The sequence below is a fragment of the Rhinatrema bivittatum genome, chromosome 3 (genome assembly GCF_901001135.1).
Source record: "Rhinatrema bivittatum chromosome 3, aRhiBiv1.1, whole genome shotgun sequence".
NCBI classification, from domain to species: Eukaryota; Metazoa; Chordata; class Amphibia; order Gymnophiona; family Rhinatrematidae; genus Rhinatrema; species Rhinatrema bivittatum.
In genome coordinates this window covers 37,862,150-38,006,328 of record NC_042617.1, presented here as the reverse complement: position 1 = coordinate 38,006,328, position 144,179 = coordinate 37,862,150, and the positions used below count along the sequence as shown (strand labels likewise).

The following is a 144,179-nucleotide window of genomic DNA, read 5'->3' as shown; positions in this document are numbered from 1 at the left end:
CTGGTGTGTGCTGGCACTGCGATCAAAATGATGGCATGTTACAGCGTCTGCTATTTAGTGGCATTAAAATCCAACCATTCTGGCACAAGCTTGGGCATACATTACTAAAACGCTATCTCTTCAACAACCCATAACCTACACAATAGTCGTTTTGCGGTCTTGTGCCATCGCAAATATATTAACAGTCCATCAAAGTAAATTGTTGGATATCCTATCAGCTCATGCTTTACCAATGGTTCTCGGAAACTGGAAGGATAGTAGATTGCTCAATTGTACATTTTGGTGGAGTACAATCTGTATGGTTTATAAATATGAACTTGCTGCAGCAATTAAGTTACATCAGAAAAAATGAGTACATGTAATTTGGCAATACATAGCTGACTATTTGGATTCCTAATGGGAAAAGATACAATAGAATAATATGTTCACTCCTGTACATAAACTGATTTTGTTATTTTTATTGTTTTCTTATTGTAATGATTTCATATTGTAAGGCTGGTTCATCTTCTGGGCTCTTCCATGAATAGGGCTTCAAATTAAGATAATTCATTAGTCGAAGAGTTTTACAGCAGAAGGAAAATTGTGCTGCACCACCACTAAAACAACGCCACATCAGGCCTGCAAAGTAATTCTCACCTTTATTAATATGCATGGCATAGACCCTTAATTTCCATTTTAGTATCCATGCAATCTCTGGCATATACTGAAGATTTCAAAGCATCATGTTCCTGTCTCTCCTTTTCCTGGAGGGCGTTTCACTGCGCTTCTCTTTCCTACCCCTGTGGTGCTAGATACTGCTTGTTCTACATCACTGCTTATCTCGCCAGGGGAGTATAATGAAGCATCAGGAATTTATATTAAGTCATTTTTCTTCAATGAAATCTATTTTAAAATGAAAAGGATTTTTTTTTTAATATCTAGCAGAAACCTGCTGCGCACGTTTCATCTCTTTGTGCTTCCACGAACTTCCTGGAAGCTCAGGAGCTTTTCAATGTAATGATTATTTGAAGAGCTTTCTCTCTCTTTCTCGCTGATTTACCTTAGATTAAAGCAATAATTTCTGCAATCTGAAAAATAAAGATACTTCTAGAGAAAGAGAGGTTATTTACAAAAAGTAGGGTTTGGTAAATGGGTTCATATTTTAATTCAAATAACAGTCAGGCCAGGGATTCAAAGCCTGCTCCCAAACTGTCTCAAATCAGTCTCCAATTTAGACCTGACTCACAAGTTTAGACAACACAAATATACTTGGCTATCGACTTTGGGCTGCAATCATCCAACTTCAGAACTTGAAAAAATGTCCAGCAGGGGAATCCAAAATGGCCGCTGCTGAGCCACACTGAACCTGGCAAGAATTGTTATTTTCTTCAGTCTTTTTTCTTTCTTTTTGATTACTATGGTCATGAAACATAAAGGGACTGTACAGGGCAGTTTGTTAAGTCCTTGAACTTACCTCAATTTACTGCAGCTGACGATTACTAAGTTTTTTCAATTTGCAACACTTGCAGGATCCGATAGACCATGTGGACCAGAGAGTTTGGTCCTGGCTTGGTGTCGGACATCTTACTAAGCCTGGATCCATGTGAGTATCCCTGGCAACTTATTCCTGGCAGTGCTGCCTTCGTTTTGGAGTTGGGGAGCACAGCAGGCTCAGTTGAAAGTAGCATGATGTAGCCACAGTTGGAAACCACAGGGCTCGCAGGATTAGAGTAGCAAGAAGATACAAGCCCTGAGACACCAGGGGAACGAACACTTTCTCAGGCTGGGTGTCACTGTGGGAAATGGTGATTTGAGGGGACATGATGGCAATGAGAGGACAGGAGTGAGTGATGTGGTCAGCTCCTCTTCTCCCAGAGCATCTGATGCCCTTTTGATGCTCCCTCCCCTGGTTAAGCCAAACATAGTGACTCATTGCCATCTTGTCTGCTTTCAGTTCCCTCCACCAAGTTGTTTCCCTTAATGTTTCTACTTCTTTATGAGTTCAGAAACAGATACAAGAACAGGAACTTAAATTGTCTCATCAAGAGCAGGAAATCACTCAGGTTTCTGAATGAACCGATCAGCTTATGGCAGTGCAATTTTCATTGGTCCAGAATAACATTTTTACAGCTAGAAAATTTGAAAATGATATAAGACACTTGAATATGAGATTTATACATTTTCCTAAGGTGGTCAAAGTTGCTCCTAAGGACATGTTTAAGAAATACTTAGCAGCACTCTCTCAAATGCCTGCTTTCAGTAAAATATATTACCTCCCTCTGGGGAAAAGGGCTTTGGAAGTGAACTTGGACCAGTCTGCTGGAGATTTGTCCATGGACAGCCTTGATTTGATGGCTAAATTAGAAAAATCTGACGAAGAGGTTACAATAAAGGCATCCTCTGTAGCCAATTCTCAGCAATTCCAACTCCAGGAGACCTGCACGTGAAGATCTGTGTGATTCTCCCTGGTGTGAATGCGTCTTCATTTCAAAAAAAGAAATTGCTCAGCTTATCAAGAATATGAGCTGTTCTAACTGACCTTTGAACTCCTGCTGAACTGCAGTGCTTAAAGTACTTATAAACAAAATAAATTAACCTCGCTTAAAGAAGGATGTTTGCCAACTGTCCTGAAGAAAGCCTCAGTTAGACTCTCCTCAAAAAACCTTCGGCTGACTCTTCTCAATTTGCTAATTATCGGCCCGTGTTTTCCATTCCATTTCTTTCCAAAGTTATCGAAGCAGTAGCACTGGATCAGCTCCAAACATTTCTAGGTGATAATCACATTCTTGACTCGTATCAGTTTGGTTTCAGACCTCATCACAGTACTGAATTACTTCTTAGATCAAGTGTCAATACAATTCAAAGAGGATTCGACAGTGGTATTGATTACATTCTTGTTCTGTTAGACACGCTTGATCATACTATGCTTCTGCCTTGGCTCACTCAAATTGGAATTAACTGTTCGGTTCTTAAATGGTTTTCTTTTTTTCTTTCTGATCGTTCACAAGAAGTTAGAATAGGTTCATCAGTCTCTTCCTGATTTCTTCTCACAACAGGTGAATCTCTGTCTGCAGTTCTATTCAATATATACATCAGTCCACTGTGTAAACGCCTCAGCGGCCTTGATTCACAGTATCGTCCATACGCAAACAACATACAGTTCTTTTTCTAGGTTGCAGCTGATCACAGTACGAATTCCCAGTCTATCAATTTATCTATCTACAATAAAGAGCTGGCTATCTTACAACAGACTATCTCTGAATCTTTCGAAAACTGAGATCATTTACCTTAGTAAAAAAAACAAAAAACAAAAAAAAAACCAGCTAAAAGCTCTTCCTGCTTCTATTTCCTTTCAAGGATGTACAATCCCTTTCTCACATGAAGTGCGTAATCTTGGGATTAATTTTGATTCACAGCTCTCATAAATCTCAGAGAAAACAAGTTGTAAAGAGCTCTTATTGGAAGCTGAGAATCAATCACAAGTTAAACCCCTATTTAGAACCAAATGACATCAGAACCGTTTTAAAATCCTTTGTAATCACAAAATTAGATTATTGTAAACCTATGTATCTAGGTTTCCCCAAATATCCATGTGGCAGACCCTCCCGGTCTGGCCACTAGAAGCCACTATCCCCATCCTTAGAACACACTTATACAGGAGCCATCCATCCCTTCAGGCCCTCCCTCCAGGAGGCTTTGGGTTGGGTGACTCAGTGTGATTTAGCCCGGCCATTTTCACACTCCGGGGCTCAGTTGCAGAGTAAATGTGTATTTGTTCCACACTCTGGTAGGGCCCCCCAGCCTTGCCCAAAGGAGTTTCTTTTAGTAGAGATACCTCACCGTGCACTCCCTGACAGAGGATCCTTCTTATAATTTACAGTGAGACAGATGTTTAAGCCTGATACCTCTTTGGGGCAAAGGGGCTCATTTCAGGGAACCAAAGACCTGTGAGCCTACCAGGGATGGATCCTGCTGCGAGAGACAGTGAGGACAGAGAAGCTATCCAGATTAAGATTTAAAGCATTTGTGTTATGAATTAGAACGTGGACCCTTGTTCCGAAGTAGAGTCAGCGCTATCAAAAAGGAGGTCAACCCTCTTCGGTCTCTACCATCGGATGGCAAGGCCTGCTGATGAAGATGTTTGGATGAAGGCTTCACCCTGGAAGCTCGTGATCCCCCTAGGAGGGGCCCGTAGGGACTTAGGAGACTCCCTGAAGATTGAAGATAGTCTGGATGCAGGCGCCTCCTGCAGGTCGTGAGTTCCAGACGGCTGGCGCCTCCAGCTGGTCGTGAGTAGTCTGGGAGTATACATCGAAGAATAGTCCCAAGCCGGTCCAAGGGTCGAAGTCCAGGGAGAGGTCGAGAGCCGGTCCAGGAGCAGACGGGAGAATTGTCCGAAGCCAATCCAGGATTAACAACAGAGAAGGGTCCAAAGCCAGTCCAGGTCAATACCAGAGAATCACCAATACCGGTCCGAGGATCAGGGGCCAAAGAGTCAATCCAACGGGGAGAAGAGGCAGATCAGGACGGAGAGCGGATCCAGGAGCACAGAACACAGGAACAGAGCACAGAGCCTCGATACCAAGGCAAGGTCTGAATGTAAGACCTTGCTTTAAATACAGGAACCAGGGGGCGGAGTCCCAGGAGGAGCCATGACAATTTCCTGTCATGGCTCCTTTAAATATTTTCTTCAGCCGCGCGCGTGGCTCTTAGCAGAGACAGAGTGGGAGAAGCCAGCCCGGCCGGGAGGAACCATGCGGCCGGGCTTGGCAGCGGCAGCAGCTCTGAGGAAGGCAGAAGAAGGCTGCCTGCCACAGCAGGAGCCTCCGCCGAGCCCGACGCTCCGGGTGAGCAATTATTGCCGCGGCCATCGGCCCGACCCCGGTCGCGACCCGCCGCAGCCGGCGGCCATGACACCTTGCCCTGGTCGCTAGCCACCGCGGCCGGCGGTCCTAACAATTTGTTTGGAACTAAAGAGTAGTGGGGAGGCTTTTAGACCCCCCTTCCCCACTGGGATCGCAGTGCGGTGAATAGCCGGGTCCCCAGATTTTTCCACAAATCACCTGAAGTAACCGCCAAGAAATAAAGAAAAGCATAACCAAAGGAAGAAAGGACGAGAGAAGGAGATCCCACCCGGATTTCCACCCAAGGAATCAGGACAGGCTGGGTGTCCATGGGAAGGAAGATGTCTAAAGGTAGGATTTTTGCAAAGCAAAGGGCACCCTCCCTCCAATAGGATTCCCTCACGGCCGCTGGGGGAGTGATGCACATTTAAAATCCCCATGGGCTCTGCCCAGAGGTCTGTAATAAGGACATCTACCTACCCTGTAACTACAGTCAGATGTACACTCGTCATTTTGGACAAATGGACTTTATTTAACTTTAATAACCAGTAAACTTTATTTTTAACACCCAGACCTGGCCCTGTCTGAGTTATTAAAGCTTCTTACCTTGTAGGAAGCACTTAAAAGTACAGCATGCACACTGGCGACCTTCTTTCATCGTCTGGGCCATAAGCGAGAACTTCCCTCCAGAAAAAAGATTTCCCCCAGGGATTAAGAGTCAGTATGGGAGCGAATAGTTAGCCAGAGCAGCTCTAGAAGACATAAATTAGATTTTGTGCCCTTGGGACTTAACACACCCCGACTAAGTGTGAGTCAAGTCCCAAGGGCAAGTCCGATAATCTTTCGGCAATGTCGCTCACAAAACGTTTGAAAAGAACCAGCTCAAGGACCGAACCCTGAGGCACACCAGTAGTAATGCTCCCTCAGCACAATGAAATCCATTTATCACTACTCTTCGTCGCCTCCCACTCAACCACTCAACCAATTTTTAACTCAGTCAATTGCTCTAGGGCCCATACTATGGGGCCGATGCTATAAATATGTGCCCGCTTTCTTAAAGAGCCCCAGGCACCCCCAAAGGGCGCCATGCAATATTTAAATTAGGGGATTGCGTTAGCAAGGAGGCGCTAGGGTCGCTTGCGCATCCCTAGCACCTGCTTGCTAACGAGAACCCGATCGGCTTCCGCAGTCCATCGGTTTTCCTAAACGCCGCACAGCCGCACAGCCAGGGGGTCCAGGAAAGAGACACTTGTCATTCGAGCGTCTGTTTCCTGCACCCGTCTGCCAGTGTTTTTTTTTGGGGGGGGGGTTATTTTTTAACTTTATTTAATTTTGGTTTTCCTCCTACTTAATATCGCAACGATATTAAGTAGGAGGCAGTACAGAAAAGCAGAAAAAACTTTCTTTCTGCTTTTCTGTACTGGTTTAAAATCCCCATGGCTCTAGACGCACATTTTTTTTTTTTTTGCATCTGGAGTGAATGCTAATAACTTCGATCACATGCATTTGCACGTGATTAGCGCTATTAGTCTCGCTCTGCATTGGACGCACGTTGAATAGGCGCTGATCCCCTAATTGCATCAGGGGATTCATTAGCACCTATTCAACCCTCGTCCAACTGCGGGTTATACAGTGCACTCGGCTGAGCGCACTGTATTGCATCGACCCCTATTGGTGCTCAATTTATTTATATTTTGCCTTTGCGAAACCATGTCAAAGGCCTTAGTGAAATCCAAATACATTACATCTAACTCTCTACCTTGATCCAACTCGCTAGTCGCCCAAAGAAATTGATCAGATTTGTCTGATAAGATCTATTTCTGGTAAAACCATGCTGCCTTGGATTTGCAATCCAGTGTAACCTTTCCTTAGTGTACGAGAAGGTATGGAGGGGGACATAAAGTTATTTATAAGTTCTTTGGGGGCAGGGCCCTGGCTAGTTTTTTCTTCTCTTCCCAACCTAAGGAGTAACATAGAAACATAGAAACATAGAAGTGACGGCAGAAGAAGACCAACGGCCCATCCAGTCTGCCCAGCAAGCTATGCACTTTATCCATTTTTTTCCCCCCCTTTTTTCTCCCTCCCACCCGTCTCTATTGGCTTCCAGCACCCTCCGGCCCCAATTCCCTTCCACCCCTCCACCAATGCAGAGAGCAGCGCCAACCTAGTGAACATCCAGCTCAATCAGGGGTAGCAACCGCCGCAACCAGCAGGTCACACCCCTGCTCCTTACCCACCCCTGTTTTGTTTGCTTGTTTGTTTTTTTTTAATTTTTTTGAGATGGCAGCCCTCCATCCTTCCGCTCCGTGAAGGTGGAACACCAACCACTGGCCACTGGCATCCCGCTCCATGAATGCCACCCCTAGTCCTTCAGACTAGGGGTGGAAAGGCGGCCTCTCCAGTCCCAGTACTGGAGTGTTTAGCTGATTTTTCCCTCATTGTACTGTGAGCCGTGCGCTGTGTGACAAACAAACCACACTCTGACCACGTAGGCCGTGTTCAAAATAAATCTTTACTGATACAGTTTCATTGAATGGCACTGTTAAATTTGGCAAAATCACACACCACAGCCTCTGCTGTACGTTTTCCAATTACAGCTCCTTTCTCCTCTATCTGGGCATTAGTCTTTATTAAGCCAAGGATCCAGCCACACTTCTGGATTAGATTGTGCAGTGGTCCCTCTGGACGGACAGGAAACCCCTCCCGATGGCACAAAAATCTCCCTTGGCACAGAACTGAATGTCTCTATCCCTCAGGGCTTTGGTAGATGCTGGATGGGGGTCCTCCCCTGAATGGGGATCTGTTACTCACAGTTAGTAGATGAATCTTCTGGTGGGACCTCTGGTGGTGGGAATCCTCGCAGACTGCAGGATTTACCAGTCCCCTTGATGGGCAGGAAGAGGGGCAGAAAAACCCTTCCTCCCAGATGTTGGAAAACAAATCTTCTTCCCCAGCTTAAATAACTGCAGGAATCTGTTCCAACGGGTCACCACCTTTGTTAGGCAGATCTTCCCTGAATGCTGGGCGTCTTCAGCCCAGGGATCCCCCATTCCCAGGGCTTCGGAAAGGCCCAGGCCCTCCAGCAGGGCCTCCTCTAAATAAAGGTTCAAAATCCCAAAACCATTCCCAATGCCACCACTCTGCACCTCGTGGGGAGAGTACAGCAGCGGAGCCCCTTTGACCTATCCTGGAGGGGTCTCAGAGGGTTTCTGAGGCTCCAGGTAGGCCTAAAATCCAACTTAGGAAAATACAACCTCTCTCTTTCTGACTTCCAAATAATACTGCCCCCTGAGCCTAATGAAGAGCTCTGCCTTAAAACCTCAGGACCCAGGGTATCCATTACAGCTCCATCTGTGAGAGGGCTCTCCATGAATGGATAATCCCCTAATTATCTCTCTAACTGCATCAGGCTGTTACAGGGCCTATTAGTAATCCAAAAAGTGGTCTGGGTTACACCAGCAACTGCACTATTCTCTGTTTTAGCAGAGATTTCATAACTTTGTTCACCACAGATATCTGACTAACCGGTCTGCAGTTCTCAGCCTCCTCCTTTCTTCCTCTTTTATGAATAGGAACCACATCTGCCCATTTCCAGGGCGTCGAGAACTACTCCCAGCTGTAAAGAAGCATTGAAAATGTCAGCCAGTAGAGTTGCCAAAACTTCTCCAAGTTCTTTTAGTATCCTCAGATGTATCCCATATTCAAACGCTACTTAGCCAGTTAAATCAGATTTATCTGGTTAAGTGGCTACCACTGAATATCTGAATATCTATTCCACTTAGCTGGATAAGTCACTCATCCAGCTAAATAGTCATATAGTGAAAGGGCGGGCAATGGGCATAACTTCCCCAGTCATTCATCAAACCGCGATGTGCAGGTACAATGCAAATTAGGGGAAGGGGAGGAGTGTGGGCGGCGTTGTGTCCCGGCAGCGCTGTGGGCAAAAATGTTTTCTACATTATCGCCAGCAGCACTGCGGGAAATAACTCAACCTTTTCCCGTGGTGCTATGGGTGCAAAACTGTGCACCGATGCAATGTAGCCGGCTGCACAATTTCACCCCGCCTGTTTTTTTTCACATGGCTCATCATTCTGCTATAAATACTTATCTGGATATATGCCATTTTAATTTTAATACTTATCTGGGTATATGCCACTGAACATCCCATATAAGTTAGCCAGATAAGTCTTATCTGGCTAACTTACAAAGCTAGATAGCTTTAAACATTGGCCTCTTTATATTTAATTAGCTCCTCATGAACACATTTTTCTGAAAATTGATTGAGGCTTACCTCACTTCAATCTTATTTGTTTTTATTTTATGTGGTCCTGCTTCAGGCCCTTCCATGGTGAACACCAAACAGAAATATTTGTTCAGTAGTTTCACTTTTTTCTAATCAGCATTTACATATTCCTCCCCTTCACCCCTGAGTCTCACAATGCCATTACTGCCCTTCCTTTTATCACTAACATATCTAAAAAGAATATTGTCCCCAATTTACGGTAAATGCTATTTTTTCTTCCATTTGAATGATTGCATTCCTGACTTCTTTCCCTGCTTCTCTTAGCTTTTCCAGATATTGTTGCCTGTCTTCCTCTTTCTGTGATCTCTTGCAGTTTATCAACGCTAATCTTTTCTCCCATACCTTTTCAGCTATTTCTTTAGAAAACCATAGCGGCCTCTTTTCTCTGTTGCTTTTATTTACTTTCCTAGCAAAATGTTAGTTGCCATTATATCTTTTAATTTTGTCCACTGCTCTTCTACTTCCCATAGATTTTCCATCCAGCTAACAACTCCTTGAGGTACTCCCCATTTTAACAAAATTTTCCTGAATTCTAAGACCCTTGCCTTGGAATGAATCTTTATTTCCTGCACTCTAACAATGAACCACGTCACCAGTGATCACTGGATCCCAGATGATTATCCATTACAACTTCAGAGACACTGTCCCTGTTGGTAAGCACGAGGTCTAGTATCACCCCCTCTTGTTTATGCTCTGTTACTAGTTGACAGAGCAGTTTCCCCTGCAGAAAATCCAGGATCTCCCTGCTTCTTGAAGACACTGCAGCCAGGATGTCCCAATCAATATCCAGCAGATTGAAATTCCCTAGCAAAAGCACCTTCTCTTTCACAGCAATTTTGTGAGTGTCCTCCATTAAATCTCTATCCATTTATTCTGTCTGTGAAAGCGGTCTGTATATTACACCAGTATACACAGATGTTCCATTCCCTCTTTCCAGATTAACCCGCAGTGCCTCCTGTTGCATTGGAGGTGGATCCTTGGCTTGGTGCAGGATTGGTACGGCTCTCTGGTCGGACCCAGAGAGCGCCTGCTACCAGGAGGTGGAGTACACTAGGAGACAGAGGCTAGCTGGAGCTTCGCCAATAACAGTCCGGGGTTTCCGCAGGTTGAGCCGTTAGGTACCCAGACCGCTTGGACTTAGGTGGGCCTCAGAGGGTCTCCCAGAGAGGTAGCGGAGAGGTGTGCCCACCACAAGTAAGGGTGCGCGGCTGATGCAGAGAGGATGGACCAGACCTGAACTGGAGATTCCGGAGACCTCAGGGAGGTAGCAGTTCAGGAAGGCTCTCCGGGCAGAACAGGCAGTGCCTGTGGGTCTGGTCAGATGAAGGCAGCAGTTAGAGTCCAAGCAGGTCGGTCTGGTGGTCATAAAAGGCAAGAAGAGGGTGTCTGAGTGAAGCGCAAGGGTCAAAGCCAGGGTATCCATCCAGAAGTGGTCAGTCAAAGCGGAGGTCAAATCCAAGGTCATTCCGAGCGTAGGGATGGCAAGCGAGGGTCAGTTCCAGGAATCAGTCCAAAGGGTACTACCAGGGAACATGGAGCAGGAACAGGATAGATGCTGGAAGACATGGAGGACCACGGGAACACTGGGCCACGGAGACTCTGGAACAAGGGGATGCTGGAACAAGGAGATACTGAAACACAGGATCAGGCACAGAAGCAAGGAACAGGCAAACTAGAAACACCGAGGTGTCGACCCATTGCCAAGGCGAGGTTCTGGGAACAGAGCCTCGCCTTATATACTGGGGCTGTGTGATATCATCGGAATAAGTCCGAGCCGGGTTTCCCGCGCTTGGCCCTTTAAAGACAGTGATGTTGGCCTCACGCGCGCCTAGGGACGGGGCCAAGGAGATGGAAGATGCGGAGCCACCCACTGGAGCTCTGCTGAGAGGTCTGTGGCGTGGAATAGGCCGAGGACGCCTGGGGAGAGGGTCGGGGACATTGGGAACTGGTGGCTGCAGCAAGGCCGGAACTGGTGGAGGGGACAGCGCGAGGTGAGCAGGCCCAACCGTGGCAGCAATGCGGCCGGGACGCACAGCACCTCCTCCTTACCTCTTAAGCCCTGCAATTCTGTTGCTTTAATATTATCTTTTTATACATAGTACCATGCCTCCTCCCTTTCTTATTTATATATTTTTAATTTATATAGCGGTATTCTGGTACAATCATACCGGTTTACAATATTAGTAAAACAAGGTACATAAGGAAAATGATTAAAATACTAAAAACATCTTCCTATCTGGTCCTTCCCGAATAAATTGTAGCCTGGTATAACTGTATCCCAGTCATGGTTTTCCATGTACCAAATCTCCATGTCAGCCACTACATCCAAGTCAACTTCTTTCATGATTGCCACTAGATCTGGGATTATGCTATGAGCATTAGTGTACATAGCTTTCCAGATGTGGCTCTTTTTTCCCATTCTTATTCAAGTATTTACTATTTTACTTACCTTAGGGTTTTGTTCACCGTCCCTGGCAATCCTAGTTTAAAGTCTTCCTCTGTAGGTTTGTGGGTGTGTTAGAAGATGCTGCACCCCTTCTTCAATAGTTGGACCCCGTCTCTGCTCAGCAGTTCTTAAAACATCATCCCATGATTCAGGAAGCCAAAACGCTTGCGTTGACATCATCTATGCAGCCATTCATTCATTTCCAGAATGCAAGCTTCCCTGCCTGGGCTTTTATTCTTGACAAGGAGGATGGAGGAGAATACCACCAGTGTACCTATCTTCTTTAACCTCTCTTCCAGAGTCATGAAGTTACTTTTGATATGACATATGTTATAACTAACTGTATCATGTATGCCAACATGGATGAGCAGCATCAGATAGTAGCCAGCAGACTTGAGGATTTTTGGCACTCTCTCCATACTGTCTTGGATTTTGGCACCCTGCAGACTGCACACCTTCCAGGACAACATGTCTGGTTGGCAGATGGATGCCTCCATGCCTCTCAGAAGTGAGTCACCAACACCACTACCCTCTGTCTCCTAGATGCAGTGGTTGTTGGGCCTACAGCTTTGGGATTTGCATGTTTCAATTCCTCTGCGTCCTTGGATGGTTTCTCCTCCTCCACTTCCAGGGCTGCATATTGGTTCTTCAGATTGAGGGAAATCGAAATCATGGTATAGGGTCCTGTAGCTGTAGTAACTGGGTCCAGAATTATCTCATGGGCCAGTTTCACCTTCCCCTCTGCTTGGAGTTCTCTATCTTTGAAAACTCCCTTAGTATCAAAAACTTAACTAGGAATTCAATAAAACTAAGATGAAGGCAGCAATCCAGCAGCAAGAGAGGGGCTTTCCAGTCTTTTGCATTGAGTGTCACATGTATGATTTTTTACCCGCCGGTGAGAGACTGTATATATGCACTCGGTGCAAAGAGCTCCTGGCTCTCAGGGAACGAGTCCAATCTCTGGAGGCTAGAGTAACAGACTTGGAGGAGCTGAGGCAGACAGAGAGGTACATTGATGAGACCTTCAAGGACATAGTAGCCAAGTCCCAAATCCAGTCTGGCAGCCCCAGTGCTGCCTTGGATCAGAAAGGTCTGCCTGTAGGAGAACATCAACCTGGTGTAGCAGGAAGTGATCCTGTAGCAAGGACTTGCTCTCCAGGTGATGTATTGTCCTCTCGCACTGAGGACAAGTCTCCCAGGGCTACTGCCCAGGAGGGAAAGGTTAGGCCGGCCATCATAGTTGGTGATTCGATTATTAGAAATGTAGATAGCAGGGTGGCTGGTGGACGTGAAGACCGCCTGGTAACTTGCCTGCCTGGTGCGAAGGCGGCAGACCTCATGCGTCATCTAGATAGGTTATAGACAATGCTGAGGAGGAGCCGGCTGTCATGGTACATGTGGGCACCAACGATATAGGAAAATGTGGGAGAGAGGTTCTGGAAGCTAAATTTAGGATTTTAGGTAGAAAACTGAAATCCAGAACCTCCAGGGTTGCATTCTCTGAAATGCTTCCTGTTCCACGTGCCGGTTCCCAGAGGCAGGCAGAGCTCCAGAGTTTCAATGCGTGGATGAGACGATGTGCAGGGAAGAGGGAATCAGTTTTGTAAGGAACTGGAGGAACCTTTTGGGGAAGGGAGAGGCTTTTCCGAAAGGATGGGCTCCACCTAACCAGAGTGGAACCAAGCTGCTGGCATTAACTTTCAAAAAGGAGATAGAGCAGCTTTTAAACTAGAACAAGGGGGAAAGCCAACAGTCACTCAGCAGTGCATGGTTCGGAGAAATGTATCCTTGAAGGATACTAATGAAACAGGAGAATTAGGGCATCCTAATAGAGAGATTCCAATAAAAGCAAACGTAGTTCATGTGCCTATATGTAAAAAATCCCCGAAGCTAATGATTTCCAAATTATCCCTAACAACTGAAAAGCAGGATGTTAATACAAACAAAAAACACTCTTTGAAATGTCTGTATGCCAATTCCAGAAGTCTAAGAAATAAGATGGGAGAGTTAGAGTGTATAGCAGTAAATGATTAGATTGACATAATTGGCATCACAGAGACATGGTGGAAGGAGGATAACCAATGGGACAGTGCTATATCAGGGTACAAATTATATCACAATGACAGAGAGGATCAACTTGGTGGTGGTGTGGCACTTTATGTCCGGGACGGTATAGAGTCCAACAGGATAAAGATCATACAAGAGACTAAATGCTCAGTAGAATCTATATAGGTAGAAATCCCATGTGTGTTGAGTAAGAGTATAGTGATAGGAGTATACTACCGTCCACCTGGACAAAATGGTCAGACAGATGATGAAATGCTAAGAGAAACAGGGAAGCTAACCAATTTGGCAGTGCAATAATAATGGGAGATTTCAATTATCCCACTATTGACTGGGTAAATGTAACATCAGGACTTGCTAGAGACATAAAGTTCCTGGATGTAATAAATGACTGCTTCATGGAGCAATTGGTTCAGGAACCAACAAGAGAGGGAGCTATTTTAGATTTAATTCTTAGTGGAATACAGGATTTGGTGAGAGAGGTAATGGTGGTAGGGCCACTTGGCAATAGTGATCATAACTGGAAGGGGGTCAATAAGTAAATCTACAGCTCCAACACTAAACTTTCAAAAGGGAAACTTTGATAAAATGAGGAAAACAGGAAAAAACTGAAAGGTGCAGCTGCAAAGGTTAAAAGTGTTCCTCAGGCATGGACATTGTTTAAAAATACAATCCTAGAGGTGCAGTCCAGATTATTCCACACATTAAAAAAGGTGGAAGGAAGGCAAAATGATTACCATCATGGTTAAAAGGTGAGGTGAAAGAGGCTATTTTAGCCAAAAAAAAATCCTTCAAAAATTGAAAGAAGGATCCATCTGAAGAAAATAGGATAAAACATAAGCATTGTCAAGTTAAGTGTAAAACATTGATAAGACAGGCGAAGAGAGAATTTGAAATGAAGTTGGCCATAGAGGCAAAAACTCATAATAAAAACTTTTTAAAATATATCCAAAGCAAGAAACCTGTGAGGGAGTCGGTTGGACCATTAGATGACCAAGGGGTTAAAGGGGCTCTTAGGGAAGATAAGGCCATTGCAGAAAGACTAAATGAATTCTTTGCTTCTGTGTTTACTAATGAGGATGTTGGGGAGATACCAGTTCCGGAGATGGTTTTCAGGGGTGATGAGTCAGATGAACTGAACCAAATCACTGTGAACCTGGAAGATGTAGTAGGCCAGATTGACAAACTAAGGAGTAGCAAATCACCTGGACCGGATAGTATGCATCCTAGTGTACTGAAGGAACTAAAAAATGAAATTTCTGATCTATTAGTTAAAATTTGTAACCTATCATTAAAATCACCCATTGTACCTGAAGACTGGAGTGTGGCCAATGTAACCCCAATATTTAAAAAGAGCTCCAGGGGCGATCCAGGAAACTATAGACCAGTAAGCCTGACTTCAGTGCCGGAAAAAATAGTGGAAACTATTCTAAAGATCAAAATCATAGAGCATATAGAAAGACTTGGTTTAATAGAACAAAGTCAACATGGATTTACCCATGGATTTGCCTAACAAATTTGCTTCATTTTTTTGAAGGGGTTAATAAACATGTGGATAAAAGTGAACCGGTAGATGTAGTGTATTTGGATTTTCAGAAGGCATTTGACAAAGTTCCTCATGAGAGGCTTCTAAGAAAACTAAAAAGTCATGGGATAGGAGGCGATGTCCTTTCGTGGATTACAAACTGGTTAAAAGACAGGAAACAGAGAGTAGGATTCAATGGTCAATTTTCTCAGTGGAAAAGGGTAAACAGTGGAGTGCCTAATGGATCTGTACTTGGACCGGTGCTTTTCAATATATATATATAAATGATCTGGAAAGGAATATGACGACTGAGGTTATCAAATTTGTGGATGATACAAAATTATTCAGAGTAGTTAAATCACAAGCGGATTGTGATACATTACAGGAGGACCTTGCAAGATTGGAAGATTGGGCATTCAAATGGCAGATGAAATTTAATGTGGACAAGTGCAAGGTGTTGCATATAGGGAAAAATAACCATTGCTGTAGTTACACAATGTTAGGTTCCATATTAGGAGCTACCACCCAGGAAAAAGATCTAGGCATCATAGTGGATAATACTTTAAAATTGTCAGCTCAGTGTGCTGCAGCAGTCAAAAAAGCAAACAGAATGTTAGGAATTATTAGGAAGGGAATGGTTAAGAAAACAGAAAATGTCATAATGCCTCTGTATCGCACCTTGAATAAGATCTTCCTGTAATGGGGTCAACCATGCTTGGACCTCTTCGTCACTGAGGGAAAACCAGGAAGTGACAGGATTCTGTTCAATCCGCCACAGCTGAATGGTGGCGGCCCCGAGTCCTCCAGATGACCGGTGGCCATCTGGAGGACTCGGGGAGCTGGAACATTGCCTCGGACATTTCTGTTGCCCTGAGACTCCACCTACTCTAGTCTCAGATGCCTTCTATGACCGGAGCGTCCATCTGCTCGCCTTTCTGGATGTCGGTGCCTGGTGTTCTTCTCCTGAGTCCTGAAGCCTTCATCTCAGCCTTCAAGCTTCAGCTCTTGTCCGGCCTGCCGCCTGTGCTGCTCCCTGCAGCAGGTCCGAAAGGGCTGGGAGTAGTCAGAGGACCACTCAGAGACCAACCTTGCGTGGTTGGCCTCATTCAGGCATGCAGGTTGGCAGGGGCCTGTTCACCTCCAACCCTAGACGAGGTCCGTCTTACCACAAGGGGCACACATCTCACCCCTAGCACTCCCAGCCAGCGGAGCGCAACAGATTGCGAAGGCCTCTGAGCTTTCCCACACTCAAGGCCGCCCTTTCTGTAACAATGACATCACCTAAACAGCATGGCTAGTTCATCCTGCTATCTACGGAAAACGCCATTTACTGTAAACAAACTTGCTTATTTCTTCTTTTGTTTTCAGGCTGAAGTTGCAGAGTTGCAAGTCTTCAAAGTTCATAAGTACTTAATTAAAATCTTAATACAAGTACTGTACATTTTACAAATGTTAATAAAAGACAGAGGGTAGGAGACAATGGCCTATTGAAGATTGCAAACTGGTTAAAAGGTAAGAAATAGAGAATAGGACTAAATGGTCCGTTTTCTCAGTGGATCTGTACTGGGACTGATGCTTTTTAATTTATTTACTAGTCTTGGGGGAATTCTGTGCTACTGCGGAGCGCAGAATAATTCTGCACAGAAAATAGAAGAGGAGACCCCGGCATGCTGCGAACGGAGTGCGACCCGCATGTGCCGCTGGATGCGCTCCAATCACGGCGAAGATGAAGGCCCGGGCATGCTGTTCACGGCGAAAATGGAAGGCCCCCATGTGCCGCGAACGGAGTATGATCAGCTCGCGGCGAAGATAAAGGCCCCGGTGAGAGAAAATGTGTGTGTAAGAGACGGGAGGGTGAGAGAGAGCAGGAGGGTGTGAGAGATAGCATGGGGGAGGTAAGAAAGGGGTCGGGGGGATGCTTGAGTGTGGGTTTCAAAGGGGCGTGGGATAAACACTGTGGATCCATAAAGTCTAGAGGATGTGAATGAAGAGAGGGTGGCTTGCGGGAAAGACAGCTAATACCTGGAGATAATACCCTTATTCAATAGACATACACATGGTTAATGTGACTACAACAGTGCTCTATGCTTCAACGGCAAGAGGAAACGTGGATAAAAGGATTTGCATTCACAAAAAAGCGGGAAGTAGCTTGCTTGTTACAGTGGTTACTACCCTAAACCAAACAAGCCTGATACTTCACTTTCAATGCATATCCAGTGTAGTTTTCTGCTTCAACAGCAGGGGTGAATGAAGAAAAGATGATTTTATATTCAGACAACAACCAACAAGGACTGAATTACACGGTCTGGGTAAACAAATAAGCATGGATGTAGCTTGCTTGTTACGGCGGTTACTACCCCAAATCAATTAAGCCTGGTACTTCACTTTCAATACATATCCAGAGTAGCTCTCTGCTTCAACGGCAGGGGGGAATGAAGAAAGGTGGATTTATATTCAGATAACAACCAACAAGGACTAAATTGTACAGGCTGGGTAAACAAATAAGCATGGGAGTAGCTTGCTTATTGCGGCGGTTACTACCTCTAACCAATTAAGCTAGATACTTCACTTAAAAGCAGTTCCTGCACTGCTCTCTACATCAATGGAGGGGGTGGAAATGAAATAGAACCAAAAGGTTACATTAATGGTGGAGGTGGATGGGAAATAGAACCAAAAGGTTACTAAATGCCAAGAGTAACAGATAAGTATGAGAGAGGAGGAGAAAAAAAAAGTGTGAAAGCTTGCTGGGCAGACTGGGCCATTTGGTCTTCTTCTGCCGTCATTTCTATAAATACTGTGTACAATTCTGGTCGCTGCATCTCAAAAAAGATAAAGTTGCGATGGAGAAGGTACAGAGAAGGGCAACCAAAATGATAACAGGGATGTAACAGATCCTCTATGAGGAAAGGCTGAAGAGGTTAGGGCTGTTCAGCTTGGAGAAGAGACGGCTGAGGGGGGATATGATAGAGGTGTTTAAAATCATGAGAGGTCTTGAATGAGTAGATGTGAATCGGTTATTTACAATTTCGAATAATAGAAGGACTAGGGGGCACTCCATGAAGTTAGCAAGTAGCACATTTATGACTAATCGGAGAAAATTGTTTTTCACTCAATGCACAATTAAGCTCTGGAATTTGTTGCCAGAGGATGTGGTTAGTGCAGTTAGTGTAGCTGGGTTCAAAAAAGGTTTGGAGAAGATCTTGGAGGAGAAGTCCATTAACTGCTATTAATCAAGTTTACTTAGGGAATAGCCACTGCTATTAATTGCATCAGTAGCATGGGATCTTCTTGGTGTTTGGGTAATTGCCAGGTTCTTGTGGCCTGGTTTGGCCTCGTTTGGAAAGAGGATGCTGGGCTTGTTGGACCCTTGGTCTGACCCAGCATGGCAATTTCTTCTGTTCTAATATGCATTTCATTGATGTAGTCCTCATTCTCCCAGATGCTTCTCAGTCTCAAGTTCCGCCACCTGATGTTTGAGGGAATTGATCTACAGATATCTTTCACACTGAACTGGTTCCTCCCTGTGTAGCAGGACATCTGTCTGGACAGCAGTAGAAGTGGTAATAGCGGTGACAGCTTTCGCAATATGATGTTTCCCAGTCATCATTCAGTTTTTAGGAGCTTCTGGTATCTGTTGAAAGAAATACCAGATTCTCTGCCTTTTCCTCAACTGTCCTGCAAATAAAATTAGCTAGCTTGTGGAATCTGATTTCCACCTTCACACTTAGAATCCCTGCTTGTAGTCCTATTTACTTGCTGATTTGATGTTTGTGTAACCCCCACCTCCGGGTGCAGGCTACACACCAATGGGGGGGGGGGGCCCATAAATATAATTTGTACTTCTGGGGCTGGTTCACACAGGCTAGCTTTTACACAGTCTCTTTCCTCAGTGCCTTTGTTGGTAAGGAAAGGGGATCTTTCTTCAAGGCCTGGAGTGGCAGGGGTGCCTTGATATCTTTTAATCTGGGAGAGATAACACTTTCCTTCCCACTGTGAATACTGCAAGTGCCAATAAAACACCAGAGACCCGGATGTGAGGTGTCCAAACATAAACTTTACTGAGTGTACAGCACAATTAACCCAGTTCTCAGCACCACAGATGATCTTTAATGTGCACAGAACTTGCCTCTGTCTGTGCATGGGTCTCTTATCACCAGGGCAGGGGAAACTCTCACCCTCCAGCAGGCCGGACACGACCGGGTGTGCGTACCGTGCATTTGCACAGGGCGGCACACCCGGGATGGGCGGTGGGCCGGCAGCAGCAGGACAGGCCACGGGGCTGCTGAGAGAGCCTAACCCGCCAGCGGCCAAAGAAGGAGAAAGGCTGCAGGTGCTTAACCTGTCAGCAGTTGAAACAAGGAGAGGCCTATCTTCCGTTTATGTGTGTGCATGCGTGCAAACAAGCGCACAGCTTCCGCTCCCACCCCCAAACAGGAAGCTGGATGGGCCATGGTGGAGCTCATTCCATCATGGCCCAATGACAACAGGAGCCGTGTGGGTGTGTGAGCTTGTATGTGTGTGTTTGTGTTTGTGTGAGGGAGAGGGAGCCTGTGTATGTTAGAGAGAAGGAGTGTGTGAGAGAATGAATGTGTTATTCTGCATGTGTGTGTGTGTATGTGAGCTTGTATGTGTGTGTTTGTGTTTGTGTGAGGGAGAGGGAGCCTGTGTATGTTAGAGAGAAGGAGTGTGTGAGAGAATGAATGTGTTATTGGGCATGTGTGTGTGAGAGAAGATAAAATATGTGCTGCCCTACCTCCCCCAATCCATGACCATCTCAGAGTGACTGGAAAACAAACGATCCCAGGTTTGGAGAGCAGGAGATTTTTTTATCCTTATTTGTTTTAATTATTGGGTGTAATTTGATGATTCTGTTCTTTTGAAATATTTCATTTTTGAGGGGGGAATAGTTCATTTTTTAATTATTGGATTTTCTATTCACCGGGTGTTTTGATGGCTAAAATAATCCCATCTTTAGACCAAACCTGTAGATATTAACATGTAAAAACTCTCATATTTACTTGTGCTTTATTTTTAGCCCTGGGTATTTTGAAAATTTTCTGCCCTGGCCTGGAATGTTTTATAACGAAGATTAATTAGCATAAGGATAATCTAGCCCAAGGCTTTATCTTGAAGAGCGTCTAAAATCAAAACTCTTCAAATTAAAAATACTTCCACTCTAATGACAAGTTTTTACCCTTGCCAAAGGGCTTGTGAGCCTGCGTTAAAACTGTTAAGATAAACTATAGTGCACAGTCCACTCTTCACAAATGCTTTATTATGTTCACGCCTATTAACTTACTCCTCAGGGTAGTTCTGATGTCTGCAAAACATATTTCGGCCATTTCCTTCTGAAATGGTTTTGCAGTGCTGTCACAAAGCAGAATTCAAGGACTGACTAAAACCGTGAGCGAGGATTCGTTATTTAAACAAGGGATTGATAAATAATAAGCAGATAAATATTAGGGGTGTGCAATGAACATTTTTTTTTGTTTCATTCTGTTTATTTTCATTTGATTTGTCATTTTTTGTTTATCTGAAATGAAAAAAAACAAACAAACAGCAAAAGAAATTTTTAAAAAAGAAAGAAAAGAAAAAAGAGAAAATATCGGTGCGTGGCCCCGCCCCCTTCACCTCTGTCACCGCTGCCAAAAAGAAAACCTTCCCGGCATGCCCATTGTTCTGGGCCCCCCTGCTTCAGATCCCAGACCACCTCCCTTCCCTCCTCCTGGGGTCCAAGGGGCAGCAGCGAGACCCAGTTCACATTTTGTTCCTCGATTCATTGGCGCAGAACTGCTTCTACCTCTTGGACCCGCAGTTGGGGGATTTCAGAGATCGGGGGGGGGGGACGGGACGGGACGGACTGAAATAGGCAAACCCAGAGGCGGGATTTTTGGCACTGAATTTCGAGAAAGAAATGAAAACGAACCTAGTTGTGCTTGCTTTTCTTTCATTTTGTTTTCAAAATGACGTGAAACAGAAGCACATCCCTAGTAAATGTAAATGCCTAGATAGTTCCTTCAACGCATGGACTACATGCTCAGGCCCTGAGCGAGAGAGCCGTGGTACTCAGCTTTGATCCATGTGTCCCCTAAACTCAGCCTGGATTGGGTGGGACTAGCTAAAATATTCAAATTAGACTGAGTCTAAAATGAAAGAGGTACAAATATAACCCAGGCATATGTAGTAGAGATGTGCAATCGTTTTTCACGATTTAGTCAATGCCAACGACATTGTCTAAATCGTCATTGTTGGGGAAGTTGGGAAAAAGAATCAAAATTCCACGAATTTTCGGGTTAAAGTCGGTTTTTTATTACTGCGCACTAACGGATGTTAGTGCGCATGGACTATCCGTTAGCGCGCAGTCGCTGGACGTAGTGCGCAGTACATGGCGCCTCACCATACTGCGCACTAACGGATTATTAGTGCGCACTCGGTACATGGCAGTGCGCGGTGATATATGTTAGTGCGCACTAACGTAAATTGATACTAAATTGACACTTTTTTTTAAATTGAAGGTTGAATATGTATTCCTATTGGGTGTCTTCTTGTTTTTTATTCATTACCAAGGTTACCAACAGCCAAGGTGCTGTTTTTTACAGATTGTTTTATATGGGGGATGGGGAATGGGAATGGGGGATAGAGCTATTAGCTTGAAGTTCTAATCCTACTGTAGTAGTGTGTCTGTGGATATTGTGATTAGGTCATCAATCATGTGACTAGAATTTGTTTGATATATTATGCATAATATTCATTTGCATCATTTTTGAATTGGCCACTTAAATTAATAGGTTTATTTTCCCTCCTACTTTTAGTCAATAGGTAGCTATAATAGCTATATAATAAGGGGTGCTCTGCTTATGTGTTGCTTTTGTTTTGTGGGTTTGAGGAGAAAACATCAGTCAATCAGTCATTATAGCTAGCTGCAGCTGTTGATTGATAGCTAATATTATACAGCCTTTATTGTTATTAATAAGGGGTAGCTGCTAGCTGGCTTAGCTGCTAGCTGATACTAGTATCAGCCTATGATACTAGCCAGCCAGCCAGCCAGCCAGTAGCCATTGCCACTAGCCACAGTAGCATATAGCTACTGCTAGCAGCCAAGTACCACTAGCCAAAATAGCCAATAGCCACAACCAGTGAGCTGAGCTGAGCTCTACTCTTTTTTTCTGTTTCTTGAGTGAGCTCTTCGTTCGCAGCATTCCTAGCCTAGGCATAGGCAGGCACCAGCACTCCAGTCCAGCAGCAGTGCTTGCTTATAAAGGACAAGGTAGGTGCTTTGACTGCTTTCTGAACATTGTAGCAGTAGAGTTTTAATAGATTTATAAATATATAAAATTATATAATATTATATTTATCAATATTATATAGATGTATGTGTAATCTACTAGATTTATCACTAATAGTGTTTATAGCTAGCTAGCCATAGCCAGTGACACTAGGCTAATAGCTAGCTTGGCTATTAGCCTAGTGTCACTGGCTATGGCTAGCTATTAAAGCCAGTGAGTCACTACTATCAAATCAATTCTACTACTAAACCTATAATTGGCCAATAGTCTGTCCAATATCCTATATTATGTTTCTTGTGCTTGGCTTAAGGCTTCTGCTCCTGTGTGTGAGATTTGTGGGTAAGACTTGAAGTGGGAGGGAGAAGTTATTTTAGTCCAAAGAACAGAATAGGCCTGAAAAGGATATGAAAAAATAAGAATAGGACTTCTCTAACCTCAATGCTTGGCTTGCATGTAGTATTAACAGAAAAGCCTAGCCAGTCCTGCCAGGAGGCTAATGTAATGAGTGAACTGAAGTATTGCAGCCTAGTTTCAGTCTCAGTCTGCTGCAGTTTGATGCTCTGGCCAATGCATGGTATAAATTGCAATATAATATATTAGTAAGTATACTATATCAAATTATCAATTGTCAGTGTCACTCACTGACTAATAAAAAATAATCACTATATCCTTCTTTGTCCTGTGGTCTGGGGGTAGCCTTAGCAAGCAATAGCTAGCTAGCTAGCTAATGCTATTAGCTCAATAAAGTTTTAAATATGAATACCAAACTAATTTATTAACTTGTTTAATGTACTATATTTATTATATATTTCTTTGACCACAGGATCATAATGCCCCTACCAGTACCCTCTGGAAAAAAACGTGTTGCTAGTGATAGTGCTACTGGAAAGAGCTGTCTGCCAGTCCCTAGGAAAAAACTGCGATTTTTTGAGAAGAAAGAGGATGTAGAAGTGCAAGGAAACTTGTTGCAAGGGAAGGAACGAGCAAAATTTGAGGGAAAGGTGAAAAGATTAGATGAAAGAATGGTGATACAGAAAATATTTGATGATGATGAAGAATCAGATATTGAGGAGGAGGAGGAGGAGGAGGAGGAGGAGGAGGAGGATGATGATCAGGAGTTTTTGGCTAGTAAACATTCAGAGGAGAAGGAGGAGGAGGAGGAGAACAGAAGCAATGACAATGTTAGTCAGATTGCAAAACAAACAACTACTGCCAGTGCCAGCAGTATTGCTGGTACCCTGTCCCCTACACCATTTGAACATCCACGTGTGACTACTACTACTACTACTACTATTTCTACTACTAGTATGAAAATGACAAGTATCCAGCCTAGAGTAAGGAACAGTACAAGGACATCAAAGATTTGGAATCATTATCATGTTGTGGCTGACCAGAGATTTGGACAATGTATCCATTGTAAAAAGATGGTGAGCCGTGGAAGAATTATTGGACATCTTACTAACAGCAACATGAAATATCACCTTGAAAGAGAACATAGAGCACTGTTGCTTGCAGAAGAAGCTGGTCCCACCGTGCTTGCCCAGGCTTCAAGTAAAGCAACAGGGAAGCAGCCACAGAAGGAAAGTAGTAGTACTAAAGAAGATACAGATTGTGTGCATCTGCAGAAGCAGCAGTCTCCTCTTCCTCATCCCCAGCAGCAGCGGCAAGCTACCATGGAGCAGATGGGGTGGTGTTCTTCTGCAATGTCACAGAGCAGGAAGCAGGCAATGTCTAAAGTGGGTACACGACATATTGCTCTAATGATTGCTTTGGATGATCAGCCGCTGCAGATTGTAGAAAATGAGGGATTTAAGCGGATGCTCCATTATTTCGCCCCTTACTACAAACTTCCTTCAAGAAGTACATTTAGCCGTCAGGTGCTTCCTTCCCTATACAGAAAATGTCGTGCTGAAATGCAGATTATGATGGCAAGGGCAAAGGGGAGGAGCATCCATCTCACCACTGATGTTTGGACTAGTATGAATGCAATGCATGCATATTTGTCTCTAACAGCACATTGGTGGCAGCTGGATGAGGCATTAATACCTGTAAGCACTAGCAGCATTGGCAGTGGCAGTGGCAGCAGCTCCAAAAAGGTTTCGCCAGGATACCATTGGGCTTTACTGCATGCTCAAGTGCTAGACAAGAGACATACTTCAGAAAATATCTTACACGCAATTCAGGGGATGATGGAAAAATGGAATGGGCTCCTTAGAAGCAGTGATATGGAATGCTTAAATGGATTTTTCATTACTGACAATGGTTCCAATATTATTAAGGCTCTGGCTGATGGCAGATTCAGCGGCATCCGATGCTTTGCACATACCCTGCATCTGATAGTGAGGGATGCTTTGGGGCTTAGTGGCAAGGAAGGTGGTACTACTACTAGTTGTAGTAGTCAACTCCTGAAGCGGTTGATTGAAAAGTGTCGCAAAATAGCTGGGCATTTCAATCGTAGTGTAAAAAGTGGGAAGCAACTCAGAAAGAGGCAAATAGCAGTTGGCGCACCTTTGCACAACCTTCTTCAGGATGTGCCTACCAGATGGAATTCCACCTATTTTATGTTGGAGAGGTTGTCTGAACAGCAGACACCTCTTCATGATTTGGCAATGGCAACTGAAATTGGATTGGAAAATCCTCTTGGATGTCAGGACTGGACAAACATTGCACACATGGTGCATGTCCTCAAGCCTTTCAAAGTATATACTGATGCATTGAGTTCAGCTAATGCCACTTTGGGTGGTGTCATCCCTGTAATAAACTATCTGGAGGAGGTATTACAGGAATTTCTGCATCATCCAGATTTCTCTAAGGAAGTGTTAATGCTTGTTAAATGCTTAAAAGAGCAAGTTGAAAAAAGATTGAAACCTCTCATGCAAAGGGATTGCTATATGTTAGCCACGATGTGTGACCCACGTGTGAAAGGCAGTATTGCTCTCAAGAACAATGCTCTTACACATTGGAAAAAAAAGTTGATTAAAATGGTTGAAAACATAATGTCTAACAGGGTCTGTTCCACTGGTAACGATGAAAAAGAATTAGTATTATCCTCTCAGTCTCCAACTCCATCCTGCTCAAGTACTAGTATGATCAGCTGCTCCCCTACCCCTTCCATAACACATCAAAATATGAGTCATTCCACATTTAATGAACTGCCTGCCATGTCACAAGCAATCGCATCAGCTGTTGGCAGAAGAGTTACTACTACTGAGTCCTACCTGCAGGAGAATGTTTCAGAACTGCATGTTAAGAGTTTTCTGTCTGAGCCAATTCAGAGCATGGACTCAGATCCCTTGAGATATTGGGCACAGAAAGCTTCAATGTGGCCTGATCTTGCAATACTAGCACAGCACTTTCTTTCCTGCCCGCCAACAAGTGTGCAAAGTGAAAGAGTATTTTCAATGACAGGGAACATAGTGAGTCCACACCGTGCACGTTTGTCTCCAGACTTAGTCGAGCAATTGGTTTTTATCAAAACGAACTTTCCACAGCTTGGGTATCCGAACTTTCCCTGTGACTGGGAGGAGTGAGCCTCTTGTCGAGGGCCGAGATCCAAGGTCAAGGGGTGGAAGAGAGGCTTGGCTCTATGCAGCTGTGCTCCCCGCATCGCTTGCTGGGGTGCCCGGCCACAAGAGGCAGCAGCGGCCACAACACTGCCGCTGCTGCCTCTTGTGGCCCACAGGAGAAGCCAGTCTGGGAGTCACAAGACATGAACACTCTGTCCTGCTGCGTCTCCAACACAGGCTTCTCACTCCCAGGCTCCTTTCCCCCAGTGTCCACCTCTGAGGCAGGCAAGTCCTCGCTGGGTTCTTCTGCCTCAGCGTCCATCTCCGACAGCATGATTGTGTGAATGAAGTATGAAAGAATTTCAGGCCAATACAATATAAAATTGCACTTACAGTGCACAGAGAGGTTGATACTCTAACTAAGTAGCTAGTGGTTGTACTAGTAGTAGCTAGCTACTAGCTAGCTACTACTACTAGCTACTACTTGGATATCCAGTTTATATCCAACTAGTAGCTACTACTACTAGCTACTAGTTGGATATAAACTGTTACTGTTATATCCACTACTGTAACAATATATTGATTAACCAAATATATACAAACACCCTTGAGTGTAATAAAAAGAGAAAACTGAGCACCCAGAAGTTGTACATTTCTGAAGGATTTTTTGTTCATGAGTCTGCTTTCTCCTAGTCCTTACTCCTACTTTAGTATCACAAGCATTAAAGTTTTTGCTTCAAATGGCTGTCTTGGTCATGGAGCAATTTTTGGCATTGACGTGTGAGTCATTGCAGTAGCTTGAGTGCTGCACACACTGCACACAGTGCACAATATTGTATTGGCCAGGTTGAAAGATGTGTGAATGGTCAGTAGCCACGGTTGAAGCCTTGACGTTGGCGCTACTGCTCACAAGTATACAACTTGTGCTAATTCAGCCAGACTGAATGTTGTATGGAAGTGTATGACTAACTTAGTTACTACTAAAACAATGAAATATGTTGGATTATAATAGACATACATCCGTACATGTCTGCTCTTTGTAATTTAGTAGTACCATACTATATTATTTTTGAATAATTATTATTAGTTAAATGACTAATAAAATAATATATAAAAAAGAACAAACAAACATTTTGCACAATGTTAAAACATTTATTTTTTTTAACATATTTAACTATTAGCATTAACATTCAATAGACAAACATTTTTGTCAAAAATAAAAAATTAAAATAAAAAAAAACCAGCCCAGCAGCCCAGGTCAAGGCGAAATATGATGCCTTGACTTCATGATGTTGCAGCAGGGTCAGGCTCATGTGGAGAGGAGGGTGCCGCCACTGGAGAAACCTGCTCTGAAGCAGAGGGAACTGGCACCTCCTCCTCATGAGGCATCTCATGAGGAGGAGAAGCCATTTCCCTCTGCTCCTGAGGGGCCTCCTCCAGGGCTAACAACCTCCTCTCCACATTACAGACACTGGCCTGTACCTCTCCGACCCTCTGCTGCAACATCATGAAGTCGGCATCATATTTCGCCTTGAACTGCCGTACTTCCTCCAGGATCTCCTCCAACTTTGAATATTGTGCACAACAGCACTTACAGGTTGGAGGAGATCCTGGAGGAAGTACGGCAGTGCTGGTGCTGGTGCTGGCACTGGCGCTGGCGCTGGTGGTGGTGCTGGTGGAAGTGGTGGGCCGCTGGCTGGTGGCAGCTTTATCTTGGCCTGTAAAGAAATTAAAAAAAAATAATAATTCAACATGAGACACAGAACTATACATTATACATACATTACACATAGTCAGATATGACAAATAAAAAAGCAAATACTGGATGCGTGCGAGCAAGTTTATAAAATAATCTACCCCTTATTTAGTTTATTGACCTTGAGGATTATAGAAAAATGAGGAGTCCATTGCAGGGGAGAAGGAGTGAGGGGGAGAGTGGAGGGATATCAAATCTATCAACATAGATTAGAGAGAATACATAATTTGAAGGATTGGAAGGAGAAATAATAGTCAATCTCAGGTTACACAGAATATGATGGTAGGAGATACACTACAAACCTCTTCTTTTTTTTCACCTTCAATTCTTTAGTTTACTATCATAGCCACTCAGTGTCATTTAATATATACAAATAAATAAATACACACTTCCCCCCATTCCCAATCCCCAGCCACTAAAACTGATTGATATAAAAAAAAAAAGATTTTGTTTTTCAGCCTCAGATAATACTACTTTACTGGCCGTGCCAAGAGATATATTATTTCCTACCTAGACCACTACTTGTTGCTGCCTCCGTCCTCCTCTGGTGACAGCTCTGCCTCCCACTAGGCCCAGGAAGCCCCGCCTCGTCCCTGCCTGGGTGTGGTTCTGTACAAGACAAATCAAAATTCAGAGAACAGTTAGAATTTTAAAAACAAGAATGAGATCAGACACAATGATTCATTCACTGTTATAGTAAAGAAACATTTTTAAACACAAATTCCATTACAATTAATTGAATACTTGTGTAATGTGTGTTGTTCTTGTGTAGTATTCTGAAAACAACTTACCAGGCACGGAACGGGCCACGGTTTGGCGGATCTCCTCGAGCCACCTACCCTCGTGCAATCGCAGATGGCGACCTGAAAATTAGAGGGATATACAGGAAAAAGAATAACATTGATTAATTTTTACAACATGCCCATGTTTTGCCTTGACCTACTAGATTATTTTTTATGCAACATACAAAAGTTAGTTATACATAAATACTATTTTATTTATATTTCAATGTGGCTTTCAAAAAAATCCCAAATACCACCATTTCAAAACGATAAATATAAATATCAATAATATACCACAGATAATTTTATTTCCTTTGTAGTCTAGTTATTAAGTATTAATACTAGTATAGTATAGGGTAAGGGTGGTACACTAGTAGCTAGCTAGCTAGTAGCTAGCTACTAGTATTTCTGTTTTTTTAAAATATATTTACTTAACATTATAACTTTTATTACTTATAGTAGTTAATTATTACATTATAATTATATAACTCAATGTATGCTACTAGTAGCTACTGTAGCTAGTATTACTATCATACTCTATTTAATTTTCAATGACAAAATAATATACATAATTTATAATTGAATATTATGATCAACATTATTATTTCTCACCTTTCTTTTTCAGGTCTTCCACCTCACGAGGGTAGGAGGCCTGCCGGCAAAACTCCTCCTGGAGAGAGGCCCAGGCAGCAGTCTCCCTTTGCAGGTTAGGCCTGCTGCCTGGGGGGGTGTAAAGGTTCCCCTCATCCAGGAGCATGAGCCGGGCTAGGAGGTCCACGTCGGCCTGGGTAAAGCGGGGCTTCCTGGACCTTGCTGCCACCTTGGAGGAGGACGGTGGGGAGGAGTCAGACTCCCTCCCCCTGTCACCACCACCAGACTCCCTTTCACGTTCCATCCTACCATGAGAAAATAAAAAAGGAGATGAAAAAAAGTATGTGCTATAGGACAGTTGTTTGTTCAGAAGCTCACACACTAATGCAGGGAGGGGCTAGGCAGCTCCCCCCTGTCTGTGAAGCCAGCCCTCAGCCCTCACCCTCACAGTGACAGTACACTATTCAGTTCAGTGGCAGGGACATGGGGGGAGGGGAGGAGTGAGGGTCAGGCAGCTGGGCCCCCCCCCCCCCCCCTACGTAATGCAGGCAGGGAGGGAGCTGTCTCAGCCCTCACCCTCACAGTGAGGGCTGAGACAGCTCCCTCCCTGTGAGGGTGAGGGCTGAGACAGCTCCCTCCCTGCCTGCATTACGTAGTGAGAGGCTTGCTGGCCTATACACTATTCAGTTCAGTGAGGGTCAGGCAGCTGAGCTCCCCCCCCCCCCCTACGTAATGCAGGCAGGGAGGGAGCTGTCTCAGCCCTCACCCTCACAGTGAGGGCTGAGACAGCTCCCTCCCTGCCTGCATTACGTAGTGAGAGGCTTGCTGGCTTCACAGACAGGGGGGGGGGGAGCTCAGCTGCCTGACCCTCACTCCTCCCCTCCCCCCATGTCCCTGCCACTGAACTGAATAGTGTACTGTCACTGTGAAGGTGAGGGCTGAGACAGCTCCCTCCCTGCCTGCATTACGTAGGGGGGGGGGGGGAGCTCAGCTGCCTGACCCTCACTCCTCCCCTCCCCCCATGTCCCTGCCACTGAACTGCATAGTGTAGTCACTGTGAGGGTGAGGGCTGAGACAGCTCCCTCCCTGCCTGCATTACGTGAGAGGCTTGCTGGCCTATACACTATTCAGTTCAGTGAGGGTCAGGCAGCTGAGCTCCCCCCCCCCCCTGTCTGTGAAGCCAGCCAGCCTCTCATGCAGGGAGGGAGCTGTCTGACACTGACAATCTCTGTTAAACTTTTTTTTCACTAAATTAGCATAAAATTTAATGAAGTACTTTTGTGTGTTAAACTTTTAATTTCCCCTAATGTAAGTAACTTCATTTAATATTATTTTAATATTATTTTATGCTACTTCACCGAAAAAAAAGTGCATTAACTATTTAACTTAACCAACTAAGTAGCTAACTAAAGTAATACTGTATAAAAACTAAAACAAAATCTTATATGTTTTTATTATATTATACACTTACAGTGGTAGAGTTGATGATAATAATCAACGATAATGTTGTGTTCTTCTTGTTCTGTTGAACTGTACTGTGTGTGCAGCACTGCTCAGCTCACTGCTCTGTCTCAGAGAGACAGCACGTAGTAAGAATATAATTATTAGTGCGTGTATTTTAAGCAAAATGGCCTCCGGGGACCTCACAGAGCATGCTCAAGGTAGTGCGCACTAACCCTAGGTAGTGCGCACTCGCCAGCGATAGTGCGCACTAACTACGGATGATTTAAAATACTGATTCTACATTCCCATTGCCTGTTTTCCAGGTGGTGCGAACCAGTGGGAGCAGGGAACCGTACATTTAGCTAACGAACTCCTTAAAAATTGATACGTTTTACTTAAAAGTTGCAATTTTTGGCAGTGCGCACTAACATTAGTTAATGCGCACTAACGGTAACAGTGAGCGCACTAACCCCGTTAGTGCGCACTAACTACGGATGATTTAAAATACTGATTCTACATTCCCATTGCCTGTTTTCCAGGTGGTGCGAACCAGTGGGAGCAGGGAACCGTACATTTAGCTAACGAACTCCTTAAAAATTGATACGTTTTACTTAAAAGTTGCAATTTTTGGCAGTGCGCACTAACATTAGTTAATGCGCACTAACGGTAACAGTGAGCGCACTAACCCCGTTAGTGCGCACTAACTACGGATGATTTAAAATACTGATTCTACATTCCCATTGCCTGTTTTCCAGGTGGTGCGAACCAGTGGGAGCAGGGAACCGTACATTTAGCTAACGAACTCCTTAAAAATTGATACGTTTTACTTAAAAGTTGCAATTTTTGGCAGTGCGCACTAACATTAGTTAATGCGCACTAACGGTAACATTAAGCGCACTAACCCCGTTAGTGCGCACTAACTCCGTTCGTAAAAAAAAACAAAACACACGTGAAAAACTAAACTTTTAAACGAATCGGTCGACCGAAGCAAGACCCGATTCCTAAAAACGAAGCACATCTCTAATATGTAGTGGGCCTAAAGATTTATAGAGGACTGGTACCATTCATAGGTAATGTGTGCAACATAAGCCTTTCCTTGGCAGTGTTGTCCTTACCCGTGGTAACTTATGAAGTGTCACACACAGCTTCTATGGACCTGATTTTCAAAGCATTTTAGGCACATAAAATCCCGTTTTAGGTCAACGGAGATTCTGCATGTAAAAGTACAAGCTGTGATGGGGAGGTAACCCCATCTCCCCATCACAGGCAGAAAGAGAGTATAGTATCGCCAACGACTAAGGCAAGAACATAATGCAGGTTTTTAAAAAATGCAGTTAAAAAAAAAGACCACATCTCCCAGAAGAACCTGGGAGGATCTGACCTCTGAGATTGGAGGCTCTGTGGGGAGAGTTCTTGAGAGAAGGGAGGGTGGAAAATCAGACGTCACCCAGAGTGCAGATGAAGTAGAGGTCAAAGAGAGTAAGGGGGAGCAGGAGTCCTAGCTCCAGCCAACATAGGAGGAAACAGAGTCAAAAGAGGTTAGAGGTCATAGAGGAGCCGGGAGCCAGGTAAAGTTATCCATGTATATTCAGTGGCAATTCCCAATGAATACACCACATAAAGTTACCCGAATAACTTTATCCAGCTATGTTATCGCTCACCAAATTACTGAATATTGACCTCAGTGAATATGGATGAGATATAATTGCATGTGTTGCCTCTGTAGTCTGCTTGAAATTTCTTTGTGTACAATAAAGGGATTGCATGCAAATATATCTCATCCATATTCATTGTGGATGTCCTGCAAAGTAGATCGGTTGGGGGATCCCTAAGGCCCGGATTGAGGACCACTACCCTAATAATTGTAATAAAAAGTTCCATGTAAAAAAAAAAATGTCCTGAGGGGATTAATTTGAAACCACAAAATCTAGCAGCTGGGGATGTCATTGAAGCAAAAGGAAGCAGTCTTTCTTCTTTCTCATTGCCCTCCCATGAATTAATTTTCATTTCACCCCGTAATTAGGATTTCAATGATTAGCAGATAAACAATTTTTGCCACCAATTATAAGTCTGCAGCCATGGACCTCGCTGCTGATAGCTGAATCAGTATTTTTCTGCCAAGGTCCTCTCCCTCTCCCTTCTCTCAGTGGAGCTGGTTTATTATTCTGGGGAAGGGTTTCCATTTGACCTTGAGAAACGTCCCCCCAAAAGCAGTCACATTCTACAGCCAGTCACTGTCAACCCGCACCGGGCTGCAATATTCCCCTTCTCTGCCCAGTAGATTTTAGAAAGAAGAAACATTAGGGTGTCATGAAATAAAGTTTACTACATTAACGGGCGAATTTTCAAAGGGTTGCAAGCGTAAAACTCGGGGACTTGTGTGGCGGGCAACGCGCATTTTCAAAAGGGCCTGGCCAGGCGCGTAATGTCCCCATACGCGCACAAGTGCAGGGCCCTGAAAAAAGGGCGGGGCAGGGTGGGACGTCATTAACCACTGTTCCAGGGATGTGCGCGCCGGCAGCCAGCTGGCACGTGTAACTTACTTCTACTCCAGAGGAGCAGTGAGTATTAAAATACAAAATTTAGGGAAAGGTAGGTTAGGATTAAGAGGTGGGGAGAAGGGAAGAGGGAGGAAATGTAGGTAGGGGGTTAGGGAAGTTCCCTCTCAGTCCGCACCTGAATTGGAGCGGACTGGGAGGGAACTGGGAAAGGCTCGATTGCGTCGCCGCATGTAAGTTGGGAAAATTTGCCGCCACCCCCGCGCGCACCGCCTGCGCATGCATGCACGGATTTAAAAATCCGGCCTGCGCATGTTATAAAATCGGTGCGTCCGTGTGCGCGCGCCGGGAACCGCGTGCACACGGACGGCCGCGCGCTGCTGTGAAAATCCCCAAAAATCTCCAGGGCTAAAAAATTTCTCAAAAGGCTTTTAGATGGGGGCCTCGCTATGATAAAACTGAAGGTCATAAAGCGAGGCCGGATGAAGCAATCCTCCTACAATCTGGTCCTATTTTACTTTCCTCGCTGGTGCAATTGGCAGGAGTAATCATTTTTTAATTTCCCGTGCAGAATGATCTATTAGCCTGCAACATGTGTTCGATTCTAGCCAGCTGACCTTGTTGGCAAAGCTGATAAGTGATTAAATTGATCCCCTGTACAGTATCTGAAAAACTGACCACGCGTGGAGAAAGTGCAAGAAGAATAATGTTGTTCCACTTAGGGGACACCAGCTTAGGAAAAATAACCACAGCTATAATCTTTTTGTAAAATTAACTCTTTTATACTGAATTCTCTGAGACAACACCATTCCTAACACCTTGTTTCTTGCTTCGAAAATGCTAAAGTCTATGGTGAAGGAGTCTCCTGTTACAGTGATTAATATGGGGCAGTCCATTTTGCTGTCCAGGAATATTTTTCAAATAAAACTCAAAAGGGGCAGCTTTCAGCCCATTGCAGTTTCCTCCCATTTTCTCCTCTTCTTCTAGAACATTCCATCAAACGTGTTGCAGTGGAAACCGAACGGATCTGATCAAGTTCATGGAATTTCTCTACCCTGGATTTAGAAGTTTGGCATTCGAAAAAAGTGATCTGCCCTTTGCCCTCACTCGGCTAAGGCCAGTAAATCTCCTTGGATAGTTACGTGTATGCTGAATGTCTCATTTAGAGCTCTGAAATCCTGCTCTGATTAGATCCACTTGCTGCCTTCCCCTGTTCCTCAATTAACAGCAGAGAATGGCTCCATGTCAGCCTTCTGCCTCACTGCATGAAGCAGTGTTTCGTCCCCTGCGGTTTCACCAGGTGTGTGTCAGGGTGCTTCGTAGAGCCGATGGAACTCAAGACCAGGGCTGGCAAACTCCGGGTCCCCGAGGGCCACAAACAGGACTGGCTTTCAGGAAGTTCGCAATGGATATTTTATGAGATGTATTTGCACACATTTGGGTTCTACAGCCCAAACATTTTCAGTTTGGTTCATTTTTTTCATTTTGGGTTAGGGATTCATGTTTTGGTGGGTTTTGATTTGGTTTGTTTCCTGAACCAAAAAACCCCCACATTAAACTAAAAAAAAACAAAAAAAAAGCAAAACTATTCCAAAATAAACAATCACACCAAGGCTCTCCAAGGCCCAAGCCATAAAACGTACATACAGCATAAGGCAGTCAGTTTCACCTGAGACTGGGGCTCAAGTGACATTATTTTGGTGCCAGAGTCAGGCCTGCCGCTGTATTTTTAAAGATCCGAGTGCAGGGCAGGAGCAGCGGGCATGAAAGGAAGACCTTCCCCAAAGGAGTAGGGTGAGATGCAGCCCCTTCTGTGGTAGACGTCTTCCAGCCTCCACGCACCTCACACGGCCAAGCCTGTCACAGGCGCTTGCCTCATTCAGGGAGTGAATGGGCTCACTGGTCTTCAGTCACGGAGTGCAAGTTCCGACGGGATTCAGGCCAAAAAGATATCCTAGGATCCACTGGCAGCTCGTGCACAGCGAATCCCCCTCCAAAAAAGGGCACTGGTGAGGCAGGGAGGGATAAAAAATCTACATCCATCCTGTTCTGTGTCTGCTCTGATCCGACTCTAGCCACACCTCTAGTCACAAAATGTCTGATTATAAAGGGCATGAGCAACCAATTCTGGCTCTCCTGAGTGGCAGGAGGGCAAGAGGGTAGGATAGCCCAAGACGTTTTTAGAAAAGGGGAATGGGATTAAGGCATATAGTGATGGGCTGGGGGTGGGGGGTCCTGGTCACAGTTCAATACTAGAAAACTGGATATTGTAGTCAAGGAGAAACCACAAGAATGGCATTGCTTATAGAAATGTCAGTACCAGGCGACTGCTCTGCACTATGTAGGGAGAGACAGAAGATTATCGGGTACCAAGAGATGCAATCTGAGTCCATGGAAATGTGGCAGAAAGATGCGGAGTCATGACTGTACTGGGCGCCACAGGCTTGATTAAAACGAATTTCCAGGCACAGCTTGATATGTTGCCTGTATACGTTACACCACATGATCTCCCTTTGGCACATTGAAGAGCACTAGCAGTAAACCTGAACGCTTTGTACCCTGGCTTACGAATGAACAATTCCTGTAATGGTGGGCGCAGAAAACAATCCCATTTGGAGGCATTGCCCTGTAAGAATGCTGCAAGTCTTTTTGTAATGTTTTGCATTATAGACACACAACATGGCAGCTGCTGCATCGGGTGGACAGGGCTGATATTGCACAAGTGCAGCATATTTCCAACACGTCTGTCGCCGCACGGTCTTCCTTTCATGCCTGCTGCTCCTGCCCTGCACTCGGATCTTTAAAAATGCAGTGGCAAGCCTGACTCTGGCACCAAAATAATGTCACTTGAGCCCCAGTCTCACGTGAAACTGACTCCGTTATGCTGTATGTACATTTTATGGCTCGGGCTTTGGAGGGCCTCGGAGAGCCTTGGTGTGATTGTTTATTTTGGAATGGTTTTGCTTTTTTTTTTTTGTTTTTAGTTTAATGTGGGGTTTTTGGTTGAGGAAACAAACCAAATCAAAACACACCAAAAAATGAATCCCTAACCCAAAATGAAAACATGAACCAAAGCTCACCCACCAGCGCCACATCATTTGGCAGTGGAGCCAGCGACTGAATGAGTTCTGAGAAGAAACAGACCAGGAAAAGTGTTAACCTGGAAAAAAGCAACTGTGAAGTTAGTGTTACAACAGCATTTCAGAAAACGGTGCATCACTTTTACTCTAACTAGTGATGATCCCAAATCAGGAGATGTGGGGATGAATCTTTCAGTCCTATGTGTTTTGATAAAGCCTGTAGCCTCTAAATGAAATTGCTTTTTTTTTTTCTTTGTCAGGAAAGAGCAGATGCCAGTCAAAGAACTAGGGTAGCACTAGCGATACATCCAATTCGCTTCCAGCGGGGAATGTGTCAGATCAGCCGCCTGTGAAAAAGTTCATGTGGAAACCAAAGTTACATATTTATTTCTTAATTGATTTTTCCCACCCACTTTGTAATCTGAACAAGGAGCACCTCTGGCACTAGGAGATTTATTTATTTAAAAATTTGTTATAAACCACTTATAACAAAATGATTGAACATAAGAACATGCCATACTGGGTCAGAACAAGGGTGCATCAAGCCCAGCATCCTGTTTCCAACAGAGGCCAATCCAGGCCATAAGCATCTGGCAAGTACCCAAAAATGAAGTCTATTCCATGCTAGTAATAGCAGTGGATATTTTCTAAATCAACTTGATTAATAGCAGTTAATGGACTTCTCCTCCAAGAACTTATCCAAACCTTTTTAAACCCAGCTACACTAACTGCACTAACCACATCCCCTGCCAACAAATTCCAGAGCTTTATTGTGCGTTGAGTAAAAAGAACTTTCTCCGATTAGTTTTAAATGTGCCCCATGCTAACTTCATGGAGTGCCCCCTAGTCCTTCTATTATCCGAAAGAGTAAATAACCGATTCACTTCTACCCGTTCTAGACCTCTCATGATCTTCAACACCTCTATCATATCCCCCCTCAGCCATCTCTTCTCCAAGCTGAACAGCCCTAACCTCGTTAGTCTTTCCTCATAGGGGAGCTGCTCCATTCCCCTTATCATTTTGGTCGCCCTTCTCTGTACCTTCTCCATCGCAGTTATATCTTTTTTGAGATGCGGCAACCAGAATTGTACACAGTATTCAAGGTGCGGTCTCACCATGGAGCGATACAGAGGCATTATGACATTTTCCGTTTTATTAACCATTCCCTTTCTAATAATTCCTAACATTCTGTTTGCTTTTTTTGACTGCTGCAGCACACTGAGCTGATGATTTTAAAGTATTATCTACTGTGATGCCTAGATCTCTTTCTTGGGTGGTAACTCCTAATATGGAACCTAACATCGTGTAACTATAGCATGGGTTATTTTTCCCTATATGCATCACCTTGCACTTGTCCACATTCAATTTCATCTGCCATTTGGATGCTCCTCAGGATGGGGTCCACTTGCAGCCCACTGGTGCCTCCCTCTTTTTCTGCTGCTGCTTCCTCCTGGCTGGCAGCCCCCTCCTGGAGGTCACCCGGGGTGGACCGCACCCCTCACCCCGCCTTAGTATGCCACTGAATATTCTACTAAACATAGGAGAGATGAACAAACTCTGAAAACTCTGTTAGCAGTGCCCTCCATCTTCACTGCACCTCAGGAAGACTGTTTCTCTCAGATCATTGGTCGGACTTTCTATAGCCAGCCAATAGGCTGCAAGAGGAGGCGGGAACAGTAGCAGAGGAGACGCAAGCACTTCCTTCCTGCTTCTCCTGCATCATGAAGCCTTCAGCTCCTGATTTACAGCAGTGCAGGAGACAATATTGGGGGTGGTCAAGCACCCACAGAGCTGGCACTTATGGGTCCCATATTTTTCCTGGGGTGAGAGGGGTCCAGGGAGGTCCAGCTGTGTAGAACTGGGTTCCAGGCTAGATGTGTAAAGGGCAGGAGGGAGGTGGGAGAAGACTCCAGATGGGCCTGGCGTAGCCCAGCTGGGTAGGCTCAGACCCTGGATTTAATTTTACAAGGCAGTGGAGCTGGAGGGCCTCAGGGAGGCCCTTTTTTTATTTGTTTATTTTTAATGATAATGAAAATACTCAAAAATTTGGGGAATATTCGTGAGAGGCCATTTCAGGTCCTTCATTCAGAATAAACTGCAAATGGCCTCATTTGTGCTGTTTAACGCATTCTCATTAAACAAATGCCCATCCCTAGTGCAAATTTGAATCAAGAACCAAGTTAATTTGCATAGCTTCGGCTGACCCGAGAAACAGACCTACCTGTGGCACAAGGGAACTGAAATTAATTCACCATTACTGGTCTAGCTTGGATAGAGCCCTGTAGGGATGTGCTTTCATTCGAAACAAAACAGGAAATTTCAGTCAGACCTCTGCCATCATGCACATCACCATAACTCAAAGTAGAGGTCAAGTGACATCCCTGAACATGTTTCTTAGGGCAATTTTATAGTATCACTATCCAGGACCTAAGTTTGGGTCTCTGTCATATAAGAAACCTTTGAGGTTAGTAGCAGGGCCTTAATTGAATAAACAATTCTATCACTCTAAGGAAAATGCAAGAACTTTAAATTCAGGCACTTACTGAGGTTTGAGTTTTGTGATTGATCATTTCAGGGCCTGACATTCTTTAATTGCAATGGAATGAATTGCCCAAATTCTCTGATCTGGGACTCCAGAGCTTCCAACTTAGTCCAGAAGTGTAACGTCATGTGACTAATTTTCATTGCATTTCTTTAGCAGAAACTGGAACTGCATCAAAACGTTTAGAAAAATATTGCTCCAAAGATTCAAACTCAGTCCAGACAGAGTCTGAGGTTACTACTTTAGGCCTCACAAAGATGCTCACCCGTTTTGTTATGATTTGTGGGTGAACCCTTGGCGAGGTGCGAGTTGTTACAGGAGGTGAGGTATAGGCACAGCAGGGAGCTCTGGGCCTAGTAATGGAGAGCCCCCAGGGATCAGGAGGTAACCTCCGTAGGATGCTGGAGGCAGTACCTGGGCTGAAACCCTGAGGAGCGAGGCGCCAGACAGACCGCAGAGCAGGAGGCACTAGGTTAGCCGTGCAGAGGATTCTCCAGGAAGGCAGCCCCGAGGGACGGAGCTGCGCTGCCTAGTGGGCATAGATGTGGTGACGCAGGCCAACCCGTGGAGCAGGGAAGCCCGAGCCAGATCTCAGTCTCTACCGACGTAGGCGGGAACCCAGAGAGCGGAGGAATGCCGGCAGTCTAGTGCAGATGCAACCCCACGGAGCGGGGCCGCTGGCAATCACTGGATACACAAGTGCCCTGCCCCGAGGAGCGGGGAAGCTCTGAAAGTCTTTAGCATTGGAGGGCGCATCCCGAGGAGCGGGAAGGCACAGACAGTCTTGCGTAGGGCACAGGCACAACCTCGAGGCGCGGGGAAGCCTTGCCGAGTAACTCACCGGTTGCCGCAGTGTTCCAGGGTAGACTACGAGGTAGTAGGAGACCTTGCAGAGTAGAGACAAGGAGGCACAAAGCCAGCCCGAGTAGTGGGGTAGGCCAGGGGAGAGAGTCCCCGTAGGAGTGCACACTGACCCCCGAGGAGCGGGTGCCAGACAGAGTCCAGGAGCAAGGCAAGAAGCGAGGTCACAGGAACACGAGGCAGGAGTTGTAGACACATACGGAACTTGTTGCCAAGTTGGCTAGCTGGGGGGCGAAGGTGGAGCTTAAGTACAGAAGTCCGATGACATCATCAAACAGGGACGCCCCCGAGGTTCCCACCGAAGAGGCTTCAAAGGCGGGGCCAGTGATGCGCACACGCGCCTAGGAAGGCCCAACATCGTTGTGGGAAGCGGCGGCATCCATGCCGCCATGAGGAGTCCCGGGGAAGGCGGCGATGTAGACTGGCCTGTGCCGCGAGCAGACCCGGGGAGGGCAGGAGAGAGGTGCAAGAAGTGAGTACTCGCGGTTGCAGCCATCTGCGACCGACAGGTATAACACATTTAACCTGATTTGCTCCGCTGCAGATACTGCTTCCATCTACTGGGCTTCACTGCCAATGGCTGGTCCCTCCCCCCCCCCCCCCCCCCTTTCAAGATCCCACTAAATGCAGCTGCCCCGCTAAATTCCCTTGGCAGTGGCCAAAGATCTCCAGATGCTCAGTCATTTAGACGTTGCAGGAATTCTGCAGAATTGGGGCCAGGGGTGTTTTGGCCTGCCGGGTGCATGTGCATTCCCTGCTGAGCCACTGAGGTCCCAGTGGTGGTGGTGGGCAGGTCGGGTCTCAGTGACGATGAGAGCAGGTCGCGCGCGCAATTAAATTTCAGCTGCAGTGAAACGTAGAAAAACAGGAGCGATACTGATGTGATATATACAGAACAAGTGGACCAAGATTGACAGTAGTTGAAGACATTTAAAAACAAAAAATTTTATGAAAGGGAATGTGCTGTTTGTTGCTAGTGGATTTCAGTCTCTCGGATACCGACTGGGACATCCGAGGTACGGTGTCATCTAGAGGTAGGGAGATCCTGGATGCTCTGCAGGGAGAAATGCTTCGGCTACTGGTAACAGAACCACATACCAGTACTGGACCCGATGCTTACAAATGGGAAAGCGCTTCTAACGTCACAGTGCACGGTCACCTGCGACCCAGTGGACACAGTTCATTCAAAGGCGAGGGCCCTAGACTTCAGAAAAAAAACTAATTTTGTTAAGATGGAAAAGCATCTCAAGAAATCATTAACAGAAGTGGAACGGCTGGCAAAACTAAGCCCTGCATGGGCTTGTAGTCTTGCTTTTCATACAGAAATTGATAGGGATGCCAGAATGAGTTCATGCAGGGGGTAAAACCAGCACTGGATCAACCTGTGCTGAAAAACATGAAGGTAGCTGGCAACCCTAGCAGGTGGTAGATGTGGTGCTCTGGAGATAAGCCCCCCCCCCTCCCCCGCAGAATCTCTTCGATTCTCTAGGGGCCACTATTTAGCTACAATCCGCCCCAGGTGAGGCCATGGGGTTTTGTACATTTTAATATGATTCAAAAGATGTCCTGTTTTCTATATACAACTTGTATATATTTCCAGCTGCACAAAGGCAATACTTGCCAGGTACAGTAAAATATCTCTCCTCTGCAAATGAAATTATGGAAGATAATTGTGTGCACGTTAGTCATTTAATCAACTTTCCAGGGTGCTCATCTGCAGCTTTTGCAATAATTCATTTTCTTCGGTTAAGGGGGTGTAGAATGAATATAAATTGATGCAATCACAGTTACTCATTCAGTCTATGCTGCTCACAGCTTCTTTCCATCCTTCATTACTATTTAAGATTTTCTGTGCTGAGAATTGCCGCGCATTGTTTATTAAACCGCCTGGTTAAATATCAAGGAAGGCCATATGGCAAAGAAAGGTTATAGTGGACTGTATGTATGTTCTTCAGGACTGTGACAATCAAATAAGTATATGCAAAGACATTTAAAAGCCAAAAGGCAAAGTTGCAGGTGCTCAATATTTAATATTCTTTGATTTTTGGATCATGAATGTTTTTTGTAAACTAACAGATCACATCTCTGCCATTTTTGGCTAAAATCAAGCCTAAGATATGAGCTATGATCTGAGGATGATCCCTTCTCGGGGGAGGGAGGAGTTAATGCCCTGCCACCTAATCCCACTAGGGAGATGATTACATTACAACCATGGCCACAACAGGAGGTTTAGTCCTTCTATTATTTAAAAAAATATATACATCTTTCGGTTCAATAAATGAAAAACAATAAGAGTATTTTGGAGGATTATCTTAGCTTCAGGATTCAATATTCTAGTCTGAATCCTGGAAAAGGAAACTTGTTCAGCTCCTCAAATGTAGGATCTGAACGTTGCACCACTATGATGTGACCAATCAAAAAAAAGGTGAATCATAGGCACCAAAGGTAAGCGTCTAAGAAAAGCATGATGGTTGTAGAGTATGGAGGCATCGAACACACTTGAGACAGCTTTCATCGCAGGCAGGAAGAGAAGGGAAAAAGGGCTGAGCCCTCACGAGGCTCTTCCTTTTATTGTACATTCATACAAAGGCAGATGATGTATCATTACATGATTGGCTACTTTCCCATAGCAACAGACGAGTCCCTACACTATTGGTTTTGGCTCAGGGGGTGTGCACGGATCATATCATTGGCTGCTGAATTCTATACCTCCTGACTTTGTCCTGCCTCTGACTAGGGAACACCCAGCCCTACTTTCAGGCTATCAGGATTAATTATAAGCCAGAGAAATACATGAAGTCAGGTATCCTTTCCTAGGCAGAGAGGCTTAAGCACAAGTGATGCTTTTATTCAGGCAAAGGTCAGGGAGAAGGGAAGTTAGTGTTTAAAGGTGAACTGTGGTGCATCGTGATATACTTTAATCTGGATTGCTGCATGGTGTGATAAGGAGTAGGGCAAGTGCAATATAGGGTGTGATACTCTGTGATGAAAGAGTCATGAGGTATGATGAGGACTGTTGTGAAGTATGAAGATTCAGAGGTCACAAAACCCTCCGCAGTGCCACAACCTGTTTTCCCAACTGGACTCTTTGGAATTTGAACCTGCAAAATTTCTGGCTCCATATCTGGACACTTCCACTGAATCAAAGGCGCCAAAGGGAAAGTGCTGTCTAGATTTAGGGCTAACTAGGCCCCAATATTAAGCAAGGAATTTTCTAGTAAGGGGAGTTCCAAAGGGAAGGCAGTCAGGAGTGATAGGAGGATCCATCCCCTAAAGCAGAGATTCCCAAACCCCCAGCCAGTCAATTTTTCCGGATATCCACAGTGAATGTGCATGAGATAAAATATGCATGCTGTGGAGGCAGTGCATGCAGATTTATCTCATGCATATTCATTGTGGATAGCCTGAAGACCACTGGCTGGGGGTCCTCCGGGACAGGTTTGGGAACTACTGCCCTAAAGGGTGGGAGTATATGAGTCACTAAAGGAGTTCTTGGGAGTTGGTGGTATGAGTTCTGAAAGAAATATTTTGGAAGGAGCCTAGTGAGAGGCAGTCAAGGGCTGGATTTATTTATTTATTTTTATATACTGACATTTGATCTGAGATATCACACCGGTTTACATTCAGGTACTGTAGGTATTTCCCTATCCCCAGAGGGCTTACAAGCTAAGTTTTGTACCTGAGGCAATGGAGGGTAAAGTGACTTGCCCAAGGTCACAAGGAGCAACAGTGGGACTTGAATCCTGGTCTCCTGGTTTGTAGCCTGCTGCTCTAACCACTAGGCTATTCCTCCTCCTCCTATAGGAGAGGGGTGGCCTATCCTGCATGTGGTTGATTAACCCAGAAGATTTAAACCTTAGTATCCAGTCTGGTACCAGAGATAGTGTCATCGGCCAGTAGCAGCACATGCTGGATAAGCCATATGCTAGAGCTGCCTTGAGGTCACTCCAGTAGCTTGGAGGAGGATAAATAGCTTGATCTATTACAATACCTGAGGATGTGGTGAAGGGACCATAAATTGAGGCTGGGTACCTGCAAGAAAGATGCTCACTAATTGATCCAGAGAGGAAAGATTGCTGAGAAGATTAGTGTATCTATTATCGGGATATCAATACCCATATCTGCCTTTGCCCTTTATGAACCCAGCAGATCTCAAGAGGGAGGAGTGGATGAGAGATGAAATATACTCCCATTTCAGGAGTGGCTCAGTCTACTTATCATTTCCACAGGACCATTGTTGTGTCTGTGGACACTTGGGCTGAGGCAAGATTGACGCCACTTGCAGGTAGAAGCCCTGCAGGTTCTCGCCATTGGCAGGTGGACAGAGACAAAGCAGAGACCCATCGGAACCTTCATCTATGCCAGCCTTGGGTTGAGCCTTCAGGTGCCAGGGCCAGCAGGACTTAGGTGGGGTCTCAACTGAAGGCAGACGAGAAGGTCCGTAGTTAGGGTCATAGGCAGGCTGAGGTCAGGTGAATCTGAGATCCAGACAGTGTCAGAGGCAGGCGGCGATCAGGCATATCCAAGGGCTGAGATGAGGTCAAACCGGATATCCATCCAAAGGAGAGGTAGAGAGACGGCTAAGACTGGGACAAGCGGGCAATGGAGGATGGAATAAACTGGATGAAGACTGAAGACAAGTTGGACGCTGGGAAGCAACACACACTGCTGAAGAGTAGCTGGACCTGTTGCTAAAGCGAATTGCTTCTGGGCAGCTGCCCTTATATAAGGCCATGTTAGAGACATCACCTCTAGGGGCCTTGGGGACTTTCTCACCACGGTCCTTTTAAATGCCCGGTGGTAGTGCGCACACACGTGCCTAGGGAGAGCATGCTGTCGGCGGCATCCTGCTAGCAACATCTTGCCACACTGAGAAGTGGTGTTGCACTGCATGGCTGGCTGGTGGCATTTTGCTGCGTTAAAGAGGCAATGGCGTCCACACGACTGAGGGAGGCGAATGCAGCGATTCGCAGGGGTAGCCCATGGACCACCAAATGTAACAACCATCTTTTGTTGAAAACTACTATAGACAAGCAGTGTGCACAATAGATGGTGGGGAGAAGCCTCCATCATGAAAGTGGAGGAGAGCAAGGAACATGCTCACAGTTACACAATCGCTAGTATTTTGACTGGAGGAACACTGGTAAAATGCCAGACCCTACTTGATATTCGCCATAAACTGTCTGTAGCTGTTCCTGTCTTGCCTGTTGCAATTTATCATGTTGGGAGTACCACTAATAGGACATTTCTTTATATTTGTTTCTGTAGAGGCCCCTTGAGTCTCCACTAGATGGCCCTAGTTACACCTTGGGGTAGAGAGCTTAGGGGAAGGGGCATGCTATTCATACCTTTTCTGAGGATGTCTCAAACAGTGAGGAGGAGGAGGCATTTAGGTAGTGGTGTGGCATTTTGGAGTTTTCGTTCTGAGAATCAGGAGTGTCTTGGTGTACTTTCCTGTTTTACGTTCCAGCTTAGAATAGGAAGGGAGGTGCACTCTCTAGCCAGTTCCTTTGCAGGGCTGGGAGTAGAGACAGAGAGAGAGAGGGAGCTTTTGCCCATTTTTCTGCGTTTTTTAAGTCATTTTTCTGGTGAAGATCTGTGCCTTTTTGGGAAGCTGTTTCCCCTGCCTAGTAGGGTGAGGAGTGTCCCACCTTCCTCTTCATCCAGATCAAGAGGGGTTTGCGGTGATCTAGAGACAAGGGAAGACGTTTTTTTTTTGTTTTGGTCTATTTGAGTTTAGGGAAAGAGGTTTCTGTTCTGCCACCCTTCCTTACCCTCCCCTCTGAGGGGACTTAACTACTGTCTTCCAGAGAAGGCCTTTCCTCCAGGAAGGGCACCTACTAAAGACAGTTTGGAAAGGTAAAATGAAGAACAAAGAAGGACATTTGGACCCCTCCAGAGTAGTCTTCACCCGGGGACACAGGATAGCCAGAGCCTGCGTCAGAGGTAAATAGGGGAAATCGCCTGAAGTTGGGACCAGAGTTAAGTAATTTAGCAATAAGTATTAATATATTAAGCAGGCTAAGGTTTATGGCATGTCTGAACTCATCCATGGCACAGAACTTTCTTTAGGGTAAATTGTGCTTAGTGGCCAAGATGTTAGAGTCAGGAATTGTTGTTTTCTAAATGCTATGTCCTGCAAAATCTGATAAATAAAAGTCTATTTCTGAGAACACGTTGTCTTTTTCCTGACTTAGGATCTTGAAGAAGGGTGAGAGGGCAATTGGAAGTATCCTGTAGCAGACAGGTCCCTGCACCCCTAAACTTGCTGTTATGGTTTTGAGGTGTTGGAGTGGATTCTTGGGTACTGTGGTGATGGTACTGCCCACGGGGAGTAGCCCCGTGAGGAACCACAGTACTAGGCTAGACTCGAGACACGCAAACACAGAAGGGCGGATTTTAAAAGCCCTGCTCGTGTAAATCCGCCCGGATTTACGCGAGCAGGGCCTTGTGCGCCGGCGCGCCTATTTTCCATAGGCCTGCCGGCGCACGCAGAGCCCCGGGACTCACGTAAGTCCCGGGGTTTTTTGTCGGGGGCGTGTCGGGGGGCGGGGCCGATCGACGCGGTGTTTTGGGGGCGGGACGCAGCGTTTCGGGGGCGGGCCCGGGGTCGTTTCGGCTGGGGCGGTCCGGGGGCGTGGCCGCGCCCTCGTGAACGCCCCTGGTTTGCCCGCGTGCCCGCTGGCACGCATGGATTTACTTCTCCCTCCGGGAGGCGTAAATCCGTCGACAAAGGTAGGGGGGGGGTTTAGATAGGGCCGGGGGGGGGGTGGGTTAGGTAGAGGAAGGGAGGGGAAGGTGAGGGGAGGGCGAAAGAGAGTTCCCTCCGAGGCCGCTCCGATTTCGGAGCGGCCTCGGAGGGAACGGAGGCAGGCTGTGTGGCTCGGCGCGCGCCGGCTACCCAAAATCGGCAGCCTTGCGCGCGCCGATCCTGGATTTTAAAATCCAGCGTACTTTTGTTTGCGACTGGTGCGCCAACAAAAGTACACGAACGCGCATTTTTTAAAAATCTACCCCAGAGATTTGTCTTTTATTATAGAGCAGACTGTTACCACCAGAAATGGCAGTAGTGAGGTGATCCAGAGGTAGCAGTCCAGGGGCCCTCAGCAGAGGAGACCCGTCTCGCAATGATAGTATAGGGAGTGCAGGATGCAGGTTCCCAGTGCTGATCTGTAGATGAGACAGAATGACAATGTTAGATTACTCACTAAGTTGGTAGCTGTATATAGATGGTGATCCCAGCAGGCAGAAGTAGTTGAATACAGACACTGAGGCAGGGAGAGCAGGCCTTCGAGGAGTGAGTACTTGATCCCTGAAAGAAAGCAAAGGGCCCCCGAGGAGCGGGTACCCAGGTTAGGGAATTACCCTGAAGGGTACAGAGAGCTTCCAGCAGCAGCAGGGAAGTGGCAGAGTAGCTTAGACCGGACAAGTCCAATCCTTGCTAACTCGATTTGTTGGCAAACGAAGGGCAGGCTAAATTCCCAGATGGCGTGACGTCACTCAAGGGGGCCACCCCGAAGTTCCCGCCATGACGTGGATAAAGACGTGAGTGGCGTGCGCGTGTGCACCCTAGGAGGCCCTCAGGAGAAACATGGACGATTGCCTTGCCATTGCCGTTCCGGGGACGCCGGAGAGAGCGGCATGCAGACGCAATGGTAGTCATCTTCCTAAGGCTAGCAGGGAGAGCAGAGAAAAAGGTGAGGCACAGAGGTCGAAGCTGTCTGAGTCCGATAAACGCAACACTGGCTTATACCTAGTTTACAAACTTCCATACTTCCCAACCTAATCATGCCCCCAGGAATGCCCCTTTGTAACATGGCTAAAAGTGAAGCATTTCATGAATTACATGTACACTTTTAGCTGCTATGTGGGGTACAATTTTCACCCTGAGGACCTAGCTAAATGATTATTAGTTGCCCGCCCAGATACTTTGAAAATCTCCCTCATTCAGCGCAGACAAGAAGACTGATTATCAATAGGTTGATAAGCGTAATGCACTGCAGGATCCTGTATCAGGAATACCAATGTCTCCGCGGGCATCTTGCTTTTCAGCGCATTTGCATCCATATTTGTAGGGATGGTAGCTTTCAAAGCGGCAGGCGGGCACATTTTGGCGTTTGTGCGCTGGTGCACAACCAGGGACACAGTGATTTTATAACTTGCACTCACGTATGTGTGCACATTGTAAAACAGGCTGGGCGTGTGCACATGTGCACCTAATTTTAAGTGGGCATGTACCTAGGCACACAAATCCCGATTCTTCCAACTAAATCATGGTATTTTACAACGCACGTGCAGCCACGCCATTGCAAGTTTCACCAGTTCGTCCACCAGTTGGCACAGTTAAGAACTAGGTCCCTCCAACCTCCCTGATTTGATAGCCTGCACTCCCCCCAACTACCTCAGATCCTTTAAACCCCTCCAAAATGTTTTTTTTCTTTACAATTTACACCTCCTCCTTAACATAAATAAACTTACACGGCAATGGGCTGAGGTGCGTAAGTACTTATGGGCACATCTCTCGGCCATGCCCCAAAATGCCCATACCCCATCCATACCACGCCTCTTTTTGAAACAGAGTGAGATGTGCGTGCAGTGGGAGACACGCATGCATCTAGGAGGATTTAAAAATTGTTGGGTACATGCAAGCCCGACTTAGGCGTGCATCACCCGATTTTGGCACGCGTCGGGCTTTTAAAATTCACCTTTTATTGTGCAGCATTTTAAAAAAATAGTACAATAAATGGGAACCACATTTTAGTTGTCAATTGTTTCATTCATTTAAAGAAATAAATAGAGAACATAAGAACATAAGAAATTGCCATGCTGGGTCAGACCAAGGGTCCATCAAGCCCAGCATCCTGTTTCCAATAGAGGCCAATCCAGACCATAAGAACCTGGCAAGTACCCAAACACCAAGAAGATCCCATGCTACTGATGCAATTAATAGCTGTGGCTATTCCCTAAGTAAACTTGATTAATAGCCGTTAATGGACTTCTCCTCCAAGAACTTATCCAAACCTTTTTTGAACCCAGCTACACTAACTGTACTAACCACATCCTCTGGTAACAAATTCCAGAGCTTTATTGTGCATTGAGTGAAAAAGAATTTTCTCCGATTAGTCTTAAATGCCCCCTGTCCTTCTATTATTCGAAAGTGTAAATAACCGAGTCACATCTACTCGTTCAAGACCTCTCATGATCTTAAAGACCTCTATTATATCCCCCCTCAGTCGTCTCTTCTCCAAGCTGAACATCCCTAACCTCTTCAGCATTTCCTCATAGGGGAGCTGTTCCATCCCCTTTATCATTTTGGTTGCCCTTCTCTGTACCTTCTCCATCGCAACTATATCTTTTTTGAGATGCGACGACCAGAATTGTACACAGTATTCAAGGTGCGGTCTCACCATGGAGTGATACAGAGGCATTATGACATTTTCCATTTTATTAACCATTCCCTTCCTAATAATTCCTAACATTCTGTTTGCTTTTTTGACTGCAGCAGCACACTGAGCCAACGATTTTAAAGTATTATCCACTATGATGAATAGATCTTTTTCTTGGGTGGTAGCTCTTAATATGGAACTTAACATCAGGTAATTACAGCAAGGGTTATTTTTCCCTATATGCAACACCTTGCACTTGTCCACATTAAATTTCATCTGCCATTTGGATGCCCAATCTTCCAGTCTTGCAAGGTCCTCCTGTAATGTATCACAGTCTGCTTGTGATTTAACTACTCTGAATAATTTTGTATCGTCCGCAAATTTGATAACCTCACTCGTCGTATTCCTTTCCAGATCATTTATATATATTTTGAAAAGCACCGGTCCAAGTACAGATCCCTGAGGCACTCCACTGTTTACCCTTTTCCATTGAGAAAATTGACCATTTAATCCTACTCTCTGTTTCCTGTCTTTTAACCAGTTTGTAATTCAGGAAAGGACATTGCCTCCTATCCCATGACTTTTTAGTTTTCGTAGAAGCCTCTCATGAGGGACTTTGTCAAACGCCTTCTGAAAATCCAAATACACTACATCTAACGGTTCACCTTTATCCACATGTTTATTAACCCCTTCAAAAAAATGAAGCAGATTTGTTAGGCAAGACTTCCCTTGGGTAAATCCATGTTGACTGTGTTCCATTAAACCATATCTTTCTATATGCTCTATGATTTTGATCTTGAGAATAGTTTCCACTATTTTTCCAGGCACTGAAGTCAGGCTCACTGGTCTATAGTTACCCGAATCGCCCCTGGAGCCTTTTTTAAATATTGTGGTTACATTGGCCACCCTCCATTCTTCAGGTACAATGGATGATTTTAATGATAGGTTACAAATTTTAACTAATAGATCAGAAATTTCACCTTCAGTACCCTAGAATGCATACCATCCGGTCCAGGGTTCCTATAGAAGCCTTGGTCCATGCCATGCTGCCCACCTTAAAGGATACTCCTGGCAGCTGAACTAGAGGTAGCTCAAAAAGGGTATGAATAAGTGAGAAAACTTGGGCAGTTGTAAAAAAAAAGGCTCATGGGGCAATACCTCAACAGAGGCTTGATCCAAATGAGCCAGAAGCCAAAGAAGGAGCAGGATGAAACTTCTGGGCCAAAAAAAATAAGGAAAAATAACTAATCTAAGAGGGCCTCCTCCTACTACATGGTCCTAATGATTTTGCACACCAGCAAGCAAATAGAGGGAAAAGGAGAGTAATTAACTTTTAGGTAGGAAAGCAAAAAGTGACCAATGGCTGGTATCTCCAGGAATTAGCCAATTATAAGGCTTCCGCTTCTTGTAGAATGGAGCCTGTGGTAACTCAAGCGCTAGCAGCTTGGGAACTGCCAGAGTTAAAATGGAGGCAGACTCTGGCTGTTCCTTGAGTGCAGTTTATTTACAGTGAAACAGAAGGAACTGCACAGCAAAGCAAACAAAACAGGCAGCTCACCTTGAAGTTCAGGTCTCTCACAAACAACAAAAAAGGTGGTTCAAACAAAACAACCAGGTAGCTCACCTTGACTTTAAGCAAGTCCCAAACTGAAACATAGCAGGTCTTAACTTAATGTCACTTACAAACCTTACACAAAACAGGTCTTCTCATATAATGGGTCTCTGTTCCCCAAGGCCCACTTAACCCTTTTAGGCCCTGATGTCTTATACTCTAGTGAAGGGCTCCTCCCTTCACCCAGGATTCCCTGGGCACAGACAGCTGTGCCTGGTCCTTTAAGGTAGTCTGAGGGAGTTTAATTTTTGTACACTCCCTCACAGAGCCCAAAGAACATAAGCAGGAGGTCTGTAGTGGGTCAGACAGAGTCTGGTCTGAAAGCTGGGTAGCAAGGATCAATCCTGGGAATATTAAATGTAATGAAAATGATCCATTTGAATTTTGAGGAGGAAAGCCATTTTCCAGAGTTGGAACACTTATTATTTATATGCCAGGCAGGTAAAACGTTGCATTACATGCACCCACGCTGAGGACTTGAATTGCCCTGAAGAGTTTACTTTCTGGAAGGACAGGGCAGAAAATAGAACTTCAGAGTATTCTTTATTTATTTATAACTTTTTTATACCGAGGTTCAGGTAACAGAGTTACTTATCACTCCGGTTTACATTCCAACAGGCAATAAATAATGACAGAACATGTCTTACAATGAACAAGGATGAGAACAACTTGGATAAACATAACTGGGGAAAAAAAAAATACTGTGTGCAGATAAAAGGAAGTGGACTTGAGGGATTTCAAGCCGACTGGGGAGGGAGGTTGACTATGACAGGGGGAGGTGGGGGGTCTGTGTTTCAGGAACTGCCCAAATTAGCATTTGCCCATTAACGAAGTCTAAATCCAGCCGGTGGCTCTGCTGCATATCTGCCTGAGAACGGCCTTCTTCCACAGGCAACATTCCTCCCGTCTTTTCTGCAGGGACCTCAATTCAACTGCATTTAAACACATGCGCTCATTTGCAGCGGGGTTTTAGGAGGTAAATTGACTGCCTGGATCTGAAGGGAAAGGCGGCTGTATATAGAGGGAATTTGTCTTGGTCTTCCAAGCTGCAGGACTGATTAAAGGAGAGCTTTGTCAGCACTGTGACGGATGAACTCACTGAAGGGAGAGCGATGAGAGTGGAAACGGTGGATCTTCCGGCGAAGTCTAAGGTAATGTGTGTTAGCTTTAGCTCAGGCAGGCCTCTTTATCTCAATTTACCCAAGGCGGCAGCGGCCTAATCGGATCTTCCAGACCTCCCAACAGCTCTGACTTTCAGCCTCTGCGCAGTGAGCATTCTCAGCTCATATCTGCCCACGTCTGAGCTCTGCACACAGGACATTTGGGTTCCCTTGAGGACCAGGCCTATTGGGGGAAGTTTGAGGACCGGATCTGGGAATCATCACCAAACCAATTCGATATCTTGGGCTGTTATGTTTTTTTGTTTTTTGCTGCAGTTTTTAACACCTGGCCACATCTCCTCTATAAACAGTGCAAATAACTCGCACGTGCAAGCAGACAGATCGGGTTCTTACGTGGGCTGCAGATCTATTTTGCTGAGACGAAGGCAGGCGGTGTGGCCCAGGTCGCTACAATTTGTAACCCACCTTCAGTAACACCGCTGACCTTTCAGCAAGGAACGCTTTACAGGGAGGGGAGGGGGAGGTCACATGATGGGTGCAAATCAATAAAGCGATGCCCAAACCCATTCATTTCTTCAAAACCTTGCTTTATTTTCACAGCACAGCATGACTTCCATAGATGCTGGCCTGCGGTTTTAGAGACAGCATTTCTTTAATCCTGCTATGAACATTATCATTAGATGTTACGGCCAATTCACAGTTCTTTCCCTATGGTGCCCCAGAGCCCGCACTTCAGCACGTTCAGCGCTCACAGCTCTGCTCTCTGCTGCACTGTCCTCTCCAAAGGTCACCAGCGAGATAGGGAGTTCTATAAAGGTGAATTTTCAAAATGTTAACACATGTAAGAATTAGTATGTACGCACATAAGCAGCCTCTACCAGTGTATTCCATATTTTATACAAGTCCAACATATGCGCGTATATTCACTTTCGCACGCACGTATATACACGCGTAAAAAACGAGTGGTCTGGGGCATTCCCAGACGGGGCCAACAGTTATGCATGTAAGCTGCTATTTTAAAAGACAAGCTGCACGTACATTTTCCAAATTACTTGTGTATTTTTACACCCTCTAATTATCTGGCATAAGTAATCTTAAATGTGTGGAATATCGGGGGGGGGGGGGGGTTGTTTAGGCTGAAGAACCAGGTGGATATCGATGAGTTGCAGAACTGGTGGACTAATAAGTAAAACGTAAATGGCGCGGGCATGTAATAAAACTCACCAACTTACGTGCGTAAGTCCTACTATACATATACACATGCATACTTTTAAAACAGGTGGGTAAAGTTCACACATTCAATGCATTGATATGTAATTTCAATGCATTGCATGCATTCACACATAGCTTACATACACATGTATATCATAATATTTTATTTATTGCTTCAGTTATACCCTTGTTCTATGTAAACCGATCCGATATGGTTATTACTATGAAGGTCGGTATAAAAAAGTGTTAAATAAATAAATAAATATATGCAGGTTTTAAAATACTATAGTAAATGTGCGCATAGCCACATACACTTTTATATGCCACTATGTGCAACTGTTTGAAAGTTATCCTTCCTCAATTTCCTGCACTGTATATGCTGACATAATATGCAGTCTCCTGCTCGTCACTCTTTTTCTCTCGAAACACACACAACCATGAGCACGCTCAGAATACCCCGCATACAACACCATGAGGTCGATATAATACCGACACGCTAAAAACATGTATCCAAACTGGATGCACTTTTTTTAATGCATGCACAATCACCTCTCCTGGGAGCTCAATGGAATAGTCAAATGAGCTGCTGGCTAAGAAGGACACGCTAGGGATAAATTGTGCATCCATACTGTGTCCATGGCATTGGACGCCCAAGAGAAATGGCTGTGCACGGGTTAGGAAAACAGACGCTCAGTTTTGCGAGTGTCCATTTCCCTTACCTGTGCACAACCAAGGGTTAGGGAAACGGACGCTCATTAATCGAGCAATATTTTCTGCTTTTCTGTTAACTTTTGAGGCTCCTCAAAACTTAACGCTAGCTCTGGGACTGGAGTTAAATTTTGAAGGTAAAAAGGTACGTGTCAGGTGCACATTTATTTTTTACATAAGAGGATAATAGCTAATAGCCTCATCAGCATGTCATTTACATATGATGAGCACTATTAGGTACACACAGGTTTGGACTCACCTTTAGGAATCGCTAATTCCCTTATTGTATAAGAGGTTATGGCTGCACATCCAAAATGCGTATCCAACCATGGGTTGACCTGTGCGCTAGCCTGATTGCAAGATATTGCATTGGCCTGCATGATTGCTCTCTGCAGGCAGGAAATTGTAATTTACCAACTGATTAGTAACTAAGGGTTACAGAAATACATATTTTTTATTTTGCTTGGAATTTGCCTTACTGTAAAGAAACAAATGTGTTTTATTTTAATTTGATTGTTTTTATTATTTGAATGTTTTCATAGTTTGATTATATTTATTGATTATAAGTGTTTTTACTGTAAGTCACCTAGAGTTTGTCACCAGGCAATGAATAAATACATACATAGAAACAGAAATGACGGAGGAAAAAGACCAAACGGCCCATCCAGTCTGCCCAGCAAGCTCCCACACTTATTTTCCCCTACTTATCTGTTTCACCAACCACCAAGTTCAGGGCCCTTCTTGGTAACTGTTTGATTCAAATTTCCTGCCATCCCCTGCCATTGATGCAGAGAGAGTAATGTTGGAGTTGCATCAAAGTGAGCATAAGGCTTAATGGTAGTAACCGCCGCATCAAGCAAGTTACTCCGATGCTTATTTACCCAGACTGCTCAGAACAATGCTTTGTTGGATGTTGTCTGAATGCAAATCCTCTTTTCCACATTACCCCCTGCCGTTGAAGCAGAGAGCAATGCTGTATATGCATTTAAAGTGATGTATCAGGCTTAATTGGTTTAGGGTAGTAACCACCGTAATAAGCAAGCTACCCCCCATGCTTATTTGTTTACCCATATTGTGACGTTCAGTCCTTGTTGGTTGTTGTCTGAATGCAAATCCTCTTTTCCACATTTCCCCTTGCCATTGAAGCAGAGAGCAATGTTGGAGCTGCAATAACCGTGCGAAGGCTTATTGAGTAAGGGTAGTAATCACCAGGTAGTAGCCTCCATTCCAGTAAGCCACCCCCATGGCTCTTCTCTTCATTCCCATCCTCTAGCCTTTATGGATCCACAGTGTTTATTCCATGCCCTTTGAAATCCTTCACAGTTTTAGTCTTCATCATTTCCTCCAGAAGGGCATTCCAGGCATCCACCACCTTCTGCATCTAACCAGAGACATGAGAAACTATTTGAAATAACCTGAAGAGTCAGAAAATTTAATATGCTATTAAGTTTCTATGACAATTCTCAGCAAGGACCAGATAAGTCTGGTTTTTCAGGGCAGCCACTGCTGGGAGCAGTATGCAGATGAGCCTTCCGGTCCTCTTCTACTGCAAAGGGTGCGGGGTCTCTGGAAGCTGGGGTTGTGGAATTCAATCCCTGGATCGCTCGCTGTGACCTCTAGACTCCTCTCCCAGGGGATGCTGGGAGCAGTATGCAGATGAGCCTTCCGGTCCTCTTCTACTGCAAAGTATACTCCTATCACTATACTCCTTACCCAACACACATGGGATTTCTACCCATAAATGGCCCGATTTTTAATGGCCAGTTCGCATTTAAAAAAAAAATGGGGGATACGTGTGCGGCCGGGCCTTGCCCACGCTGCGCGCATTTTAGAAGGGGCCCGGCCGCACATGTATCCCTCATTATGCGCATGAGCTGGGCCGAAGAGGAGGGTCGGGGCTTGAGGCACTGGTACAGCGACCATTTGCTGCTGTGCTGGGGAAGCGCATGCTGGCAGGGTGCCAGTGTGCACAACTTGCTACTGCTCCTTTGGAGAAGCAACAGGTAAGATTAAAAAAAAAAAGGAAGATAGGGGAAGGGAGGTTGGGGTAGGGAACTGGGGAAGGCCGCAATGCGTCGCCACGCAAAAGTTGCAAAATTCTACCTCCACTTGTGTGCGCCGCCCGGATTTTATAACATGTGCATGTTATTAAATCATGCGTCCGTTTTTAAAATCTACCTCATAGAGCATTTAGTCTCCTGTATGATCTTTATCCTGTTGGACTCTATAGCATAACCAAAAGAGTAATGCGTGGCAAATAATTATACTGAGCAATAACAGTTTAACAAACAAAAACAACTTTTTATTATTGTTTTACTAAATGACCCCGACACGGCCGTGTTTCTCGTCAGGCTGCGTCAGGGGGGCCAAGAGTTTCCAAAATCTATAATCAAAGAAACATCATACAGTTATTGTGCAGTTTGGTGGACACAAAAATATGTAGTTAAAAGAAGCAAATGAGAGCCAAGATACAGTAATGAATCAGATATTGCTGAACAATTTGTGAAACAACAAAGCAGGTCGAGTCAAAGGAGTGTAAAGATGCAAATGAAAAGAAAAATGAGAATAATCCGAAAAAGGAAAAATGAAATTAAAAATTAAAAAATAAAAAATGGATCAAAATGAATATACATAAAAAGAATTGTAAGAGAAAGAGGAAAGAAGGAGGGAAGGAAGGGGAGGAAAGAAGAGGGAAAAGAAGGGAAGAAAACAGATTCTAGAGAAATATGTACTCAAGGAAATAATCATATGGGAGGAATAGAAACTTACTTATAAGTTAACAGTGTGGACAAGATGTCTGCAGATAACTGGAAAAGGAAGATAAAAGCACAGGAAGGTGAGTAAAATGAACCCAATGTTGGGGCAGTCAAAGCAACGGAAAACTAAGTTAGAATTACCTTAATGGTAAAGGAGCAGCTCAAAGCAGGAGATCAAAGAGCTAGAAGCAGGGCAGTGAATGTGACACTAGAGCGTTCAACAAATCTGACAGAACAAAAATCAAAAATGGAAGTGACAGGAGTATAAGACTGAAAACGGATTAAGCCAAAGATTCCAAGTGATACCTTAGAAATATTCAGTCCAAGGACTTTCTCGTGTTTGAAAGATTAAATAAATCCGCACCACCGGAGGGATACATCCGCTGGGACCATCGCGGCTAGAAAGTGTGGAAATGCAACTTCAACCGGTCCCGAAGGTCTCCCATTCCATCACTGCAAAGCAAAAAGATAATCACCATGCTTACCACGTTGGGCCATGGGGGTTACAAAAGTGTCAGCGCGGTGTTAACAAGACAGGTTACTGAAAGGTAAGCATTTAAATAAACAGCAACGAAAATATAAACAAGTAAACAACGATATGATGCCTAAAATAAAACGAACAGAAGGAGAACCAAAGGATGTCAGGAAAAATAAACGACTGAGAGGGGGTGGGCTGAAACGGGAGGTTACCTGAAAATGCTTTAAGGATTTTCTCATGTAGTTGCGCACAACCGGAGGGATCGCAGGAGCCAATCCGGGAAACATTTTTAGTAGGGTGATATGAAACGGACCTGGAGGTCTCTGAAACTGTAACTAAAAAATTCACACAGAAGAAATCGCCATACGAGCCATCTAAGATGTAAAGTGAACATATGCACAACACTAAACCGGACTTACTAGAAAATGCTGTAGATTCGTTTTACCGCAATGTCACAGGGCGTAACACTGAAAAATGAGCGTTTAAATGGGCGGGCACAGAGTGAAAACCGCGCGGAGCAGAGGACATGTGATAATAATTGACAGGGTAAAAAGAATCAAAAACAAACCGGAGAAAGACTTGAGCAAGATGTTCTGAATGACCATGAAACACTTGTTTAACAGCAAAAAATCAAAGAGAACGTGGAGACCAAATAGAATGCCCGCCCATTTAAACGCTCATTTTTCAGTGTTTCGCCCCGGGACATCGCGGTAAAACGCTCACCCCGCAAAGTTGGGCTTCTCCTATGTTTTTTATTTTTTCCTAATTCTATATTACGAGACTGAAGGGGAACCCCCCCATGGACACGTGGATAGTGGCATGCTGGGCATGCTCAGTGTGCCAGTCAGAACTTTGACATAAGTTTTCCGCGTCGGGCTCCATCTGATGTCACCCATGCATGAGGACTAACATTCTGCTGTCCTAGGAGAACATCTGGTACAGGTAAGCAACTTTGCTCTACTTACTCTTGAAGGATGTTAGTAAAAAGGAAAGGATTTTCTGCTGGTTATGGACTACATCTGTCATTGTTCCTTGGATTGAAATGGGTCATTTTCATTGACGGTCTTAAAATCTGCTTCTCTCTTTGGCTACCCTCCAGTCCATAATGTAACATCAATTTTTAAAAAGGGTTCTAGAGATGATCCTAGAAACTACAAAGTCTAACATGGGTGCCAGGCAAAATGATGGAAGCAACTTAAGTACAGAATTTCTGGGCAAATGGATAGATGTGGCTTTTTATGAAGACCATCCAGACTGAATTTAGCATAAGGAAGCTTTGACTTGCTACTCTATTAAAATTCTTAGGTCTAATTAAGCATGTGGGTGGACGAGTCAATATAGTGCATCTGGATTTTCAGAAAGCATTTTATTAGGTCCTCTTGAGACTCCTAAAGCTATTAAGTCATAAAATAGGAGGCAATAGCCTAGTGAGAATTGATAACTGGTTAAAGAATAGAAAACAAAATGAACAGTTTTACCAGTAAAGAGAGGTAATTAGTGGAGTGCTCCAGGGATCTGTACTAGGACCAGTGTTTTTTTAATGTATCCATTTAATGATCTGGGAAAGAAAATAAAGGTTAACAAACAAAATAATATAAAGTGATGCCTTTATTGTTGGACTAACTTAATACATTTCTTGACTAGCTTTTGGGAGAAGACATTCCCTTTTTTAAGTCAGAATAGAATGAGGAAAGAAAATATAAGCAAATCAAAATTAATTCCAGTGATAGTATGAAAGAAATGTTGGGGGAGTTAATGTGTTAGTGTGATCAGAAGGTGTCAGGCAGGCAGTGCAAATTTGTTTCATATCGTGTTAAAGGACTCTGAGGTCTGGGTTTCTTTTTGTCAGTTCCGAGAGTATCTGATCATGTTAACGTCAAAAGTCTTATGTTCCTAGATTGGAATTTTCCTTTACGTATCCTGATCTATATTTATTCTAATTTTATTGCCCAATTTCCTGAATGATTTACAAATTAAAAACAGCAATATGTTTTAAAAAATTAAGAGACAAATGACACAACTGAGGTAACTGATGCAGTGATCTAGTCCCAAAAATTGTCCCTTCGTTGAAGTCACCTTGGTCTTCTTTGTAGTGTTTGATCTTGTCTATGAAAGTTGATTCTTGTCTTTAACATCTGACTTGTCTCACCAAGGTTGCATCGCTCTCTACATTTTCTTCATTGAATAAATATATACTATATTAGAAGAGGATCATAAGTAGGAACCTTCTTGTGCTGAATGTCGTTTTGGGTTTTTTTTGTGATAACTGTGGGTCTTGCAGTATAAGCTGGTCTAGTGTGGAGTGATTTGTGCTATTCTCATAAGAATGTGAAACATATTACTGGGCCAAACCAAGCTCCATTGAGCCAACATCATGACTCAGGCAGTGACCAGTTTGGGTCACAAATACCTGGCAAATCCCAAAAAGTAGGTTTATTTCTTGTTGCTCAGTCCCAGGGATAAGCAATGGCTTTCCCATGTCTGCTTGGCTAATTCTTTATGGATTTTTTTTTCTTTTCTTTTTACTCCAGGCATTTGTCCAAACATCTTTTTTTTTAAATCCCATTAGGCTAGTCACCTTGACTACATCCTCTGGCAACAGATTGTACGGTTTCATTTTGCACTGAGTGCAAACATACTTTTTATGATTTGTTTGAAATCTGTTGGCTGTTAGTTTTCTAGTGTTGCTTTTGTTTTTAGAATTATTTGAAAGAATAAATAACCATTTTCTATTTACCTATTCCATCCAACTCATAATTTTATACATTCTACCATATTCTGTCATCTTTTTCCAAGCTGAAGAGCCCTTGTTGTGCTTGGGAGTGGACCCTTGTCCTGGAGCAGTGGAGAACGGCTCCCTGGTAGGGACCAGGAAGCACCTGCCCCCAGGGGATGGAGCACTGGAGGAGACAGAGGATAGGATGAGCTTCACTACTGGAAGCCTGTGGTCCTCCCGGGTGGAGCCCGTAGGGACCCGGGCCGCTTGGACTTAGGTGGGCCTCGCAGGGTCTCCTGGAGAGGTAGTAGACAGGCGTGCCCACGGACAGCAAGGGAGCGCGGTTGGACTCAAAGCTGTAGGCTTGATGGAGCAAGGAAGACCAGAACAGCATAGGCGATGACAAGGCAAGGGACAGAGCCAGAATCGGAGACATGGTCAATGGCAGCCGAGGATAGAATCCGAGGATCAGTCCGAGGAGTAGTCAACGAAGCAGAGGTCAGGTTCCGGAGGTCAGGCGAGGTTACAAGGCAGGCAGCAGTCAGGATGGTCAAGGAACAGGCCGAGGTCAGTACCAGAGAGACAGTCCGAGGGTACTACCTGGGGAGACGAGACAGATGGACGCTGGAACAAGGCTTGAACGAGACTGGAACAAGACTGTGAACACAGAGGCAAACTAGTACACATACAGTGCCGACCCGATTGCCAAGGCAAGGAAGTACAGGCAGGAACTTCCTTATATTGAGCATTCAATCAGGGTGCGCCGTGGAGCTAGGATCCGCCCCTGACCCTACAAGAAACCGGGTGGAGTGCGCGCGCATAGGGGCGTGGCCAACACCACTGGAGACACCGAACTCTGGCGTGAGGCCTGGTGCGTAGTGGAAGGCCCAGTGACCGCCACCGCGGGACACCGAGGCCTGGAGGAGCTCGTGGCTGCCGATGGGGAGGCCAACCCGTGACCTGCAGAGGAGCTAATAAGGTGAGCAGGCCCAAGCGTAGGCTGGGCGCAGACAGGTCGCGTAACAGCCCTGACCTGTTTAGCCTTCAATTCCCTCTATCATTTTTGTGACTAGTTTGCTATCTTTTTTGAGACCAGAACTACACACAATAATCAAGGATCAATGTAAATGCATTATCTCCATTGTTTTGCAAATAATTTCTAACATTCTGTTTGCTTTCTGACTACTGCCACAGGCAGAAGTGAAGATTTCAAACTATTATCCTCAAGGATTCCCTTGTCCTTTCCAGGTTGTGATTCCCTTATCCACATGCTTATTCACCCTTCAAAAAAAAGCAGCCGATTTGTGAGGTAAGACTTCTCTTGGATATATCCATGCTGGCTGTGTCCCATTAAATCATTTATCTCTATAAGTTCTATGATTTTATTCTTTCTTTATAATAGTTTTCACGATTTTTCCCGACACTGAAGTCAGGCTCACTGGTCTATAGTTTTCTGGATCACATCTAGAGCGCTTTTTTTTTTTTTTTTTTTTTTTAAATAGGGGTTACATTGGCCACCTTAAGTCTTCAGGTACAATGGATGATTTTAATGGTAGATTACAAATTACTTGTAATAGGTCTATTTTTTTTATCTTTTAACCAATTCTCAATCCACAGTAGAACATTGCCTCCTATCCTGATTTTTTAATTTCAAGAGTTTCTCATAAGATACTTTGTCAAATGCTTTCTGAAAATGCAGATGCACTATATCAACTGGCTCATTTTTATCCATGTTTGTTTGCACCTTCAAAAAAATGTAGCAGATTGGTGAGACATTACTCCCTTGACTAAATCCATGTTGGCTTTGTCTCATTAAATTATGCCTGTCTATGTTCAGTAATTTTGTTTAGAATAGTTTCAATCATTTTTCACATCACTTATATCAGTCTGTAGTTTTCTGAATGATCTCTGCATATCTTTTTAGAAACTGGCGTTTGTTGGCCACCCTCAAATCTTCCACTACTATAGTTGATTTTAATGATAGTTTACAAATAACTAATAGTAAGTTTTTAGTTTTCAGCATTGTGGCTGTATACAATGTGGTCCAGGTGATTTGCTACTCTTTAGCTTGTCAATTTACATTAATACATCTTCCAGGTTCTCTGATTTTGTTTCAATTCCTCTGGATCATTGCAATTTAAATATCACTTATGGCATGGTTATCTCCTTGCATCTTCCTCAGTAAATACCAAAGCAAAGAATTTAATCTGTCTGCTATGGCCTTGGCCTGTAAGGAGATAGCCGAAGTTTCACTATTGTATATACAGCAGAATGGACCCTTGGCCTCTGTTTCAGCAGAGAAATATAGAGATGATGAACTTCTGCCAGAGGAGCATACATGACTGAATTATCTGGTCTGCTAACACACAGTTTAGCTAGGCTTCTCTGAAAGAATAACATCTTCTCTCCACAAACAGAACTGACCTAAGACCATACAGGCCAGGTGTGTGTGTGTGTGTGTGTGTGTGTGGCAGAGCTCAGTTCTACCTGCAAATGGGAACCTCCAATCCTGAAAGTCAGGTCTGTCACATGGCCTGATCAACAGCTGTCATGTGCCATGCTGATGACCATCTTTTTTTTGGGGGGGGGGGCTAGCTGAGGGGGTCTAGCAGTTTGAAATGAAGACTCCCCATTTCATGTCTCTGAATTTGCATATCCTGGTACTTAAAATTATCATGGGAGAAGGACTCAGGAGACAGCGAAGATCAATTATCATCATCCAAAGACGACGCCCAAGCCATCACTCTCTACACTACCCTGCAACCAAGCAGAGGACAAAGGTCAGTATCTGGGAGGGCACTGCATGTAAGAGTCTTCTGCCTGCTACTTGTAGCCCGAGTTGAACTTGTCCCCTCCCTGGAGAAGAAAAAGACAAGTCCTCTCCAAAGCCAGCTGGTGAGCGAGATACCAACATGTGCTTTCTACGTCAGGGACTGCCTTCAGGATCTCCAGTTTCTCTCCTAGCTCAGTGACAAAGACTAGCTTCAGTGGTGAGATGGAGGGTAATCTAAGTATTCTGGGGGATTTAGCTTAATTTCTTAGTAATGTCCTAAGCAAGTCAAGGTTATTATGAAAGTTCTTATATACAGGCCGATACAGTAAAGTCTGCGGGAGAGTGGGTGAACGCTCGCTCTCCCGGCACGCGCACTGGCCACTCGCCGGTGGGCGCAATTCTGTATTTAAATTAGGCCCAGTGGTAAAAACGGGCAAAAGGAGGCGCTAGGGACACTAGCGCGTCCCTAGCGCCTCCTTTTTGACAGGAGCGGCAGCTGTCAGCGGGTTTGACAGCCGACGCTCAATTTTGCTGGCGTCGGTTCTCGAGCCCACTGACAGCCACGGGCTCGGAAACCGGACGCCGGCAAAATTGAGTGTCCGGTTTTCGGCCCGACAGCCGCAGGCCGAATTCAATTTTTTTTTTTAAACTTTTTTTACTCTTTGGGACCTCCGACTTAATATCGCCATGATATTAAGTCGGAGGGTGCACAGAAAAGCAGTTTTTACTGCTTTTCTGTGCACTTTCCCATTGCTGGAAGAAACTAGCGCCTACCTTTGGGTCGGCGCTAATTTCTGAAAGTAAAATGTGCGGCTTGGCTGCACATTTTACTTTCTGTATCCCGCGCGCATACCTAATAGGGCCCTCAACATGCATTTGCATGTTGAGGGCGCTATTAGGTGCTGCGGGTTGGACGCACGTTTTCCTCCCCTTACTGAATAAGGGGTAAGGGAAAACGCGTGTCCAAGAGCAGGCTAACAGTGCGCTCCGTCGGAGCGCACTGTACTGTATCGGCCTGATAGTGATTTGGCTTTTGGAACTTTTCCTTATATATATTGTTTTTGGCGGGTATTCGGAAAGCACCTTCAGACAGCTTTATGATCTAAAAGGCAAATTTATTGATAGCAATACAAAGACAATACAGTTAAGAGGAACAAGGAAAAAGAGGAAGTCGTTGTTTCTCTGGAGACGCAGGTCTGTGTCAACTGAGCATTGGGCTTGCTTCTCAAAGTGCAGAGCCCTCGGGCTGGAGTTTTTAAACTTTTTGCATTGTCCAATAGAAATACATTGATGCGCATCCTGGGTGTATTATCTTCTTCTAATATCCAATTATGAATGTTACTTTATAGTCCAATCAGGTATCGTCTCTGGGGTGTTGGCTTCTTCCGGTACTGAGCTTGCCAAAGCACATGGTTGCGAAATATGTTGCCAGCAAAGTCAGGAAATACACAGCTCAGGCTTAAGGCCTATATACAATATATATATATATATATATTTTTATTTTTTTTTTTGTTTGTTTAAGGGGTGAAAAGGCTGTCAGTTGCTGAATTAAATGAGTTGCTTGAAGAGATTGAGACTGCAATAAAGGATTACTCGGATGAGTTGGTACAACAGTTGGCGCTGCGGGATGAGCTGGAGTTTGAGAAAGAAGTGAAAAACAGCTTTGTTTCTGTTCTCATTGAAGTGCACTGCAGAATAAACAAAAGGAACATAAAGAAACTGCAAAAAAGAAGTTGAAAAATGGAAGTCCACAGAATGGAAAACGAGAGAAGTCACATGCCTGAAACGGTAAGATATCTTCAGCTGTTTGTGCGCAGATTCACAGAATATTACTTTGGTTTATACTTGTATCTTATTCATGTTTATTTAGAAGCTATTACTGATTCTGACCTCTGGGACTAGAATAATCCAGCATTGCAGACTACGTCCAAATCCATAATATATGTTTTATTTTGAGTTTTATATGTAGTTCTTTAATTTAAATAAATGGTAAGTTCCAAAGTTTGTGAACACTCCCTATTCATGGTGATTTGTGTGCATGATTTGGATTTTAGATTAACTTTCCAAATCTGAGCAGAAGGCAAGATACAGTTCCCTGCCCAAGAAGGCTTACAATTTAAAGACCAGATTTCCTAACCCATTCTGCATGGGAAAACAGTTTAGTAAATCTGGCCCTAAGTTTGTACCTGAGGTAATGGAGAGTTAAACAATTTGCCCAAGCTGTAGATGAGGAAAAGGATAGTCTTTGCTTGTTTTCTCCATAGACTAGCTGGATTAATCCTGCCATACAAGTGGGGTGATGTTATCAGACAATGTTGACTTGGAACATTTCTTGAAAATCCTAGAATGTTTTGGTGGTCATATGTGAAACTGGCTGTCACTCTCTAGACCCTTTAGCTCTGTTTGCAAATGTTATTATGCATACTTTTTTTCATTGTTTATGGGAAAAAGATTTTCTGTTATGATTGGCCCCTCACTTACTCATTATCAGTTTGTCAGTCTTTAAATAAGTTTACTTTATTTTTCAACAGATGTTAAGCCTTGTAGCTTTTTCTTCCAAGCAATGCCTATTTACTTTTCCTCAACTAACTTGCAGTATAAAATTAATTTTTGTCCAATGGAAGATAACATTACATTTTTGTATTGGTGATCAGATTCATCCTATTTTTACTGCTTTTCTCATAGGCTGCCACTTTCAAGAACTGCGATTGATGATTTTAGGAACTTGCACAAGTGCTCTGTGCTAGCTTTAAGCACTTTTGCATCTTGACCTAATTGGAACCCTGGTTGCCATTTCTAGCACTGCATTCAAACACGAGTGACCTTTTGAATCTGGACCATGCTGTTAACCTAGGGATGATCCCTACATCACAGGGTTGGGGCAGATTTACAGTAAAGTGTTTGAAAGCTTGTAATGCATCTGCTCATGCTGTACCTGTTTGGATAACTAAAAGAAGTGGAGTAGCCTAGTGGTTATAGCAGTGGGCTACGAACCAGGAGATCAGGGCCCTGCTGTCGCTCCTTGTGACCTTGGGCAAGTCACTTTACCCTCCATTGCCTCAGGTACAAACTTAGGCCTGGATTTATCAAAATGCGGTAAATATCACATGTGATGGGAAAAGGGGTGTGTTTTATGGTAATAGGGAGTTTATTGCAATTTGCACTAAATACCTATGTGAACAGCTAAGTTACCGCAAACTGTGATCACTTTGAGATAAGTGCCAGAATGTGGTATTTCTACATACAACCACTGGAGGGACCATGTGTACTGTGTGTGAGAGAGAGAGAACCTAGCCATAATGCCCTGACCCTAGATAGGTATTTATATCTCTATGGGAGGCCCACCTAGTAACTCGAGGTGAGGTTTAGGTATTAGTGTAGGGGTTAGGGGCCACTTTGACATTCAATGTGAGACATACGAACAGAACAGTGGTCTCTTGTGAACATTTGATGACCCTCGGAGTGAGGAAACTCACCTAAAGATGAAATCTGTGCAGTGTTCTCTCAACTTAGCTTGATGGCACTCTACCTGGGTAACCCCCTACACTAATACCTAAACCTCACCTTGAGTTACTAGGTGGACCTCCCATAGAGATATAAATACACTCTCTCTCTCTCTTCCCCCCCCCCCCCCCCCCAGGGTGATACAGCTGTAATGCAACTTAACACTCCTGAAAAAGTTGTAGTTAAAGCCATGCAATAGGGCTTCGCAAAACGGTAAACCCACTCCTTCTCTTTTTCGGATTTGCATCACATTTTAATAAACGAGGAGGTTAGATTATAAGCAAGCCCTCTAGGGATAGGAAATACCTATAGTACCTGAATGTAATCCACTTTGAAGCACTGAAAAAAGTGTGAAAAAGCGGAATATAAATCTAAATAAATAGTCGGTAGTGCTGTGAAGCTGGCATTTTCAATGTGCATAAAAATATTGGTAAAAGTGGAACTATTGCTCTACTAGTAGTTCACCATTTTGTAAAGTTATTTGATTTAAAGTTTCTAGTGTTCGTGGTTTAAAGTGTTTGAATACAGTGATCTAGATCTCACAGAATGTGCTGTTTTTTTATGTTAAGGTGTGGCTTTGGCAGGTGATGAATTAAACTGTGTGGCAGCAGATGACTCTCCAGAAGATACAGCAGGAGGAGCCTATCTAGAGGTGCCTGTGCCTCTTCTCCCTAGGTGCCTTTGTCTTCCAGATACAAATTTTCCTCCTTTATCTAATAATCCTGACTCTGTAGTAGTCGTTTTTTGTTTTTTTCCCTGCTGTAACGTTAACATTATTTTTGGTTGTCACTGGGTGGCACAGTAAAGGGAAGAATACAAACCATTTATGGTATCTCATCTGTAGTTTCCTTCTGACGACCTGGAGATTGTAGGAAGATATAAAAATAGTTGGTTGTATTTCAGCTCACTACAGATTGATGGTGATGCTTCCTAAACAAACAGGATTTTTTCTTTGCATTGGCTAAAGATTCTGAATTATTTTGGATTCTGTGTGAGGTTGCTTGTTTGGAAGTAAAAAATGGGATCCACAATAAGAGGAAAGAGTCATCAGTGAGGACAGGCAAGATCTGAACGCTTCAACCCGTGACTGAAATAAATGGGAAGGGTTTTGCCTGCACCCTGAATTCTGACAGTGGATCATTAAGAAGATCAAGGATTGAAGAACTGTCCTGAAATCATTATTTCAAGTAATGGTTTTAACCTTCGCAGCGTAAGTTTAAAATAACCATCTCTCAATTTAGTAGATAAATAGTTTTTCAGGCTAAGTTCAGAATCTAGGATTATTGCAGGGTCTTTCATGAACAAGGTCAGCTTTATCATGTTATTCTCAAATAAAAGTGGGGGGATGTCCTCATTTCTACATTTCCTTTCTAGAAGTATTATTTCCGTTTTGTCCATGTTTAACACAAGTTTCATATGTTGGAAGAGTTGTTTTATGGCGTTTAAATATACAATTATCTTAAATGTTTTTTCAATGGTGTCATCAATGAGGACAAGAAACTGGATTTCGTCGGCATAAATATAAAAATTTAGGCCTAGTCCTGTGAGTAAATGACAGACTGGTAATAAAGATATGTTAAAAAGGGTGGCTGAGAGAGAGTGCAGACCCCTGTGGTACCCCAGTATCTAGTGGAATTTTATTTGAGACTGAGTTTTTGATTTTCACTTGAAAAGAGCATCTGCTAAAGAAAGAATCAAACCATTTTGTGGACGACATCTGAAGTTCCTATTTCTCTCAAGTGGTTAAGTAAGATATTATGGTCCACTGTATCGAAGGCACCAGTAAGTTACCCTCCCATGCACCCTTTTTCTTCATCTCCATCCTCTAGCCTTTGCTTAGCCCATGCCCCTTTGAATTCTTTGACTGTTTTCATCTTCACCACCTCCTCAGGAAGAGCATTGCAGGCATCCACTACCCTCTGTGAAGAAATATTTTCTGGTATTGGTTCTGAGTCACTGCAGCCCCCGGAGTTTCATTTTGTGATCCCTATTCTACTAATTTCTTTCCAATAGTGTTTCAGTTGAATTGAGGAGTTGTATGTATAGATATTAAAAATCTATGTATGATGTTCAGGTGAGTAACATAGGGAATCAAGGACAGATGATAAAACATCAAGAAAAACACTCTGCGCTGATGTTAAAAAGGCAGAGATAAAAGCCTAGTTTTAATTATTTGATGTTTTATGTTTCTGCTATCTTGAAAGTTTATTGGTGTTTGGAAATTTTTTATATGAGTTTTTAATTATTGGATGTTATTCTATTTATCAGTTGTTTAGAAATATGTATTCTTTTTATTAGTATGGTTCTTGATTTTGTTTGATGTTTTATGAGGAATGGTAATGTTTCTGTTTTGAACTATTGAAAAAACATCTCTCAAAAAAAACTACCTGTATATTAATAATAGAAATGCCTTATATATTGCAATTTCTCAGTCATAGAAGGACCTTCATTCCTTTATTTTAAATAAATGAATAGGATCTTTACGCCATTCCTATGATGATGATGGTCCTGCAATTTAAACTAGTCATTGGTTCTGTGTAATACTCCTGAATCCAAGCAAATGATCAACAGTTTTTACTTTTTATTTATTTTGTATTTTTTATCTGCCTTTTTTATTTTTATTGCCTGTTACTGTAAAATGTAATATGTTTTTATGTACTGTTTATCTTTTTTCTATTTTAAACAACTGCAATACTTTGGAACATGTGGTATATAAGTCATTTTAAATAAATGAAATAAAATAGTGGGCTGTGCACATAGGGGTAGATTTTCAAAGGGTTACACGCGTAACCCCCGAAAACCTACCCCTGCGCGCGCCGAGCCTATTTTGCATAGGCTCGGCGGCACGCACAAGCCCTGGGATGCGCATATGTCCCGGGGCTTTAAAAAATGGGTGGACCAGGGGCGTGGCGGCAGTCCGTGCCGGAGGTTTGTGTGTTGGCAGCCGACCGGCAGGCGTAACTTTTGAAACAAAGGGGGGGGGGATTTAGTTAGGGCTGGGGAATGGGTTAGATAGGGGAAGGGAGGGGAGCCAAAAAAAAAGTTCCCTCCAAGGCCACTCCGATTTCAGAGTGGCCTTGGAGGGAACGGGGAAAGCCATCGGGGCTCCCCTTGGGCTCGGTGCGCGCGCACGCCGACCCTGGATTTTATAACATGCACGCGGCAGTACATTTTATGGGTAGCGAGCATAAATGTACCCCGCGCGCGTAACTTTAAAAATCTGCCCCATAGCCTGCTAGCTTTGGGGTGGATTTTAAAAGGGTTACCCGCGTAACCGCGAAAACTCACTCCTGCGCGTGCTGAGCCTATTTTGCATAGGCCCGGTGACGCATGCAAGCCCCGGGATGCGCGTATGTCCCGGGGCTTGAAAAAAGGGGCGGGACCGAGGCCTCTGGCACAGCACAGGGGTGGCCAGATCGGCTCCTCAAGAGGCACAAAGAAGTATGATTTTTCAGGATACCGACAATGAAAATGCATGAGATAGATTTTCATACAGTGCAGGCAAATCTCTCAGCCGTATTCATTGTGGTTATTCTAAAAAACAGGCCTGTTTGCAGTTCATAGGACTAGGGTTATCCAACCCTTAGGTCCTTAATTCCCTTGCACTGGCCCTACTCATACTCAAAAATACCAGCAGCCTCGCTCATCACCCATCCCTCCTTTCTGCCTTCTGTTGCCTCGTCCGTCTCTGCTTCCTGCGGCTGCCTGAGCCTGCTTTGCTCACCTCTGTAGGCGCGCTTCCTAAATCGCTCCCTTTGTTTTCTTTATATGAGGCGACGCCTGCTGATACCTCCGTTTCCCGCCGGACCCGTTTATCAGGTGCACACAGCGCCCTCTAAGGCAGCTCAGTAGGTCCGGGTTGTCTTCCTTAATAGCTCTCATCTGCTTTTCCTCTGCAGATGTGCTCGTACCTGTCCTGCTCTCGGCCTCTTCCCCCATTTCTGGCTTCGGTCCTTGACTGCCAGCGATCGCGGCTGCTGCTGCAGCTGTTTCTTTCTCTTGTCGCTCTCCTCCTTGCCTCGATCGGGCGGCGGGAAAAAAAGAAAAAGTTTCGGCTGCCAGCACTCGATATCTCACCCCTCCTCTTTGAAAGGCACCGCACACTGCCCAACACTGCCAGAGTAAGTACCCCCCCCCCCCCCAAAAAAAAAAAAAAAAACCCCGCCTCTGATTATATTATATAGTGGGAACGTTTCAGATTTTGAGCAGTTTGCCGTTATTTTCTTTCTGTACCTTTTTGGGGTGCACCAATTCCTGCAGTGAGACTGAAGAATGTGAGTGGGTGGCTGTTGGGATGGAGTGGAGATTAGTAAAAGGTGTGATTCAGCACTGTGTGTTTGGATGTATGGAGTGGGGAGATAGTAAAAGGTGTGATTGAGCACTGTGTGTTTGGATGTATGGAGTGGGGAGATAGTAAAAGGTGTGATTCAGCACTGTGTGTTTGGATGTATGGAGTGGGGAGATAGTAAAAGGTGTGATTGAGCACTGTGTTTGGATGTATGGAGTGGGGAGATAGTAAAAGGTGTGATTCAGCACTGTGTGTTTGGATGTATGGAGTGGGGAGATAGTAAAAGGTGTGATTGAGCACTGTGTTTGGATGTATGGAGTGGGGAGATAGTAAAAGGTGTGATTGAGCACTGTGTTTGGATGTATGGAGTGGGGAGATAGTAAAAGGTGTGATTCAGCACTGTGTGTTTGGATGTATGGAGTGGGGAGATAGTAAAAGGTGTGATTGAGCACTGTGTTTGGATGTATGGAGTGGGGAGATAGTAAAAGGTGTGATTCAGCACTGTGTGTTTGGATGTATGGAGTGGGGAGATAGTAAAAGGTGTGATTGAGCACTGTGGGGTAGATTTTAAAAGAAGCGCGATCAGCCTACTTTTGCTTGCGCATCAGACTCAAGCAAAAGTACGCTGGATTTTAGTAGATACGCGCGGAGCCGCGCGTATCCACTAAAATCCTGGATCGGCGCGCGCAAGGCTATCGATTTTGTATAGCCTGCGCGCGCCGAGCCGCGCTGCCTCCCCCCGTTCCCTCCAAGGCCGCTCCGAAATCGGAGCGGCCTCGGAGGGAACTTTCCTTTGCCCTCCCCTCACCTTACCCTCCCTTCCCCTACCTAACCCACCCCCCCGGCCCTGTCTACACCCCCCCCCTTACCTTTGTCGGGGGATTTACGCCTCCCGGAGGGAGACGTAAATCCCCGCGCGCCAGCGGGCCTCCTGCGCGCCGGGCCGCGACCTGGGGGCGGGTACGGAGGGCGTGGCCACGCCCCCGGACCGCCCCGGGCCGTAGCCACGCCCCGGGCCGTAGCCACGCCCCCGTACCCGCCCCCAAAACGCTGCCGACACGCCCCCGAAACGCCGCGACGACCGGGCCCGCCCCCCGACACGCCCCCCTCCGAAAACCCCGGGACGTACGCGAGTCCCGGGGTCTGCGCGCGCCGGTAGGCCTATGTAAAATAGGCTTACCGGCGCGCAGGGCCCTGCTCGCGTAAATCCGCCCGGTTTTGGGCGGATTTACGCGAGCAGGGCTCTGAAAATCCGCCCCTGTGTGTTTGGATGTATGGAGTGGGGAGATAGTAAAAGGTGTGATTGAGCACTGTGTGTTAGGATGTATGGAGTGGGGAGATAGTAAAAGGTATGATTGAGCACTGTGTTGGGATGTATGGAGTGGAGATAGTAAAAGGTGTGATTGAGCTCTGTGTGTTTGGATGTATGGAGTGGGGAGATAGTAAAAGGTGTGATTGAGCACTGTGTGTTTGGATGTATGGAGTGGGGAGATAGTAAAAGGTGTGATTGAGCACTGTGTGTTTGGATGTATGGAGTGGGGAGATAGTAAAAGGTGTGATTGAGCACTGTGTGTTAGGATGTATGGAGTGGGGAGATAGTAAAAGGTGTGATTGAGCACTGTGTTTGGATGTATGGAGTGGGGAGATAGTAAAAGGTGTGATTGAGCACTGTGTGTTTGGATGTATGGAGTGGGGAGATAGTAAAAGGTATGATTGAGCACTGTGTGTTAGGATGTATGGAGTGGGGAGATAGTAAAAGGTATGATTGAGCACTGTGTGTTTGGATGTATGGAGTGGGGAGATAGTAAAAGGTGTGATTGAGCACTGTGTTTGGATGTATGGAGTGGGGAGATAGTAAAAGGTGTGATTGAGCACTGTGTTTGGATGTATGGAGTGGGGAGATAGTAAAAGGTGTGATTGAGCACTGTGTTTGGATGTATGGAGTGGGGAGATAGTAAAAGGTGTGATTGAGCACTGTGTGTTAGGATGTATGGAGTGAGGAGATAGTAAAAGGTATGATTGAGCACTGTGTTGGGATGTATGGAGTGGAGATAGTAAAAGGTGTGATTGAGCTCTGTGTGTTTGGATGTATGGAGTGGGGAGATAGTAAAAGGTGTGATTGAGCACTGTGTGTTTGGATGTATGGAGTGGGGAGATAGTAAAAGGTGTGATTGAGCACTGTGTGTTAGGATGTATGGAGTGGGGAGATAGTAAAAGGTGTGATTGAGCACTGTGTTTGGATGTATGGAGTGGGGAGATAGTAAAAGGTGTGATTGAGCACTGTGTGTTTGGATGTATGGAGTGGGGAGATAGTAAAAGGTATGATTGAGCACTGTGTGTTGGGATGTATGGAGTGGGGAGATAGTGAAAGGTGTGATTGAGCACTGTGTGTTAGGATGTATGGAGTGGGGAGATAGTAAAAGGTATGATTGAGCACTGTGTGTTTGGATGTATGGAGTGGGGAGATAGTAAAAGGTGTGATTGAGCACTGTGTTGGGATGTATGGAGTGGGGAGATAGTAAAAGGTGTGATTGAGCACTGTGTTGGGATGTATGGAGTGGGGAGATAGTAAAAGGTGTGATTGAGCACTGTGTTGGGATGTATGGAGTGGGGAGATAGTAAAAGGTGTGATTGAGCACTGTGTTGGGATGTATGGAGTGGGGAGATAGTAAAAGGTGTGATTGAGCACTGTGTTGGGATGTATGGAGTGGGGAGATAGTAAAAGGTGTGATTGAGCACTGTGTTGGGATGTATGGAGTGGGGAGATAGTAAAAGGTATGATTGAGCACTGTGTGTTAGGATGTATGGAGTGGGGGTCTTGTATGTGTGAACAGAGGATTGGTTGGGATGGGTTGTTTAGGGATATGAAATTGAGATAAAGCTGAATATATTATGTAGACTGGCCCACTATAGTTCAGATGTACTATAGTGAGCATTAATTCACCTAAAGGTACAATTGATGGACATGTACGTTTTTTGTTTTATCTTTTTGTTTGTAAGTTGTTAAAGTAATGTACTTTCTCCTGAATAAAAAAAAAGTATTAAAAAAAGACTAGTGAGGTCAACAGTAAATGTTCAGTGCATGTTGGAGTTCAGGGATCTATTTAAACGTGTGTGTGTGTGTGTAGAGGAAAGTATGTTTCATTAGTTATGTGTGGAACTTCTTTTTATTACTTTTGCTCAACTAACTTACAGCATCAAATTAATTTTTGTCCAACAGAAGATAACATTACATTTTTGTATAGGTGATCAGAGTCGTCCTATTTTTACTGTTTTGTTTCATAGGCTGCCACGTTCAAGAACTGTGATTGATGATATTAGGAACTCGCACAAATGCTCTGTGCAAGCTTTAAGCACTTTTGCATCTTGTTCTAATTGGAACACTGGTTGCCATTTCTAGCACTGCATTCAAAGATGAGTGACCTTTTGAATCTGGACCATGCTGTTAACCTAGGGATGATCCCTACTTCACAGGGTTGGGGCAGATTTACAGAACAGTGTTTGAAAGCTTGTACTGCTTCTGCTCGTGTTGTACTGGTTTGGATAACAATAAGGCTTTAGTTGGTAGTGCTGCCAAGTTGGCATTTTCAATATTCACTAAAAATATTGGTAAAAGTGGAACTATTGCTCAACTGGTAGTTCAACATTTTGTAAAGTTATTTGATTTAAAGTTTCTAGTGTTCATGGTTTAAAGTGTTTGAATACAGTGATCTAGAACTCACAGAATGTGCTGTTTTTTATGTTAAGGTATGGCTTTGGCAAGTGATGAATTAAACTATGTGGCAGCAGACGACTCTCCAGAAGATACAGCAGGAAGAGCCTATCTAGAGGTGCCTGTGCCTCTTCTCCCTAGGTGCCTTTGTCTTCCAGGTACAATTTTTCCTCCTTTATCTAATAATCCTGACTCTGTAGTAGTCTTTTTTTTTTTTTTTTTTTCCCCCTGCTGTAACTTTAACATTATTTTTGGTTGTCACTGGGTGGCACAGTAAAGGGAAGAATACAAACAGTTTATGGTATCTCATCTGTAGTTTTCCTTCTGATGTCCTGGAGATTGTAGTAAGATATCAAAATAGTTGGTTGTATTTCAGCCCACTATGGATTGATGGTGATGCTTCCTAAACAAACAGGATGTTTTCTTTGCATTGGCTAAAGATTCTGAATTATTTTGGATTCTGTGTGAGGTTGCTTGTTTGGAAGTAAACGAATGGGATCCACAATAAGGGGGAAAAGTCATCAGTGAGGACAGGCAAGATCTGAGCGCTTCAACCCTTGACTGAAATAGATGGGAAGGGTTTTGCCTGCACCCTGAAGTCTGACAGTGGATCATTAAGAAGCACAGAGCCTTGATTTTTGTCTTATTTTCACAGGAACACTGATAGCCATAGGGCCTGATTCCGCGCCCCCCCCCCCCCCCCCCCCCAATAAAGGTAGAATGGGGGAAAAGCCTTACTAAACTAGGCCTTTAGTGAGGTTAGGACAATAAGATAAATTCAAATGCAAAACCAGGTTGTATTCCTTCCATCAAATGTAAACATACCCCTTACTGAGAATACAAAGGGAGTATTAAAAATAACCTCAGCTCTGACATAGACTTAATGCTGCCTGAAATATGCTTAGAATAGTGGAGCACAAGTGGAAAAAAATGTACACATTCATTGTTTTGTTTTTAACAAGTCTCATGCCTCACCTGGAACTTGTGAAACCTCAAAGGCCAATCGAATTGCTCCTGGTGGCATCCAGTGATGTTCTGACAGCTTACACTTCTAGTGTTTTTTTGTCAGAGCATCACTAGCTACCGTAAAGAGCAGTATGATTGTACCATGTTCCTGGCAGCCATTGAGGTTTCAGGGGTTCCAGGTGTGGATAGAGGTTGCAGGTAGAGGTTAGGAGGACCCCCCAATGCCTGCTTGGATGTTTGAAATCAGGGTGGGAAGCGCCTTGGGCCACTATGACTCAAAACGTATTGGCTTCTGGCCCAACTTTATTACTTATTTTGGAGGGTGGGGGATCGAGGCTGCTGGCCTAGAAGCATTCGACACAGTTGACCACACCCTGCTATGCCACCAGCTGAATGAAATTGGATTAGGTGGAAATGTCATCAAATGGTTCTCCTCCTCCTTAAAGGACAGGACATTCCAAGTAAAACTAGGACATCAAATCTTGGACACCTTCTCAAATGATACTAGCGTCCCCCAAGGGTCAGCCCTCTCAGCCACTCTGTTCAGCATCTGTCTCCTGCCTATATGTGTGGTTCTAACAAACCTGGGCCTAAACCTCTTCCTATATGCAGAAGATATACAATTCTACATCCCCTTTGACTTAACAATTGAAAAAACTACGGCAACCCTGTCAACATACATGAAGGCCAGACATCAAAAACTGTCCCACCTGAAACTCTCTCTCCCAACACAAAAAAAAAAATGGAAATGAGTTGTCTCTCCAACCCTAAACCTGGGAATTATCAAAATTACTCCATCAGATGAGATTTGAGACCTTGCAATTCAAATCAAGAACTTCACTATGAAAAAGCATATAAACAAATTAAATTAATCAAATGAGGATACTCCAAGTTGAGAATTCTCCTCCATCGACTAAAACCTCTGCTAACGATAAAAGACTTCCGCATCGTCTTACCAACTCTTATTTCTCTAACTTACACTACTGCAACTCCCTTTTACTAGGCCTCCCCACAAGCCTACTAAAACCATTACAATTACTTCAAAACGCACCAGCAAGACTCCTACTAGGGACAAGGAAATTCAGTCACATCACTCCTTCGCTGATAGGCCTGCACTGGCTTCCTGTACAATCCACAATCCATTATAAAATGTTGTCACTAATATTCAGCATCATCAACAATATAGATCTTTGCTCATTAGGATAACACTACAACTCTATACACCACAGAGGGACTTCAGATCAGAAAACAAAGGTCTCCTAATGGTACCATCCGCTCAGAACATACACCTAACGCAAATAGGAGACTGAATAGCAGGCCCCAATCCGTGGCCCTCATGTCCAGAGCCACTACCTCTGATACAGAAAAAAAGACCTTCATGTGAGAACTGAAAACATGGCTTTTTAGAAAACCTTATGATTTGATCACTGACATGATTCTGAGACTGCTCTGACCAGACAAGAGAACGCTAGTTGAACTATTGATAGGATAACCTTTATTGCATTCATTATCTAATATGATTAGAATCTTTTTACTGTTATGTAGCCCTAGAATGAATTCTTATGAACTAAATTAGATAAGAACTAACATGATATCAATGTAGATGTATAATAATGAACAAGAATATATCTTCTCAGTGATTTTTAATTGGAAGAGTAAACATTAACATACAGCAGAAGTCCGTTGACCTTGAATTTGAATGCTAATACTGTAAACCATTCTGAACGTCTTTTGAAACAACAGTATTTTCCTAGCGTGTAGCAGATGGACTCAGGACCAATGGGTATAGTGTACTTCTGTTAGCAGTTGGGAGACGAATCAGATTTCAATCTGATGTCAGCCCCTAGTATATATACCACTGCAGGAAGTGCAGCTCTTCAGTATTTTCCGTCTCCATAGCAGTTAGGGACTATCTGCACGCTCTCACAGCGTTAGAACCAAATTCAAAGAAAAAAACCAAAATTTAAAGGAGAAACCTACCTGAAGACGAGCCCTGCTCTCCTACGGTGATACCCTCGGGTCCCTCCCCCAGTTGAGATTCCCGAGGTGATTTCCGTGGTCCCTCGGAGGTGAGCATCGGTCCGGCCGAATCGCGGCGAGGACCTAGTCCCCTATCCTCGGGCACGGCTGAGAGGCAGCGGGGTGCACCTTCGAGTGCAGTGGTGAAGGTATTTGCCCTCTCCCCCCGCAGCCGGAGACCTCCCGGGACGAAACCTGGAAGCGCCGAAGACAAGGTAAGGTAGAAATCTTCTGCTTGAATCCAGTCTCCGAGGATCGAGGAGGAGCACAGGTCACCGGCTGGGACCAGTGCCACTGGGCTGATCCGTCCTAGCAGGGCCAGGCCCCGGCTATTTCCAAGGGTCTGCCCACGTGGAGACCCTCTGAGGGGGTCGCCAAATTGCCCGCATGCTCGCAGTTGCCATCTTGGCCCTATTCGCTGCTCCGTTCGTCCCGAGCGCACAAAACCGAGCTAGGCGCACACAAAGCACATGTGCACATAGACTTACACACACATAACGCCTCACAAGGATGCCCTTCAAAGGATCCCTCCTGTTCGGCAACAAACTAGAGAAATTGGCCGACAAATGGGGCGAATCCCCATTGCTGCGCCTGCCGGAGGATAAGACGAAGAGATTCAGCCGACCCGTCCAAGGGAAGAAGTCATAGGGGGCAGACTAGCCCTATTCTACCGCAGATGGGTCGAGATAACTTCATACAAGTGGGTCCTAGCCATCGTTTGGGAGGGGTACTACCTGGATTTTCTACGAACCCCTCCGGACAAGTTCGTGGAGTCTCCCCGCCACGACCTCTTCAAGAGGGCGGTAATGGAAGCTACACTGTCCAGACTACTGGCCCTTGAGGCCATAACCCCAGTGCCTCCACAAGAAATAAATACTGGACATAAAATAAATGGAATAATCGTCCCCAAGAAAGAGGGAACATTCAGACCCATCCTGGACCTCAAATCGGTCAATCGCCACCTGAGGATTCCCCGCTTCCGCATGGAAACTTGACGATCTGTAATAAGAGCGATACAACCGGGAGAGTTCCTCACATCTCTGGATCTTTCGGAGGCCTACCTACACATCCCAATTCATCAGAAACACCAGCACGATCTACGCTTCAAAGTCCTGGACCACCACTACCAGTTCTGGGCATTATCCTTCGGGTTAGCCACAGCACCCCGGACATTCACCAAGGTAATCGTGGTGGTGGCGGCAACACTCAGGAAGGAAGGAGTCCTCGTACATCCTTACCTAGACGATTGGCTGATCAGGGCAAAATCACCAGAGGAAAGCCACCAAGCAACCAGCAGAGTCATAGCTCTACTGGAGAGCCTAGGATGGGTGGTCAACACAAACAAAAGTTCCCTACAGCCCTCACAGTCATTGGAATAACTAGGAGTCCGATTCAGCACCAAGGAAGACAAGGTCAGCCTGATCCCCACAAGGAGATCAAAATTGTGGAACCGGTTGCACCGGTGGCATCTACACTGGAAGTTGTACCATGGGCGCGAGTCCATATGAGGCCCCTACAGCGCTCACTTCTATCACTGTGGAACCCACTGTCCCAGAACTACACCGTACGTCTGTCACTCCCGGGAAGAGTCCAGACCCAGCTACGGTGGTGGCTGCAGGCCAGCCACATGAGTCGGGGATCAAGACTATCCTCCCCAACCTGGACCCTACTCGCCACAGATGCCAGCCTATGAGGATGGGGAGCACACTGCGAGGAGTTAACCGCCCAAGGGCAGTGGAACGCAGAAGAGGCGGGATGGAACATCAATCGCCTAGAAGCGCGGGCAGTCAGACTAGCCTGTCTGCGGTTCACTCACAGACTTCGAGACAAAGCGGTCAGAGTAATGTCTGACAACACCACAACAGTGGCCTACATCAACTGACAGGGAGGAACCAGAAGCCAACAGAAATAGACCCCCTGATGGCGTGGGCGGAAGCAAATCTCCAGGAGATCTCCACCGTCCACATCGCCGGAAAGACAACATCGCGGCGGACTACCTCAGCAGGGAAAGTCTAGACCCAGGAGAATGGAGGCTGTGGTCCGCAGCCTTCCAAATGGTAGTGAAACGGTGGGGGACACCGGACATGGACCTTCCTGCAAACTGATCCAATGCCCAAGTAGCCAGATACTTCAGTCGCAGACGGGAACCGCAGTCCCAAGGGATCGATGCCCTGGTACAGACCTGGCCACCGGGGACCCTGTTATACGCCTTCCCGCCGTGGCCCCTATTGGGCGCAATCATTCACAAGATACAGCTACACAGGGGACTAGTTCTTCTGGTGGCTCCGGATTGGCCAAGAAGACTGTGGTACGCAGACATGAGAAGGCTGCTGGCAGGGAACCCCCTACCACTGCCTCCACACAGGGACCTGCTACAACAAGGTCCGATCCTCCACGAGGAACCCAGCTCAATTCTCTCTTACGGTCTGGCCATTGAGAGGGCCCGCCTGAGAGAGAGCGGATACTCGGGGGGGGGGGGGGTGCTGTAATCGACACCCTACTTCAAGCACGCAAGTTCTCCACATCCTTAACGTACATAAGGATCTGGAGAATATTTGAAGCCTGGTGCGAAGACCACAACATCAAACCACACTCATTTAAAGTTCCCGTGATCCTGGAATTCTTACAGAATGGGCTACAGAAGGGTCTGTCCCTCAACTCCATCAAGGTACAGGTGGCCGCATTGTCATGCTACGGTTCAAAGAGCGAGGGCGACGGCATAGGTTCTCACCCGGACGTGTCACGCTTCCTGAAAGGAGTCAAACACATTCGCCTACCTCTAAAGTGGCCGGTATCTCTGTGGAATCTTAACCTTGTTTTGGATTTCCTAGCGGGAACCACCTTCAGACCCCTCCGAGGCCTGTCCCTCCACCTGTTAACCTTAAAGACTGTGTTTTTGCTGGCAGTTTGCTCAGCCCGCCGCATCTCTGAGCTACAAGCACTGTCCTGCCAGGAGCCGTTCCTCAGGCTCATGCCGGGATCCATCCAGCTACGTACGGTTGCCTCATTCCGCCCCAAAGTGGTCTCACACTTCCATCTTAACCAGACCATCTCGCTACCATCAACGGATGACTTGAGGAATTCGGAAGAAGCCCGTAGTCTATGCCACCTCAACATCGGCAGACTCCTATCCAGATACCTGGAAATGTATCTGGATAGGAAAAACGGACCACCTTTTCGTCCTTCACAGCAGAAAGAGACAAGGGGAAGCGGCCTCGTGGGCAACCATAGACCGCTGGATCAAGGAAGTTATCAAGGCGGCCTACGTAGAAGCAGGCAAGCCACCGCCTCTACAAGTCAAGGTCCATTCTACCAGAGCCCAGGCCGTATCCTGGGCAGAAACCAGAATGCTGTCACCCGCCGAGATCTGCAGGGCGGCGACATGGTCCTCCATCCATACCTTCTCCAGATTCTACCGTCTGGATGTTCAGGCTTGGGAGGACATGGTTTTTGCAAGGGCAGTACTAAGTGGGTCACGGGCAGCCTCCCACCCGGTTCGGGAGTAGCTTTTATACATCCCGTTGGTCCTGAGTCCATCTGCTACACACTAGGAAATGGAGAAATTACTTACCTGATAATTTTGTTTTCCTTAGTATAGACAGATGGATTCAGCATCCCACCCTGGCTGCCGTTACGCATGGTCTTTCAAATGATTCAAGGGTAAGCCACGTTTCATTTACCTAGGACATCCACCCTACCGGGTGTCGACGCCTGGCGGTCTCCAGCTGTAGTCAATCAACCAGTTCAAGTTATTCAAGTTAATCAAGTTATTAAGTTAATCAATCAGCCAGTCATACATATATCCACAATGCTTTTCGAGAATACTGAAGAGCTGCACTTCCTGCAGGGGTATATGTACTAGGGCTGACGTCAGATTGAAATTTGATCCGTCTCCAACTGCTAACAGGAGTACACTATACCCATTGGTCCTGAGTCCATCTGTCTACACTAAGGAAAACGAAATTATCAGGTAAGTAATTTCTCCAGTAAAACGCCTAATAAAGGCTAAAGTTATTTGGGTACATATATCTGAATACCATTTAGATATGTTCTGACCACAAACAGACTGAGGTAGCTATACTTAGTAGGAAAACACAGATATTCAACTGCTTCCTGGCTGCATTAAAGCCCCACCCTAGAATGACTCATGTTGGCTCTTCCCTTTTTTTTTTAATCTGGCTTAAGACATTACCAGCCTAAAATTTATCTGGCCAGTGTGGTTACATATTGAACACCTTGGTTTATCTGGCTAAGTTCAGGAGATTGCAGGAGAAATCCTTTTGAATATTGTCCACTTAACAAAACTTGAGAGATCAATATTACTTAATTCATTGCACATCTAAATCTGGCCTTGACAAATTTTCTTTGGCAGTAGGAGCCAACTGAAAAACTTACAAGCTAGTGGCAGGGAGCTCAACCTCCCCCCCCCCCCCCTCACTCATCACAAGCTCCAGCAGGAGCACTCACATGTGAGGCAATTGCCCTTTTGTTTCACTTGTCCCCACTAGTCTCTCTCTCTCAGAACTTCTCCTATTTCCCTCCCCCCCCCCCCCAGCAATCTCTCTCTCTCTCTCCCCCCTCTCCTCCATCTTGATTACTGTGCCATTGTTCTTCTCTTCTGCCCAATGATAAATGACTCCTGCTGGGTCAGCAGTTGATTGCGATGCCTCTTCGGCCCCTGTGGGTGCTGACATATTGTTTCTTTCTCCTTCTGCTGTTGTCCTGACCTCTAACCCTGCCTGTTCATCTCTGGCCTCCATGGGCCCACTGTCATCCCTGATTGCTTCTCTCATTGGCTTGTGTGGACTGGTGATGTCGCCACTTCCTCTGCCTGTTGCGTGGCTCATTGGCCCTCCAGCCCCATAAGCACCGCCCCCTAACTTTCTGGTCACAGGGCGGCCTGGCACCAGTGTTTGAGTCCCGTGTGTGTGTCTTCCCTTTTCATTGGACTCCTTTCAGCTCTGTTCTGTCCACCCTTGTCTTCTGTCTTTATTTGATCTTTGGGACCTCCTCTCTATCCCCGGGTCTTCTCTTACTGTTTATTCCAGAGGCCCTAGGATCCTTTAAGTCCCTCTTCTCAGCCGTCTCGCCTTGCCTTACTGCTGTCTCTTCCTGCTACTTATTTCCTGCATGACTGACAAGTTGAACAAGGCAAAACCCCTCCTTTATTTTCCACGCTTTCTTCCTTCCTTTCAGCATCTTTTCTGACATGTTTTCTCCATACTGTGCAATCGGAGATTACTATTTTTTTTTCAGTTGCTCAAATTCAACCTTACTCAAATGTCTTGCTTTCAGATTCCTAACCTCACATTAATGTCTTTTATTTGTTAGCGGGCTCCTGGTCCTCGCCTGATGCCTCCCACTAGCTCATCGTTTTTGTTTCTTCTTACATTGTTTCTTGCCAAAAAGTATTTAATACCTCACTAATTAAGTTACAATTAAGCATTCAGTTGTGTTTCCATTTGGGGGTGGTTTCTTCTCAGTCACCCCTCCCCCCAGTCCATATTCATAATTTTTCTGGTAACGAGTCCGTGAATTCAAAAAGTCTTTCCACACACCTGCAGTTATTTTCCGAACATTGCAGCCATTCATTATTTGTTATATGTACGGCCCTACCTCCAGTGAAAGAAAATGCCACAAAATGTGACCTGGAGGGGCTGCTTTGATCCAGTTACAAGCCATTAATAGAGAGAACGTTAGGACATTCTGTTATGCTTGTAGGAGCCAAGATCACATTTTCTTTCAGCCCCAACAGATTACAGGAGCTAACCCAAGGGATCTTAATTCCTCTCTCACCTTTATAGTAATTCCCAACAGGTCTCATCTCACCAATAGTTAATTCTCTTTTCCATGTCTCTTATTTCATATGAATCCTCTGTTTCTAACTTTGCTGATTTATCTTGCTTTCTATTTGGTTACTCTCTTAACCGACTTTAGGGCAGAAGAAAAGTAAGCTTATGAGATCACTCTCTGTGTGTCCCTGAAAAAGTTTTGAGGTAATTTTTTTTTAAAGGATTTTCTTAAATGGACCTTGGGATCCTGCCAGGTGCTTGTGACCTGGATTGGCCACTGTTGGAAACAGGATACTGGGCTTGATGGACTCTCAGTCTAACCCGGTATGGCAACTTATGTTCTTATGGACTTTACACGTGTAAAGTAGCTTTTGAAAATTTGCTATTTTTATATGCTTAACTCCTTTAGAAAATTCACACCATAAGGTAAGAATTGTCAAAAGGTCTTACCTGAAAATTGCTATGATACTCTACTTTTTACACACATAACTCCCTAGAAAATTCACACCTTTGTGTTTAGTATCTGATCCCCATCAGATTTTCAGTCCATGTCAGGAGGGGGTCCAAGGATATCCTGACAAGGTGGGGGGTTTCTGCTCTACATAAATGTGCACATATTTCAGAAAGTGCACGCCACTGGTTCTGTGTGGAGACTTTTGTCAAGTCTCCAGGCCTTCTTTATCCCATATTTCTCACATTTGTTTCTCCTTGGGCTTATTCTCCCATACACCAGTCAAGATACTTTTGTCACCCTTTTGGTCCTCCACTGACTGCCTCTGCTCCTCCTCTCTGCTCCTGATCAGCAGGTAGTACAAGAACTGCCTTGACTTACTCTTCTCACGGAGCCACATGACCACTGGCCTTCTACCTGTTCATTTTGCCTTTTCTTTACCTAATGTGACTTTTTTTGGATGTGGCCCTTGTTCGGCCTTGAATATTCTTTTATATGGATTTTTGGGGAAGGGATGGGACATGTATGATCGTTAACCTCTTTTCCAAGTGTTGCTCACATCTGCTTGTAGCATCTTTTTCAATTCGGGTACAATAACTCCCTGCTCTTAAACAGCTTACAATCTTATATGGGTACCTGAGGCAACAGGAGAGAAAGTGATTTGCCCAAGGTCACAAAGAATATCAGTAGAAGCAGGAGTTGAACCTTGTCCTCCCTGGTTTGTAGCCCATTGCTCTATCTACTAGGCTGTATCTTCTCCTTTTCCTATCCTAATTTTAAATTGAGATTCTTGGTGTCTGATCAGTGTTACCGCTAGTGTTATCAGAAAAATTGTTCCATCTGTCATTCCCTGTACGTACCCGGATTAGTCCAGACTCCTGGGTTTTTCCATCCATGCCAGCAGATGAAGACAGAGAAAGTAAAATGCTGCTTTATATTTACCGATGCCACCTGCAGTTCCTCAGTATTTCTCTGTCTCCAGCAGATGGTGGCTGATACATAAAGCTGCAGTTTGTTCCAGTATTTTTGGTCTTTTTTTTTTTTTTTTGTTACTCTGAGCCTTCCTCCCTACCGTGTTTGGTTGTGGCGGACAGGCTGGGGGTTGGTGACCCTTATGTTCACCCGATCCAAGGATAGCCATGGGATGTACATCTGGTGGTCCAGATCCCTCCCCTTCACGATGTCACTTAGGTGACTGGGTTTTTTAGTTTGGCTCCTTTTCCTTACTTTTCTCTCCTTTTGCTTAACTTGCTGAATTGAGCTTGACAGCTCTTTTCAGTGTTAGGAGCTGGAAGCTAGAGTGAGGCTGTGTTAAAATTGTTTAAAATTGTTAGATTGTTTTAAGTTTCTTGAAAAATGGAAAAAAAAAAAAGTCTAAGGAAAAGCAGGTAGGACTAGCAAAGAAGGTCGGCTTCCCCCCCCCCTGCACATGGTTTCAGGGTTCTTTTCTACAATTATTGCTGTTTCTCTGCACTTTTAAAGTTTGCTCCAGTGGCGCGATGGTAAAGGGGGGGGGGGGGGGGGGTTGGACTGACGCGCGTGTGGAGCAGCTCCCGCACGGCTGAATCGCCGCAGCCTGTGTTCAGCCTGTGTCTTGGGTGGGAAGGGACCCTCTATGCTCCCAGCGCCTGCGAAATGAAGAAAAATTGCGCCCTCTCCTATGTCTGCAGCTCTGAGCGGTTCAGTCTGTGTGCAGCTGTCCGCTTCTGTAACCGCGGGAACGGTGGCCATTTTGGATCCCCCGGCAGTCGGGCCCATGCTTTCGGGGTCCGAGGGGGATTTCCCTCCTGTGCTTTCCCTGGTCCACCTGGGGCCTATTGGGGGACAGGAGGACCCTGTCCCAGGCAACCCTCAAAGTCCCCTTTCTGCGGGTGTGGACAGGTTGCAGCCCCCAACTCCGCTCTCGCTAGAATTCATTCTAAGGCACAAAGCCTTTTTGGCTCAACAGGAAGGCTTTGCACCCCACGTGGGGGGCAATACCCTCCCCCTTTACTTCCAGAGTCCAGATCAGGCCTGGGGAGTTGTAGACCACTGCAACTGCCAGAGTGCTGCGTTTGTCTGGTACGGGTCCGCAGGAGGATGCCTATGACCTGGGCCTTCTGCCGAGGGGGATGACTCCAAGATCCTCTGGTTGTTCTATAGGGAGGAACTGGCACCTCTCATTCCCCAAGTTCTAGAGGAGCTAGGGCTCCAGCCTCAGCTTGATGAGCCTCACAAGGACAGAGCGGATCCAGTCTTGGAGGGCATGTGGTGCCCTCCTTCCTTCCGAGTCAATTAAAAAGTTGGTAGATTAGGAGTGGGATAACCCAGATGTGGGATTGCAAGTCGGCAGGACTATGGCCGAGCTTTATACCTTGCCAGAGCAAGCCCTGGAGATTTGTGCTGCGGTCTCTGCTGTCACAAAGAAGACTACCATTCCGGTTGCAGGAACAGCGGCTCTGAAGGATGTTCAGGACCGCAAGCTGGAGTCCATCTGAAGCAGATTTTTGAGGTCTCTGCTTTGAGTCTCCGCGCGGCTATTTGTTCCAGCTTCATTCAGAGGGCATGCTTACGCTAGGTACAGTATTCCCAGGAGGGTCAGGCATCTGGTGCTATGAAAGGTGCTCAGACGGACAGGTTGGAAGCTGCAATAGCTTTTGTGGCAGATGCCTGGTACGATGTGGTCCGGATGTCTTCCCGCATTATGGGTGCTGTGGTTTCCACAAGGTGCATCTTATGGTTCCATAATTGGTCAGCGGACATTTCGTCTAAATCCTAGCTGGCGTCTCTGCTGTTCAAAGGTCGACTCTTATTTGGCAAAGAGCTGGATCAGCTCGTTAAGCAATTAGGTGACACTAAGGTGCATCGATTGCTGGAGGTCAAGCCTAAGGGCAGACAGTTTTCCTCCATGTCCACTTTTTCGGGACAGTTGAAGGTCTCAGCAACCGCGGAGCACATCAGCAACACAGAGGCCTTTTTCGTCTCACGGTCAGTCTTGGGGGCAGCCCTTTCGAGGAGGAAGTCAACCTTTCAGAACCCCCAATCACTGGAGGATACTCGGGTCCCAAATCAACACAATGAGGTGAGACCAGCCCACTCCACCGTTCCTTTTATAGGGGATCAGCTAGCTTGATTTAATAAGGAGTGGGCCAGAATCACCCAAGATCAGTGGGTACTCTGTGTCATAAGGGACGGTTACGCCTTAGAATTTGTTCGGCCCGTCCGCAACCTGTTCCTAATCTCCCCCTGTGGCTCGCCGCAGAAGCACAAGGTGATGTGGGAAACTTTGCACAGGTTGCAGTGCTTGGGGGACCCTGGTTCCAGTGCCTCGGACAAACTCCAAATGGGTCGCTATTCCATTTACTTCATGGTCCCAAAGAAGGAGGGATCCTTTCGCTCGATTCTCGATTTGAAACACGTGAATGCGGCGTTGAAAGTCCCCTGATTTTGCATGGAAATGTTGCGGTCGGTGATAGCAGCTGTACACACACAAGAGTTCCTGGCATCACTGGATTTGACGGAAGCGTATCTTCACCTTCCAATTCGCCAAGATCATCAACGCTACCTGACGTTTATGGCCTTAGGGCAGCACTTCCAGTTTCAAGCGCTCCCATTCTGCCTGGTCACGGCACCTCGTACCTTCACCAAAGTCATGGTAGTCGTAGCGGCAGCATTGCGGCGTCGGAGACCTCATACATCCTTATCTCGACGATTGGCTCATTCGGGCAAAGTCGGAAAGCAGTTGTTGTTCTGCCGTGCTCTCCGACTTTGGTGGTGAATTTGGCCAAGAGCCACCTAACCCCATCTCAAACTCTGGAGTATCTGGGGGCACATTTCGACACAAGCCAAGGCAGAGTTTTTCTGATGGAGGAGAAAGTGCACAAACTACAGACTCGGGTTCAGCAATTTGTCACAGTTGCTTGTCCCCAGAGCTTGGGATATGTTGCAGGTCCTCAGTTTAATGACTTCCATGCTAGATCTGGTGCCGAGGGCCTTTGTCATATGCATCCACTTCAGAGAGCTCTTCTGGCTCAGTGGAATCCATTGTCGGAGGAGTTTCACCAGCCTGTCCCTCTCTCTCCTTCAGCTAGGGGGGATCGCATTGGAAGTTCCGACTTGGATAATCCTGATTACGGATGCCAGTCTCTCTGGATGCGGAGCAGTTTATCAGAGACAAGCGGCCCAGGGCACCTGGTCGGCTGAGGAGGCTTCTTGGCCTATCAATCGCTTGGAAGCCAGGATGGTGCATTTAGCGTTACTTGCTTTTCAGCCTCACTGTTTCCCCTGCCTCCTGCCCCCCCCCCCCCTTCACCTCCCCCCACCCACCTCCACCACCTTCCTTCCTCTAAGCAGCTTCCTCTTTCTGTTACCAACTCACCATCCTCACCGTTACCCACAGCTCACTTGTACAGTTTCACCCCCCTCCCCCCCCACTTATTACACCCTTCCCCCCGCCTCTTGTACAATTACTCATAATGCTCGCCATATCTCGTGTACAGCACCCCTCCCTCCCTCCACCACCCTACCCTCTTCCCCCTCCCTTTTATTGCCCCTGCTTCCCCTGTCACCCTCCGCCTCCCCAGCCCCTCCTCCTCCCCCTGTAATTAATTAATTTTGTCTAACTTTGTATAATATTATCTAATTCTTCTCTAATATGGTTTATCATATAATTCTAATATGGTTTATCATATAATTCTTCTCTAATATGGTTTATCATATATAATCGCGTTTTAACTGTGATGCATGTTGGCACCACAGTAAAGTTAACCTACCTTTTAACTATTTATCTTTCTTCCACCTATCATTGTAATTTCCTTTCTCAGTTACATGTAAACCGACATGATGTTTTTTACGAATGCCGGTATATAAAAGTTATAAAATAAATAAATAAATAGTTCAAGGGCGTTTGGTGCGAGTTCTTTTGGACAATGCGACGGCCATAGCCTACATCAACAGATGGGGGCATCAAGAGCCGTTCAGGAGCTGATCCTTTGGGCAGAATAGCACCTGGTTCAAATAGCGGCATCGCATATTGCAGGAATCGAAAATGTTCAAGCAGATATTTCAGTCGCACTTTTCTCGATCCGGGAGAATGGGAGTTGTCGGACAGAGCAATGAGGGCTACCCTCATGTCGATCTTATGGTGACACGCCACAATGCAAAATCTCATTTTTTTCAGCAAACGGAGAGAGTACGGAGCAGAGGGCGTATATGCTCTGGTGTTACCTTGGCTGCAAGGAGTTCTCCTTTATGTTTTCCCCTCATGGCCGCTGGTGGGAGAGGTCTTACGGTGGATAGAGAGACATCCAGGGGAGGTAGTGCTGGTAGCCCTGGAGTGGCTTTGTCGCCCATGGTTCGCGGATCTGGTAAATCTCACGGTCAAGGACCTGTTGTGGGTCAGTCACCTCCCTCGCCTTCTGTGTCAAGACCCCGTATTTTCTGACCAGGCAGATCATTTTTGTCTAGCAGCTTGGTTTTTGAGACGAGGCATTTGAGGTCAGAGGGGCACTCGGAAGCAATAGCTACTACTCTTCTCCGGTCTAGGCGGAAGTCCACCTCTTTATCTTACATCTGTATCTGGAAAGTCTTAGAGTCCTGGTGAGTGGCTAAGGGAGTGCAGGCATTACGGGCTTCACTGTCCCATGTCTTGACTTTCCTTCAGGACAGCCTGGTCAAGGGCCTCACTTTCAACTCTCTTAGAGTTCAAGTGGCGGCTTTGGCTTGTTTGAGAGGAAAGGTTACCGCTTGTCTTCTCATCCTGACGTGATCAGGTTTATTCGAGGAATCAAGAATTTGTGCCCTCCTGTGAGGAGAGTTTGTCCTCCTTGGAACCTCAGACTGGTCCTTTGGGGTTTGTGTAATGCTCTGTTTGAACCTATTCGCAGGGTGACTCTTAAAGATTTGACTATAAAGCAATGGTTCTCAACCTTTTTTTGGCCAGAACACACCTGACAAATGGTTCTCACATGCGTGATACACTGAACATGTGACCATCACAGGGCTAAATGTAAACATGCACTCTGCATCCACAGGAATCCCCTCAACCCCCAGCAATGAGTGCAGAGCAGATCTAGGGCATTACCCTGTACAACTCGCCATACAAAAGAACATGCTCTATCCATTGCAGGTCCTTCCACCTGGAATTCCATGCCTCCCGATCTCTCCTACAAGAACAATGCACACCGAAATTTAAGAAAAAACTCAAAACTTGGCTTTTCAAACAAGCTTACCCTTAACCCTGCTTACCCCTCTCATCACATACCTTGACGCGCACCCCTTTGTTTTAGCCCTGTCCATTGTATTCTCCTATCCCATTGTATATGCCCTCCATTGCTCTTACATGTTGCCATTGTTTTGTAAATCCTCAATTAGTTTTCCATTCTCTGTTCTCTTATTGCCATGTGCGCATTTTGTTATATTACTGTGGTTACCCTATCTCTAGAAACACCTTTATTTCCTTAACCCCATTGTTCCCTTGTTCTGGTTTTATGCAACTCTTTTTCTTGTTAACTGTTCTATGTAAACCGGCATGATGTACCTACGAATGTCGGTAGATAAAAACCTTAAATAAACAAATAAAATATTCTGGTTCTGATGACATCTCAGTAAAAGCAAAACAAACTCCCTTTTACTACCAGGCACAATAGCCTTCCTTATGAAAAGACAGTAATTTACCATTAATGCATAACCTATTGAGAAAACACAACAAATAAGATTGATACAAATGCCTGCATGCTAGTAAAATACCTCACCTTGGGCACACACCAAGTACAGAAAAACCACAAATTATAAATATGGAGACAGAAACTGGAATGGAAAACCAAAAAAGCCACTCTGCATGCAGTGCGAACCTGGAGAGAAATGGAAAGAGAAATATAGCACCTAACATAGTCCCAGGATCTGCAATAATGTGCACAAAGTTACACCTGTATTATGGAACACACTCAAACAGTAACAATCCTATCTAAGAAATGCAACTATTAAACCAGGCCCTAAATACTAATAAGTTTCCTATTGGGAAAACAGAATAAGCCAAGCTGCTATAGAGCCCCACACAGAAATAATTGTAAAGCTATACTAAAAATGTTTCAAAACAGCTATGAACAGAATAACATCCAACAATTAAAAACTCATAATTATTAAAACATGTCCAAATATCAATAAAATATTTCAAAACAGCAGACATCGCATAATACCCAATGATTAAAAAGACAGTCAATCAAGAAAAATAAACTTAAAAAGCCACCTGTTACTTACCCTCTCCAGCAACTTTCCTACTCCATTCCCTTCCAGGCCAATAGCACTCACCAGAAGCAGCACGGGCTGCTGAAGCTCTGTCCTCAGTCCTCTTCCTTAGGGCCCACAACCAGACACAGAGACACACACTACGACTATTCTCTGTTTCTCTCACACCAGTCATCTTCCTGACCAGTCTCTCTCTCAATCACACACACATGCTCTCGCACCCATTCACACCAGTTCTCACCCAAGCACCCATTCACACCCACAGACACAAGCTCTCACCAAAAACTTCTTCCTTCACTGCAGGGATGGGCTCCAGTTCCTCCGTGGCTTTACTCCGGCGGGCCTTCTTATTTTGCAGCCATGGGGATGGGTTTCCGTAGTGGCCTTGGTCGGGGTCGGGTTTTCTTCTTCGCCGTCAAGGGGATGAGCTCCCGTGGCGGCTTTGCTTCGTCGGAGTTCAACACTGCCATTCCTCCCATCCCACCCCGGCTATGCAATGCCTGCCTCACCGGCCAATCAAAGGCTTCCTCCCTTCTTCCTACTCCCACTGGCAGGTAGAAGGGAGGTGGCTTCAGATTGGCATACATGGGAGCAGGCAGAATGAAGGAGGCTTCCCATTGAGCAGTGGGAATAGGAAGAAAGGAAGCTTCCAATTGGCTCGCAGGGGCTGGAAAAAGGGAGAAGGAAAGTGCAATGGGACACCGGGAGATGCGAAACACTGGTGTGTCGCTACACACCAGTTGAGACTCGCTGCTCTAAAGGTTGTTTCTTGGTAGCCACTTGCTCTGAGAGGAGAATTTCAGAATTGCAAGCTCTGTCATGTCGAGATCTTTTTCTTCACATATCGGACGTAGGTGTGTCTTTGCGGACGGTGCCATCCTTTCTCTCGAAAATGGTTTCCGCCTTCCATGTTAATCAATCTGTAGAGTTGCCGGCTTTTCTGGATTTGGGAGCTTCTGAGTCTAATGCTCAAGAGCTTAGGCTGCTGGATGTCCATAGAGCATTGCTCTGCTATCTTAAAGTCACAAATGGTTTTAGAAGGTCTGATCATCTTTTCGTTTTGTGGAGTAGTCCGAAGAAGGGGTCTCAAGCTTCCATTACGAGATGGCTTAAGGTTAAGCCAGTTCCAGAAGGATTGAGGGCCCATTCCACTCTATCTCAGGTGGCCTCTTGGGCAGAGGCTCACTTGGTGTCACCACAGGAAATTTGTAGAGCGGCAACTTGGAAGTCTCTGCATACATTTGCGAGGCATTATCAGCTGTATGTGGGAGATTGGGAGTCTTGGACTTTTGGCAAAGGCATTTTACGAGTGGGACTCTCCAGGTCCCACCCTATTTAGGGAGCTTTGGTACATCCCAGGAGTCTGGACTGATCTGGGTACGCAAGGGAAAGGAAAATTTGGTTCTTACCTGCTAATTTTCGTTCCTGTAGTACCATGGATCAGTCCAGAACCTGCCCAAATGTTGAGGAGGATGGAGAGTCATCCGCTCAACTGTTCTAGATTGCAGATATCAGGAGTTTCATCAGTTTATATTTAAATTTTTTTTTCTTTTACAATTTTTGCGATTATTATTTATTTATTTATTTATTTTGTATTTAGCTTGGGTACAGATCAATACGGAGGAACTGCAGGTGGCATCAGTGTATATAAAGCAGTTTTACTTTCTCTGTCTCCATCTGCTGGCATGGATGAATAAACCCAGGAGTCTGGACTGATCCGTGGTACTACAGGAACGAAAATTAGCAGGTAAGAACCAAATTTTCCTATAAGACTGACATTTACTCGGCAACTTTTCAGCCAGAAGCAGACATTGTGGGCCTGAATTGTCAAGGATTTTCTCCCTTTGTTTCTATGGGGGTGGGGGGGGGAGGACCTTTTTGATAAATGCGTGAATGAATAGCATGAAAAACATTTTCTGTTATACAGGTGCTCACTACCAGCAGAAGCAGGGCTTTCGTAAAAGTGTGTCTGCGTGCCTGAATTACATTCAGGAGGCCCTGTTCCAGAACCAGTGGCAGAGGGCTGCAGAACTCATGCTGAACTATTTTCAGGCACTGGAGGATTCTACAACTAAGGAGATGCAGGCTGCCCCTGAGGTAGGAGCTCTCTACAGTATTGGCAAGGAATGTTGTAAGCAGGAGTGTAGCAATGGTGGGGCCTGAACCCCCTTCCCATTTGGCCCATTTACCTCCCCTAGCACCAGGGTCATGTCGCATCTAAGTCGGTCCTTAAAGCTGCATCAGTTAAAGGGTCTGGAAGCACTGGAATTCCTAAAAGGAGGCTAACTTAAACAGGGAAACTCTGCCTTTGAGCTCATTCGGTGAATGTTTTGAGGACATCGTCTTTTTGTTTACTTTTGGCAGGTAGTTATCCCCCCCCCCCCCCCTTCTCCTCAGTGTCTTAAAGGTTTAGGAATTAATGCCTGGCCTCAGTGGAAGCCTATTTCCATCACTGTAAATTGCTCTTCAGCAGCTTGTATAAATAAGCTGCCCTAACCACAGGGGGAGGGGGAGAGAGATGTAGGGCAATGAGAGAGTGAAAAGATAGAAGATACAGTGTTGCCAGAAATTTAAAGGATTTTGTAGCTACTGCTGTGAAGGCCTACAAGAGATGGGAGTGGAATGGGGGTTACCACAGTGCCCACCCTGTTAATCTTGGGGGGGCCTTTATCTTCGCCATGAGTGGAGCACACTCTGTTCGCAGCACACGGGGGCCTTCCATCTTCGCCATGAATGGGGCGCCGGGGCCGTCATCTTCGCTGTGAACAGACCGCATCCCGCGGCACACGCAGGCCTTCGTCTTCGCGCGCTCCGTTCACAGCATGCCAGGGTCTCCTTTGCTATTTTCTGCACAGGGGGGGAATTGGACTATACCTTTTTGTTGCTTTCAGCTCAATTAGAACAATCTCTGCTGGAGTGTTGCAGCATGAGCCTTCATTCACAGCCTGCTGGATTTTTATTCCCCCTTGTGTGACCCTCTTTCCCACACTTATCTAACTGTCATCTCAATGACCGTCCTTAGCCAGGTACCACAGACTGAGGACCTGGTTTGCCTGTACCCCATGAGTATGGCCACTAGGTGTCACCAATGCAATGCGTGATGCCCGGGACTCCCTCTATCCCAGGGCTGTGAATGCTGCTGCCTCCACCTCATTCCCAATCGGTCCAAGGAGCAGAAGGCAGGCTCAGTCGGTAATCATACCTGGATCTTCCACTTGGCAGCATCAGGCTGATTGAGTCCACCACTATAAACATAAAAATAATTAATGGTAATATAATGCTAAGAATCTCTTACTCTGAGGAAACAGTCTTGTTGTCGGTGTTTACTTAGTTTTATAGATTAGTTTAAGAATGATACATGTTCAGCCCTCTGCATATTATCTGTATAATGAGCTGGTTCTCCCTCGCTACTCCTGAATCAGTCCATTTGTATTGGCTTCCAATTCACATTTTGTATCCTCATTTAAAAAAAAACAAAAAACCCTGTCCTCCCTCGTGCTCGAGGTCTTCACTCGTGATTACATCCTCCTCTGTTTTCTAATGTCTGCCCTGCACAAATTTTAGCTCCTTATACCAAGTGGCCTTTGATCATTTGCATTGTGGTTTACAGTGCTAAACAAAGCATCAGTCCGGGAGAGAAGAAAAGTGGAGGAATGTATAAGCAGGAGCAGGAAAATTATTTAGAAAACTTGAGTGATAGCAAAAAGGAAAAAAAAAATTGTGGGTTTTTTTTTCTACTTTGCTTTCCCCTTCCTCTTGCTTCTTCTCTCCCTCCCCCCCCCCCCCTCCCCATCTTCTCTCCTCCAGCCCTCTACTGGTAGTGGTAACTACTCCTCTGCCTGGGTTTGGCCTAGGTTCTTCTACCCAGGCAGACGCTAGGCACCAAATTTTAAGCACCTGGGCAACTTGGCGCCTAGAGTTTTCCCAGTCCTGGTACTAACCATTTCATGATTGAAAGCAGCAAATTTTGAATTTGGAGGCGAGTTTGTAGAATCACAGGTGATGGGGAGGTGAAAAGGAAAAACGAAACAGGTAGAGGATCTTCTAGGTCTTATGTGAAGGGATGGTGGATTCCGGTTGCACCAGTGGTTTGAAGACTTGGGTCAAGCTCCAGCATTTGGCCCTGGAGCACTCTGCATGGCCAGTTCTCTAAGGCTTTTTCTTTTTGTCTTCTGTTTTTGTGGGGAAAGGGCTTGATAACCACCCTCTTTTAGGGCCCAACTTATGTTAAAAACCCATTTGGGACACCCAACTGTCGGAGATTTAAAAAAAAAAAAAAATTTTACGATCCAGACAAAAATCACCTCCCAGCCTAATCACAGGGTGGGAGAGCCTGGCTTTTATACATCTCCATCAAGCAACTTGGTTCCATCTCACAGAGGAGAAAGAGAGGATCTGCAGCACTTCATCTTTCATTATATTTATTAGAGATAAAATTCTACATGACTATGGCATTGTTGCTCTAGTCATGCATTCTCGCCCCCAGAGCTCATCCCTAATATTTTTCATTCCTGTATGTACTCTGATCAGTCCAGACTCCTGGGTTTATGCATTCCTGCCAGCAGATGGAGACAGAGAAATTTAACTGACACTGCTTCATAATCCCTGCTGCCACCTGCAGTTCCTCACTATTTCTCTGTTTCCAGCAGTTGGTGGCTGGTGCATACACCTGCAGTTCTGTAGTGTACCCATTTCATTTTTCTTTCCTTTTTTCTTAAGAGCCTTCCTCCTGGGGGGGCGGTGTCCCAAGGGGAACCCTTCCCTGTTTGGTTGAGGTGGACGAGCTGGAGGTCTGTGACCTTTTTGTATGCTCGTTCCAGTGCAGTCCTTGGGGTGTAAATCTTTTGATCCAGATCCCTCCCCTTCACGAGGCCGCTTAAGTGGCTTGTGGGTTCTGGTCAGCTGCTTTTAGGCTCTGCCACTCCTTATACTTCAGGCTGGGCTGAGCTGGACAGCTTCTCTCAGCCTTAGGAGAGGGGAGCTCCTTAGTGTTTAGTAAAGTTATTAAGAAAAAAAAAGCAGAGAAGCAGCTGGAGCAGAGTGGTTAGATTTAGGTCTCTAACCAGCAGCCTTTCTGTCAGTGGGGAGTATTTTTGTGGTGGTGTTTGTGCTCGGCGGGGAGTACTCTGTCCCGCTGCGTGGTAATGGTTCGCGGCAGGACCTGCTGCATTTGTGGCATGGTTTCTTTGCAGTTAGGCCGCCTCGGTCTCTGTTCAGCGTGTGTTTCGGGGGATGAGGGGCCATCGCAGCTTCTGACCCCCCGCGAAACGCAGACGAAGCAGTACTGCTTCTGCTGGGGAAGGCTCCGATGTCGCGGGAACAGCGGTCATTTTACCTTCCCTGACTGTTTTTAACCATGCCATTGGAGGGGATGGGGATTCTCCCCTGAGGCTTTCCCCTGTTTACCCGGACCCTGTGGAGGGGCAGGGGAGCACAGGAAAGGCATTGCCTCTACATTTCCCAACATTGTGGAGTGGCAGGACTCGAGTGGCACTCCTGTCACCGGCTCCCCTCGCCTTTTCCCTGGAGTTTATTTTACTTCTGCACAATTCGTATTTGGCTCAGCAGGAGGGCCTCAGGTACCAGCAGGCAGGCCTAGTTCCCCCTCCTTCATCCCTGGGAGCTCCTGCTTTGACTGCTGGGCCTGGTCAGTCCAGGGGAAGTCTGTCTTCCGGGGTGCAGCAGCTGTTGGGTCCAGTGCAGGTGGACTACAATACAGATGACTCGGCCGGTTCCCTGGAGATCCCCATGAGTTTGGGAGGGACATCAGGGACCTCAGGTGCTGATCCAGATGCGGTCAACCCGGTTCTATGGGACAAGGCGGAGGCTGTCCTGATGTCTGAAAGGGATGACTCCAAGATTTTTCATTTGTTTTGGAGGGAAGAATTAGCTTCTCTTATTCTTCAGGTACTCTCCCTCAGGAAGATACGGACATGGATGGGGTGGATCCAGTCCTTGACAGGCTTTGGATCCCCCATCAGCGTTCCCTTATCATAGTTTCGTGCAAAAGATGATGGATCAGGAATGGAGTACTCCCAATGCCGGATTGAGAGTGGGACGAGCGATGTCAAAGCTTTATCCCTTGCCTGAACAGACCTTAGAGCTCTTTTCTATTCCGAAAGTGGACGCAGCGGTGTTGGTGGTCACCAAAAAGATGACTATTCCCTTGGCGGGTGCCATGACGTTGAAGGATGTTCAGGATCGTAAGCTGGAGGTCCTACCTCAAGAGGATATTTGAAGGATCCGTACTGAGTTTGCAGGCCGCCATTTGTTCTAGTTTCTTGCAACGTGCCTGTCTGTGTTGGGTGCAGCAGCTTCAGGATGGACAGGCAAAGTCTGGTGTGGAAGAGAGTAGTGTAGAATGCTTGGAAGTGTTGGTAGCGTATGTAGCGGACATTTTGATTGATTTGGCGAGAACATTATCTCGCCTTATGGCCTCCATTGTGTCTGTCCGATGATTGATTGTTGTGTTTGTGTAACTGGTCTGCGGATGTGTCATCCAAATCCCAATTGGGTTCTCTCCCTTTCAAGGGACGTCTTTTGTTTGGGGAGGACTTAGAGCAATTGGGTGACAATAAGGTACACAAATGCTGGAGGATAGGCCTAAGACTAAGCAGTCCTTTCCGTCCTGGTCGCATTTTTGGGAAGGCAGGCAGCCTTGTCATACAAGAGGAGCCCCAGTCTCGCAGAAACAGTTTTCTGGCCATGGTCAGTCCTGAGGACAGTCTTTTTTTTTTTTGGGGCTGTCGGAGACCCTTCAGAGCGTCCACAGGAGGAATAGCTTCAGGGGCGAAATTTGCCCAATGAGGCTAGGCTGGCCCCCTCCATCGTTCTTTGTATAGGGGGCCATCTGGCTCGTTTCTATGGGGAGTGGGCCAAGACCATGCAGGATCAGTTGGTGCTCAGTGTCATAAGAGATGGTTACACTTTAGAATTTGCACATCTCGATTGCGACCTCATACTAGTCTCTCCCTGCGGATCGTTGGAAAAATGTCGGGCAGTTTGGGAGACTTTAGACAGGTTGCAGAACATAGGGGCTGTGATTCCGGTCCCTCTAGAGCAGAGCTTTCCAAAGTGTGTGTCGCGACAGTTTAGTGTGTCGCGCAAGCCCGGTGCACGTGACACACCGGCAAGTGGGAGCCAATGCAGCCGCCGGTGGAGCTCATCCCACTGGCGGCTGAGCAGTGAAATATCGCTGTGCTGTGTGCCGGAGACACACAGCAGGAAGATCGGCATGGCCGTGGTGGAGCTCACCTCACCACGGCCCAAAGAAGAAAAAGGTCACGTCGAAACGTGCAGGTGCTACTCCTCCTTCTTGCCCATGCGGCCCCGGAAGAAAAATGTTGCCGGAGCCACACGGGCAGAAAGGGGGAGGAGCGTCAGCCGCGTGCAGAAGAGGAGCAGCAGCGTTGTTGCAGCGGGCGAGAAGAGGAGGAGGCCCGATAGCAGGGTCCCCACCGCGGATCGGCCCAAGAAGATCAGGGCCGCTGCCGTCGCCGCCGTGATCAGCCCGAGAAGATCAGGGCCGCTGCAGAGCCCATCCTGCAGCGACCCGTGAAGAGGAAGCCCAGAGGTAAGAGAGAGGCTGAGGGCCCGTAGAGTGTGTGTATGAGGTGAGTTGAGCGATTGTGTGCATGTATGAGGTGAGTTGAGAGATTGTGTGTGGGAGTGAGGACCTGAATGTTTGCAGAGACAGCATGTGAGAGAGCCTGTGTGTGTGTGAGAGAGACAGCATGTGACAGTTAGAGCCTGTGTGTATGAATGATTGTATGAGAGAGAGCATGTGACAGTGAGAGCCTGTGCTTGAGCAAGACAGCATGTGGGAGTGAGAGAGAGCCTGGGTGTGTGAGAGTCAGACAGCATGTGCAAGAGAGAGACTGTATGAATGATTGTATGAGAGAGAGCCTGTGAGAGTGAGAGCCTGTGTGTGTGTGAGAGAGAGAAAGCATGTGAGAATGAGAACCTGACTGAATGTTTGAGGGAAGAAGATAGATGGAGAGAAAAGAAATAGAAAAAAAGACAATATGAAAGGAATTGGCAAAAAAATAAGAAAGGGGAGGTGGAACAAAAAAGCCTGTGACCAACCGATTAGAAAACTAAGATCAGACAGCAAAGGTAAAAAAAAGAAATAAATTACTTTTTACTGATTGGCACATGTAATCTTTGTTAATGTGCAAGAGTAGCACTTTCTCTATGCTGATTTCACAATGTACGAGATCAACATGGAGGAAGTGGAAACCCACGGGGCCTGCACAGAGGAGGCAGCAGAATGGGCTTCAGTGCCAATAGCAGCAATCAGCGCCTCCCCAATAGCCATGCGGCATCAGTGACCGTGGCAGCAGAGGAATGAGAGAGGCTCCGAGGTTGCTGGCAAAAGAAAGAGAGGGGGTTTGCCTTTAGTGTGTGCCTGCCTGAGGGTGTGTCTGTGTGTGAGAATGTATGGGTGTCTTCCTGGGGTTTGTATGTGTGAGAATAGGTGCCGGCCTGTGTGTGGTGTATGTGTGTGTGAGAATGAATGTGTGCATGCCTGGGGGATGGTGAGGGAGTGGTGTGAAAATGAATGGAAGCCTGCCTGGGGGTCAGTTTCAGTGTGTGAGAATGACTGGGAGCTTGCCTGGGTGTGTGTGTTTGTGTGTATGTGAGGGAGCCAGAGAGAGTGTGTATGAGAAAATCCAGGGGAGTAAGAGTTTGTGTGGGGGGTGTGTGTGGAGGGAGAGAGAGTGTCTTAGAGCCTGAGAGTGTGTCAGTGTCTGTGAGAGCGAGAGGTTATGGTGGGTATAAGAGCATGAATGTGTATGTATGTGACAGTGTATGTGTGAGAGAGAATGGACATGTGAGTATATGTGAGAGAGAGGATAACCTCCTAATCCTTGACAATATCAGGGTGACTGGAAATCAAGAGCTCCCACGTATGGACAGCAGGGGCTTTTTAAAATCCTTATTAGTTTTAATTATTGGGTGTTATTTGATATATGTGCTGTTTTGAAATATTTTATTGGTGTTTGGGGAAATTGTAAAAAATGTATATGATTTTAATGAATAGAAATTCTGTTTATCAGTAGTTTTAAAATATTCTTTTATTAGTATGGTTTACTATTATAACTGATGCTTTATGTTTCTTGATTTTATTTGTCTTATGAGGAATGGTGGTTCTGTTTTTCCATTATTAATACACAGAGTCTGGCTTCTTGGGGTTTCCATTTCAGTTTTTGTCTAATTTGTGCTCCTTTATTTTGTATTCCCTGTACGTACCAGGATCAGTCCAGACAGTGGGTTATGTCCCCGAGTCCAGCAGATGGAGTCAGAACAGACTTCGAGGGGGCGTAATCATATATACCAGCACCCCCTCTGCAGGAATTCAGTATCTTCTGACTCCAGCAGATGAGAGTAGGGGAATCTGTGCTTCCCCAGTTGTGACAGGAATTTTTTCTTTTCTGTTTTCTGTGTTCTCCTTCTTTAGCTTTGCTTTAGCTTCTCTTTGCTATTTTGTGTGTGTGTGACCATGATGAGAGATTCTGGTTTGTTTGTTTCCTCAGTAGGTGGTGTATTGGTATTCTAGGACCCAGTATAATATTTACCCTTGCTTTTTCACAGGTAGGGTTATTGTTGTTTGAGTCCTTGGTGTTATTACTGTTATGTTACAATGGGATTGCAGTATAGATTTTAAGTGTCTTTTTTTTTTTTTTGCGAGGTTTTATTTTCGTTCACAATGTGCCTGGCAGTGGAAGGTGTTTGCTGCTGTTACTGTGAGGTGACACCAGAATTTGAAAATATCTTTTAGTATGATGAGCTGTAAGGGAAACATTCAAGTTACAGAACTGGAGGTGCAGGATTTATATTGACATTCTGTCCCTTCCTATAAATTCCAGACTTCACTCTCATAGCCACAAAGAATTAGTTGAATGAGGCTATCAAATAATTATATAGTGTGAAACTGGTCAGCTTTTTAAAATTACGCAGAAGACCCTTTGGACTTTCTTATTAACACCAAATATTCAAAAGCTGTGTTCATCCCATCAAGCTCATATATCTCATTAAAGAGGTAAATTGAATAACACAATAAATTTGTTTTATTATTGTTACTCATAAATTATAACAATAACATTAATCTTGGAATATTATATATTTTTAATATAAATGAAAGGTTTTCACAAGATAGGTTGTGTCGTGAAACATTTTATTATGTATATATTTAAGGAAACATACATAAATTGTTGAAATACATTTTGTTCGTTTAACCTTTAACCTCTGGTTTGCTAGTAGACTGAATTACTGTGTCCCGAAATTATATTTGTCTAAAAAGTGTGTCACCAACATGAAAAGTTTGGAAAGCTCTGCTCTAGAGGAATGGGGCAAAGGTCAGTATTCCATTTACTTCGTGGTTCCAAAGAAAGAGGGCACCTTTTGCCCCATTCTAGACTTAAAAGGGTAAATGCAGTGTTAAAGGTTCCAAGATTTTGCATGGAGACCTTGCAGTTGGTAATTGTGGTGGTGCACACTGAAGAATTTCTGGCTTCTTTGGACTTGAAAGGAGGCATACCTGCACATTCCCATTCATTGGGATCCCCAGCATTTTCTGAGATTTATGGTGCTGGGTCAACATTTCCAGTTTCAGGCCCTCCCTTTCGGGCTGGCCACGGCACTACGAACTTTCACTAAGATCATGGTAGTAGTTGACAGCAGCCTTATATGCAAGGGAGTGTTGGTCCACCCTTACCTCGACGATTGGCTCATCAGGGCAAAGTCAGAAGCCAGTTGTCGCACTGCAGTCCAGAAGGTGATTCATACTCTGGAATCTCTAGGCCTGGGTAGTGAATTTGGCAAAGAGCCATCTAATTCCAACTCAGAACTTGAGTATTTGGGAGCTCTGTTGGATACAAACAAAGGCAAGGTGTACCTTACGGAGAGAGTGTACACGTTACAAACGCAGGTTCAGCGCTTGTCATGGTTGCGAGTACCCAGAGCCTGGGATTTTTTTGCAGGCTCTGGGGTTGATGGCTTCAACTCTTCAGTTGGTTCCTTGGGCCTTTATGCATATGAGACCATTACAGAGAACTCTGTTGGTGCAATGGAATCCATTGTCGGAACATTTTTATCAGCCCATATCTTTCGATACTCCTATCCGAGACAGGCTGTCTTGGTGGCTACAGACGTCCAGCCTAGTATGTGTTGTCAATCTAGACATACCGGATTGGATAATTCTTACTACCATAAAAACAAACGAGAAGAACATGCTATACTGGGTCAGACCAAGGGTCCATCAAGCCCAGCATCCTGTTTCCAACAGTGGCCAATCCAGGCTACAAGTACCTGGTAAGTACCCAAAAACTAAGTCTAGTCCATGCTACTGATGCTAGTGATACGAGTGGCTATTTTCTAAGTCAACTTGATTAATCGCAGGTAATGGACTTCTCCTCCAAGAATTTATCCAAACCTTTTTTTAAACCTAGCTACATTAACTGCACTAACCACATCCCCTGGCAACAAATTCCAGAGTTTAATTGTACGTTGAGTGAAAAAGAATTTTCTCCAATTAGTTTTAAATGTGCTACATGCTAACTTCATGGAGTGCCCCCTAGTCCTTCTATTATCCAAAAGAGTAAATAACCTTTTCACAGTTACTCGATCTAGGCCAGTCTTTCTGGTTGGGGGGGCAGTATGCCAGCGTCAGTCGGCCAAGGGTACTTGGACAGAGAAAGAGGCCTCCTGGTCTATCATTCGCTTAGAGACCATAGCAGTGAGGTTAGTGTTACTAGCCTTTCTGCCTCTGGTTCAAGGACGCTCGGTGCGGGTCTTGTCAGACAACGCGACCACAATAGCATATATCAATCGGCAGGGTGGAACCAAGAGTCAAATGATGGCACAGGAGTCTTATGAGTTGATTCTTTGGACGGAAGAACACTTGGCCAGATAGCAGCATCTCATATAGCAGGGGTCAAAAACGTCCAGGCGGATTTTCTAAGTCACAAACTTCTAGATCCAGGAGACTGGGAATTGTTGGAGTCGGCAATGTAGCTCATTCGCAAGAGGTGGGGTTGTCCTCATGTGGATCTAATGGCGACTCGTCTCAATGCGAAGGCATCTCGATTTTTCAGCCACAGGCGAGAGTACGGGGCCAAGGGAGTCAACGCTCTGGTGATTACTGGGTCTTGGGAGATCCTACTTTATGTATTCCCCCTTGGCCTCTGGTAGGCAAGATCTTGCACTGGATAGAGAGTCACCTGGGGGTGTGGTGTTGGTAGTCCCAGAGTGGCTGCGTTGGCCATGGTTCGCTGATCTGGTCAACTTGGCAGTGGACAGTCCATTACAACTTAGTCATCTTCCTCGCCTACTTCGCCAGGGCCCCATATTTTCCGACCAGGCAGATCACTTTTTGTCTAGCGGCTTGGCTTTTGAGAGGTGATGTTTGAGATGCAGAGGATACCCAGAGGCAGTAAAAACGACATCTACTTCATTGTCGTACGTCCAAGTCTGGAAGATCTTTGAGGCATGGTGTATAACTGAAGGTATTCAGGCCTTATGGTCTTCAGTGTCTCAGATTTTATCTTTCCTTCAAGAAGGTTTAATCAAAGGCCTAGTTTTAAACTCTCTCAGAGTTCAGGTAGCAACTCTGGCTTCTTTACGTGGGACGTTGTCCTCTCGCCCAGATGTGGTCAGGTTTCTTCAGAGGGTTAAGAATATGTGCCCTCCACCAAGGAGAGTTTGTCCATCCTGGAATCTTAATCTTGTCCTCAGAGTTTTATGTGAGGCACCCTTTGAGCCTCTTTGCAGAGCAATATTTAAGGATTTGACCTTGAAGATTGTTTTTCTAGTAGCAATTTGTTCTGCGAGAAAAATCTCTGAGTTGCAAACGTTATCTTGTCGCGATCCATTCCTTCAGATTCAGGTGTGTCCTTGCGGACGGATCCCTCCTTTCTTCCCAAGGTGGCATCGGCTTTTCATATTAATCAGACGGAGCTTCCTGCTTTTCCAGATTTGGATGCTTCTGCGCCTCATGCGCGGGAACTTAGACGTCTGGATGTCCATAGGCTTTGCTGAGGTAACGAATGATTTTAGGAGATCTGATCATCTTTTCATTTTATGGAGCGGTTTGAAGAAAGGTACCCAGGTTCCAAGGCTACCATTGCGAGGTGGCTTAAATAGGCCATTGGGTCAGCGTACATTCTGAAAGGCCGTTGGGTGCCAGATGGTTTGAGGGCTCATTCTACTCTATCTCAAACGTCTCATGGGCAGAGGCCCAGTTAGTTTCACCACAGGAAATTTGTAGGGCGGTGACTTGGCAGTCTCTGCATATTTTTACGAGGCATTATCGTCTAGATGTCGGGGATCCAGAGTCTTGGTCCTTTGGTGAAAGTGTCTTGCGAGCGGGACTCTCCAGGTTCCACCTTAATTAGGGGGCTTTGGTACATCCTAAGAGTCTGGACTGATCTGGGTACTTACAGGGAAAGGAGAATTGGTTCTTACCTGCTAATTTTCGTTCCTGTAGTACCACAGATCAGTCCAGAACCCGCCCGATTTGCTCAGCTCTGATTGCTTCAGGTAGTTTAAGATTTTTTCCAGTTCTATTATTGTTAGTTTGTTTGGCTATTTTTCTTACTTCTTTTTACCGGTGTTTTTTGGCTTGGGTTCAGTTCAATACTGAGGAACTGCAGGTGGCACCAGGGTTTATGAAGCAGTGTCAGTTAAACATTCTCTGACTCTATCTGCTGGCAAGGATGCATAAACCCAGGAGTCTGGACTGATCGGTGGTACTACAGGAACGAAAATTAGCAGGTAAGAACCGATTTTCCCTTAACAGGGCATGTAACCAATCAATGCTTTATTCCTTGATGACAAGCATTCTTACATCACATCATTCTTATTGACATATAATTTATCGATTCACAGATCTAGTTTAGGATCTGCTACCAATCATTTAAACCAGCCCGAATACTAAAACGAAGCTCATTTTTCATAAATACTAGGTGTCATCAATTGCAAGGTCTGATGCAAAATTACACCATCCATCCTTCAAGTCAGCATGTAGCCTGCTCCATATTTTCACTACAAGATGTTCAAAACAAATTCTAACAGTACACTCACTACTTGAGATAACAGCAACTAAGCACAATAATGTTTGCTAAGCTCTATAAAATATAAAATTTTTCTTTTTCTTATAAATCCACTTTGCTCCCTACATATAACTATCTAACAAATATAGAGACCTTTAAGAACTCAGAAAAAAGTCAACTCAAATTCCACACAACTAGCAGTATCCACAGTGAAAAGCCGAACAGGAGTGCAGTGAAACTGAAAACCAGGAGGTCTTTGCCAGTCCTTTCATGCTGTGATTTCACAATAGCTTAGTCCTAGATCTTGACTGAAAGCTTGAGCCCTGAAGGAGATGGGAGCATGCAGATAGTGTGATGGAAAAGAACGAACAAGTGTTAGGAGTAGTCAGGCGAGGCAAGATGAGGGCCCAGCAGCCAGGCTTCAGGAACTCAGACTCAGTGAGGATAGGACGCAGACAACGAGCGATTCACCCAGAACCAAAGGAACCCAGAGGAAGGGGCAGGATTGGGGAACAGCAGCTCAAACTGGCACAGATAGAGAACATGCCTTGATTTATTTATTTATTTATTTATTTTTTAATTTATTTTTTCTTTATGGCCTTCTTAGAAGGCTTAAATTAAACTGCATTGTTAGATGTTGTCGTTTGTTTGTTTTTTGGGGGGGTTTGTTTGTTTTTTATTTTTTGTTTTTTATTTGCAGATAGTTTGGAGACTGGGAACTGAAATTTTATTTCATCACCCTGAAAGCAGCATCGAGGTTGTCAACTCCTTTGTCAACAGTGTGAAAAATATTGGTGTAAAAAATTATTTGCAGGTAAAGATGCACATTTGCAGTCATCAGCCAGAGGCGGGGCTTCCTTGGTGGTTTCATTGGCTCATAGGGAAGAGAGTTGATCTAGGGAGTCCTGGGAGACACTTCCCGCTGTGGTCTGGATTTCCCCACTTCTCAGATGATTAGTAACAATATTCTGATTCCTCCATTTTTTTTCCAATCCCCCGCCATCTCCAGAAAGTTTCTATTATCTGTGGTTTGGGCATTAATCTGTGGGCAGAGTTACCAGATTGTGACCACTGATTTCGATAATATGAGCTCAGGAGATAGAGGTGAAAATGAGAGTCCCTGATAGATCGTTTGAAGTCCAAACACTGGCAATAGCTGCCAGCCTTCCCATCCCAGGGGTGGCAGCGTGTAGATGTATGTAAGTATCAAATAGCACAAAGTATTTGTATAGAAGAAGCCACATAAAGACCAAATTATTGCTCCTCAGTAGTAATATTAGGAGTTACTGGGATGAAATGTTTATTAAACATTTATAAACCACATATCAACATTTCTAGGTGGTTTACATAAAAACATTCCATAAAAATATAAAAACAAATATCGAACAGATAAAACAGCTCATACTTAAATGCTAAAAACAAACATACATAAAATTATGAAACTTAAAAAAAAACAAAACGGCCACTGCTGAGTTAACATCTGCTTGAGTTATCTGTAATGAGCTGCTTTAATACCTCATTCTTCCTTACATGCTAACATCTAGAGGCTAAATGCTTGTTTAAATATCCAGGCTTTCATCATTTTCCTGAATCTAGCAATTGATAGCTCTCCTCTTAATGCTTGTGGTAACGCATTCCATGGTTGTGTTCCTTGCACACAAAACAAATGCTCATGCGATTTTTTTTCAGCTTGCTTAAATAAATGAACAGTGGAGGTTATGAGGAGCAGCGTGTGCTTAGCACCATACAGTGAGATCAGTGACATTGATTAAATTGTTACAGATGTGTTTGGAGCAAGCCTTTTACCTCCTCTGCCAAGGATTGACAGAGGATGCCCACAGCATCCTGACCGTTGCTGAGAGCTGGCGATACGGAGTCAGGGTGGACTCTCAGGAGAAACTGATGAAGCTAATCCAGGCGTACCGGGCGCTACTGGATCACCATGCATGGTTGAAGAAGAGGGATGCCATGCTAGCGGAGGGTGAGCTGCAGATATCCTTGTTTTAGGATTTCACAGGGTAAAACAACGCCAGTTTTTTGTTTTTTTTCAAGCTTATTTCTGTTTTGTTTGTTTTTTTTTGTTTTGTTTTGACCATAAAAAAAACAATTTGTATATAACAGATATAATGAGGCCAATATTCCAAGGCATTTAGTCGGATAACTCGCAAGATACCTGCCTACATGCTAAGTTTCCAAAATCACCAGTACTTATCCAGCTTTTAAAGCATTGCCCAGCCATTCTGGGCAGGGACAAGTTAACTTATCCTGCAAACTCCGATACCAGTTAATCAGCTAACTCTAAAAGTGCCCTGAAGCAGGTCTAAAATTATCCAGGAACATATTTTTGGATAATTTTAGATTTAACTTGTATTAAAGAAAAAAATAGTGGATTACAGGCCTGGTGGCTCTATATTCCCAAAACCCACAAAGTATTCAATGAACATCAAATTTTGAAGAGTTGGCGCCAGCTTCTGCTCCCCAGTCCTGCATACATTTATCTCAAATGAGCCCTCTTCTGGCCCCCCATCTTCCTGGTATCTTGTCAAATGGTCATCGTCATTCAGGTTTGTGGTAGCTGCTACCACCATCCCAGCCAGCACCTCCTACATGGCTGTGTTTAGCTGAACAAGTTATCCGTTGGGGGAGCTTTATTTAAGTATTGGCCTCAATTTGTATGTTCCTGCCTGCTTGGCTTCATTAATTTGGCAGAGTAGCACTGCTAGAGTACATAACTATGAACCTGGAAGGATGACCAGGTGAGTTTTACTGCCTCTAATCACTGACTTATCAGTAAATCATTTAACCTCCCATTATTCTAGATTAAAGTTGTTAGCTCACTGGGAGACCCAAACAATGTAAACAAAATGAATTGCTTTGGCCCCACAGTGCTAAATAAATTGATAAATGCTATTTAGACACTGACACAGCCGTAGGAGCTTCGTGCTCTGCAGTCCATCTAACTTGACCCGAAACTTAATGGGCCCAGAATTCAAAGATATATACAGTTATCTAAGTTATCCAGATATAACTGGATAACTTCTAGTTAGCTGGTTAAGTTCTATCCGGATGACTTTAGACTTGCTTTTCAGCAGGTCTAACTTATTTAGTTAACTTAATCAAATAAGGTCAATATAGGCACTTGTCTGGTTAAGAGAAATGGATAAGATGCCCTGCTTTGATCAATCCATTGCTCACCCCCAAGATAATCCAGCTATCCATTTAACCGGATAAATTCTTATCTTATCTTATCTAGAACATAGCCACTGCTATTAATTGCATCAGTAGCAAGGGATCTTCTTAGTGTTTGGGTAATTGCCAGGTTCTTGTGGCCTGGTTTTGGCCTCTGTTGGAAACAGGATGTTGGGCTTGATGGACCCTTTGTCTAACCCAGCATGGCAATTTCTTATGTTCTTATGTTCAGATATTCAGCAGCTTCCACCTAGCTGCACAAGTTTTTTATTTGGCGAAGTAGCACTACACATCAGTCTCCGAGAATGGATAGCATGAGAGGGGTTTTTTTTTTGTTGTTTTTTTTTTAAATCTTTATTCATGGATTGAAAGATTCCCCCAAGATTTAATTTCAGCCCTGGGGAATAACTTAGTATGTTTCCCTGCTTAACCCTCCCCCCCTCCCAACACCTCCCCCTCTTCCCCCATACATTAAATTTGTTTTGAGAAGAGGCAGCAGTGGGAATACATGGTGAGTGCACGTCTTCTCCGAGGAAAAGCAGGATGGTTGTGCTCACACATGGGTGACGACATCAGATGGCGCCCTGATGTGGAAAACTTATGTCAAAGATTCTAGAATTTTGACTAGGCACACTGAGCGTGTCCTATACCACGTGTCCATGTGGCGTGCCTCTCCAGTCTCTCTTTCTGTGGAGCTCACTTTGGCTGTTTTGGCCTTGTAGAAAACTTGCTTTTTCTCACAATTTTTGTGGGTTGTTTCTTGTTCCATTGCGGGGTCCCTCTCTGTGCCTTCCCATAGTATCTCCTAGTCAGGGTTTTCAGCGATTTGGGTAAGTTTCCTTTCACGTTCGATTACCCATGGCAGCAGTGCATCATGCCTGCTGGCCATTGACACCCTGCCATCATCCTTTTCAATTCATGCCCCTTTTGTTTCGTCAGACGTCGCCACGTCTGGTTTTCGGCGATGCTCCTAGTGCCTGAGGACCCATGACCATTGTGGATCTGCGTGAGATATGTGTCCTCTGCCTGGGGGCATCGCAAGACGTATGGCAGGGGTGGCAAACCCCGTTCCTCGAGGGCCACCAATCCTCCATCGGTATCGGGCCTCCGCAACGGTCTCCACCAGTCCTGATGCCAGTCGCTGATTCACCTTGAGGGTCTGAAGGCGATCTGGCCATGCCTCCTTCCCTGTCGGTGTTGGCATCGGCAGTGTTCAAGGAGGAGCTGGAGCGCCAGGTCAGCTAGCAGTGGACTGGTCCTATGGCACAGACAGCTCTGGACCCAGTGCCACCCATTCCCATACTGCTTCTGGAGAAGCTCAATGTGCTCATCTGTGAGTTAATGACCCAGCTGGCATCTGTTCCCGAGACAGCATCGGTGCCCGATGAGGCACAGAGGCCTCCCCCTACCGATACAGTGGTCATCGCTGGTTCCTCCAAGGAGGAAGCTCCACTGAGGCTGGCAAAGACACCAAGGCCTGCCACCCCCCCCCCCCCCCCTCACCTTACCCCGTTCAGTTTTACCGGTGGTTGCATCTTTTAGACAAAGGCTGAGCACCTAGGGACCTGTCCCCTGTGGCTTACAGTGAGGATCAGGAACCCTATGACCCCCTGGGGGACATGACATTTCAGCGTCCTCTGTGGGTCTTCCTCAGACCCTTCTCCAGAGGAGCAAAGGAAGTCTGAGGATTTAACCTTCCCACGTTTTGTGAGGGTGATGTCGAAAGCCATCCCTTTTCAGTTAACAGAGGAGGATGCCAGGCACAAAATTCTTGAGATCCTCCAGTTCGTGGAATCTCCTAAGGAGATCGTGGCGGTCCCGATACATGAGATCCTTAAGGACTTGCTACTGAGGATATGGGAATACTCCCTCAATGTGCCTCCCTTTAAGAAAGCAGATGGGGTTTTTGCCCAAAAGGCTGCCGGATTCGATAAGCGTCAACCATCCCACCAGTTGGTAGTGGTTGAATCCACTCAAGGGCCAAGCGCTTTCAGACTCATTCCTCGGCACCCCGGGGAAAGACCATAGAGCGATGGATGCTTTTGTGAGGAAGGTATTTCTTCAAGGCACCATGCTCATTGCTCGTATTGCTTCCTACCAGCTCTACATGAGCCAGTACTCATGGGTTAGCTGGAAGGAGGTGCAGGAGGTGGCTGAGCAGCTGCCTCAACAGCAGCAGGATACCCTCATGTTGCTGGTGCATGAGGGCCTGGAGTGAGGGAAAACACTAGGTCCTTGAGACCTACAATGCTTTTGAGACAGCATTGAGTCTCTCTGTGGTGGGAATTGGTGCCCGCAGAATGGCATGGCTGCGGGCCTTGGATCCCCGACCAGAGGTATAGGAACGACTCACTGACGTGCCAAGTACTGGGGAGAATATCTTCAGAGAGAGGGTGAAGGATGCTGTGGCCCAACTAAGACCCTCTAACAATTCTCTGCAGCACTCTGAACCCATTCTTCTCTTCTAGGAGGCTGGCGAGAAAGGGGCCAAGAGAGTCTTTCTTTCGCCAAAGGAAGTAGTATCCTTCACCCCCTTCTTCGCATCAACACCATCAGGGCTCCCATGGCCGTCCTAGTCAGCAGAGAACCCCTAAGCCCCAGCCGTCTTTCAGTCAACTTCAGGGATGGGGTTTTAACTGGGGTGTAGGGATTATAGGCCAGTTGCCCGTACCCAGGACAATGGATCCTCCGGTCGGGGGCAGGCTGCAGTTCTTTGCAAACCAGTGGTCCAGTATAACCTTGTGGATAATACTTTAAAATCGTCGGCTCAGTGTGCTGCAGCAGTCAAAAAAAAGCAAATAGAATGTTAGGAATTATTAGGAAGGGAATGGTTAATAAAATGGAAAATGTCATAATGCCTCTATATCGCTCCATGGTGAGATCACACCTTGAATACTGCGTACAATTCTGGTCGCCGCATCTCAAAAAAGATATATAGTTGCGATGGTGACCAAAATGATAAAGGGGATGGAACAGCTCCCCTGTGAGGAAAGGCTGAAGAGGTTAGGGCTGTTCAGCTTGGAGAAGAGAAGGCTGAGGGGGGATGTGATAGAGGTCTTTAAGATCATGAGAGGTCTTGAACGAGTAGATATGAATCGGTTATTTACACTTTCGAATAATAGAAGGACTAGGGGGCATTCTATGAAATTAGCAAGTAGCACATTTAAGACTAATCGGAGAAAATTCTTTTTCACTCAACACACAATAAAGCTCTGGAATTTGTTGTCAGAGGATGTGGTTAGTGCAGTTAGTGTAGCTGGGTTCAAAAAAGGTTTGGATAAGTTCTTGGAGGAGAAGTCCATTAACGGCTATTAATCAAATTTACTTAGGGAATAGCCACTGCTATTAATTGCATCAGTAGCATGGGATCTTCTTAGTGTTTGGGTAATTGCCAGGTTCTTGTGGCCTGGTTTGGCTTGATGGACCCTTGGTCTGACCCAGCATGGCAATTTCTTATGTTCTTATGGAGCATTGGGTTCTGTCCATTGTCCATCAAGGGTACCAATTTAATCTATTGGGTGTCCCACCAAATTGCCCTCTAAGCCCATCTTTGGGGACTGGTAGTGCATCAGGAGGTACTATTAACAGAGCTCTCCTTCCTCTTAATGGCCAGAGCGGTCAAGCCTGTACCACCAGGGCAAAGAAGGCGGGGATTCTACCTCAGGTACTTCCCGATTCCAAAGAGAACAGGAGGACTCGTCGCATCCTAGACCTTCAACAAGTTTCTAAGAATTGAAAAGTTCAAGTTGGTCTCCCTAGGCACCTTGATCTTCCTTTTGCCAAAAGGGGACTGGATATGCTCCCTCGACCTAAAGGATGCATACACTCATGTTGAGATCTTCACCGGTCCCAGAAAGTATCTCCAATTTGGGTGGGAAATCAGCACTTCCAGTACCGGATGTTGCCATTTGGGCTCATGTCAGCCCCATGGGTCTTCACAAAATGCCTGGCCGTGGTGGCAGTATACCTCTGCAGACTGGGAGGGCATGTTTTCCCACATTGGGATGAATGGCTGGTCAAGAGCACGTCTCGGGCAGGGGCCACCAGGTCCATGCACATGACCATCCGGGCGATGGAGTCACAAGGGTTCGTTGTCAACTACCCAAAGTCCCACCTCAGCCTGTCACTTCAATTGGACTTCATAGGAGCCCTGTTAGACACGGCGCAGGCCAAGGCCTTCTGCCTTGCCAGAGGACCATCACCTTGATGACCATCGCAGCAGAGATCCAACAGAGCCAGCAGGTGTCAGCCTGGCACATGTTGAGGCTATTGTGCCATATGGCTGCAACTGCTTGTCATCTCTTGGCACGTTTACACATGCACAGAGCCCAATGGACCCTGAGGTTGTAGTGGCACCAGATCACTCAGCCTCCAGGATTGTATCTGAGTCAGCCCATCTTTCTGGGACTCATTGTCCTGGTGGTGGGTACTTTCAAATCTGGAACAGGGGATCTCTTTTCAAATTTTTCCTACCCAAATTGTCCTAACCACGGATGCATCCACCCTGGTTGGGGAGCTCAAGTAGATGGTCTCAGCACCCAGGGTCTCTGGTCCATTCAGGAATGCTCTTGACAAACCAGCTTCCAGGATTTTTGGCGATCAGGTACGCACTATGGACTTTCTGAGATCTGTTGTCCAACAAAGTTGTCCTGATCCAAACAGACAACCAGGTAGTCATGTGGTATGTCTACAAGCAGGGAGGCATGGGATCATACTTCTGTGTCAGGAAGCGGTCCAGATAAGATTAGTGCCCTGTCCCATGGGATGGTGCTCAGGGCCATGTACCTGGCCAGGACAGAGAACATGGTAGCGGACAGGCTGAGTTGAGCTTTCAGACCTCACCAGTGGTCCCTGGACCAGGGGGTAGTGAATCATATGTTCTGCCTCTGGGGGAACCTGGTTGTAGATCTGTTTGCATCCCCCTGCAACATGAAGGTGCCTTGGTTCTGATCTCTATACAGATAAGTCGGCAAACCAGCCTTGGACACCCTTGCCCATCACTGGAGCAAGGGTCTTCTATATACGTATCCTCCTATTCCCTTAGTGGCAAAGACTCTCTCTTGAAGCTTTGCGAGGTCAGAGGGACTATGATCCTCATAGTCCCTCATTGGCCGAGACAGACCTGGTTTCCACTCCTACAGGAGTTGTCTATGCAGAGACCGATCAGTCTGGGGACTCCCCAGTGACTGCCATCAAAATTATGACCACCTAGCTCAGGTACTTCAGGTCAGAGATGCACAGAGCTCAAAAGGAGCTTTCAGCAGCTGAGCTAACACCACATTTAAGCCCCAAGACACAGCGGGAGGCCCTATGGTGTGGCCTTCTGCTCACACCATATGGAAAACCTCCTCCACTTCAGTCCATAGGGCTTTTTAAAAGCCACCAGGACCCGAGGTACATCCTCTGAAAGATCAAGGTAGGCTGTGGCATCCCAACCTCCAGGCCCTGTCGCACACACCTAGATTTTGAGAGGTTAATCGTGCAGGCGCTTGATCTTTCAAAGGATGTGTCTCGGGTCCTGGTGGCTTCTAGAAAGCCCTATGGACTGAAGAGGAAGAGGTTTTCGTATGGTGTGAGCAGAAGGCCCTAGATCCATTCTCCTGCTCCACACAAAAACTGCTTGACTACCTTCTACACCTATCAGAAGCTGGCTCAAAAACCAATTCCGTTAGAGTTCATCTTAGTGCAATTGGCGCGTACCACCAAAGTGTCGATGATATGCTCATCTCTGTACAGCCTTTAGTTGTATGTTTCATGTGGGGCCTGCTGTAATTGAAGCCTTCGCTAAGGCCTCCCACTGTGTCTTGGGTCCTTAACTGATGAAAGCTCCTTTTGAGCCACTGTGCATCTGTGACCTGAAGTACCTGACCTAGATGATCATATTTTTGGTAATGGTCACTTCCAGCAAGCAGGGTCAGCAAGCTCCAGGTCTTAATGACTTATCTACCTTACACTGTTTTATCATGATAGGGTGGTCTTGTGTATGCACCCTAAATTCCTGCCTAGGATTTCCATCTTAACCAGTCAGTCATCCTGCCAATATTCTTGCCCAGGTCCCATTTGCACCAAGGCGAATGAGCACTGCACAGTTTGAACTACAAGTGAACCTTAGCCTTCTATCTGGAGCAGGCAGAAGTCCATAGAGAGTCCACCCAACTTTTTTGTTTCTTTTGTTAAGAATAGGTTGGGCATTGCTGTTGCCAAACACACACTATCCAGTTGGCTAGTAGATTGCATCTCCTTCTGTTATGCCCAGGCAGGACTGCATCTTGGGGGTCATGTCAAGGCTCATTCTGTCAGAGCCATGGCAGTGTCTGTGGCCCACTTGCAAGCAGTTCTCATGGAGGAGATCTGCAAGGCTGTGATGTGGAGTTCTCTCCAGACATTCACATGTCGTCATTGTCTAGATGGGGGTTGGCAAATGCAACAGCAGGATCGACCAGTCCTCCGGTACCTGTTTTGAGGTTTAGAACTCAACTCTCCCTATCTAAGGCCTGTTTAGATTCAGGCTGTCTCCCCCTCTATTATCAACAGCATTGGTGTTGTGCCCGATGGCACCTAGGTGTGTGTGTGTCTTTTTGTGGTAGGGAACAGCCTGTAGCTAGGGATTCACCCATGTGTGAGGACTGTCATCCTGCTTGTCCTTGGAGAAAGTAGAGTTGTTTACCTGTAACAAGTGTTCTCCGAGGAAAGCAGGATATCAGTCCTCACGAAACCCACCCGCCACCACTCAGAGTTGGGTTTCTCCTATCTTTTATTTTAATCATAATTCTATGTTTCGAGACTGAAGAGGGGACCCCACGTGGATGTATGGTATAGGGCATGTTGGATGCAGTGTGCCTAGCCAAAGTTCTAGAAACTCTGACAGAAGTTTTCCGCATCGCGGCTCCATCTGATGATGTCACCCGTGTGTAAAGACTTAGCATCCTGCTGTCCTGGGAGAACACCTGTTATAGGTAAGCACCTCTGCTTTCTTGCCCACCCTATCCAAGTACAGTCCATTCTTTCTTCAGTCTCCTCCTCACCAGCTCTCTTGTTCGTGTTTTTTTTCCTCTCATCTCGCTTCAAAATTCCTTCTTTTCCTATTCCAGACGCAGCCCTCTCCCTTTTTCTCCTTGCTGCTGCCTCCCAGGCTTCAAACCTGGCTTCAGACATCTCCCTTACTACTATTTATCCTATCTGTAGTGCTAATCGATGTCCACAGCACCCTCCCTCGGGGCTGAAGATGCTTCCATCTCCTCTTGCTGGGGCCCTGATCAGAGGTGAAAACGCTCCCACAGCTTTTCTTGCCAGCTGACAAAATCCACTCGCTCCAGTTGAGTGCATTTTCAAAGCCCTGATTTTACTTACCTCTGAATGACAAGCGTGTTTGTGCCACACTGAAGCCTGTAAGCAGGGTAAACAATGAAAGGATAATGGATCGTCAAAGCATTGCCTGCCTAAAGATTACTCTGAAGCGCCGTTGGGTTAATGTGAGAGAGAGGAGGGCCTAGTGATAGTGTTCCCTCAGAGTGAAAGCAAACATTGGTCTGATTTTTTTTTTTTTTTTTTTTTTTTGGGAGAGCCCTAATGAATGTTCATGAGGTTTATTTGCATGCAGTGGCTCTGCCTGTCACTGTCGATAACTGGCCCAGGCAGCACAGGTGTACATGCAGCACGAGTTGCCTATGAATAATACCAGACTTTTTTGCCTTGTGTCTTAAAGGGCAGACTGACTGCTGCTGGTGCTGCTGCCGCCATGTAGGTAGAATTACCGATCCCCCTTCTCTCTCTCTCTCTCTCTCTCTCTCTGGCACTTTGAATCCCACCCACCAGATTCTCCTCTGTATCTATTTACATTATACTCATCTAGGTCACCTCAAGGGCATGTTTTTTTTATTTTATTCTCCATTGAATGTTATCTGTTAGCTCATAGCTCGCTGGCCTAAATTTTATGAGTTTAGTAAATGACACCAGACCTGTGATCTACATTGGCCACACTCTCAGTGTCGGGAAGCTGGGCTTGATGGACTTTAGATCTGCTGCAGCATGGCTCTTCTCATGTTCTTAAATAACAGCAGCTGTCTGCAGGAGTTTGCTCTCGTGGATTTCTCTGGGTCATGTTGAGTCCATGTATGTCAAGGGCCTGATATCTAAGGGCTTAGCTGAGAGGGAACCTGTTTGGGAGCAAGATCTGGGGGAAGCCTGCGATGAAGGGAATCGGATGGCAACAGTACATGATCAAGCACCACATGGGTAAATGTTGGTAGACCGCTTCGCAGCAAGCTGCCTCCTGAAAGATGGCGTCTGCTGCTGCACGTGGGCTGAAGAGGCAGTATGACTTTTTTTTTTTTTTTTCTCGTTGCAGGTCAGGAGGACGAGTCCACGTCTTCCCAGGGCTTGCACAGCTACTTTCGCCAGGCAAGCCTGGCTCTCCGTGAGATCATTCAGTTCCCAGGAGTTTGGGACCCCTTTGTGCAGAGTTACGTAGATGTAAGAGAACTTTTTTTTTTGATTTGTGTTTGTCTCTCGGGACAGGTGAAAATTTTTTTTTTTTATTCTTTTTTAAAATAGCTGTAAGCTGCTTAAGGGCAATCCTTGGGACTGATTTACCTACAACAAATTTCAGAAGTTAGTGAGACCTGTGCCCACCCAGAGAGGCCATGCCATGCCACAGTGTGCTGCCTAGCGAGTCGCTGAGATCCGAGTGCCACGTTAGGCTCCTGCTCCTTAGTGCGAGGTACGGTATCGCTTCAGCCGCAGGGCAGCTTTAGAAATGCTGCAGGCTCCTCCTTCCTACATGGAAAGAGATGGGAAAGGGGATTCCTCGTGCCAGACATGTGAGGAAGGGGAGAATCTTTGCAGGGAAGCTGGGTTAAGTGACCAAGCTACTGAGGCTTGAATTGGCGGGAGAAGAATTTTTCTGTCACAGATCGGATTTAACCAGCTTTGATTATAAAATATTTTGCCATAATATATATTCCTGCTAGAGCTATCAAGTTTCCCTCGGTGGTCAGAAGACTCCATTCTCCTTGACCAGAGGGTGCTTTTTATCCTTTTTTCACCTGTTCTCTAGTGCAGCGATTCTCAACCAGTGTGTTGCCACGCAGCGGCAGGTGTGTCGCGTGCTACCAGTCTCGCGCTGCTCTTCCCCACCTTCCCTCACCGAGTGAGAGGGATAATCTTCCACTGCTGCCGTTGCCGCCTGGGCTATCAGCACGTTCAAGCCTGGATGGGAACGGCAGCAGTGTTAGTGGAGGCTGGAAACTGCGGCTGGGCCTTTTCTTCTTCCCGCACCTTCCCCCACCCTGGCCCAGAACAGGAAGTGATGTGCAGTGAGGTGCGCGGGAAGAAGAAAGAGCCATGCCGCATGGAAAAGTAGCGGCGGGCAGCATCTGCGCCCAAAGCAAAATCAGAAGCAGCCAGAAATCAGCACAGGAGACAGCAGCTTGAGCCTCTCGTGGCCGATGGGATTCTTCTTTCTTGGCCTGCGGGGGCTGGAGGAAGAGGCTGCTGCAGCTACCATTTGTGCTCGGGAGGGGGCAGGACATGAGAGAGCCAGCCAGCCTGTCTGTAAGTGAATGTATGTGTGATTGTGAGTGAGAGCCTGTGTGTAAGCAAGAGCATTTGATTGAGGTCATCTGTGTAAAGTGTGTGAGAGAGCATGTGTGTGTGATTGAGAGAAACTGGTCAGAGAGGTGGTGTGTGTGTGTGTGTGTATAGGAGAGACAATGCAAGTGACTGGTGAGGGAGATGACTGGAATGTGTGTGTGTATGAGAGAAAGTGATTGTGGGAATGAAAAGCCTCTGCATGTGGAGAGAGCTAGCATAGGAGTGAGAAGCCTGTGTATGTAAGACAGAACATGGAAGTGGGAAGCGTGTGTGTGTGTGAGAGACAGAGAGACTGGTCGTGGGCCCTAAGGAAGAGGACCATGAGTACAGAGCTTCAGCCACTACTGCTTCTGCTGTGTGCTACGGCCTGCATGGAAGAGGAGTAGGAGAGCTGCTGGAGGGGGATAGTAAAGGTGGGTTTTAAGTTTATTTTTCTTGATTGACTGCCATTTTAATTACTGAATATTATGTGATGTGTCTGCTGTTTTGAAATATTTTATTGGTGGTTGGAGAATTTTAAATAATTTTTATGAGTTATTAATTGTTGGATACAGGTGTAACTGTGTGCGGATTAGTTTATGTGCATTACTACAGATCCTGGGAGTATGTTAGGTCGGTTCTGTGTCTGTTACCGAGATGAGATATTTTACTAGCATGTAAGCATTTGTATCAGTCTTATTTGTTGTGTTTTCTCAAGAGGACATGCATTGGTGGTAAACTGCTGTCTTTTCATAAGTAGGGCTATTGAGCCTGGTAGTTGAGGTTTATGTTGCTGTTACTGAGATGACCCTAGAATCAGAATATATTTTTTGTACAGTGAGTCGTATGGGGAATGTCATAATTCTGCTTTACATCCATAATTGTGGGTCGGGGGGGGGGGGGGTTCCCGTGGATGCAAACTGTACTTTTACATCTAGCCCCGTGACTACCATGGGTCAGTGTGTCACGCATGTGAGAACCATCTGTCAGGTGTGTCCTGACAGAAAAAAGGGTGAGAACCGCTGCTCTAGTGTGTTTCAGAGGCATCGCTCCTTTTACAGTGAGGAGCTTATGAAATAAAACTCGCGGTATAGAAGTTTAGCAGGCTAGTTAGTGCAAAAAAAATAATAAATTATGTGCATGGTAAAATGCTCCTTAACAGGCTATGCAAAGTATTTTTATTGTGCACACATTTCATTTTTTCTGCATTAGCATGACCATGTTAGCAATATGCACAGTAACTTAAACAAAAAAAAACAGCTTATGCTATGCTGTCAGGTGTAAGCCTGCTGAAATCCTCATGCTAGCCAGCCCTTTCACTTTTGACTGCTCAGCACGAGGGATTTCCTTTCCCTTCTGCTGAACTCTGCGCAGAGGAGGAGGTCCCCATCAGCCAGTGCCCCACCTGCCCCTCCGGACCCAGGTTTTATCAGCGCAAGAGGGGCGGAGGGAGAGTTCCTCACAGGCATTGGCTGCCGTGCAGGCAGGGGGAGGGGCTGTGGTGAGAGATTGGGGATGGATCTCTGGTGTACTGGGATGAGGAGGGAGTGGAAATTCCCTGTGTTAACAGGCTGAAAGTGTGAGGGCATGTCAGCAAGGGGGATTTCAAGACTTTCTGTGAATGGTAGCACCTAGTGCGAGGCAGGTGTGCTACCCTTTTCCAAGGCCACGGAAAATAGTGGGTGAGATCAGCATAACACGCTATTTTCCTGTGGGACCGGTGATGTCTAACTCATGCATGCTCCAAGACTCTGCTAATTTCAACATGATCTCTTTAACATCCTGAGAGCATGTCGTAATATGCACGTTAAGGCCTTGCTGCATAACTCATGGTTTTTTACCGCTCACAGAAGGCCCTTAGCATGCATTTTAAACTTTTATTGCACAGGCTCCTAATCTTCCTGGTAAGAGATTTTGGACAGAATCGCATGCATCACTCGCACAGAGTCGCCAAACCATGCAGCGGAAAGTTAGCATTGCCCAGTTGCTTTGAACGCTGCCTCTGCAGCATCCTCTGTCCTGTCTGGGCTGGGGAGCGAAAGAGCTGAGCCAGGAAGAAAGCCAAGGTCCTCTGTGTAGCAGCAAGCAGCACTCTCTCTCTTCACTGGGCCAATCCCCAAAATAGTGACGTTTTGAAATGTCTTTCAATCCAAGAACCAGCTGTCTAAACCAGGTTTACTGAACTGCAGGGTGTCAAAGTGTGATCCCCAGGTACTGGCACTACTGGAGATGGGGGAGGAGCTCAAAGCCCATTTCTGCTAAACTAGTTTCTTCTCTCTGTAGCTTCTAGATCATTATGGCCACTGTGATGACGTTGAGGAGATGCTGAGAAAGTATGCTTACGATTCCAAGTATCCGTCTAATCCCAATGCCCACGTGTACCTGTACAAATATCTGAAGAAAAATCATGAAGCCCCAAAGAAACTGATACAAGTTCTCAAGGTAGGGCACGCATTGAGCGTCGGGAGTGTGAAATGGCGGGGGTCTGCCATGGAAGCCTCTTTCATGTCTCTCTTATTGAGAGGCCTTATCGAGTTTTTTTATTTTCTCTTTGGTCATGTCAGAGCTGCAAAATGCTCTGAATTAGTAAAATATCCCTGGCCACTAAATACTTTTTGGTTTTAATTTGTTTCTATTTTTTGCTTAATATCAGGAAAAGTGAATCCTTTTTATGTTGGATTTTAAATCAATTTGAATAAACTCCCTATAAAACACCCAAAAAAATTTTTTTAAGGAAAGAGTGGAAAGTTTCATATTTATTTTATTTATTTATTTAATCGTTTTATATAGCGAAGTTTAGCTAGATGCCTTCACTCCGGGTTACATTTGGAACAATGCAATACATGTGAAGAGACCATAAAAACGCAATACAGTAAACTGGTTGAGCCGGGCGTGTTATATGATGATATAGTATAAAACGAGATCTAACAAGGTATAATAGTATGATTAAATAGAACAAGAAAACCGGTAGTTCAACGATTAGGATACATTACCTCCATGTAATGTACTGCTTTTAATCATTAACGATCCACCTCCTTCCTAGATTTTTTTTTAATTACTTTATATAAGACGTGTATCAAAACAATTTCTGAAAACGTCCTTCAACTGCTTGTCTATCGATATTGTTTTGTTGTTCAATCTGACCTTTTAACGCCTAAAAATAGCCAATTTACCTTCAGATTTCTTTACTCCATAAATCACAGTGAAAACGTTTCTTATATTAAATGTAAAAAACCGACTTGTATCAGTCTGTCACTGTCCACTCGACAAGGCCTTGTATCGGACCCGGAACGAGTCTTTCCTCAGGGGATGTGCCTGGTTTACAGAAAGTCTGATTCGCTGGTTGGTGCATTTTATAGCGATTTTTTTTTTTTTTTTTTTTCCTCTGGGTCTTTTTCAAACCATTAGGTTCCTCATAATTTTCCCTTCGCCTCCTCAGTTTGAAGATCTCAGGTGTTCATGGCTTCTCTTAAGAAACGCTCTAGATACGCACCTTAGCTGATCCTTTTATGCTCCCCCCCCCCTTCATTCAAAACCAAGCAATCGCGCTTTACATAAATTGCCGTCATCTCCTGTTGTCAGACTAATGCATTCCAGTCTAACTCTCCATTTATACGATGCGGCGTTTGAGTTTTTAAAGTGAATATCCAGTATTTAGTGGACAAGGATATTTTTGGAGTTGGGAATAACTGAGTGGTAATATCCTATCCATAAATTTATGGTGCTCGGTATTCAGAATTAGTAAAAGGCATTAGAGCCCGTGACTTGGCCCTCACCAGGGGACTTATGCCTACGAAGTATAACGGGCCCTTTTTCTCTAGGGGCCTGCATTCAAAAACATGGAGAGCAGGATTAGATTTCAGAGTCTTAAATTGCCACAGTGACTCTGGAAATTGGGGAAAGCACAGGGCAAATTTGGAAAAACTGTATTGCTTTTTTGCCCCTGGTCACTTCTCAGGCCTTCCTATAGAGTAATTTAGTTTCCCATAAACTAAGATGCCTACAAAACCTTGCCCAGGTGACTTTCAGTGAGGCTGTTTTGGGAAGTCCCTGAATGCTGAGCTCCTTCGTGAGATGGGATGTGTGTGTGTGTGTAAGCAGGATCTGGAGGAAAGCCCTTAGATTTTATTGGGGAGGTTATTTTTAAAAGGACGTGCATACATAGACTCAGTTTTTGCATGCAGAATTGCCTTTTGAAAATCAACTGGGGTTCGGCACATGTAAAATAATGTATGTAACTCGATTATGCGTGTATTTGGGTTTTTTTGCATAAACGCAAGAGGCATTCTTGGGGTTGCAGTTGAGGGCAGTGAAAACATTTCCATGCATACTTTTGAATTTTGAAAGTATGCACATAAATCTTCAAGCATGAAATGAAAGGTAGTCGGGAGCAGGTGTAACTTCGTGTGTATGTCAGCACATACCTGGAATGCCTTTGTATTTTCAAAGCAGACTTGTGCATGTATCAGTTTGCTGCTAAAACTTTACCCACATTAAGGTCAGGATCCAAGTTTCAGAAGACCAGCTGGCAGTGTTACAGGATCACATGGGTAAAAATCTATGGTAAAAGCACTGCAAAATATCCACCCTGAAGGTATGTTACTTTGAGTACACTCCTCAGAGCTCTTATAGGAAAGATTATTAGTATTATTTTAAACATTTTTTTAGCTGTAGGATTGCTAAAGTATGGGTTTATATAGAAATTTTGGTCAAAGCCAGGAATCCCAGATCTGGTGGCACCGATTATCTCCAGAGGTGAGGCCTGAAATCACCCTTGAAGACTTCTGAATCCACCAGATGCTTTAGCCTCCCGCAGTTTTAAGCTAAGGGTTGTCGCCAGCAAACCTGCATACAAAAGTACACATGCACCTTAAGGGTGTGGCTTTTATTCAGGACATCCTGCAATAGCTGCTGTTCTGCAGAGGCCCCAATCCAAGCTTTGAGAAGTTGCTGGACAGTTAATAGTGCTGAGTACCTCTTTAATGTCAGTGTGCAGCTGCTGTCCTCCATGTGTCATGCAGTACAAATATTGCCCCACCCTGCAGTGAGAATCGGTGGTGTTTATTATAGAAGAAATGTTTGTGGTTTTCTTTTTTTGTTGGCAGCAAGCTTGAGGCATAGATATTTCCTTGGGATTCAGATCTGGGAGGGTTGGCGTGTTAGAGAGAAAAATGAAACATATAGTCGTCTTTTTTTTTTTTTTTTTTCTTTCGACAAGCAGTGCTGAATTAACTATGACATATGAAGTGACGACATCCAGTGGCAGTGAACAGACCTCGCTCCAAGCATGTGCAGGAATTCCTGCTCGGGTGTTGCCCTATGAGTCCCCATAGGCCTTATTTTATTTTATTTTTTTTCTTTTCTTTTCTCCCTCCAAGCAGTGTGGCGATATGAACTTCTATCTCTCTAGCTTTCCTTGTTGTATCTAAATTTTTCTATCTATAAAGTAGACTCAGCCCTAGGAAGATGTACTAACTGCTTTGCAAACCGATTCAGCTCCTGCAGTGTTTGGGATGCTTAACACGTTTTCAAAAAATCAACTCTGATTCCACCCTGGAGGAGACAGCATGCCTTCCCTAAGATCAAGTGAATACTCACTTCACTTGCACACAGGGTACTCGCACATCAATCTACAGCTAGAGAAGTGATGATGGTTTTGGGCCACACGGCAGCAATCCACGGGATTGCGACACCTCCAGCGGGGTTTTTGTTTATAGTGGGATCAGCTGACTTAACCTCTGACTACAAAAGTACAGATTTTGATTGAAATGAAACAGGATCTACATTGGTGGCTACACCCTCTCAGTCTTCAAGAGGGTTCACCATTATGTTCCACTCTGCACTAAGTAATGTGGGCAATGGATGCCTCCACACGAGGTTGGAGATCACACACAGGCTCTTTTCGGACTCGACGAACTTGATCATGCCAAGAAAAATTTTAAATCAATCTCCTAGAATTGAGAGCAGTCTGATACGCTCTAAAAACCTTTACTAGACTCAAAGGCAGGAGCGTCCTTATCCAGACAGCCAGCCAAGTCACCATGTTCTGTGTAACCAAACAAGGAGGCACAAGGGCATGGGCTCTTTGCCTAGAAGCGATAAAGATATGGGGATGGGCAACCAAACGTCACCATGCCATCGTCCCTGCAAGCCTGCTACCTTCCAGCGATTTCCAACACAGCAGATTGTCTCAGCAGTCTGTTCAGCTGAACCTTCAAGGTGCTTCTCCTATGTTTTTATCACACCTTGGCTGACCACGAACCAAAAGGAAGAGAAAAACTCAAGATTCAGTCTGTCTTAAAAATCAAAAGTTTCTTTTTACTTTATGCCGGGATAAAATACAGTATGAGAGAGAATAACAGGCAATCGATTGGTTGGTGATTCTCTTCCTGGGAAAGGTGTTATGACATACACAAGCTAGACCGAAACACTCTCCACTGACTCTGTTCTTATCTTTCTTTTATGCAACTTCTCCCTACTGCAGTTGTGTGCAAAACATTTGATCTACGCATTTCTATTTCTAAGATGTTGTTGTATTGTTCTCTTATCTGCCTCTCAGAAAGTCCCTTCTATCTCACTCTGATACCCCACACGGTTCTTTCTGGGCGTTCTGCCAACCAGACACCTGTGTGTCCTCCGAATATGGCAAGTTTCCCATGGCTGTGCTTGCAAGAGATTCTGCCAGCACCCTCAAATTAGCTAGGGCACAAGTTAAAACAATAACAATTCTTTTAGAGCTGGCCAGACTCATAAGACCGTTAGCCAGTAAACCATTAGCCACAATACTGCTGACCCTCTACAAGTCTCACTTGACCACACATATGGTCTCTATAACAATGAGCAGCCAACAAGCTTTTTCGTCTACGGGTCTTCCAGCAATCAACCTGCTTGCATCGGAGCAAAACGGAAAACTAGAAAACATTTGCTCTATTTCCCAGCAGTGCAGGATGCTTTTCTACTTGACTGGAATGGAGATCTCATGTATGCTTTTGCACTGATTCCACTAATATCCAAAATGGTGCAAAAAAAAAAGATTTTCAAGGATCTAGCATGGCCCAGGCAAGTTGGTTTGTATGTCTGTTGCAGCTGTCCAGCAGTTCTCCCAATCCATCTAGGATCAGATTAATCTTTATTAACCTCTTTTTCATCCAAACCTCCCATTCCTCAATCTGGAGACTTTGATGTTGAGCACTCAATAATTGCCAGATTGTTATTACTAAAGAAAGTTAAAGACAAATTAGTATCCACCAGAAAACCATCAACTAGGAGAGCCTACAACTTTAAATGGAAAATATTTCCTCATGGTGTCAACACAGTTCCTTGGACCCATTTTCATGCAAGGCCAAAGAGTTACTTAACAATTTGCTATCTCTTTCTACTTCAGGTCTCAGCATTTCATCAGCAAGAGTACATCTTAGCGCTATAGCTGCTTACCATACACAAACTGATAGGTGTACTATCTCCACTCATCCATTAATTTCCAAGTTCATGAAAGGTTTACTTGCACATTAGTCCTCCAGCTGTAAAACCTCCTGTTCCATGGGATCTAAACGTGGTTCTGGCACAACTCATGAAATTGCAATTCAAACCTTTTTAGAGTTGACTTCTCTCAAGTTTCTAACATGGAAAGAAATATTCCTGGTAGCAATAACAGCCAGAAGGATCCGTGAATTTCAAGTTCTAGTTTATCGTTCCATATTAATCAAGCCATTGTGTTTCCTACATTCTTCCTAAGATCACATATGTATGATGGTGAAAAAGCCCTAAAAAGACTTTGGCTTTACTACAAAAGAACTCAACTACATCACCAAGCTTTGCAGTTCTTTGTCTCTTACGCTCCTAATCAATTAAGCATAGTAGTAGCCAAACGAACATTGCCCAATTGGCTGGTATAACACTGTTATACTCTAGCAGGCATCCAAATAACAGATTTTATCAAGGCTCATCAAGTGAGAACCATGGCTGCATCAGTAGCTCGTCTACAAGCTGTACTTCTCGGAGACCTCTACAAAGCTGTAATACACACCTTTACTGTCTTAAACCATCTATCAAACAGTGACAGTAAATCTGCACAAGCAGTTTTGCGCAGCCTGTTCACCCAGTAGTCCACACCCAATGGTGGGTTCAGGTTGCTTTTGTAGTAATCGCTCCATTGCAACCCTCAGCTTGGGACTCCAAGCCCTGCAAGTTCTGCTTATCGACGGAAAAGGCAAGTTTGCTTACCGTAAACGGTGTCTTCTGTAGAGAGCAGGATGAACTGGCCATGCTAAAAAGCCACCTGCCCCCCTGACTTGCTTATTTTAGCTTTCAAATCGACTGAGGGAGCTGACGAGGCAGCACCAGGGTGGGAATTCTCACATGTGCTGAGAGAAAACGCTCTACTAGCTTGGAGAGAGAGGTCCGTTCAGTGCCGCCAGATGACATCACCCCACAGGTCATGGTTAATTCATCCTGCTATCTACGAAAAACACAGAGTACGATAAGCAAACCTGCTTTACGTAGCAACTCACAAGCGGGCTGATTCAGTAAATCGCGCGGGAGAGCCAGCGCTCCGAGGTGAGTGCCCACTCTCCTGAGCACGCGATAGAGTATTCAAATGAGGGCCCGCGCTAATACGGAGGCGCTAGGGACTCTAGCGCATCCCTAGCGCCTCCTTATTGGCAGAAGCGGCGGCTGTCAGCGGGTTTGACAGCCAACGCTTAATTTTACCAGCGTTGGTTGTCCAACTGCTGACAGCCAGGGGTTCGGAAAACAGATGCCGGCAAAATTGCCAGCCGAAATTAACTCCTGCCTTTGGGCACGCGTTAATTTCTGAGAGTAAGATGTGCAGCTTGGCTGCACATCTTACTTTCTGTATTGCGCAGGACTAACTAATAGGCCCATCGACTTGCATTTGCATGTTGCGGGCGCTATTAGTTTTTGGGGGGTTGGACACGTGTTTTCCTCGCGCTATTACCCCTTACTATATAAGGGGTAATAATAGCGCGTCGAAAACACGTGTCCAGATGGGGGCTAACGGTTCGCTCGGCCTGAACCATGGGAGAAGGTTTTTTTTTCCTTTTAAACTGCGCACAACTTTAATTCCAGCAGTGCCCGGTTTCTGAATCAAAGTTGGGTCATGGCTGCATTCCAGTTCCACGTCTGCTGCCTGCAGCCAACCTGCTGAACCTGTGTTGAGCTGTCCTGCCCACCTTCTGCTTGCTGTAACCTGTGGCCTGGGGAGCGAGGTGGGGGAGCTGCACTTGTTGCTCGAATGCAATCTCAACATCTCTTGCGATCAGGTACTTGGAGGGGAAAACCAACGTGACCTGTGTGCAAAGAGGGAGGGAAATAATATGTAGTGGGATGGATACTGGGAAAGGGGGGGGGGAGTACAGGGATATAAAGAGAGGAGGTAAGTGAGCTAGAGGTAGAAATGGAGGGTTGGTGTAGGCGAGGTGTCAGGATAGGAAAGGAGGTAAAGGGCTAAGGAAATGATGTGGGAGACATAAAGGGAATGGAAGTGTAGGAGGGAGAAAAATTGAGGCCTAGATGAGAGGGAACTGAAAGATGCGAGAGAAGCTGATTAGGAGTAAGGAAAGGGTAGTGAAGATGGAGCCTAGGTTCCTGGTGGCAGTGCTATGGTGGGGGGAGGAGGCAGCAGCACAAGGTGAGGGGGACCCCCCACCTCACCCCACTCATACGCTCCCAAAGTTAAGTGCAAATCAGTAGTGTGCACCCCCTCCCCCCAATAAACAAATTGGAGGAAACGGGAATGCAGAGCGGTGAGAAGACACCCCCCCCCCCCCCCCCACACACACACACACTCTCACACACACCTCCCCCTGCACACAGCCATAAAGTGCAAAGGAACATGATATGGGAGGTGGGCGGATGAGCTGGCGCTGGTCTTGCCGTTTAACCTCCGACATTCTGTGTAACTTCCTTCTGCCTTAAGCTGACTTCTGTTAAGCTGAAACCTTAGGTCCTATAGTTAGGTTTTTCTTAGTTCTTGCCCCTGCACTAACCAAGCTGTTGAGAGAGTTCAGCTTGACTGATTTAGCTGCTTGCTGGCTTTAAGCCCTTTGACCTCTGTTCCTCCTCCCTTTGGGCCGCCTGCACTTTTCTCACTGTAGCTGCAGTTCTTTCTTTGGCCAGCTGGGGGCACCAGATATTAGTTTCATGAGAGCAGGCGCCGCTCCACCACTCCTGCAGCCCTTCCTTGTGTGTTTGGGGGGGGGAGGAAGAGACGATTGGATGCTTAACCGTCAGAAGAGAATTTCATTTATGGCTTTTTATTTCTTTTACATAGAAATAAACACCAGCAAATAGACTGTAGTTGATAATCTTCTGTTGGACCAATTTCATATATTGGGGACTAAATATTTAAATTACGGGTTGCATTAGGGGTGGTGATTGATTTCAAAACTGTAAATTGTAAAGTTAGAGGGGCGAGGTGATGTGTTTACAGAAGGGTGAGACAGCTGACAGAACTGGTTGGAGTTAATCTTACAAGATTAATTCAGCTATAGCAAAAGCTTAAACTTTTTAAGATCGGAAGTTACATGAAGCAGATAGAAAAGAGCTCAGACTAAAATCGATGTGGTGGAAGCTTTCTGTATTCCTTGTTTAATTTTTTGATTGAGTACACGATGGGAGCATTTGCAAGGGAGACAGTTTTGCCGGAGTGTATGTCCCACCTTGAATGGATGTGCATGACGCCTGTAGGCCAAACAGCCCACAGCTTTCTGCTTGTAGAGCACAGGGCGGTGGGCAATCCAGGAAATATTTTTAGACTTAAGCATTTGCCTAGCTCCTTTCTGGTATCTCTGATCAGTTGAGGCTACTCCTTGTGACCTCTGTGCTTGCCCTCGTGTTTGATCATTGAAACTAGTTTCTGTGGCGGAAGAGGAACACACACAGGTTGAGGAAAATACCAGAATTTAGGGGTGGTGGTTTGTAACATAAGATATGCCATACTGGGTCAGACCAAGGGCCCATCAAGCCCAGCATCCTGTTTCCAACAGTGGCCACTGCAAGTCACAAGTACCTGGCAAGTACCCAGACATTAAATAGATCACAAGCTACTATTGCTTATTAATTACTGTAATAGCAGTTTATGGATTTTTCCTCTAGGAACTTATCCAAACCTTTTTTAAACCCAGTTACACTAACTGCTGTAACCACATCCTCTGGCAATGAATTCCAGAGCTTAACTATGCACTGAGTGAAAAAATTTTTTTTCAATTTGTTTTAAATGATCTACTTCTTAACTTCATGGAGTGCCCCCCCCCTGGTGCTTCTATTATTGGAGAAAGTAAATAACCGATTTACAATAACTTAAAGTCCTTTCATGATTTTGTAGACTTCTATCATATCCCCCCTCAGCTGTCTCTTCTCCAAACTGAGCATCCCTAACTTCTTTAGCCTTTCCTTATAGGGCAGCCGTTCCATGCCTCTTCTTTTGGTCACCCTTCTCTGTACCTTCTCCTTCGCAATTATATCTTTTTTGAGATGCGGCAACCAGAATTGTACACAGTATTCAAGGTGCGGTCTCACCATGGAGCAATACAGAGGCATTATGACATTCTTCGTTTTTTATATTCCATTCCCTTAATTCCTAACATTTTGTTTGCTTTTTTGATCATCACAGTGCACTTGGCCAACGTTTTCAATGTACTATCCACTATGACGCCTAGATCTTTCCTGGATGGTAACTCTTATGATAGAATCTAACATTGTGTAACTACAACAAGGGTTATTGTTCCTTATATGCATCACTTTGCACTTGTTCACTTTGGGTTTCCAAATGGCAGATGAAATTTTAATCTTCCAGTCTTGCAAAGTCCTCCTGCAATTCATCACAATCTGCTTGAGATTCAACTACTCTGCATAATTTTGTGTCATCTGCAAATTTGATCACCTCACTCATCGTATCCCTTTCCAGATCATTTATAAATATATTGAAAAGCACCGGTCCAAGTACAGATCCCTGAGGCACTCCACTGTTTACCTTTTTTGAGTATGAAAATTGACCATTTAATCCACTCTCTGTTTCCTGTCTTTTAACCAATTTGCTATCCCATGACTCTTTAGTTTTCTTAGAAGCCTCTCATGTGGGACTTTATCGAATGCCTTCTGAAAATCCAAATCCACCACATTTACAAGTTCACCTTTGTCCACATGTTGATTCACCCCTTCCAAACAAAAAATGTAGGAGATTTGTGAGGCAAGACTTCCCTTGGGTAAATCCAATGCTGGCTGTGTCCCATCAAAACAGGTCTATATAAATGTTCTGTGATTTTTATTCTTTATAACTGTCTCCATGATTTTTCCCAGCACTGAAATCGGGCTCTCCTGTCTATACATTTTTGGTTTTGGGGGTTTTTTTGGAGGCAGTTAGCAGGCTCAGCTGAACATTAAGAAGTGTTAATCAGTGGATGGCGTTAGCTAGACAGTAACGATAAGAACCGAGCACTCTGCAAACCAGAGAGCAAGCTAATGGGGTAGTTCAGGGGTCGGGAACCCATGGCTCGCGAGCCAGATATGGCTCTTTTGAGGGCTGCATCTGGCTCGCAGACAAGTGTCGCCACACTTTCCAGTCCCCCGCTGACCCAGCTGCTCCCCGGTCCTCCTCCGCCCGGGCTTAAAATGCTGTCAGCCTGGGCGGAACGCAGCAGAATAGCTGGAGTCAGCAGCACCGGCGTGCTCTCTTCTTCCCGCCCCCCGCCCCCCCCCCCCCCCCCCCCGCGGCCCAGAAGAGGAAGTGGTGAGCGTCTGGTGCGTGCGCGGGAAGAAGAGTCTGAGTCGGTCCGACGAAAAGAAGACTGCAGCGTGGCTCGGAGGAAAATGAAGAGCTTCAACCGCGGCCGATGGGACTCCGCCTCCGTGAGGGCTGAAAATGAAGGAGGTTAGCGTTGGGAGGAGGCTGCTGCTGCCGCGAGTTCCCGGGGTGGGGGAGGGAGAGTGAATGAGCGAGCAAGCATGTGTGTTTGAGATCCTGTGTGTGTGAGTGAGAGATTGCATGTATGTGAATGATTGAGAGCCTGTATATGTGAAAGAGAGTATGTCTGTGATTGAGAGCCTGCCTGTGAGAGAGAGAGCATGAATGTAAGTTTACCATTGGGAACCTGTATGTGTAAGTTTGTGATTGAAAACCTGTTTGTGTGAAAGAGTATGTGTGTATGATTGAGATCCTTTGTGTGTGAGAGAAATCATGTGTATGTATGATTAAGAGCCTGTGTGTATAAGTAAGAGAGAGATCATGTGTGTCTGTGTGTGATTGAGAGCTGGTTTAGGTGAGGGAGCATGTGAGTATGTGATTGAGAGCCTGTGTGTAAATGAGAGAAAGAGCGGACATGTTTGTAAGCATGTGAATGAGAGTCTGTGTGTGAGAGAAAAAAACAGCATGTATTTATGTGATTGAAAGCCTGTGTGTGTGTGTAAGCGTGAAAAGATAGACAGCATGTGTGTAAATGTGTAATTAAGAGCCTATATAAGTGAGAGAGAAAAAACATGTGTATATGTGAGTACTGAGAGCATGTGTGTATAGGTGTGTCATTGAGAGCCAGTGTGAGAGAGAGCGCTGGTATGTGACAGAGAGAGGAGAAAGTTCCAAGCAAACCACCCCACCTCCTGCTAATTCAGAACAATCTCAGGACACCTGGATATCAAACGTTCCCAGGTATGCAGAGCAAAAAAAATTTTGTATCCTTATTATTTTTCATTACTGGGTCTTTGTGTCTGCTGTTTTGAAATATTTTGTTGGTATCTGGAAATGTTTTATATGAGTTTTTAATTATTGGATAGTCCACTCATCAGCTGTTTCGAAATATGTTCTTTTTGTTAGTACAGTTTTACTGCTGCTGATTTTGTATTTCTTGATTTGTTTTATAAGGATGGGTGATGTTTCTTTTTTCCTTTGTTACACTGCATACAGAGACTCCGGCTTGTTGCAGTTTCCAATTCAGTTTTTTCTGCATGCTTCTAGTTATGGGTTTTGGTCTCTTTATTCTATGTTAGGTGAGGGACAGCACGTGATTCAGGTGAGGTTCTGTGCTGGCGTGTAGTTTGTGTAGGACTCTATAGCAGCCTGACTTGGTCCGTTTTCCTAATAGGAGATGTATTGGTGTCTTAAGGCCTGGTGTAATATTTTCAGAGACTTATTGTACTTTAAAAGTGTGATCTTACATAAAATGCACACATTTACTTGTATTTAGTTTTAAACATATTGTATGGCTCTCATGGAATTACATTTTAAAATATGTGGCGTTCATGGCTCTCTCAGCCAAAAAGGTTCCTGACCCCTGGGGTAGTTGGTACTTGTGCCTAATTTATAAACACCTTTTTTGAAGGAGGCAAAACCTACAGCCTTTAACCCACATAGGGCAATAACGAACAATAAATGCTTAGTCCAGGTGGGAATTTACTATTTAAAACAGAGAGAGAGATTTTTCTATGGGGGAAGGAGGGGGAGAATGGAGGTTATAATATATATTTTTGAGAGTTGATTATAAACATTCCAGACAGTTACTTTAGTGAAACTGAGCAGTTTCAGTAGATTACTGTCTATTTTAATTCCCTGTATGTACCCGGATCAGTCCAGACTGTGGGTTGAGCCCCCTGTCCAGCAGATGGAGACAGACCAAAACTGAAAGGGTATCCTATATCAGGACAGAGCCTACCCTGCAGCCCTTCAGTATTTCTCTGTCTCCAGTAGATGCAGGCAGCTCACCCTGCGGTTCCTTTTCCTTCTTAGTTTGCCATTTCCCTGTGGGGTTTTTCTCTCATTCTTTTGGCAAGATCAAGCAAGTATCATTTATCTTAGCAAATTAAAAAGAAAAAAAAATGTTTCAGAAATCTGTTTATTTTCAGGAGACAGCTCTGTCTCCTCGCTCTTCAGGGGGCCTAGGGGGGCTTTCCCCTTGATTACTCCGCCTAGGCTCCCTTACCTGGTGACCTGTGTGTTTTGGGGCGATACTGGTGGTCCAGTCACTCCCCCTAACTGGCTGCTTTGGCCCCAGGACTTCTAATTCCCCGGGTGTTCTGGCAGGGAAGTTTATTCCCCTGCAATCTCTTTTAAAAAAAAAAAAATAGAAACACACAGAATAAGTAGTTTGAATATTTGGAACAAGGCAGCCTTATTTTTACCCCTGTTTGAGTCAGGGACAGTAGCAAGCAGGGTTCAATCGCCTGCACTCGTTCACAGGGGCAGCACAGCTCAGCTGTTTCTCTCCTTCGCGGCGGCTCTTCCTTTTGATCATGCCGTGTTCAAATCTATGCTTAGCCTGCGGGGAGCCTGCCACACAGCTCTCCCTTGATGGGCTTTGCTCCGGGTGCCTGCCGGGTGGAGAGGGCCCCTCCACGGTAGCATTTAAGCCAGCAACCCGGGGGCGGACCTCCCACCGCATGTTCAGCCGTTCCCTGCTCAGCAAACCGTGGGAACAGCAGCCATTTTGGGAATCAATATAACTTCAGAATCGGGGCTGCAGGAGGGAGAGGAGCCAGATTTACATATTTCTACCCCCGATTTAAGTCCCGTGCGTCCTCCGGAGGAGATCCCTGACCCTCCTTCCCCTGCCCCCCAGCCCTTGCATCCAGGCCATGTTTTTCAACTGACTTTGTGCTCTTAATGCACAAATCTTATCTGGCAGACCTACAGGAGGCGGGATCCCCCCATGCTAAAATCCCTCGGATGTCTGCCCTGCAGTCTCTGGCTGTGCCGGAGTCTCTTCCCCCCCCCCCCCCCACCCCCTCCGGATCTGCCTCAGCCACCCACGGTGCCTGACTTGGACCGAGATTCGGATTTGTTGCTGCCAGGTCCACCACTTGAGGGGGATGACCCCCGAGTGCTCAGTTTGTTTCAAAGGGAAAAGCTGGAGCCGCTCATTCCCTTCATTTTGTAGGAGCTGGGTATTGAGGTACCACCGGAGGATTCGGTTACGGCCATGATGCCTGCTAAAGTGGACCCGTTCCTGGCGGGACTTAGGACTCCTCCACGCACTTTCTTGTTCCATCCCATGCACAAGCTGCTGCTCCTTCGGGAATGGGAAGCTCCCGAGGCGGGGCTCCGAGTGGGTAGAGCGATGGACAAGCTCTATCCCCTCCCCGAGGAATGCCTAGAGATGCTTAAAATTCCCAAGGTGGTTTCTTCCGTATCCGCTGTCACCAAACCCACCACTATCCAGGTGGTGGGAGCCACAGCTTTGAAAGATGTCTAAGACCGCAAACTCAAACTTTATCTCAAGCGCATCTTCAAAATCTTGGCCTTAGGAGTCCAGGCGATGATCTGCAGCAGTCTCATGCAGCGGGCAAGCCTTAGGTGGGTTCAACAATTGCTCAGTATCCAGGACCTCCCGTCTGCAGAGGCAGAGCAGGCAGAACGGCTGGAGGGCGCTGTGACGTATGGGGCGGATGCCCTCTACGACTTACTCCGCGTGCAGGCCAGAGCAATGGTCTCAGCAGTGTCGGCCAGACGTCTTCTCTGGCTGCGCAATTGGTCTGCGGATTCTTCCTCCAAGTCTCAGTTGGGCACACTTCTTTTCAAGGGTAAGTTGCATTTTGGCGAGGACCTTGAACAGCTTATTAAATTCCTGGATGAGAACAAGATCCATAAGCTGCCGGAGGACCGCCCTAAATAACCGAAGTCATCCTTTCCTTCACGCTCCCACTTTAGAGGCCAGTGGCGGTATAATAACAGAACGCGGGATTCCTTCCCGAGGGGGTCCTCCTCCAGATCCCAGTCCTGGTCTCATTCCTTTTGAGGCCCCCGTGCCTTCCGAGAAGGTAACCCACAACTCTCGGCCGCAGAGTCTGCTCCCCAATGAGATCCAGCTGGCCCATTCTTCCATTCCAAACTTAGGTGAGAGTCTCTCCCTGTTTCTTGAGGAATGGGTCAAAATCACGATGGATCAGTGGGTCCTTGAGGTGATAGTTTGCTCAGAACTTGCCGGATCTTTACATAGTCTCTCCCTGTGGAAGCCAGAAGTGGTCAGCCATCTGCCAAACCCTCTGCAGACTCCAGGAGCTGGGAGCCATAGTCCCAGTCCCAATGGAGGAACAAGGTGCCGGCCAGTATTCCAGCTACTTCATCATGCCCAAAAAGGACAGTTCTTCTGCCCAATCTTGGACCTCAAGAGAGTCAACCGGGCCCTCGGGAATCCCCATTTTCGAATGGAGACCTTGAGGGCTGTGATGGCGGCGGTTCGCTCAGGCGAATATCTGGCCTCGCTCGACTTAACGGAGGCTTACCTACACATACTTCTGGTGATCGTGTCATATCGGTATCTCCGCTTCAACATTCTGGAACAACACTTCCAGTTCAGGCATTCCCGTTCGGCCTCACCACCGTGCCACAAACCTTTACCAAGGTCATGATAGTGGTGGCGGCTGCTCTCCGCTGGGAAAGGATCCTCGTCCATCCTTACCTGGACAATTGGCTCATTCATGCCACGTCGATGACTCTCTGCAGGATAGCAGTCGACAGGGTCCTGGATCTCCTCACCTCCCTCGGGTGGATAGTCAATTTTTCCAAGAGCAATCTCCAGCCCTCCCAGGTCCTGGAATTTCTGGGGGTGCGCTTCGACACCCGAGTCGGCAAGGTGTTCCTGCCGGACGCTCTGGTGCTCAAACGTACGGATCAAGTGTGCAACTTTCTCTCTCTCCCGCTCCCCACGGCCTGGGATTACCTTCAGGTCCTGGGGACAATGGCTTCCACTATCGACCTGGTTCCTTGGGCTTTTGCGCATGTGACCATTACAGAAAGCTTTGCTATCCCACTAGAAGCCGGTTTCTGAGCAGTTTCAGATGGCTCTCCAACTCTACCATCGCCAACATACAATGGTGGCTGTCGCTCGTACACCTTCTGAAGGGGATGCCTTTACAGACTCCTCAGTGGATCGTGGTCACGACGGATGCCAGCCTCTCAGGTTGGGGAGCGGTGTGTCAATCCCAGGCTACGCAGGGATACTAGTCCCCCAGCTGGCACATCAATCGGCTGGAGGCCCAAGCGGTCCGCCTCGCTCTCAAGGTCTTCCTTCCTGTGATTCGTCACAAGGCGGTGCGAGTGCTCTCGGACAACTCCACTACGGTAGCGTATATCAATCTGCAGGGGGGAACCAGGAGTCATCTGGTGGCCCTAGAAGCCATCAAGCTCTTCACCTGGGCGGAGCAGCACCTGGATAGCTTAGCAGTTTCCCACATTGTGGGGAAGGAGAATGTGCAAGCCGATTTCTTGAGTCATCATCGTCTAGACCCCGGCGAGTGGGAGTTGTCAGACGAAGCGATGTATCTGATCGTCCGCAGGTGGGAGTCCTCCTCACCTGGACCTGATGGCTACTTTTGAGCAATGCCAAAGCTCCCAGATTCTTCAGCTGCAGAAGGGAGCACTGTTCGGAAGGGGTGGATGCCCTGGTCCTTCCCTGGCCTCATGACGTTCTCTTGTACATGTTTCCCCCTTGGCCTCTAGTGGGAAAATTACTCAGAAGAATAGAACTTCACCGGGGACCCGTCGTTCTTGTGGCACCTGAGTGGCCCTGCAGACCGTGCTTCGCAGATCTGGTAAACCTCATGATGGACGGCCCTCTTCGCCTCTGCCATCTTCCACGCCTTCTCCGGCAGGGTCCCGTATTTTTCGATCAGGCAGCTCGCTTTTGTCTAGCAGCCTGGCTTTTGAACGGCAGAGATTGAGAAAGAAGGGATATAAGGAAGAAGTTATATCTACTGTGCTGCGGGCTCGTAAGCCGTCTACCTCTATCGCTTACATCTGGGTCTGGAAGGTTTTCGAGAATGTATGTGCGGAATCGGAATTCCGGCTCGGAAGGCTCCAGTATCCCAGGACCTTTCCTTCCTCCAGAAGGGCCTCTCTAAAGGTTTGTCTTTCAGCTCGTTGAGGATGCAAGTGTCCGCTCTCGGCTCTCTCTTAGGCAGTATTGATGGTTACGCAGTGGCGGCTCATCCAGATGTCGTTTGTTTCCTCAAGGGGGCCAAGCATTTGAATCTGCTGTCCGGGCTACTTGTCCCTCGTGGAGTCTTAACTTGGTGCTTTGGGCCCTCTGCGAAGTGCCCTTCGAAACTCTCTGCCAGACTACTCTCAAGGATTTGACGTTTAAGACCGTTTTCTTGGTTTCTATTTGCTCCACCAGGAGGGTGTCTGAGATCCAAGCGTTGTCTTGCAGCGAATCCTTCCTACGTTTTTCTGATTCAAGGGTCTCCCTCAAGACGGTACCTTCCTTCTTGCCGAAGGTTGTGTATTCCTTTCACGTCAATCAGTCAGTGGAGCTCCCCGTGTTTTCTTCTGACGACATAGCAAGTACGGCTGGGGGTGATCTTCAGTGTCTTGATGTGAAACGAGTTTTACTGCGTTATCTTCAGGTTACAAATAAGGTCCGAGTCTCAGATCACCTCTTTGTCTTATGGAATGGCCCAAATAGGGGCAACAAGGCTTCTAAGGCTACGATTGCTCGTTGGTTGAAGGAGGTGATTGCGTTGGCGTATATCTGTCAAAGCCAATCAGTTCTGGAGGGTCTAAAGGCACGTTCCTTGCGTTCTCAGGCTACTTCTTGGGCGGGGAGTCAGTTGGTCTCTCCGCAGGAAATATGCAGGGTGGCTACGTGGAAATCACTGCATACATTTGCTCGTCATTACTGCCTCGATGTGCAGGCTCCTGTTTTTGGCTCCTTCGGATGGCAGGTGCTTCGAGCAGGACTGGCTCTGTCCCACCCTATGTAGGGAAGCTTTGGTACATCCCATGATCTGGACTGATCCAGGTACATACAGGAAAAGGAAATTTGGTTCTTACTTGCTAATTTCATTCCTGTAGTACCATGGATCAGTCCAGATGCCCTCCTGTGTACTGTCTGTCTGTCCGCTCGAAGTTTTCTTCCTCTGCAGGTAATTGGATACCTTAATTTTATATTATAGTTTGAGGCATCGGAAGCATCTACTAGATGACAATGGATATCTATGCAAGAGCGATTATATAGAGTTCATTCAATCGTTCAATTTTCTCAGTTCTTTTGTTGCTTGCTTGATCTTCTACTGGTTATCTTTAGTTATCTGCTTTGATAATGTTTATACTGAAGGGATGCAGGGTAGGCTCTGTCCTGATATAGGATACCCTTTCAGTTTTGGTCTGCCTCCATCTGCTGGACAGGAGGCTCAACCCACGGTCTGGACTGATCCATGGTACTACAGGAACGAAAATTAGCAGGTAAGGACCGATTTTTCCTTTAATCAGACTGTTTAGAGAGCAACCAGGAATTTTTTGTGCATGTGTGTATATCTATATCTGCACACCCTCTTTTTTTTTTTTTTTTTTAAATCTACTGGAACAAACTTCCATTCTGTAAATGTGACACTGAATGACCCCCGCCCCCTGTGTTTCAGGTTCTGCATGGCCTGGTCCCTTCTCATCAGCTGATGCTGGAATTCACCGAGCTGCTTCAGCGGTCAGGTACGTCCTGCAAACTTCCAGATCGCTGAGTAAACTGCTCTTCTCCCACCTCACCTTGCCTGGGGAGATTTGGGAGTTTCCCGTGCACCACTGAATGAAATGAATGAAAGGGCTGGCAGCTTGTTGATGGGCCTGCCGTGTTTACCCTGTCAGTATTTATTTTTGCCGGGGCTGTGTGACTGCGCATGCTAATGACAGACTTGAGCTGCGTTTCATGCCACCAGATACCAGGAGAATGAAAGAACTGATAAGCACATGGGTTGTGAAAGGCAAAATAAATGATGCCTTTTCAGTCAGCCCTTTGGTTAGTCTGTTTTTATACAGCTGCACTCCTCCTTAACTATTGTGTATATATATATTTATTTCAAACATTAGTATACCGCGATAATCCAGTGCTCTTGGCGGCTTACGATAAAAACATACATATTTACAGAAAGCAGTATAGTAAACTAAAAGGAGCTGCCGCTCTCCCGCGGTGATTTCTAAGAAAGGAAAAGTGGCTTTACCAGTGGAAGGGGAGGGGATAGTGAGAGCTGCATTTGGTTAAAGGCTACGCAGACATGGAGGAGACTGAGAGGGACTAGACAAAGAGTTGCCCGAGATGGAAAATATATACGTATACACGCAAGAGCGGGTAGAGGGGAGTCCCTCTTCTGAGAATGGATTCTCTCCAAGGATGCAGGTGGGACAGGTGTGGGGGTGTATTCTTCTGAACATGCGACGTGCTGAAAAAGGGGTGCAGTCTTCACCATCCCGGGGTTGCTTTCTCACAAGCACGGTTCAGCTTGAGTTGTCGAGGCCCCCCCCCCCCCTGAAAGGCGCAGGGGCGGGGCCAGTGACGCTTCTAGTATACGGTGCTCCGAATGTCACTGGCCCCCACCCCCTGCGCCTTTCAGGGGACGGGTCTGATGAGGCACTACTGCTTGTGAGAAGGTGCCGCCAGGTGCCTAGAGGGAAGTCCCGGCTTTCTGCCGGCATGTAGGCAAAGCCAGAGGAAGAGCTCCCCCTTCAGTCTGACTGTAGCATGAGTTTCTAGGCTCTGTCCTTTCACAAGAGCAGTTCAACACTAAGGGCCTTTAGTTTAGGGTTAGCAAAGATCGCTCGACACCTCCCCTTCCTTGAATATCACCCTCTATTTTGAAGACTTAAATGCCAAAAATACATACAAAATGTAAAGTTTTAATGGTTGATAATATTCTCCTGCTCCTTTTGGGTTCCCAACTCAACTGGGACTTGCTTCTACTGGTGCTACAGGGCCATGGGGCTCCATTCATGGCTGCCTGGGCATTTTACCTCCTTTTTTTGTAACTCTTTCCTCTCATCTAACCCAGCCATATCAGCATTAGTCCTTGGCCAGAGAACACAGGCCAGGGCTCCCTCCAAAGCTTGGGACGTGTGCAGTACAGCACCTGCTGTTATGCAGGGCACGGGTTTCCTCCTGTGCCCTGTGAATGAATCTTGCTTTTGGTCTTCCTATTATTTTATTTATTTATTTTGTGTTATAAGCTATGATCTTCAAAATTGTCATTTGGGACTGAGTACCCTGCTTGCCAAGCACAGGGAATTCGGCCTTTTCTAGCACTAAGCCTGTCTGAGCCCCCTCCTGGGTGGCTGAGGTTGCCCTGCTCTTCGCCGATCATTTGGCTGCTTCCTCCTGCCCCGAGTTTCATGTTTACAATACGTGCGAACAAGCATTTGAATAGCGGGTCTCGTGTATCCATGAGCTCTGTGCAGACACTAGCCTGGCCTTTAGGAGTGAGACTGATTCTGTTTCTTCTTGATGATATTTATTAAATGTGATGCATTGCTTGTAAAGCAGTTTATCCAAGCAGTTCAAAGTACGTCTACAGCCCACTTTTCTCACAATGACTCAAAGCAGCTGGCATTGGAATATAATATAGTAAAAAAAAAAAAAAAAAATTCCCTCCATAGTACGCAGCATGAATTTGGTGCATAATAAATAGGTAATAGGTAGCGACGTACTTTTTCTGTTTTTATTTTATTTTGTCGGGGAATTTTAATATTACAACAAAACAAATCGGTGAGAAAAGGACTTTGATATAACACACAGGAGATGTTTTTTTTTTCTTTTTTGTTCTAACATTGAAATTCCCAGGCACAATAAAATAAAAACTGAAAATGAAGGCCCTTAGAATTGCAATCAAATAATTCTCAATCCCAAAGCATCCCACCCACCTAATCTGGCGCTCTCCCACCGAGGGGCTGCGCAGTCAGTAACTCCCACTTGACTTGCGAGCTTCCAAAGAGATTGGTCCGACTCTTCACCCTGCCACGGGCCGGCGGGCAGGAGCCCCAGAGCTCCTGATGCAGCTGCCATCGGAAAGGGAAGTTATTTTCCACAGGTTCTGCCACTGTTGTAGTAATTTTGGTATTTCGTTCTAATTTCAGGTAAAGAGAAGCACCATAGAATGGCTCTGCAGGTTATTTTTGATGTCCTGGATTTTTCAGAGTGGAAAGAGAGCACAAAGGCCTGGACGTGTTTAGCCAAAAAAATGAAAAAAGCCCTTAAATGGTAAGCGTTAGCACATGCCGCGGGGGGAATAGAAGAAAGTGGTTTTGTAGGCGGCTTCCTCTCCAGTTACTGGACAGCTGTGCAGAGTGTAAAGGCTGAAAGGAATCCTTCAGTCCTGGGAGAAGGGCTGGCAAAAGTATCTCCCCCCGATGCTACTACTTATCGTTTCTCTAGTGCTACTGGACTTGCACAGACATGAGCTTGGGTCTTCTACGTAAACGTTTGGCCACCAGACCACAGCGCTGCCTTGCAACCCATGCCCCCCCCTGGTCCACCCCGCTCCCATACCACAATACGTTTTAAGTCTGTTTCACAGGGAAGGGCCCAAACAGGAAGTCGTCTGTACGGGTGAATGCAATTGAGGGACAAGATGACGCTCCCTCTCTGCCCCTCACCACCTTGATCTATTTTCTGGTTATGGATCGTACAGCAACAGTTGTCCAGATACACATTTGGAAATGTGTAGCCAATCAGTAAATAAGCACATGGATGAACCCACTGCTGCATTTCAGCGTAGACTAGACCCTGTAACCCGGCCAGCCCCCATTTTAGACAAACTTAATGCCTTCTTTCCCTGGCATTTGGATATCAAATGCCACAAGCTATATAACCAAGTCGCGCGCGGAAGCACAGAGCCTGACTGCAGCTTAAGTCCAGGTGGCTCATCCCGACTGCCCCTTCTAAACTCTGAGACTTTGAAGAGTGTTGCCTTCCGTAACCATATATGTATTTTATACTAATTCTTATACCTCCTCTCCCCTGCAATTAATCTTGAAAAGGCAACAGCAAATGTTCAAGCTTAACAGAGGCGTGTACACCATGTGCTCAGAAACAAATCCGCATGAAGAGTCCACCGCTGTGCATTTCATCAGGTCTTGGAGGCAAGGAGAAGTGGGCCAACTACCCGGGCCCCGCTGTTCAGGGGAACGCCAACGTTTTGCTGTTAAATATATTCTGAGGGGGAGGGGGTGTAACATTTTAACACACTCCTATTTCTCTAAAGAGAAAGCAAACATCTTTGCCTCTTTCTTCTGCACAAATTATCCCAGCTCTGGTTCCGAGGCCTTTGCCATTCTTTTTCCGTTGATGCAATGCGTTTATTCGGACGGCCGTACAGTTTTTAATAAAGCCTCTGCGCGTGGGGATTCTGAGGAAGGGGCCCGCCCTTTGCTATTTTGCCAGTATGAGTTGTGTGCTCAGTAGGGGCCACGTGTTGCATCCTCTCGTATTGACTTCAGCGAGCTTGGCAGTCATTCAGTGGGTCGGTGAGCGGGAAATATTCAGCAGCCTGGAGCTGGATAAGTTTTCCGCTGAACATACCCGAGTTACTCTAGGGCCAGCTGTTTTTCCTGATCAGCCTTACCTGGCTAACCTCAGCTGCTTTGCTCTGAAGATTGGCACTGGTGGCTGACGTTCAGCCCTGCCTCCAGAGTGCCTACATCGCTGCCTCTCTTTACCAGGTAATAAGTTACCTGAACACAAATTATCCCGGGAGCAGGGATGGAAAGGTATTGCGTCATGAAAGATCCCAGTTTGTTTGTTTACTTCCAAGCCCAATGTGGCTGCCAGAGCTACTTAATGAGTAGAGCGTTGTACAAAAACAGGATGAAAATTAAGTGCAGGAGCGCCTTGCTGAAAATCCAGCACACGCATCTTTATCTGTGCTTGGAAGTCTGATCTTGGCAATCTGTAAGCTGGATCACCACTGCTGCCTGAGAAATGTGCGGTCACTTGATGGCCAAGCAGACTCCTAGTGGGATCGTCTCAGGCGGGGCCAAGTGGTGGTAGGATTTTATTAATTTGTTATTAATTTCTTTTAATAAAATACAACGCAGTTGTTTGTTTTTTTTCTTTTGGGCTTATAAATTTATAATTTTTTTTTTTTTTCCACTTCCTTTTGTAGCGGTCATCGTGACTGGGTGCAGGCGGAGTGGAACTCCAGAAAAGGCTGGTGGCCTGCCTTCCACTTCAGCAGTTTCTTGGCCAGGGAGGACTGGCGGTGCAGTAAACATCTTGCCTGCAAGAAAGCCCTGGTGGCTGGAATTGTGATGTGGAAAGGTACTTTCCTTTCATTCTTGGATGGTTAAAAAGAAGAGTTTTCTGGTTAATGGGGCACAGAACAAGCTCATGAAAGATCCCCCGCGTTCTTCGTGTTTGGCTATCAGCTGAGTTACCTTTCCTGGTGCCGTGTGACTGCCCTTCCAGGACTGGGTTTGAGGGCCGGTGTCTTAAGGATTGGATTCCTGCTTTGCTCGGGGGCTCAGAATCTGTTGTAGATCCGAGGCAGAGATTTTTCCCCAAGTTAAAAATATTGGCCCTTTTTTTGTTTGCACTAAAATGTTCTAGTAGCCAGAAATATGAAGCGTTGCCCTCTGAACCCATTTTAGAAGTGCAGCACTAGGCAGAACAGCAGCGTGGCTCTTTTGCTTCCCAGCCTTTTTTTTTTTTTTTGTCCTTGTGTATTCTTAGTTTTGCGTTTTTTTTTTTTGTTTTGTTTTTTTTTTAATTTTATTTATTTATTTATTTGGAATACTAAGTCTTGCATATCTTTCTCTATTTCCACACTCCCTGTTTTTTTCCTCTGAATTTACTCTTCGGTTATTTATGCTGTGGCAGGTGTCCGTGTTATGCTGCCCAGCAGTCCACTGATGGCCTTGGATCAATAGGGAGGGCTTCCAAAGCTGTGTCCGTGTCCCTGCCCCTGTGTCCCCTCCCCACCCCCTCAGTCAGGCGTATCCTCTGCCAGGAACCTTAGGCACAGTGCCCCTTATTTTTACTCCCTGTAACCCGGCCACGGTAGTTCACTGTCGTGCGATTTATAAACCATGAAAGGGGGGAATGAGTATCGCTCGTTGTAGGCACATTTTAAGTCACTCCATGCACGGGAGGGCCTGTGGCTTTCTTTTGAGGTTTTTATATCTGGTGATTTGCTGCAGTCTGTGTGTCTGGAGAAACTGTCAAACAAAATATTCAGACTTTTTAGTCATCCTCCCATCACTAAATCTTAGTTGCATTTTATTTTTTAGGTTCCAAATATTTTACCTCCATTTTACATCAAGGTTCCAAAGTCCAGAAGGAAAACCTGAAGACCATGAAGAGATTTGTGAAGAAGCACAGCCTTGCAAAGCCGCAGTAGTCGCATCCTGGGTTGGGAGATGCTTGCTGACTTACTTAATTTGTCTGAGGTGGTGTTGAAGTGCCTACAAAACCAGCAGATTTTTGTGGTGTCTGCGTGTATTAGTTTACTCTGTGCTGCTGGCTCGGTGCAGCTAAAACAAATAAATATATTTTTCAAGGTTTTTTTTCATGGTACCCTATAGGTACAGATGCTGTAAAAATAATTTTGATATCTGGAAGCAGAATAAAGGAGACTGGGTTGCAGCAGCTCAGTGTCTCGGTGACTGTATATTTTGGTATTTGCTTGTACCCAGCAGCCCAGGAATTCTTCAGGAATGACGAGTCGTTGCAGCCCTAAACGGATCTTCCTAGCCTGCAGGGATTGCGTTGCAATAGAACCAGAAAGGAATATCCCTGGTCTCTGTACATGGGAATGTGCAGAGCTGTGTGAACAGCCGTAGAGGAGAGTCCAAATCCCAGCATGGGTTAACTTGGCCTTTCACCTTTCCAGGTCGCAGAGATAAGACACCTAAGCCACCTGCAAACTGGAGAAGTTGTGAGCCGGCTGCGAAGCATTTTCAGATCACATCATTCAAGCTGCTGTTTGTGTACGCACAGGGGCCTTTGTTTTCACTTTTTATTGTATTTGTTCTGGGAATTCATCAGTGGGAGAATCGGTGGGAAAAAAATGATTCCTTATTTTTTCAGTTTTTGTTTTTTTGTTGAAACTCGCTTTTTGTTAAACTCGGACAAGGCATTTAACAATACAAACATCTTTGCTTATTACACAATTGCACAATGATAATATTGCAATACAAACCATGTTAAGACTTTTTTTTTGAGTATTATTCAAAAATGCAATGTTAATTCTTCTGAATGTTAGCTTCTCAGTTCCCCCAGACCCACCCTCCCTGCACCTCCCAACCCAAAATTCAAAATGACGACTTTCCAAAGTTCTTCTAACTGGTTCCTGTTCATTCTGCAAAAAGGAATGCTTCCCTCTTTACTTAGCTGATAAATACGCCGGTTCTATCATTATACTTTGTTCTTCAAACTACTCTTTT

The 144,179-nt window shown here is 45.5% G+C and overlaps 1 protein-coding gene and 1 long non-coding RNA gene across 4 annotated transcripts; one reads left to right on the top strand and one right to left on the bottom strand.

Moving 5' to 3' along the window:
- Window positions 1–54,895: 54,895 nt before the first annotated feature.
- Window positions 54,896–57,510, bottom strand: LOC115086801. Its single transcript, XR_003855335.1, has 4 exons — window positions 56,992–57,510; window positions 56,608–56,754; window positions 56,315–56,352; window positions 54,896–54,926 (listed from the first exon to the last, which is right to left on the bottom strand). It is a non-coding gene; the product is annotated as an uncharacterized LOC115086801 (long non-coding RNA).
- A 12,043-nt stretch (window positions 57,511–69,553) lies between these two features.
- On the top strand, window positions 69,554–143,948 carry TAF1A (TATA-box binding protein associated factor, RNA polymerase I subunit A). 3 transcript variants are annotated; one of them, XM_029593149.1, is made up of 11 exons: window positions 69,557–69,893; window positions 73,808–73,930; window positions 92,152–92,321; window positions 104,976–105,089; window positions 106,058–106,256; window positions 115,812–115,936; window positions 119,318–119,476; window positions 137,399–137,465; window positions 139,875–139,998; window positions 141,902–142,056; window positions 143,025–143,948. In XM_029593149.1, exons 2-11 carry the CDS (start codon window positions 73,810–73,812, stop codon window positions 143,132–143,134), a joined length of 1,344 nt encoding a protein of 447 aa, XP_029449009.1. In that variant the 5' UTR covers window positions 69,557–69,893; window positions 73,808–73,809; the 3' UTR covers window positions 143,135–143,948. The 3 variants fall into 3 exon arrangements, with proteins under 3 accessions (XP_029449010.1, XP_029449009.1, XP_029449011.1); XM_029593150.1 differs by lacking the exon at window positions 119,318–119,476 and having other exon boundaries at window positions 69,554–69,893; XM_029593151.1 differs by lacking the exon at window positions 92,152–92,321 and having other exon boundaries at window positions 104,980–105,089.
- Window positions 143,949–144,179: the final 231 nt, after the last annotated feature.

Coding starts and splice junctions, on each gene's coding strand:
- TAF1A (XM_029593149.1), top strand. CDS start 73,810: ATGGCTTTGGCAAGTGATGAATTAAACTATGTGGCAGCAGACGACTCT. Junction 92,322..104,975: donor AGATGCAGGCTGCCCCTGAG/GTAGGAGCTCTC, acceptor TTTTATTTGCAG/ATAGTTTGGAGACTGGGAAC. Junction 137,466..139,874: donor CGAGCTGCTTCAGCGGTCAG/GTACGTCCTGCA, acceptor TTCTAATTTCAG/GTAAAGAGAAGCACCATAGA.